Source organism: Plutella xylostella, chromosome 20 (genome assembly GCF_932276165.1).
Source record: "Plutella xylostella chromosome 20, ilPluXylo3.1, whole genome shotgun sequence".
In the NCBI taxonomy this organism is placed as follows: domain Eukaryota; kingdom Metazoa; phylum Arthropoda; class Insecta; order Lepidoptera; family Plutellidae; genus Plutella; species Plutella xylostella.
This window is the reverse complement of record NC_064000.1, coordinates 6653279-6797457: the sequence shown is the minus strand read 5'-3', so window position 1 is coordinate 6797457 and position 144179 is coordinate 6653279. Positions and strand designations below refer to the sequence as shown.

The following is a 144179-nucleotide window of genomic DNA, read 5'->3' as shown; positions in this document are numbered from 1 at the left end:
AAAATAGTAAAAAACAAAACCTAATAAAACCGTTTTACGCCATTATGGCTCCGGCGCCGTACATTGCACGCGGTAGAGGATCTAATGTGGAGCATGGACGAAGGTCTGACCAGGGTCGGCACACTGTTCCTGGTCTGCTTTCAGGAGTTTCAGGACTGATATTAACAATTTCATCAATATACAGAGGGAAATTTTATCAGTGCGATTCTCGTTGACCACGGCAAGTCAATACACTCCCACGTCATTCCACCTTGTGTAAGAATGCAACTTAAAGCCGTCATTAGCAAATTTATAAATGTCTTATAATTACCTACTTACTTAATATTTATCAAATAAGGTAAGTAAATTTATGTTAGCTGCGCAGTTATGCGACAAAAAATATGCTTAGACAAATAATATTACTATGCAAATAGATACAAAAATACTTCTGTATAAAAAGAATACATCTAATGATAAATGACCTGCCTCACCTAGAAGGTAAATTAATTGTCATTTAACACTATAGAACCAAGTTTCTAGAAACTTTTTTGTGTGAATATTATAAATAAAACACGCTAAACTTTAAGATTTAACCTTGGTCCAAACTACAATACTTATACCTACCTACATTCGGTAGAATAAATACTTAAACAGAGTGTCACCAAAAATGTATGTGTGTTTATTATTAAAAACACCCCAAATTAAAGTAATAGGGTATAATGTAGGTTGACACCTATTCAATTTTAGCTTGAACACTTGCATAATATATTTTTATTTAGTTAATAAATATTGATAAGTATAGATAGAGTAGATACTATTTCCTTACCAAGCTAAGCTCCTTAGGTGTTGCTGAGTAAACTAGAACCTACACGTATAATAGAAGATTAGCATTATTTCTGTAGGTTATCCCTCTTATGTATGTATACTAAGTTACTTACTTGTAAAAGTGTACTCTGTAGTATCTAACCTAAGGCTAAATATCTTACTAAATATATATTTATTATTTAGTATAGATAGATCTTGTGTACAATTTTACAGGATTCTTGTATGAGTGACAAATACAAAGTAGTAATTTGCTATTGCTACCGTCTGGTGAAAAGATTGGCCAGTCAATTCACGTGATCGTCAGTAGCCATAGAACAATGCGGACATGTCAGCCACTTACTGCCCACTTAAAACATTTCACTGGCAAAAAGTTTAGTTTTAATTTACAAAATTCGACCGAATGCCGAGTTGTACGACGGGTATTTTATAAGGAATTTTGATAAAAAATAAATTCGATCTTATATTTAGGGCTTCTCTATATAGAAAGTAGAAACCCTTAATGTAAGGTCTTGATTTAAAAGCATAAAAACCGAAAGATTCAGACACAGTTTAGGTCGACCAGTTTAAAATTCCTTCGTGAAAGTGCAACTCAGCGTGACTCTCTATACACATAATCCAAATAACTGAATGCTAAATATTTTTTTTACCTGCAGAATCGGCTGTATTATTTACCACTATTAGTTAATTAACAAATATAGTGAACTGCGTATGTATTTACATAAGTGACAGTACATAGAGCGCGTTGTGTCCAGCGGACCGTCCGAGGTTATCCTGAACCTGATCATGCGAGGCGGCGGAGTGTATATAATATACTTACCTATTTACTTAGTATATAAAACAATATAATTACTTAGTTAGTTATTAGTGCCTATTTAATTTTATCTAGTTTTAAGTTTTGTGTTAAATTGTATTAGTTATATATTTATAATCTTATTAAATAAACAGTACCCTTTAATATAATATAGATAAATGGTAGGTATGTGTATAAGGAAATTAAAAAAATAAAACAAAAAATCTAGATTGAAAAGAAAAATATATATATATATAATTATTTACTACGCATGTCAACTTGTTGGTCAAAGCACTTCAATTATTTTTTTTGCTAAAATCGTGTAAAGTTTGTTTTTGCACTCCCATACAATTTGCTCCTTGTACCTCCTGCAGGTTGACTGGTAGAAAATTGCTTTTAGCATTAAGTCCACCTGATTGTACATAATTTACTAATAAACTTCTGTATATTGTGCAATTAAAGAATAAATAAATAAATAAAGTAACCCAGGTTTGGCAGAGTTGGGAACGTGAAAATACGCGTACGGTACTCGTATAGGTGGCTGTAATCTTTCTTTACGTTAACATAAAAGGTTAATTTGGCCACAGTTTCAAAGAACTGTAAACTTTATATTTTTTTATAATCTTACCTCTACAAATAGCACTACGAAATATTGAAGTCTGTACAGTGTTTATAATTATATAGACTTAACCTTACCTAACCTTAATTACCTTCAACGCACATCACACGCTATACAAAGGTGTGTCCAGCAGGCTTGTCCATCTGTCTGTCATTAATAATGCCGTTGTCATGTATCACCACATGTGACGTTGAAGGTAAAACGTCTAGTGGCTAACTTAATCTAGAAAAACTACTGTGCAATGTTATTGTAATGACATCGACATCAACAGCCTATTTAACCGTAAAATGCTAAATAGCCTGTGTCAAGAAGTGACGGAGCCTACATCCCTGCTTTAATTGGATGGAGACCCGTGCCCCAGCATAGGGACGTGATGGGTCGTGATGACGTTATGATGAAGAAGCGACAAGCCGATAAAAGTGGCAAGTCAAAACAATTTTTTTTTATCAAAGATGTCTCCTGTTTGGAGCCGCGGTGGTGTTAACGGATTTAAGGCCACGTCCTCTCATTCGAGAGGCCATGCTGGGCTCAACCCCCCTGTCATGTACCTAAGTACTTACATTAATTTGTGCAATACAATATACCAATGACTTATTTTTATTTAAGGAATTGGCTATTCCAAAAAGGTATTCAATAAAATATAAATATATCGTTGTCTTGCTCTCATACCTAGTATGTAGAGACAAAGCAAGACAACGGTAGATTTGAATTTGATTTGATATTTGGTGCAAGCCAGCTGAAGTATACAATCATACCACAAGTGCTCTTACGATGAAGGAAAACATACATACGTAACACACGTCTATCTTATAACGCGTCAGACTTTCGTTCCTGGTTAAAAATAACTTATAGGTGCATCTTGTTAACGCATTCCATACCTATGCACAATTGCACACCATAACTCATTGTGTCTAAGGGCCACTTGCACCAACATATTAAATCTAGATTTAGTGCTAAATCTCGATTTTGTGTCAAATTTTATATGGATTGACGTTTCTTAAATCGAGATTTGACACTAAATCTAGATTTAAATCTTTGTGCAAGTGGCCCTAACTGTGCATCATCTCAGTAGGAAAACAAATGATGACTTTCATTTCCATTTATTGGAATTCATAAATAGAGTTGCTTGTGTGTTTCAGTGAATCCCCTATTGTGAATTGTGTGCTATAGTGATCGTCATCACTGCATGTGGTCATCTTATTGATGTTTTTCATAAACATTATATATGTAAATCGTTTTAAAAATTCATTTAGTCTTAGACAAGCTCAAAGCACAAGATTGGCTATGTGTTGAACCACAGGCAGTGGTTATACTTAAACCTACCTACCGCACCTATATTTTAACAGACGCATCTTATTCTGTATTCTTTGCGTACTAATAGAAATTCACTGCGTCCACTCCATTGGCATTGCCGACGCCGTTTCTCCCTAGGTATATTTAGGAAAATCCGTTTGGTCCGATACGTACGATACCGAGAGGTGGACGATTACCTTTAACCCGATCGCGAGATATAAGACAGAATAGGGCTCCAACCGATAATGTCCTGACGGACAGAAGTGGGCCAGTTACGTTTCGGTACTTACCAGTTACATACCGCATGGTACCTACTGTTTAGTGCACAGACTATAGCTAGTTCTTATCTGGACATGGCCGTGTGTGGTCGTTCATTGTTGAGACGATAAACAATATTGCGTCTAGAGTTTTAATTATTAATAGGTAAATACGTTTAGTTTAAACTTAAACAAATATATTTAAATAATAAATTGAGTGATTATTAAATTTTACTTCCGCAATAAACTTAAGTGACTGTTGTTTCAAAGTGCAAAAAGTGCAGTTGAAAAGTTTGCTGAAAGTTTGTTTTGTGTATTTATTTACTTTTTAAATGGAACTCACGTAGTTTCCAAGCAAATTATGCCGAAGAAAAAATATATTTTAAAAACCAAATAAGTGTTTTAACTTGTGGACGAGCAACGTGAAGTGGGCATTATGTAGGAAACTAGGAACATAAAAAAATTAAAAAAAAAACTGTTTTTAGTGTAAAAAAGTTAGTTTTTAAATGTGACAATGACGTCTTGGACCAGGGAGTTAGACGAGGCGACAGTCCTGGCCACTAAGAGCGGCTACTGGCACACTGTGTTGTTCTACTTACTGTGCAGTCTAGCCGCCATCCCGACCTCTTTCTTAGTATTTTCACAGGTGAGACTTTTTTAACTTTTCTTGGATATAAGAAAACTCTCTCAGCACAAGCTTGCTTGTTGGGGTCCACCAACCTGCACTAGGCCAGCGTGGTGGACTAGACCTAAAACCCTTCCTTCATCGGAAGGAGACCCGTGCCCCAGCAGTGGGGACGTGATGGGCCGTGATGATGTGATGATGATGGGATGAAGTTGCGCAGGATCGAGGCATCGAGGGGTGTGGAAGGAAAAAGAGGAGGCCTTATTGCCCAGCAGTGAGAAAACAAATAGGCTTAAACGTATGAATCACCTCATTTCTGATGTGTTCCTTCAGATAAACCTCCAGCAAAGCCATTCCGTGGCCTGCTGAGGGACTTTCAAAAGCGGAATTTCAAAATTTAGAAATACTTTAAGCATACAACGCTCACTGTCGAAAATGACCTTACTTCTGCTCAATGAAAGCGAGAGTATTATACGAATCTCTATGAGACCTTAATTTAATTTTATAAACAACTAGCTGTCCCCGCGCGCTTCGCTTCGCCTTAAAAAGTTTTCCCGTGGGAATTCCGGGATAAATAGTAGCCTATGTTCTTTCCCAGGGTCTAGAACCGTATACTATATATATACCAAATTTCATTCAAATCTGTTCAGTAGTTTTGGCGTGAAAGAGTAACAGACAGACAGACACACAGACAGACACGGTTACTTTCGAATTTATAATATTAGTTAGGATCATCCATAAGCCTAGCTAAAATCCTCAATTTGTATAATTTTTTTTTTTTAATATCGCACCTTTTTTTACACTTTTACCTATATTCTCCAAATTTCGCTTGTTTTCGGTCAGTGATAAAAATCTGATAAGATTCATTTGTCAACTTATCAGACAATATTGACACGTGGTCCGATAAACACTAGATTTCATTGATAACTTCCACATTTTTTCCTACGCATATTTTTTTATATTATTAAGGAACCATTTACACCTCAGTTACATGTTTGTAGAAGCATCCAATGTCTGAACACATTTATAAAAATGACAAACTGGCTTCAATTATAAGTTCTTGTACTTAGGAATTTGTTACAAATAAAATTTAAGTTAAATAAGATTTAAGTAGTTAGCCCCATTGCTTATAGGTATGGCGATTTATTGTGGCACGCCTCGATAGGATCAAATTCTATTATGCCTTCTAGGTCCTGCGCAGTTGTAAATATATTACAACAATAAATGTGGCAGCCGTAGTCTAAAACAAGTCAGTAGATCCACTCTAGCTAAACAAAACACAAAGTTTCTATCGACCTCACACAATCGAAACCTTTAACACAACGACATAGAGTCTTGGTTGCAGCACTCCAAATTTCGTATTTCGTGAAGTAATAGACCCCTCCTTGGATACTCATATCATTGATATTGCTATAACCCCCTACATATAAACAGCTTCCTGTTTCCTTTAAGACATCCGGATACACTTAAGATCGATCTATACGTAATGAGGCCAGAAGTGACATGTCTACGATCTGTGGCGCGTCGTTGGATCTATTCAACAAAATAGAGATTTATAGTCTATGCGCGGGAGTAGGAGCCGTAGATGCGACATTGCTTTGATGTTGTTTTTATCAACTTAAGGTGTTGTTGTAAGTTCAAAGATTGTGGTACCGTGGGTTGAATGGATGTAGATAGATATATACAATATTATTATTTATTTGTATTCAGGACTTACAATTTCATTTATACATAACAACTTATTCTAACTCAACAGTACAAAAGGCAGTCTTATCATTAAAAGCTAAATTCTTCCTCAACCTTTGGGTGGACACTGGACAGGTTATTTATTGTTATCAAAATTCTTTATTTTACTCAAATTGAATAAATGTGCACAAGGCGGAATTTATGCTAATAGTATTCTCCATCAGTTCGGAATTTCTAAACAATTATTTTGTTCATTGTAAACCAAAAAATATAGTATGAACAGTTGCGTAAACCCCTGCTGTGACGAGCGTTACGGCGTACAAAACATTATTAGAACAACTGTACGTATATATTATGATAATATACCATCGTAAATTATAAATTAAGATTGAAAATATAAATTATATGTATATGATTACTAACTAGTAACTAGTATATAACAGTCCGTTACATAATATTATTATGACCATTGCATCAAAGACGTAGCCTCTTTCTGAAGCTGAAATCAGAAGAACTGCACCATAACAACCGCATGCAGTCGCGTCAGCAACTGCTCGCAGTCGCTATACTCAACTACATGTTGTTCTACGTTCGACTTCGTTCAGTCAGCCTTAGCCCTAGTTTCACCATACTCTGTTACATTATAACAAGGGATTAGTTGTTGACTTTTGACACATCTGTCAAGAATTCAATATAGAAAATTTATTTTAGATGACACGTAACAATGTAACAAGGGTGTTAATGATCTAACAAACTATGGTTAAACTAGGCATTAGCCTAATAGGCACACCTCTACCCTACATCCCATCTACCATTACACACTCTATGACAAACATCTATTCATATAATAAAACCATCCTCACGATTCGTACAATATAATGCGCTTACGTTTGTCTTTATCTTTATACTCTATGGTAGTGAAAGACGCTATGCAAATGTGTGCCCTATTGCTTTACATAACAAATGTAGGTGTGAATTGAAAGGATATTATGTTTAGATGTTGCTGTTGTACATGATTGAGTCTATAGTCCCCCTCGAGATCAAAATGACATTAAAGATTTAGGGTCACTTTTACTAAACGATAAACGTATATAAAATAGTATTTAAATCAAATTTTAAATACATTTTGTACTAACTGACAGACGTTTGACAGGCTACTAAATACGTTTAGCGTATAGTGAAATTCCACCTTAATCCGATTTGGTTATGTAACCAAATTGCATGAACACTGGTTTAAAGTTCACGTTATGTTCTTTCAAGCACATAATACAGAAAGACAGACTAAAAATGCATGAAGGTAGAAAGGTTATTCTTATGTCATAAACATAAGTTATCACCTCAGCTAAGGCTGTTAGAATAATGAAAATTGTACTAGATATAAAAGCAAAAAGTTGAAAATCTTCTCGAAGAGTTTCTTTATCCATTTCTTCTCCTCAGTGACCGAGCCTTTATGAAATGGTGGTAGATGGATTATCTTGACAAGATATTGCGGTAATATAACTAATAACTGTATCATTAATCTGAATGTGAATCACTTATCGTATCCTCCGCCCCGTTAGACCGCAGACCTTAGACAAGTAGGCGGTATGCGGTAGCGGCTGGATGAGGAAGGCTGAGGACAGAGTGTGTGGACCTCCTTGGGAGAGGCCTATATAATATACTATCCAGCAGTGGATGATTATACGGCTGGTAATAAGCTGGTAATAATTATGAAATTTTGTTGAACGAACATCATCTTACAACATCATTATCAGTTCTCTATTTCCTACTGTTGGGCATTAGACCTCCTTTGGTATACACCAACTCTTTTGGTTCTCTTGCTCTTATCCAATTGGCTGTAATTTTACTCAGTAAAATCACACTTGCTATAACTTTCCCCAGGTGTTCACCACAGCGACGCCAGAGCACTGGTGTGCGGCGCCCCCAGAACTGCAAGTCTTGGACCTACCTCCTGAAGAGCTCCGTGCGCTCCTGGTACCAGGGGGCGCGGAGAATGGAACCTTCGAGAGGTGCGCGGCGTACGAGCTCGACTCGCGCGCTCTGTACGCCGCGCTGTCAGACTACGTCGATGAGAGGTGAGCTCTTGCTGTTTATGCGTTCCTGGTACTTTGAGAATGTTTGGTGATCATATGTATTGAATAATTTTAAATGCAGCGGATAATGATTTATTAACATGCAGCGGATAATGTTATCATTTATCAGTGATCGACCCGATTATGCTTTTAACATATAGAAAAGTGGTTTGGTTGGTTGGTTTTGGTTGGTTTTGTATGAAAGTCATGGCTCTTGATGTTTATGGGTGCCTGGTACTTTTAGAATATTTGTTGTTCTTCTGTTTTATTAGGTAATAAAATATCAGCAGAAAATATTGAGTCAGATGTGCCGCAGGTACAACCGATTCTAAAGTGGCATCAAATATACCGTATATCTTAGCAGTGTGGTTAACTTACCCAGGAATAGAATTTATGTTGATGCAGTTTCAGTTTCAGAAACAATAACTCTTATTTAAAGTGATTATCGATTTGCCAAACAAACGCTTTATTCAGCTAGCAGAGTGACTAAGACTAGACTGGAATAAACTAGAATGGAAATACGTATGGGAAAATTTCGATAAGCGATGAAATAGTAATATGCCTAAAATGTCTTGCACATTATTATTCATACCTACCTACCATTTTTTTTTAATTACGTTATTTTTCTTTTGATAATTCACGTATGCAGATGACAAAAGAAAACTATAAATCCTGAAATAAGAATACTTATTTATTTCTTACACACATACAGATTACAAGACTTTAGACCCTTTCATCATATTTTGTAGACGACTACAAATTTAAAAACTTCATATTTTTTTGTTCCAGATCTGAGGTATACCGGGACAGCGGCGCATTACGATTGGTTAGAACCAGGCAGCTGGTGATAGTGTCGGACCCCGCCGGCCGGGAAGAACAGGTCTTTACCAACAAGCTGTCGGGGCACCTCATCCAACTAGCGCACTTGTAGAAATAGCACCCTATTTTACAACTTTTAGCTGTACCGTAGGGCTTTTTGCACCTAGTGTAGACTGTGTGGTGGATCAACCCTGTCTTATTCTTTTACTAGCTTCTGTAGGTACTATTACTTTAAGTTATAATCCTCATCCAGAACAACATGGCATTTTGATTTTGCTATGCAAGACACGAGAGTAAATAAGCATAAGGCACATATCACACGAATTATAATTATTATAACTCCAATGTTAAAATAATTTTGCATGGGTGGTATGTATGTCCACCGTTAAACTGTTTCCACCCTATCCTTCATGATATTTATTGGCAGATTATTTAATGGCAGACTTTATTTCCAGATTAGACGAGTGAAAGAGGTGATTCTGTCCATCCGCAGTGATCCGAAGCCGTGCGCCTACGGGTGGGTGTTCCAGACTGAACATTACAGGAGGACTTTAGTCACTGATGTAAGTTCAATGTATACTTTAGTCATGGACACATTCTTTATTAACTTACCAAATACACAGAAGTTAAGTTACAGAAAAAAATATGTATATAGTTACTGATCATTCACTAATCTAAGTTCAATGTTTACTTTAGTCACTTATGTAAGTTCAATGTATGCTTTAGTCACTGATGTAAGTTCAATGAATACTTTAGTCACTTATGTAAGTTCAATGTATACTTTAGTCACTGATGTAAGTTCAATGTTTAGTACCGGAATCGTTTACCGGAATTTGTATGTAAATTAGTAGTTACTAAAGTAGTTATCTACCGATTGATCAAGAAGTCAAATATATTGCGGTGAAACGTCTATTGATACACGTATCGATAAGTGTAAGTGTTTTTTTAATCTTGATTTGGCCACTGGGCCTATAGGATGTTGTTAAAATAGCACAGTAAGTATACCGTACTATCTAATCTAAGTGATCTTATCTCGAAAAATATCGGCGTTTTGATCACATCTTTTGGAAAACGGAACTAATTATCTCTCAAGATTATCTCATATGTTTATTTAATTACATAAATTACGACACAATAATGCGTATAATTTTATTGTGAACTACATTTAGTTATCAACTTATCGTATTTAAGTGCTAAAGATAAGAATAGATTTCTTATTTTAGAATGCCGCCATTGATAAGCTGAATGAATAGTTTCAATCATAATAAACATTTTTATCAATACTTATTATTAAATACACTGATTTAATTGAATGATAGTTGGAATGTTTGGGTCTACTTGTATTTTGATTAATCTAGATTGAAAAGTAACATTCGTAAGAGTTGATTGTAAAGTAACTGTGATTTTATCGTAAGGGTAATTGAAAAGCGGGTATGTAGGTAGTATAAGTAAGTACAAAGAATACTGAATGTGATGTGTCCGAAGCTTAAGATGCCGAAAGGTGGACGCTTGCCTATACACGACGTTGATTGTCTAAAGCCATATATACTTGTATGTAAATATGCTGCTACTTCAATTGACTATTCGTATTTGCGTGTTTGCCAAATAGGTTTTTTGTAGGCAAATACGGCAATAAGTTTGGTGAATGAACAGACCACACATGGAAGTTTTGGCAAATACGAAGAGCCAAGTGGAGAAGCAGCATAAGGCTGCCTATCCACCAGAGCGGAGCGAGGGTGCGGAGCGGTGTGCGAGGTATACAATTACCAATGAGATTGTATAAAAACTCCGCTCATTGGATTTTTTGTGCCTACCATACCGCTCCGCACTGGCTTTTGACACATCTGTCAAAAAAGATGGACATGGCGTATAGTTAATTAACAGAACTTGATGAAACTAGGCCTAAGGTACAATGATGATAAACTGATGATGATGCTTATAATGATGATGACGACGATGACGATGATGATGATGATGTTGCAGTTCTCGCTGGTGTGCGCGGAGGGCTGGTGGCCGCGGATGACCAACACGCTGTTCTGGGTCGGCTCCATCTTTGGAAACCTGTTCTTCGGGTGGATGTCGGACAGGTCAGTGTTGTCATCTACAGGGTGATGATAAAATGTTTTTGTGAACTGAAAGGTGAAGTAGGTGGCTATTCAAAGCGCTTTTAATTTGCGAACAGAGAGTCTTTCCAAAAGCATCTAAAAAAATCGCCCCTTTTAGCTTACAAAACCAATATTTAACCCAATTTCATTAGCGCTGAATATAGAACTTTTAGTTTTTCATCAATAAAGAAGAGTGCATGGGCAATTTTCTCATCTTTGTAATGAACTATCTTTAACTATGCCAATGAAGCATTGCCTTATCCAAGAAAGAAACTCTCCCTTACCCGTCCTAACTTTCTAGATACGGCCGCCGCCTCACCATCCTGCTCATGATCTACCTAGAAGTCCCGCTCGCCATCGCAGCCTCCTTCCCCTCTTCCTACTGGACCTACACGGCTCTGAGGGTGGCTGGAGGGTTGTTCTTCCCGGCTCTGTACCAGCTGCCGTTCATACTGGCCTTGGAGCTCATGCCGCCTGATAAGCGGACTTATACTGGTGAGTTGCTTCGGTTTATGGTGTGCTGGTAGTTTTGTAAGGCTTGGTTGAACTGTGGTAGGTAGTATGGCGTTTTGGATTCATGTGATACATAAGTCGATTGGGGTACGTGATGACAGTAAAATTAAAGATTGGTTGTTATGTAAAAGTAAAAAAAAAGTACAATAAGCGTGTTGTTTTGGTAGTTTAAGCCGTAGCCTACTTAGTAGAGCTCTTGAATCTCCAACTTCCCCATTATCTACAAACTTTACTTAAAGCTCGAGACTAAGGGCGTCTTGCACAACAAAGTTAAATAAAATTAAATAGTTTGTCTCTTGCTCTGACAGTATAATGACAGAGCAAGAGGTCATAGATTTAATTTTATTTAACTTTGTTGTGCAAGACGCCCTAAGTATAGTGGATATAATTTCCATGACATTTCATTTTGTTGGTTCATGGTGACCCAAAATCAATCTGCGCATATTGATTTTAGTCAAGATTACTGTAGATAATAAATGCCTTATGCTGCGCTATATGCTCCCTCGCTAAAACACCGTCTCAGGATCAAAACAAACGCGTTGCACCCCTTGACAAACAATGTACCTACTAGGTATTTACCACAAAATCTCCTTCCATCCTTCCAGGCATAGTAGTGGGCATGTTGTTCGCGAGCGGCATGTGTCTCCTCGCGGTGCTCGCCTTCCTGCTGCGGGACTGGTTCTGGCTGTCTCTGGCCACGAGCCTGCCCTTCCTGTCGCTCTATAGGTATGTTACCGTGAGATATAAGTATTCATATTATGTACCTGGCTCTCTCGCATGGAACCTTTGTGGATACCCAAGGTATAAACAATACCTAAACCTACTTAATTTTTGAACATTTTCCACTACGATGTTCTGCTACGGGTTAGTAGGTACAGATAATCCAGATGTGCTACGAGTATATCTAGATTTGCTGGTTTTCTTTCGATGTTTCCCGTAAGAGGTAGCTCTTAAATATACCTACAATGGTACTTAAATTTTAAAGAACACATTGGTCCATGTCAGCGTCAAGATCGTTTACCGGTCGTTTACCAGACAGATTTTCCACCGCCCCAACCAAATACTAATTATCCCAATTTTGTAGCTACTACTGGCTGATCCCGGAGCGATGGTATACATACATTGTACTTAAAAGTAAGTACTTTAATTCCGATTGAGCTGTGCCACCGTTCCAACCAAATACTTATTATCCCTTTGTCAGTAGCTACTACTGTTCCTGTCTTGCAGTTACTACTGGCTGTTACTTACGAGTATTATTCGTATTATCTTGTAGCTACTACTGGCTGATCCCCGAGTCCCCGCGCTGGCTGGTGGGGCGCGGCCGCATCGCGGAGGCGGAGCGCGTGCTCCTCGACCTGGCGCGGAGGAACGGCGTGCTCCTGCCGCGCGGCTTCCTGCTGGACCTCCATGTGAGTACTACTGCTGGACCTAATGTGAGTACTACTGCTGGACCTCCATGTGAGTACTACTGCTGGACCTACATGTGAGTACTACTGCTGGACCTACATGTGAGTAATACTGCTGGACCTACATGTGAGTACTACTGCTGGACCTACATGTGAGTACTACTGCCTCTTGCAAAGGAAGGATCCTCCGACCAGGTGGTTTGGCCTAGCAGGCAGCTGCCTAACGCTGCGTAGGGAATTTATAGTTACTGCAGGTAGATTAGCGCCATACCCAAGTAACATTTCATTCGAGCTTAGGTTGTAAGAAATGCCTTTAGGTTTTATAAGGGTTGTGAAAAGGTTAATGCTTTGCTATCTGGTCATATTGAGTACTTGAGAATGATTACTAAGTCCTAAAACTAATTGTTTATTAATACAACCTTGTAGCTGCTGATAAGAGTTTATATTAACGTTATTTTAACATGTATTTCAGGAGCATATAGTTCTAGGATCTTATAGTTGTCGTAGACTTCTGATTTACTTCTAGAAAAGCTAGCATTAATGCTAAAGTGAGAGCTTAAGGTTAAATTTTTAACCTTGATACAACCATAAAGTTATGGAATATTTAAATTACTTATAAGTATTTTTTAAAACCTATCTTAAACCTTTAGGTTGATAAGAGTTGTCTAGGTAAACAAATTAGGACTACTTGGTGAAAACCAAAAGCAGTAAGCACTGGCTATGAGCTAAAGGCATGATTTAAGTCCTACAAGAATATTTTAAAGCTTTAGAGGCATCCTCAAAATATGTTTAATGCTTTTTAGTAATTACCTAACGGCCGCCATATTTTTTAACTGAAATAAAAAAAAAACTTACCAAAAAGATACATTTTAATTAATAAGGGAAAATTCAGTAGCGTTTCCTATACTATTCCAAATATATGTTTTTTTATATAGACAGTACTTTTACTTCTAATATAAATTTACACCAAACATAAAATTTTATCTATTTTTTTTAATTAAAATATCTTCAAATTTATCATTTACAAAAGGCCCGTCACTTATACAGAACTATTATCCGAAAGTATCACAATAAAGTGCTAGTCGCACAAGGTTTTCATATTTCCTGACTTCAGCCTAACTACTTACTATATTTTGTATTAATACAACACTTACAAGTTAGCCATTTTGAGTCTTGGAAAGTGTCAGGTAATGGCGCCATTTATTATAATTATTATAAAATCTTACACAGAAACGTTTTAAGACCCGAGAGTCCTGGGAAGGCATTACAAATATCCATCAAATGTGTTTCAAGTTATAGTAGAGTTACATCCAGGACTAATTTAGAACTTAAAAGCTGTCTTCCAAGGTTATGTTAACGTTAAATTAAGGTTGTGAAGGTTTTATTTAGGTTCTGTGTAAGTTGTTCAAAAGGTTCTGGGTTTGAGCTATAGGTTTTGCTGTAGCTCTCAGAAAGGTTCTAAAACGTGGGCCCTTTTTGCACTCAGGAGGTTAATATAAGGTTAATATAAGGTTATCGAGCCTTCTAAGTCTCACGAGTTGATTTCCATACAAAGGTTCTAGAACCTTTTCAAAACCTTTTTAAAACCAAAAATGTTACTTGGGTAGTCCAAAAGAAAAACAGGTTTCTTAAGATTGATTGAACTATTTTCCACTATGCTGGTCCACTGCAGGTTGGTTGAGTTCACAAGTCTCGATATATTTACACTGTAAAAAAAAACATTTCAAATGGGTATACGAGTACATCATGGTTGTGAACCACAACAAGCCACAGAGAAGCGGGAGTTTACCTAACTGAGGTGTTTACAACACTGTACTAACTTTAGGTATATGTCCCAGCAATGGTAATTTAACGATACCGTCAATAGGGCACCAGGCCAGCATAGCCGTATGACCGCTGGCGACATTTCGCCGTATATTAATTTATTTATAGCATTCTCGATTATGATTGATGGCTCGTATGCAGCGCATGAGGGGGGTCGTATCGATTTTACACGTGTCGTGCACGCCATTGAGACTGATTTGGCCTACTTATGTGCCCACCGTAGGTACAAGAAGAGTTATTTGGGTGTGTAAAAAATATGCCTCTAAAAAGCCTCTGTGAACTTGTTCCTTATGCAGGTGTTGGAAAATGGTATAGTAACCCTATATGGGTGGTAGGACAATATGGCTTGGTGGGCAATCTTGGATGCACAAATCTTGTGTAAAGCGCCACTAACAACGGTGCATCTTACATCATGCCCGCGTGTCCTTGCACCAGTACGCGGAAAAAATAAGCATTTTTACAACATCCTCAATATACGCCCATCTCTATATGGCAGTCGGCGACTGTCGCTAATATGACCAATCCTATCACTTATCAGAGTCATCTAGACAAAATACTTACCCATTACGACGAAACTTATTGTGCGTGTGGGAGGTAAAATCTTCCAATAAAAATACTATAACAATTAATTTAATCTTCTCCAATTGAATAGACCAAAGTGTAAACTGTAAATTGTTTGTACTGGTTTAGGTCACTATTTTTGCAAATACTCATAAAAAAACTAGTCATAAGTCTGTTTTGTTAAAATATCAATAAAATCACCATTTCCGAGTTAGACCTAGGTATAATGAAAGAAACATCGATCGTCGGTTAAAGAATTGATACATTAATATTACTACTGCAAGTTCCATGTCAATATATTTATGAAAATATTATGTATGTTCGTAAAAACTTAAATTTTAATAATTTATTAAATAAAACAGAATGAAATGTGATCTACGACTAATAAACCTAAACTAAAATGTCACGTCACGTCACTGTAGGCTAATAATCTCTTCTGCAAGTAGTTTTATGTTGGTACTAGTGAGAAACTATCTATACAAATTAGAGATGCTCTACTAAATTTATTAGCGTAATACAAACAATAAATTTTAGTATCGAGTTTATGTTGTCAGTAAATTATAAATAAATATGTTTTTTCTTACCAACAAGTCGATAACCTAGTGTTTTATCTCCGTATTTTTTTCTATTTATATATAAAAAACCTATTGTTATTTATTATCGGCATTGTTTTTTACATCCTAATTAATATTAATTCAACTGATAAACTTTTTCATAAATAAACAATGACGAATCGTTGACGTCAATCAATCACTACCTTGTCTTATTCCAATACAACTATAACAATTCACGCGTTTTCCCAATATTTTTATTATAAAATATGTACTTATAAGACAAAATTTTAATTATACATTAGATGATGCCTCGTGCCTCAGAGTTAATAACAAAATCCTTTGCTTCTATTTCAGAAAAAAGTCAAAGAAGAAGAAGATGCAGCTTTTGTAGAGGAAACTACACTTCCAATAATAAACGGTCATGTCATTGGAATGCTTAAAATTGACAAAGAAGACACGCAGTTAGTAGACAGAAGAATGAGCACAATGCTCTCTTTCAAACCTGACAAAGATATCAACATCAACAAAACAAACAGACAGTCAGATGCGGAGGAAATAAACAAAACTCCGAACCTTGAAAGAATTATAGCTTTAGAAGTAGCAGAAATAGTCAACAGAAAAACACGCCAGAAGTCAAATAAAGAGGATCACATTAGCATAGAATCTAGTGATAAAGAAGTTTTAGAGGTAAAAGAAGAAGATGATGAAGAATCTCAATTGAACACAGAACAGCAACAGAAAGCTACACAGACTGATGCGTACGCTAAATCCCCAGTTAATAGTTTAAGAAGAAAATCTATGCAATTTGTAAGCAAAATGTTTCACAAAGAAAGCATGGAAGCCAGTCCAGAGAATAAGAAAATGGACGACCAGAATTCAGTTGGGGACTGCCAAGCGTCTCCGTTAGATGTATTTAGATATCCTAATATAAGAAAGAAATTCTTCATACTGACCTTCGATTGGGTAGTGCTTGGAGTCGTGTATAATACGTTATGCTACAATACGCCTAATTTAGGAGTCGATGATTTTGTTGCATTTTTCATAGGTAAGTTAACTTGTATACTTACTCATGTAGTTATACATATATTTTAGAATAATTGCTTTTAAAACTGTGAAGTCAAGTTGACATCTATGACTCTTATTTGGTCGACCGGATCAGTCTTTAAAGTCTTTAGTAACGCTAACTTGTGCCTAGGCTACCGGGTTCGATCCCCGGCCGCGATAGAATTTTTTTTATCGGATTTCACCATCAACAAGCTTGAAGCTGCTGTCTGAAAATATCCTGCGGTAGCCTATTACGAGCTGTGTGTTTTAAAGTGGTTCATAAACATTTAGTACAAAGTATCTACACTCACGAGGAATGAAAAAGTTCCACTCAACTACAAAACGTCAACGCCAAAAGACCGCAATTTTTTGAAACCTTTAATTTAGCTTTTGATCAAATGGTTTACGTTTTCAATTGGTAATATTCTGATCCGCTGTTAAATGTACTTCAATTTGGCAGACGGCGTCATTAAGCTAGTCTTTTAAGTAATTTGGTGCTATTGTCACTGGAAGAGTCTTCTGTCTTCCAGGAGGAGCGGTGGAGCTGCCGTCGTACTTCATCGCGTGGAAGCTGATGGACCGGTTCGGGCGGCGCTGGGTGCTCTGCATCTTCATGAGCGTCGGCGGCGTGGCTTGCCTCAGCTGCGTGCTGGTGCCGGAATGTAAGACCTTTATTGTCATATTTATAATCAGTCCATGCTACATTTCATCATGATAGTCATGAGTCACCAAGTAAGTCACAGATATATTCCTCTAACTATAAGGGTGTTGCAGAAGGTCTACCTCATAAATGTGCTAATCTCCTTTCCTTGTGGCAAACCCGTGGTTGATTGTATCCCTAGTGATGTAGGACCTGATGATGTCATGAAGAAAAGTAATACACAATCTTCACGCTTTTCAGGTCCCCCTTTTGTCTAATGACTTCATATCCATTGCTCCCTAACTTTCTGTTAGGCAGTAACTCTTTCCTAGTTTTAAGTCCCTATTCCACTTCTCTTCCAGCAAACCACTGGCTGATGGTGTCACTGGTGATGCTAGATTTCATGATCCCATCAGTCCCTCTTTTTGTCTATACCCTATCCAGTTGATGGTCTCATGAGGAATCGTAATGCACAATCTGAACGCTTTCCAGGTCTCTCTTTTTGTCTATACCCAATTCTGAAATTTTCCCATGCTATTTCCTTTCCAGCAAACCCCTGGCTGATGGTGTCCCTGGTCATGCTGGGGCGGCTGTGCGCGGCGGCGTCGTTCTCCGTGTTCTACGTGATGATCGGCGAGCTGCTGCCGACCGTGCTGCGGGCGCAGGCCATGGGCGCCGCGTCCTTCATAGCGGGGCTCGGGCTGCTCGCGTGCCCGTATATTGTTTATCTGGTGAGTGCGTGAGAAGATAGTAATGCTTGACGTGACTAAAGTTCTCTGTTGCGCTCGCTCTTGAGGCTGCGCGATATGAGTGAGCGCGATTCAAAACTTTTGTCACGTCTTAATTGCACCCCGTGCTAGGGCTTCTGGTATTGTGAAATAGTTATAGTGATCCCCTGAGTCACTTTCTACAGCTTGCAGCTTACTATATATACCCATTTTGTATCCAGGGTGATACAAAATGGGTATATATAGTAAGCTGCAAGCTATCCATTAAAGGTATGGATTCTATATCTGAAATTTAGAGGCGTGTGCCTAAAATTTGTTGCAAAATGGTCACTAGAGAATTATACATCACACATTTGGAAGGCCAAAACAGACTATTATTAATTAAATTCATTTATTTCAGATAACTTGATCCATATTCAGTACATGTCATAAAATTCAATAAACAAAAAACAATACAATTAACAACGAGCACAAGAATTAACATAAGTACAATTTATCACAAATCAAATTAATACATACATTCAGGATTAAATACAATATAAAAAAAAAATATATAAAAAATAAGAATAATAATAATATTATGGTTTCTTTTGGAGCTGTTCAGCTGTGTATAAGTATTGAATGATGATCATTTAGGGTTAATAATAGATAAAGCGTTGACATGGAAGCCACACATAGAGGAACTAAATAAAAAACTTAACAAAAATGCATATGCCCTACACAAACTGTCAGACATAGCAAATATTCAGTCATGTTTGACAGCATATCATGGTTTAGTATCCTCGATAATACGCTATGGAATAATCTTTTGGGGTAATTCAACCAACCGAAACATAGCGTTTAAAGGACAGAAAAGGTGTGTCAGGGCTCTGTTTGGACTAAAATCAAGAGAAAGCTGTAAACCATATTTTATTAAACATAAACTGTTAAGTCTTCCCTCAACCTACATATATGAAGTAGCACTATTTGTTAAATCAAATCCCTCACTATTTGAAACAGCAGAAATCAAAAATAAACGGCTACAACGAGATCCAAAGCGACTCTACCTACCCAAATCAAAAACGGCTCTCATGAAGAAAAGCATATTTCTTATGAGTATAAAAATATTTAATAAACTACCGTTAAGAATAAGGAATCTAAACCTAAATACATTTAAGATTGCACTTAAAAAAATGCTAGTGCAAAAGTGCTATTATGATTTGACAGAGTTTTTAAATGACAAATTCTAAGGTAATTAGCAAATTATAGTTGTAATTGTAAGTATAGTTGATATTAATTTATTTTTACTTTTGACATTTCTTTTAACTTTTGACATTACTTGTAAATTTATACTTAATTTTTATATTTTATTGTGAATTTGTATGTTATAAATGAATAACTAAACATGCAGAACTAAAATGATTATGTTACCAACTAAATGTAAATGTATACCTACTCATGTTTAACAAATAAAGAAATCTTATCTTATCTTATCTTATCTTATCTTATCTTTATCTTATCATCCCAAACCACCTCTTCCAAACACCTCCTACCAACTACCAATAACCAAGCCTATTGCCCCCAGGCGGTCTACTCCAAACTCCTGCCGCTGGTCATCATGGGAGTCCTCTGCATCCTCGGCGGAGGCGCCTCGCTGTTCCTGCCCGAGACCCTCAACCAGCCGTTGCCGCAGACCCTGAGTGATGGGGAGATGTTCGGACGACACTTCAAACTGCTCAGCTGTGTCGGTGGAGAGAGATAGTTCTAGATTGTGTATTACTTATTTATTAAAGGCTTTTAGTGTAGGTTGGTTGTTTTATTGGATTCTAACTAGGTGCAACGTAAATAAATAGTTGCCCAAAATGAGAGCTGCAGAGCTGGTAATGAAAATTTAACAACATGTCATTGGCTAATAAGTTTTTATTTGTATCTACATTATTTTATTTTATGAAAATATTACCCCTGGCCGTATACAAACAAGGCTCAATACTCAATCTTTTATTGCATCCATAAGTAATTTATACAGGTGTTCAATACATTAAATTAGGAACTTTATGGACCCTGTCGGGCACAGCAAATTAAAATAAACGGTTTACAAATATCCTTAGTATCTAATAAGTATCAACAATCATATTATAGGCTTCCATATCTACAACATATTTACTATGTACCATCCGAGAAATCCTTGCTTGCACAATTTCAAAACATATCCCGTGCGCATCTCAACCTTTTCACGTGTTAGTGACAGGCTGACAGGATTCAAAAGTTTCCAAGCTTTATTAGGCCGTGTCCGCACAGCGAATATTCGCGTGTTTTGAAACTATACAAGGCCAGAACGCACCCATAGTGTACTAGCACTGTATAGTTTCAAGTAAAAAATAATAATATTTTACTTGAAAATATACACGATTTGTGCGTACTAATCGCGTATACTTTCAAGTTGGGATTTACTGAATCGTTCTTTTTTTTTTTTTTTTTTCCGTGTGTTTGTCATCATCTTATATTGTACTCGTTGCAAAGTTAGGGTAGACTTAGCTTTAGACTTAATAACATTATGGTAAATAGAAACACAAAAAAACATATTTTACTTTCTACACTTTTAAAAAGACACGGAGTTAAAACGAAATGATATTGCAAGGATATAAATATTTTTTTTTCTCGAACCGGTATCAGTACGCAGGTCGTTCACTGATGAAAAATTCATTATTTACACTTGTTTTTGTACCCATAATTACTTACCGGCAGTTCCAAAACCACAAAATTTAAGTATATCTAAGCGAGAGCCTTTGTATGTGCTTACAAGTTTGAAGTCTTTGTACCAACTTACTTGATAGGTATATTAGGAGTTGCTTGTTGTTTGAATTCAGAACGTATTAGATATACTTATTATTCATAGGCAATGTGGAACAAAAGACTGGCTCATAATTAGTAATTCCAAAGAGACCTTCATTAAAATAGGCTATTTTCATAAATAAGAAAAACCTCTTCGTTCTTGAAAATATACATTGCTATTACGCACATTGCTTGATTGGCGTACTTGTCGCATATAATTTATACCTACATGCTGATTCTGATTTACTTAACTATTTCGGTAAATGTACATGACTATAATTTACTTGTTCTGCCTGTCATACCTATAGAATGTTAATAAATAAAGATGAACAAGCTCTAATTTTATTGATAAAATTATATTTATAGCAATCATACTTGCTAGTAAGAATAGTAATATCTTATATTATTTATATGAATTAAGAGTAATACCTACCTACTACACTCACGAGCAATGAAAAAGTTCCAGTGACGATAGCTCCTGAACATTTGTGGGATGTTTATAATAACATAAGTTGTTTTCTTTGAATAAAGATTTATTCTATTCTATTCTATTCTATTTAACAGCGCATCTAAATATTATAACCATCTAAAAACGTAAATTTAGATCAAATTCTAGATTAAATGTTTTAAAAATTGGGGTCATTTGGTGTTGTCTTTTTGCTACTTGGACTTATTCATTGCTCGTGAGTGTAGTAGGTATTAAAGTACTCTTAATTCATATAAATAAAAAACCTATTACAGACATGTTTTTCATCAAGTTTTGAATTCACCGTAATTGTCTTTTATGAATTGTTCTACACACTCTTCTGAGATCATTTTTACTATTAACAACAGTTCTACAGTTTAATTTAAATCAATTTAATTTTTAACTGTTCGATGTTAATAAAAAACAGGTTACGAAAACAATGCCAAGTGCGGAATAATGATGCAATGTTTAGAAAGCAATAGACTTATTACTATTTCGCATGAAAGAAAGTAAGAGCATCAATTCAAAATAACTACCTGGTAACTAATCACGTATAGTTTCAAGTGCTCGCATTGCCGCTTGGCACTTGAAAATATACACGATTAGTACGCAGTGGTAACTGCTGCAGTATATTTTCAAGCCATAATTTTGGCCCAACTTACTTGAAAATATACGCGATTAGTGCGTAATGGCCTTGTATACTTTCAAGTAAATCATGGCACCATTTTAATTTGAAAATATACGCGAGCAGTCCCAACCTCTGCGTTCTGGCCTTGTATAGTTTCAAAACACGCCGAATATTCCGCCGCGCGAAATTAATTCCGCGCTCAAAGCTCGCCTTCACACCGCGAATAAAATTTCGCGCAAATTTTGTCATTTCTATGCAGATCCCAGCTGAGAAAACCGCACTTGCGGAAATTTCTATAGTATTCAATGTGTTCCAGAATTGCGAAAAAATATTCGCGGTGCGGACACGGCCTTAGCCTCTCTGGTTTACTCTACATACAGAGTGTTGCAAAAAGGGTATACTAAGCCGATTATATTTTTCGTTAATTTTCATAACTTGTGGATCAAAAGTTGTTCAGAATGACCTCCTAAAAACCCGCACCTCGGCTTGGTACCAATACACTTTTTGCAATACCCTGTGTACTGATGAAAAACTAACGAATAAGAGCTCTCGTGCAATCGGCACGTTTAATACAACAATATTTATATTCTGGGATCGCGCAACAGCGCTTCCAAACCCTCTGGCCATTTCTCCCATAGTACGTAACCACAACACAATTTTACACCCCAAATCCATCACCCATCTCCCTTTCAAACCCCCTCTTGCTTTCCCCCCATCTCACAGTAAAGCAAACTGCAGCAGTATGACGGTGTAGGTGGCGACGAGGCCGAGCAGCCGCAGCATGCTCCGCGGCTCCACGGGGAACAGCCCGCAGCCCGACACCTTGCGGAAGCGGAACTGCGCCAGACGGACCAGGTTCTTGCTCCTGGTATAAACAAAGCCTCTACGTCTAACTATAACATATTTAGTATGTACGTTTGGAGACATCCATGATTGCCCAATTTCAAAACATATCTCATACACGTGTTAGTGGCACAGGCAGGGTTCAAGCGTTTCCAAACTTTGAACTAGGTTTCACTGGTTTACTCTATCTATACTAGACGAAAAACAAACGAACGAGAGGGCTGTCGTGCAATTTAATACAACGAGATATATTCAGGGATCTCGTCTTATAGACCCGTTGGCGATCCCGATAGTACACCATCCCCATCTAACACACTTCTTCATTTCCCCTCCCTCTTCCCCCCCCCCCCCCCCCTCATAGTAAAGCAAACTGCAGCAGTATGACGGTGTAGGTGGCGACCAGGCCGAGCAGCTGCAGCATGCTCCGCGGCTCCACGGGGAACAGCCCGCAGCCCGACACCTTGCGGAAGCGGAACTGTGTCAGTCGGAGCAGGTTCTTGCTGATGTGAAAGAAAGAAAGAAAGAAAGGAAATATAGGTACTTTATTGCCACAGACGAAATGGTGTGCAGGTGCTTCACTGGAATGGGATAGAAACACCTAAACGTGACGTCTTACAGCGTTTGTCCACCGCGGCCGTCACTGTCACGTCAACGCAACGAACGAACGAACGAGAGAGCTATCGTGCAATCGGCACGTTTAATAACTACAACGAGATGTATTTGGGGATCGCGCATCAGCGCTTCCAAATTTCGTTTTTCGTCTTACAGACCTCTTGGCGATCCCGATGATAGTACACCATCCCCATCTAAACACACTTCATTTCCCCTCTTTCCCCCACCTCACAGCAAAGCAAATTGCAGCAGTATGACAGTGTAGGTGGCGACGAGGCCGAGCAGCCGCAGCATGCTCCGCGGCTCCACGGGGAACAGCCCGCAGCCCGACACCTTGCGGAAGCGGAACTGCGCCAGACGGAGCAGGTTCTTGCTGACGTGCTGGTGCTTCACTGGTATGAGAGAGAGAAATATATGTAAAACGTGACGTCTTACTGCTAGTTTTAATAACTCTATCTATCGATAGCTGACAAGTAGGTACTATCATACGACTTTGCCACATAAAAAGTTGCATTCTGTTAAAATCGTATGAAAGTAACTATCAGCTATCGATTGACAGAGTTATTGAAACTGGCAGTAGAGCGTTTGTCCACCGCCGCCGTCATCGTCACGTCACAGAGACCGAGATTATTTCAGGCCGAGTTTAATATGACTTGTGGGCGAAGTGACAGATGTGCGGTGGACACCGGCGTTGTCATCTCGTTCTCGGTGACGGCGGCGGTGGACAAACGCTCTTAGCTTGGAAGAACAAAAGGAATAGATTTTTCTTTTCCATGTTTTCCTTCGCCGTATTAACGATGACATGCATTGTTCATAAAATCCGTCTCCTGTTTCTTTTGCACTTAACTGAGTGTACATTTCTTTTGTACTTCCAGCCACTACGACGTCTCGTTTTACGTTTAAAAGCTTTTTTTGCTTACAATAAGTTTCTATGGAGAAGGGCTAAATAGAGAAGCACTGATACTTTCTATTCAATGACGATCTATAAATTCTTACATTACTTGTATACTTATGTATAGATCTGACAAAGCGATCGGTACTCAAAAATTGTAGATCGCTTAAGTATAATGTTGAAAATGATGTCGATTCTGAAGGCATACATTCTAACTTAAGCGCAGTCATAGCCTTAAATTATTTATTTAAAATTCGTCTCAATGTCAGTGTAAATCTAGTTTTCCACTGGCACTTTTTTGGTTTGACATTGTTAAAATTTTAATTCACAATCAACTAATTAATTAATTATTGTAGAAAGACAGAACAAGCTTGCTTGCGTTGGGGTCCAGCAACCCGCACTAGGCATGCGTGGTGGACTATTCCTATACCCCTCCTTCGTTGGAAGGAGACCCGAGCCCCTGCAGTGGGGACGTGATGGGTCGTGATAATGATCATGACTGTAGAAAGAGACAGGCTGTACAAACTCACAGTTCCCCTGCCCCCGCTTCAGGTCCAAGCACAGGGTCCTCAGCTCTCTGACGGCCTCGTACAGCCGACCACAGTGGTAGCTCAGGAACCCGCACAGAGACCACTTGAGGAACACCAGCACCATCGTGAATATGGCGTGGGTCATCTGGAAGAAAAGTTGCAGCAATCAGCATACCAAGTCTGGGTCTTTTTAATATGGTGCGGATTTCATAAAGCATGCGGGATCGCACGCCATTTCCCCGCGTCCCGCGTGCGTTTTCCACGCATTTCTTTAAATACTTGTATGAAAAGAACACTTGAGGGTGTCACGCGTGCGGGGCGATCCCGCGTGCATGATGAAATCCGCACGATATTAAAAACAGCCATATAGTGAGTGTCTTTGCGCTCAATGCTAGACATGCTGTGGGCTGGATTAGACGTCCCGTAGTGCGGTATATGCTAAATAAAAGAAATTATGATGAAATAAGCTATTTACGCGGGCTTCACTTTTAAAAGTTTTATACCGGTGGGAATTCTATTCTATGATCTTCCAAGAATAACAAGTACTTGTACGGCAGTGGCACGGCAACGTAGGTATATACCTACGCTCTTAACAAGAATATTGTATGAACTGACCTTAGTATTCTTGTTGTCTATAAACAAACAGGTCTTTACTAATAACATCGTCAGGAGAAAAACTTTCATGAAGTATATTAGTATCTGAAACAAATAGTAGGTACTTAAGTATATTCATATAGGTACTTAATTATTTTTTGACTGGAATGGAAATTTAATTATGGTTCACTTATTAACTATAATACCATGGCATTGACGTCGATTCTGAAGGCATCAATTCTAATTTTAGTGCTGTCAAAATCTTAAATTCTGTGTTTAAAATTTGACTCTATCAGATATACAAAAACACATAATAATATAAGTAACATAAATAGAGATACATGAAAATTTAAAGTCAGAAACAAAATTCATTAGACTCATACGAACCACAAGTCGGTAAACTGTTTGAAATAAGTCATAAACATGTAAAATCATCTTGAAAATGTGAACAAAATCGCACTCCACCTTGTCACAACCATCTAAATTATTACACGATTTAACTTTATCAACCAAACTGTCCACTAGAGAGGTGATAATCCGTATGATGGTGGCAGCGTATATTATTTGCGCATCGAATACAACTAGAGTACCATGATAGCCATTCTGCCGCAGAAAATGGTCAAACGCGCAATACAAAAAATGGGCAATATACGTTGTAACGAACACTGAAACGAGAAACCAGTTCTCTTTAGCCATTCTGGAATACACACTTTCGTCGTATTTTAAACAACAGACCACTTTTTGGATTTCCTTCAACAAATTCACATTAATTTTACCGGTGACTATGTTTGATATTATTAGAACTATGTACGCGAATATACACCCTATTCTGTATATAACGTTGACTGCTACAAACGCGTTGTCGTATTTAAGTTGCATAAAAGTTATAACAAAAAAGAAGGACAAAAAGAATTTTGACAATACAGATACTGTGTAGTATAAAGGCCCATGAGGGGTGATAAAGTTATCTTGCGTTCTATAACTGGACATAATAAAAATCGATTGAATAAAATTCATAGGTTGCAAAGCTTTTCGTAAGCCGCTCGATATAAAATTGTCCATTAAATATTCTATGTTTGTTATCCTAGCCATTATTGTTGGCTCTTCAAATTCTAAAGAAATGAAATGTGGCAAATGAATTTGTAATTTATTAGTGAAATTAAGTCTCGTCAAAGAAGCGTCCGATGTCAAAAAAATAATGAATTAAAATATACAAACGCATAAAAAACCATTTGTAAATTGCTTCGGTAAGACTGGGTACTAATTTATTTAGTTTTTTACTGACATGGATTGATTGAAGAGTGACTTCAGATACATTAAGTAAATTACAACAAAAACACACCACAACAACCGCTCATTCAAAACGCATAGGACCTTTATTTTATCTGCACCATGCATCGTGATGCACAAAGAATTCCTAATTTTTACACGATTCCTAGAATACGTATTTATGTAAATGTACAATGTATGTATAATGGATAATAAATGGAAAACTACGTAAGTATATTAGGCCACCAATTAATACACAATTTCAATACAATGGAAAGTGCCCAAAAGTGAATTAAGTAATTTATTACATTTTATAATAGCACCTTGCTTTCAGCTCACACAGTTTTTGTGGGAGAGAAGAAAGTCCGTTTTCAAGGGGTAAACCTCACCAGAAACATGAGCAAGTAACTTTATTGATGCCTCTATTTATACTCTAAAGACCCTACTAGAGAAATATTGATATACTTACTTACTTACTTCTGCCATTAAATTTAATAATTGCACATATATTATTATTAAAATAATATGATATGTGTTTCAGCTACTCGTCCAGAGATGGCGCTATATTACCGACATCCGAAAACGAGTTTCTTATTTTTCGTGATGTGCCTACCTTTATTTACTGTACGAGATGGGAAATCCACGGTTTCCGAATGTATAAACTATAAACCCTGCACAACGAGTGCCATCAATCATCACCTATCACCGCCCGATCTTCTTCTTAGCTTGTAGGTGCAAGCACTAGAGGTGGGCCTGAGCTTTGTCACCGTGGTTAAAGGATGATTATAGCAATATCTACCCGACAGCCTTTTGCATCCTCCAGCTAGGTATGGAGATAGAGTCAGACACATACATACATAATTTAATATTTTTTTTATAAATACGCCATTTCTCGTGAATCAACTTTCTTTTGGTACAATCGGGGAATGAATATTTTTTAAAGAGGCGTGTTCATTGCATGAAGCAAAACCTAAACACAATAATACCTCGAATATAGTAATATACAAGTAGCTAATGTAACTCGTTTACCTACGAAAATTATTTTTGGCCATAAGTCCGCCTTTGCATACTATTAGTTATTTTTTTATTTTTGCTTAATATTTGTAGGTACTACTGTAATACTGTGTGTGCAACAAAGTGTTGATAAATAAATTCAATTTATATTTATTTTAATTTAAATTTATATTTTAAGCTTGCAATGTGCATGTGCCGTGATACCTAAGTATAGATAGGTACTTATTAAAATAATTCATATTATGAATTGTTGAATGTTCTATAAGTATTATTATTATGTCTGCTCTGTCTCGGGAAAAACGTAGGAAGATTATTTATTAAACATGGCGTTTAGTAGCTGACACCTTGGACCATAGAACAACGCGGACTCAGGAGTACCAATGCCTTGGATTATGAAAGAAAATAAGGTATAAATATTTTATAGTATTTTTATTACAAGTTTAGTATACTTAACTAGTTATTAAAACAGAGAAAAAAAATATTATTATAAAAGTAACCGATCAAAGAAAAATCGGTAAAAAATTTAATACATATAAATAAAATATTATTGTATTGTTCTTTACTGAATAGGTAAGTACTAATAATATAAATTTTGGTAGGACTCCTCCTTCAAATGTTGTCGCTTTTTGATTAAGTCCTACGTTTAATATACTTAATTTAGGTCCACAGTTACTTTCGTATTAATTCACGTTATAACATGGAATGGACCCTTAATTTCATATATAAATGTAATCTTTGCCTAACCAAAATTGATTACCACATAGTATAAAGGCCGATTTACACACTGTTTAGTGTGAGTGTTTAGTAGACGTACATTGCTGGGCTTGTTGTATTATAAAGTAAGTATTTGCAAAACTTTTGCATCTGCCATACTCACCAATGTACGTCTCCTCGCATACTATTCGCACTCGCACAGTGTATGAATTATCCTTAAAACAAAGTCACTTTCTCGTCCCTTTTTATGCTTAAATCTTGAAAACAACGCAACGCATTTTGATGTGTTTTTTTTAAAAAGAGAGTGATTCAAGAGGAAGGTTTATGTGTAATAACATCACCGTTTTTCTGTCTTGTATTTAGCATCAGCATTGCACCCGTGCGAAGCCGGGGAGGGTCGCTAGTTTATTAATAATATAAAGTTTGGTCCCCAACAGTACCTATGTTCTACCATAAAATTAAACTTGTTTGCGCGCCATCTAGCGCGGGGTAGCGGTACTGCATGGGAGCGGGAACATGGCTGGGACCCTTAAAAATTTAACACGTTCAATGCCGCACTGAAGCCGTCCCCTACATGTATTGATTTTATTTACCATCAACGTGAACTTCGTGCTTTTGCACCTAATCCCCTTCTGTCAAATTTAATATAGGCTATTTTATAGATGAACAAATGTATTTAACCTAACTTCAATCTAACCTTAAAACTTATGTTTACCGCAGACAACGCAATCTATGCACAGAAAGAGAAAAACTCGATAGGCCTATTCTTAAGAAAAATGCATATTTTCCCTGGAAAACGTACGCTATATGTGTAAAAATTTGTCCAAACTATAGTGAAAGATTATGAAAGTGCTCAGTGTGTGAGTGTGTTTTAAGTGATATCAGTGAAAATGCCTAAAAGGATCCCTTTTCACGTAGTGTATGCGACTAGTAAGTAAAACCTCCTTTTATTTAGACTAGGTTACGTTCGATTCTAACCTAAAAAGCTGCAGCTTTAAAGTAGAAAAAATGTCTCTATAATGTCTTTTACTTAAAGAAACTACTTATTTTGTGTAACGTTTTTATTTTCACTAATAAACATGCACAATATATAATGCTATGCGATTTTTCCTTTTTTGTAAGTAAACAAAGGGTTACTCATAAAAATAAAATCATATTAGCTCATTTTGATCATCAATTTAATATTACTTATATGTCCCCAATACAACGCCAATAGTTTCCAGATTTGCTAACATAACTGAATAAAAGAAAAATAACTAAAATTGACAAATAAAACGCACTCTCCAGTTTTAGACCTTAACTCAATGCACTAACTTATATAATTGCAAAACACAAAAACATAACCAACAAAAGCTGCTTAAGGGTTGTATAAATAATGTTTTAATCGTAAATGTATATGTAGGAAGAGGAATGAAGTAATAAAATACGACCTCCTTGATTGGCGACACGCAACGGTCTGAATTCAGCTGCATACGGCGCTGATACGATCAGAGATAACAACTTTACTGACTTACCATAATATCTAGATTTACACTCAGGTAAAAGGGATGCTTAGTGCTGTCAAAGAAATTAGGTGTACCTAATAAATAAACATTACTTGGTCAACTACACTAAGGGGCAATGAAAAAGTTCCACTCACAAAATGTCGACACCAAACGACCCCAATTTTTTTAAACATTTAAGTTAAATTTTAGCAAAATATTACCGTTTTTAGTTGGTAATATACTGATGCTCTGTTAAATGTACTTCAATGTTGCAGAAGACGGCATTAAGCTAGCCTTTTCCGTTTAGAAGTAATTTGGTGCTTTTCTCAGTGGAACCTTTTCATTGCCCGTGAGTATTACCTATCTAGACCCAAGTTAAACGGATGTTAGCGATGTCACAGAAACTACCTATGTGTGGATAAAATACACACACGGGCAATGAAAAAGAAATTCACCAAATTACTCCGAAACGGAATAAAAATAACTTAATGATGCCTTCTGCAATATTTGAGTAAGGACATTTAATGGCGCATCAGAATGTTACCAACTAAAATGCTACCACACACAAGAGTGTATATCTGATGGCTGTTAAGATTTATAATGCTCTACCAAAGGAAATTACGTCTTTAGCAGTGGGACGATTCAAACAGGCACTGTCCACATGGCTAATAAATAAATGCTATTATAATCTAGATGATTTTTTTAATGATAAATAATATTTATTTTATCTTGACATGTTTTAATTTTAAGCTTTATTTCTACTATTTTTTGATGCCAGATTCAATGTATAATAATATAATATATTTGTTTTGTTTTATTTGTGCCATTATAATTATTTAAACTATTTTTTTTTGCATGTTATTGTTTAAAAAATAATGTCATTTGAAATTAATAATGTAACCATCTTTATGTTTATTTATATTTTTTTAATATTATGATTTTTAAATTTTGATATTGTACGCTTTGTTTAAAGCAGATTGTGCCTGTTCGTCTTTTGTATACTTTATACATTCGGCTGTCCAATTTCAAAACACAGTAAGCGCCAACTTTAAAAAAAAACGGGTCTTTGATTTATACATTATTTTAGGCGATTCCGCACATTCCTGCATTGTCAGAATATCAAAAAACGGCTTAGAAACGAAAATAAAATTTCTAAAAACCTAGTAACTCCACCCTGCGAAATCAAAAATGCCACGAAAACCATTTTAAAACACAGTAAGAGCCATCAACCATTTTAAAACACAGTAAGTGAAAATGACTTACTAGGTTTTAAAATTGTCAATGGCGCTTACTAGGTTTTGAAATGGTCAGCAAAGGTCAATTTTTGCACGTTAATTTTAGTAAGTCACAAATCTCTCTCTCTCTCTCTCTCTCAGCCTTCCGTAGTCCACTGTTGGACATAGGCCTCTCCTAACGATCGCCACCCCAAACGGTCACCCGCCATCTGCATCCAGCGGCTTCCCGCTACCTTCCGCAGATCATCAGACCAACGGGTTGGGGGGCGACCGACACGCCGTTTGCCGACACGGGGTCTCCACTCCAGAACCTTTCTACTCCAGCGGTCGTCGGCTCTGCGGGCTACGTGGCCAGCCCATTGCCATTTCAGCGTGCTAATCCTTTTGGCTATGTCGGTAACTTTAGTTCTCCTGCGGATTTCTTCATTACGAATCCTATCTCGCAGGGACACGCCTAACATAGCCCTTTCCATAGCACGCTGAGCAACTCTGAGCTTGTGGATAAGCCCTTTGGTGAAGCACCACGTCTCGGCTCCGTAAGTCATCACTGGCAACACGCACTGATTGAAAACTTTTGTTTTCAGACACTGAGGTATGTTTTCAGTGAAGATGTGTCGTAATTTCCCGAACGCTGCCCATCCGAGTTGGATTCTACGAGCTACCTCTTTATCGAAGTTGGATTTACCTAATCGGATCACTTGTCCTAGGTAGGGATACTGATCAACAACTTCGATGGTGACACCTCCTACAGTTACGGGCGATGATGAAACATGTTCGTTCGACATGACCTTTGTCTTGTCCATGTTCATTTTCAGCCCAACTTGTTTAGAGGCATCATTGAGGTCTGTGAGCATTTCGCCCAACTCCTCCAGCGTTTCCGCCATAATAACTATGTCATCAGCAAATCGTAGATGAGAGATATATTCGCCATTGACGTTAATGCCCAGTCTTTTCCACTCTACAAGCTTAAAAACATCTTCCAGTGCACAGGTGAACAGTTTCGGAGAAATAACATCTCCCTGTCTCACGCCCCTTTGCAACTGGATCGGTTTTGTGCTATGTTCGTGTAATCGAACTGACATTGTGGCAGCATTGTACATACATCTCAACACCTCGATATAGCGATAGTCTATATGGCACCGCTGAAGGGATTGAAGCATCGCCCAGAGCTCAATAGAATCAAAGGCTTTCTCATAGTCCACAAACGCTAGACATAAAGGTAGATTATACTCCTCGGTCTTCTGTATAACCTGCCGAAGCGTGTGTATGTGATCTATGGTACTATAGCCTTTTCGGAACCCGGCTTGTTCGGGTGGCTGGAAGTCGTCGAGTCTTTGCTCGAGACGATTCGTAATAACTCTCGAAAACAGCTTGTACACATGGCTCAGAAGTGCAATGGGTCTATAATTCTTCAATAGGGCTTTGTTGCCTTTCTTGAAGAACAAAGTCACTACACTTCTGCTCCATGCCTCCGGGCTTGTGCCTTCGAGTATGACGGAATTAAACAGCCTCCGAAGTGCTATTAAAATCGGTCTACCGCCGGCTTTCAGAAGTTCTGTCGTTATTCCATCATCTCCCGGAGCTTTGTTGTTTTTTAGCTGTTTGAGAGTCACAAATGGCATACATTATTACTAACACTATTTTCGAAAAAATATCAGATATTTCAGAACCTGTATCTTTGAACCAATGAGACCTAGAGAGGTAAATTAAAAGTAGAACATAAGAAAATTTTGTCTTCTTTATAAAAGCCATAGAGACCTTTCTCGTCAGAACCTTTCTACTAGCCCTATTTTGCATAAACCAAAAAAAACTCAAACATTGTAAACTAATTTTAGCTCAAAATTTAGGAAATATTGTCTAATTTAAGGCAGCCATAAATAATGTTCGTGTCAGACATGCCTTCTTAATATGGCGATTTGGTTCATTTAGATAAAACTTAAAAATATGCCGGTATTTCAGCTATTAGTTAGTGCGGTCGTGTAAAAATGCTGCAAAATTTGATTTATATTATGTGAAGGATCCAAAACATATAAAAAAATAAAAAAACATATAAATTATTACGTTATTATTGCAATTTCAATATACTTTACTTGTCTTAAATTACACAATAATGGCTCTTACTAGGTTATAAAATGGTCAGTGAGGGCGGTTTTAGGGTGAGAAAACCATTTAAAACCTAGTTATTGTTTTCTTTTGTGCATTACAGCAACAATATTAGTCATATTTAAATGAAATAGTATTGTATGTAAAGCCTAGGTTCTGCCGGTTCTTTTAAGCTTACATTCGTTTAGATATGTATCATAGTTTTACCAGGGCATTGAAATGAAGGGACAAAAACGTTTTTTGGCTCTCCTGAACATTTTGTCTCTTGGCTGTTACTGTGTTTTGAAATTGGACAGCCGCATTGTATACTTGTCTAACACCTGCAACTCACCTGTGACCACAATCGCAATAAATATATGGTTTCAATGGTTTCAATGGTAAAAACGCAAATATTTTATTCAATTTTCCCTTTAAATGTTTAAGAAAATTGGGTCCATTTGTTGTTTATGCATTTTGTAAGCGGAACTGTTTTTTTCGGGAGTGTACAATCGGCTGTGCCATTTCAAAACCTAGTAAGCGCCAACTTTAAAAAAACGGGTCTTTGATTTATACATTATTTTAGGCGATTGCGCACAAAACTGCATTGTCAGAATATCAGATAACCGCTTAGAAACGAAAATAAAAATTCTAAAAACCTAGTAACTCCACCCTGCGATATCAAAAATGCCACGAAAGCCATTTTAAAACATAGTAAGAGCCACCAACCATTTTAAAACATAGTAAGTGAAAATGACTTACTGTGTTTTAAAATGGTCAATGGCTAATACTAGGTTTTGAAATGGTCAGCAAATGTCAATTTTCGCCCGTTAATTTTAGTAAGTCACAAATGGCATACTAATTACTAACACTTTTTTCGAAAAAAATATCAGATATTTCAGAACCTGTATCTTTGAACCAATGAGACCTAGAGAGTTGAATTAAAAGTAGAACATAAGGAAATTTTGTCTTCTTTATAAAAGCCATAGAGATCTTTCTCGTCAGAACATTTCTACTAGCCCTATTTTGCATAAACCAAAAAACTCAAACATAGTAAACTTATTTTAGCTCAAAGTTTAGGAAATAATTGTATAATTTAACGAAGCCATAAATAATGTTCATGTCAGACATGCCTTCTTAATATGGCGATTTAGTTAATTTAGATAAAACAAAAAAACAAACTTAAAAATATGCCGGTATTTCAGCTATTACTTATAGTGCGGTCGTGTAAAAGTGCTGCAAAATTTTATTTATATTATGTGAAGGATCCCAAATATATAAAAAAATAAAAAAAATTATTGCAATTTCAATATACTTAACTTGTCTTAAATTACACAATAATGGCTCTTACTAGGTTATGAAATGGTCAGTGAGGGCGGTTTTAGGGTGAGAAAACCATTTAAAACCTAGTTAGTGTTTTCTTTTGTGCATTACAGCAACAATATTAGTCATATTTAAATGAAATAGTATTTTACGTAAAGCCTAAGTTCTGCCGCTTCTTTTAAGCTTACATTCGTTCAGATATGTATCATAGTTTTACCAGGGCATTGAAATGAAGGGAAAAAACGTTTTTTGACTCTGCTGAAAATTTTGTCTCTTGGCGGTTACTATGTTTTGAAATGGCACAGCCGCAATGTATAGTATACCTAAATATTACTTGGCTAACACATTTGAATCTTCAAGTGAAACATAACTCGCAGATGACAGATTCTGTGCAGCGATTATAAGATTCGAAACGTTGCGTATCGTCGACTGTCACTGTCAAAATGTAAGGCAAATGACAATGGGCGTTTTGGGACCTATGTCCAATAAAGATGAGACATACATCGTTGGATAGCTCTTTTCAAGTGAGCAAAAAAGTATTATGACGACAAATCTGTATAAGTTGTCCATTTTGAAATATATTCGTCGGAAGGAAGTATTTTTCTATGGCATTGCACTCTCTCTTCTGATGACAGTTAGAGCGTAATACACGTAAACACGTATTATTGAAATTGGAGAAATTACTTTCAACTGGTTTTATTTACTGAGATAATAAACAAATATATTATTATATGAAATATGATCATTTTGTTATAAAAAATAAAAATGAATGTGAAAAACTAACAAAAACATTAAAATTACAGAAATAAAATATAAAAGCTTTCAAGGTACGATTATTCTAATTGGACAGTAATAGGGCGTGCAAAACCGGAAGGTTTTCAAAACCGGTTTTGAATTTTCGGTTTTTAGCCTCAAAACCGGGTAACCGGTTTTTCACCGGTTTTGATATTACTTAAATATTTTTTGTCATACAGTACTAATTAAACAAGGAACCCATATTCTTAGATAGAGATATCCACAAAACATACGAATAAAACATTTTTTATGATATACTTACCTATTTTTAATCAACCATATGACAAATTAATAATTTAGTGAACAGGAAAAAAAGTTAAATAAGAATTATCATAGTACTTACTGTTATCACATCTAAAAAAAGTGTGTGGCACCATAATGGTGTTTTTATATCGTTCTGTTATCATCAATAATTGTATATTTTAAACATACAGGCAGATTTTGAAAAAAAAACATTTATCGTCTGATTCTTACGACCACTCTATAGTAGCAGTAAGATGATGAATGTTTTTTTGATGTATTACAGATTTGTTCATATCAACGCAACGAAAGAAAGCCTAACTCATTGATGGACACGACTGCATTTGATTTGACGTCCTCAACACTTCATGAAAAATTCCATAACGTCGAATGCAGTCCCCGCACTTGGCCTAATTATATTTTCAACAACGGTCAATGCAGTCCTGTTTTACCTAGAGTTAGTATGAAGACCACCTTGTTGTGCTTTATTGGGCCAGATTTCAACGTTATAATTATGTGCACCCAGAGTACTTTTTTTTCACACAGCAATAAGTTTTCATACAGCAAAAAATGTGAACTCACACGCACACATCGGTCACTGACGTCGTGTTTGCTTTACTGCGCCTAGGCAGAGTGCCGGCATGTGCACCAGAAAATCGTCACTCAATTTCCATACAATATTTTAGTTCTTTTTTATGAGTTTCAGCATTAATCTAGTGTCCATCAGTGTGCCAACCGATATACAAATTCTTTTATTTTTAGAGTTTATGGGTTCAACTTCTAATGTATGTAAAAAAGTATATAAAAATACGATCAAAATCGGTGAAAACCCGGTTTTCGGTTTCCGGTTTTGAACTCTCAAAACCGGTTATGAAAAACCGTGATATATTGTCCGGTTAACCGGTTTTCCGGTTAACCGGTTAACCGGTTTTGCACGCCCTAGTCACAGTAAATCAAGACTAGCGCTTCCGTTATTCATATTCTGCAAAAAAATACCTTTTCAACGACGTATCACTCATTTCTATTGGTGCTGGTCCCAGCTTCCATATATTGGTGCCCATCATCATTTGTTAGTTCCAAAAGAGACATTTGTTTTTTCCATGTTAGGGGGAATTTCACCAAACGCTAAACATATTTAGTAGCCTGTCATACATCTGTCAGTTAGTACAAAATGTATTTAAAATTTGATTTAAATACTGTTTTATATACATTCTGTGTAAAAAGTATCGGGACTTTGTTGACAAAATGTTTGTTATTCATCCAAATTTATTTTATTACCTTCAAAGTATGCTCTTTTAGAATCGATACATATATGCCAACAAATTATCCAATCATCACAATATTTTTTATACGCTGTTTCCAGAGTTCTGTTTAGTACTCAGAATAAAGTCCTGATACTTTTTACACAGAGTAGTACGTTTAGCGTTTGGTAAAAGTGACCCTTAGTGTGGTTTTGAAAATAGTATCGAATCCTGTGACCGCACCTCTGTACCTCAAAGATAAATAGAAATAAGTCCACTTTTTATGTTTTTTTTACAATACTAGTTTTTAGATATTCTTGAAATCTTACTGAAAAAATAGTTATTGATGTTTATCTCTGAGATACAGAATTTGTCTCCTATAATACATAATTTATTTGAAACTCAGTTTTCACCCCTTCAGTAAATGATTTTTTGTGATCTCACAAAGGAGAATGGCCATTTCTGTATGGAGCCATGACCCGCCAGAGCAGTCATTTATGAAACATATTACTGATGTGTAGCCCATGACTACAGTATATCCTGGTGTAAACTTTATTATTATGAGGCATGGGAGAACGAAGATATAGGTGCTGAAAGATCAAGTCTTTGTACTTAGAGTAGATGTTTCCCCCATACTAAGTTTTTTTTAAACGTGATTTAGATATTTTTAAATATTTTCCCCTCATTAAGAACACTTTTAACATTGAATAAAAATAGGTTTGGTTAGTGGCTGCGGGTCAGATTTGAACATTCTCATTTAATTCGGAGTTCCTAGAGCAAGCGGTTTTGGCTGTGCGTTGAATCTCAGTCATTTTGGTCAAAGGATTTTATATGTATAGATAGAAGATTGACTTGTGTCTGGTGACTTGCACCAAATATTAAAACAAAATTATATCTATTGATGTCCAACAAACACGGTGAGTAACAAACACTGCCTAAGCAAGAGAGCAATAGATTTAATTTCGTTTAAATGATTTGGGCAAGCCCTTTAATTTGTTTACCGTCTGAGTATTGACATTCAAAATTAGGATGATTTAAAAAAAATAATCATCATTTGTTTATATTTGCTATACTTATACATAATATATGATTTCTGCGGTTTAAGCCCATTTACATGAAAATTCTCTGTCTATGTATGTAGTTAGTTACTTTTGACTTTAAAGATCCGTAGCAAAATTTTCAGGAAATCTTATCTGATCTATCTTTCTTTCTCTACTGAGTTGTGAGAATTACTTGCTAAATAGAGGTGATATAAAATGACATCCATTTCTACATCGGTATTTATAAGCTCGACAACTTCGTGCGCGACCCTCCTTGCGGGGTGACAGACGCGGAGGGGACGAGGTACCCAAGACGACAGCGGGTAGCGGAAGAGGTAAAGGGGAAGGACAACGCGTGCACTGCACGTCATTATTACGGCAGTCTCGGCCGAGCAGTCGAGGCGGCCACATGTGTTGTAAAATCTGTCATAATCTGAGTTCGACGCACAAGAGACCACTAATCCCGAGACCATTAGTCTTCGGATGAGTGTTGAGGCCAGAACCGCCACAATCCTTGGAATATGTACCTTTAAAATTTTAATAATCATATTATTATTATCTATGATTCGTCAATAAAATAACGTCAAAAACCACAAATCGTATATTTTCGCAAAAAGATTAAATCGCATTATAAAACTATGTCGGAGTTCAAGAAGATTTTGAGTTTACCTTGCTTTATAATTAGGTTTACTAAATTAATCGAAACGTCAAATTGTCACTTGAAATGTTGGCAGTTTGGGTGGAATCTGTGGACGGTGCATATAAAAAAATAAAAAGGTAAGGTAGGTAGTCGGTTGAGCAGGGACGGACTGTCATTCTGATTTAAATTATTGAACGGGTCGGTTGTGCACTTTCCGCAGGAATCACCACGTTTCGCTTTCAAAGTTAATCCAACTGTATCAAGGGCATCCTCGTGTATTTTGTAAGATTGATCGGTAATTCCGAATAAATCGAGTGAGTACTACCTATCTGTGCCTTTATTTCTGGGGTGTGATGATGAATGGCAATACCAACGACCTGGCTGATCGAATCATGGACCAACCACTGCTAGTTCGTGCCCACTCCCCGACAACTATATAATCTTCGGGGGTTTTCTGTAGAACCGTGAGCCGAATCTTGGTTTGGCCGAGGTTTGGTAGAATGCAAAATCTGCTTACTCCCGAGTAACTGGTAGTTTACTCGTGAGTAAAAAGTTACTCGAGCTTGGTCGAATCCACCCTAAATAATGAAACTAGTTTTAAGAACCTTTTTATTGATCAACATAATTTACTCTTACATTACGTCACAAATAGTGACACGTTATCGCGAGATTTATCCGGGCACACTTTTCTCCGTGTGTACTCGTATTCTAAAATGTCGTGCTACCTCGCCCCCGCCACTTCTTTCACCCCGCAAGGAGGGTCGCGCACGAAGTTGTCAAGCTATAGTTTTTTTTCTGCCAAAATTAAACACTTCCGTCTTTGTAACTTTAATATACCTAATAACATAATTATTATGATGAGAACCGTTAGGTGAGAATGAATTGATTCATTGTAGAATAAAATTTATTTACAAACTAGCTGTTCCCGCTAGCTCCTAGTCTTAAAAAGTTTTCGCCTTCTCGGGAATATATATGAAAATATGCCTTTCAAATAAAAATCAAATATTATTTTTAATAATCTTTGTTATTTCAGAATTATGCCTCTATCAATATTTTTGATTATATAATTCATTTTTGAGCGAGTAAATAATTGTTGAAAAGTACAAAAAAACTTCGGTAACTTTAAATCTTTGAAACGTGACGGATTTTCTTAGAGCGGATGTGACGATAAATGTCAATCTCAGAATAATCTATGCCCATAGAACTGAGCGTCGGCGCGACTGGCGAGACTCATTATTATGAGCCGTGAAACGTTAGTGATGACGTCACACTTCTTCACACAAAGTTTTGGGCGTTTATACTGGACGTGTCGGTTATAAATTTTTGTTTCTTTATAATACCTTAAATAACTTTTTTTGGCGTTGAATTTTTTTACTATAATATAGCAATGTAAAACTATTGAATAAGAATATAAAAAAATACATGCATATTCCCTAAAGTTAGTCACTATAGGACGCGACTGAAAACTTTCAGTCAGGGGGGTTACTTTCTAAATCAACGAACGAACGAACAAGACTTATTAGTGACTAGCTGTTCCCGCGAGCTTCGCTTCGCCTTAAAAAGTTTTCCCGTGACAATTCTATGATAAAAAATAGCATATGTTCTTTCTCAAGGTCTAGACCATATGTATACCAAATTTCATTCAAATCCGTTTAGTAGTTTTGGCGTGAAAGCGTAACAGAGAGACAGACAGACAGACAGAGTTACTTTCGCATTTATAATATTAAATTATGATAGGATTACGCAATGAGATAGAGCCGTGGTTAACAGTGCGCTCCGAAGCTTCTGAAAAACAAAACTGCAGCGCTAACGACGACTCTATATCGTTGTATTAAGTGTGTCAATTGCGTGACAATTCTAGTTCGTTAGTTCGTCAATTTAGAGAGTGATCTCCTGGTGGATGCCAATGCACCTGTAGCGGTGTAAGGGTGCTTACATAGAGAATCGGGTTTCCTGTATCTACCTGTACCGGTAACCTGATTATGCGAAAACGCTCATGACATTTAAAACTGCGGGAAATGCTCCGTGAGTGAGCGCTTTCGCATAACCAGGTTACTGGTACAGGTACATACAGGGAACCCGATTCTCTATGTAAGCACCCTAACTTGAGGCGCGCACCTTTTCGGTCCTGGACAACACATAACGTTAAATTTGATTAAATAAATAATTTTATCAGTAGCTAGCTGTTGCCCGCGAACTATGCTTCGCCTTTAAATGTTTTCTCGTCAACGACTCCCGAACTACCTACCCAATAACGTGCCATGCTGGTATACATATTACTTTAAAGTTGACAAATACTTGACTAAAAAAGATTTTCAAGACTTCATAGAGCAAAGACTTGTATGGCAATGGCAAAATACTCATTTCAATTTATGTGTTTCGTATGTAGACAGCCAAGTTACGTAATACCCAATAACTTTGTGTTCACTAAGGTATATGCATATCAAATTTCAAGCATCTATCTTACTTTAGTTTAGATTCTTTCATACAATTTTTTTTCCCTCTAACTCCCGTTCCTGTGGGAATTTCGGAATATCCTGTTGTAAATAAGTTTTAAGTTTAATAAGGTACCTGAATGCTAAATTTCAAGCGTGTAACTTAAAGGAAGCTATGCGATATCACATCACATTATAATATGACCCGTATAATTCTGATCAACAATTTTGTTTTAAATCGCATTACGCGGAACGCGCGGAAATATGAAGAGTAGCTTTTACCTATGAGCTTTGCTAAACCCCGTGTTATCAAGCACGCGTGTCTTAGAAAGAACCCCCATGTAAAATTTAGAAATCCTACTATTAAAACTATACTAAGTTTCATACAAACTTTGACACCCCCTTTTACACTGAGGTTGAATTTCGCAAAATCCTGTCTTATTGATCACTTAAGGGGTACACTACATAAATCCGAATTACTTTTTTACGAATATGAAAATAACGATTTTTAAAATTACGAATTTCATAGTTCCGAATAATTCACAATCCCGAATTTCAAGTCTCCGAACAACGAAAATCACGAATAGTTAATAAACGAAATTTCAAACAACATATTTATTAAAATGACGAAAGTCAATTTTCCGAATATTCTTATTTCGATGATTTAAAAGTACGACCTTTTATTATAACGAATTGTTAAAATTACGAATCCCGAAGTTTTAATATTCCGAAAATACAAATTCCCGAATGTATCTTAGTTAACAAGAAATAGTTATTAAGAATAGTGTGTTTATTAACAGCATAATCCGTATACAATTTAACAATTATGTGAATCGCTCCGCTCCGCTTCGCTGCGCTCCGCTTTGTTTTTCGATATCTATGTGCACCTAACACGCTCCTCCTCGCTTTGCTCGTCGTCACACCTATCTTTAGATTTAGGTCCTAAGGTTTTTAAGGTTAATCACCGTAAAATTCCGAGCAATTTTATTGCTTTGTTGTGTTACTTAACAACAAATACTACAAATAGTTTTCTATTTACAATATTTTTACTCTATATTTGAAACGCTCCGCTCCGCTTCGCTGCGCTCCGCTTTGTTTTTCAATATCTATGTGCACCTAACACGCTCCTCCTCGCTTTGCTCGTCGTCGCACCTATCTTTAGGTTTAGGTCCTAAGGTTTTTAAGGTTAAACACCATAAAATTCCGAGCAATTGTTTTGCTCTATATTTGAAACGCTCCGCTCCGCTTCGCTGCGCTCCGCTTCGCTGCGCTCCGCTTTGTTTTTCGATATCTATGTGCACCTAACACGCTCCTCCTCGCTTTGCTCGTCGTCGCACCTATCTTTAGGTTTTGGGTCTAAGGTTTTTAAGACGTTTACGGTTTTTTTGTCAATATCACGAATTATCACATTTTCGATCGGGATTTCAATTTTTCGTGATTATAATAAATCGGTATTTTATTTTTCGTATGCTTAAGTAATCGTATTTTTTAACGTTCGTGTATTTGACAATCGTAATAACAAATCTTCGTGATTTTAATATTCGAAATTATAATTTACGTGATTTTTAGAATTCGACGTTTAAAAAAATCGGTATTGCAATATTTCGTAAATTACATATTCGGTGTTTTCAAATTCGGAAAAAAGTTTTTCGGAATATTTGGGTGTTCCCTCACTTAAGTCCTAAAAGGAATCCCCATGCAAAATTTCAGACTCCTAGCACTTGTGCCGAAGATTTCGTAATGAGTCAGTGTATACGTGACCTTTCGCTTTTATAAATATGGATTAATTACTTACTTTAGATTATGATTATAAGTTCCTTTGTTTTATTATATATTTTTATTTTAAGTAGGTATTATATCATATCAGATATATATAGTCATCCAATAAAGATTTATCTTTATGTTTGTCAACCTTCAATCGTGCACATATTAAGTCGATTCCAAGGAGCGCCACAACACTCTGCCTTCCTACCAGCCAATAGCGGCTACCTGGCTGTTGGTTTAATCGGGGTAAAGGTGACTGACTCTAAAAAAGGGAAAAAAATGCAACTTAACCAAAAGAAAACCTTTCAAAAATCAAAATAGGTATTACAACTTTTGTAAAAACACAAAATATATTTTATCTTTTAGTTCAGTTTTCATAATTTTATTTACAATTAGGTTAGGCTTCATTAGTTAAATGTTAATTTATATTATAACCTTGAATAAAATATATTTAACACAAATAAGTGTGATAGCATCTTCAGACTTTTTAAAGATATCTTTATCCGTTTTGAATATTTAGTGACGGTGCAGATCCACAATCACAAAGACCACAATCATAAAGTCATAATTCCAGTCATAATTCCAAAATTCAAAATACCAATAAACTACATTTTCATAACCCCTCTCGTAACATTTCAAATCAAACTTCCCTCTTCACTCGCTGCAATACAAACAGGACGCAGCCCTGAACTGTGGTATTTAGTCTAGAAAATCAATAGAGCTATCCATCCGGGCCCAGGCAGGGCCCAGGTAACCTAGCGACGCGCTGACGCCCTGGGCGGAATGGAGCGCAGTTTGCTCTGAACTCGTTTTAAAACTCGCTCCGTGTTTATCATGTTACACTGGAAAGCGTTTCCTTTGTGTGTTGCCGTTTTTCACGGAATTGAATTCGTTTTGCTATTTTACTTTGTAAAAGGTTAAAGTTGAATATTTCATAAAGTTTTTATGCAGTATGTTTCTTGTTTTTATTTCATTTATAAAATATTATGTCTCTTTATAACGATTATACGTAGTGCTCGTTTTTGATTAAGTTTTGTAACTACTTATGTACTTCATTATATTTTGTAAAAGTCCAAATAAATAACTATTTAAATGTTGCCGAGTAATTTTATTTTTGACGTTGTTATATAGGAATTATAACTTTTGACTGACGTGAAGCGTCGAAACTCGTGTGTTTCTAAATCAATTTTAACCTTGTTGTAAATTTACAATACGGTCTTTGAATTTAAATAGGTGACCGCTCATGAGTAGTTTATATAAACATAATAACACACCTACCTCGCCCTATATAGACAAATAGCTTACACGACTGTGGAGAATTCTGGTGTAAAATCTATCTTCAATCATACAAAAAATTCATGAGAACATGTAAAGATAGAATCCAGTGGCGTGCTTTGGGAGAGGCCTACGTCTAGCAGTGGAATGCTTAAAGCTGATGATGATGATGAATGAGATATGAGAATAGGTACAAAGAAGAATTGAGAAATCAATTCCCATGTCCAGTAGTAGTCGTGGACACAGGCTTCACGCAAAATTCTGTCCTATAGAATAGAATAAAAAATTATTTCAGACCACGTCCATAAGACATTGTAACAATTCCTTGCCCATGGAGGACTCTCTCTTAATCGACGATATCTACTTGAGAACTCCTCTACATCACTGTTATTCTCTGGTGATGAATCATTTCAGCAAAAGTTAGCTAAAATCCAAAAGCTAAAAGCTAAGCTAAAAGCCTGAGTCACCTTCATTTAGCTTACTATAATATATCATTTTTGCAACCCCCTGTATAAATATAAATACTGGTGCTTAGTTGCATTGTAGTCATATTTGCAATCGCTTAAAGTACCTATTTACGCCGAATGGTTCATATTCAAATGTCCACTATAGAGCTATTCCGAGCTGCAACTTCCCGGGCCCAAGTGGCCATAATTATATTATATATAATAAAAAGAAGAAGAAGAACACAAACACTTTAGGTTTGTTACTGCCCAAGTACTTTCAAACTTTACTTTAAAATAAAACTAATAAGATTTATATCACGCATTGTGTGTAAGATTTGTATCGCACGGCTTTAACCGTCATAGTAAAGTTCATATAACTTTGTGGTAAAATTAATAATAATTTATAGACAATACCATGTACTTACTGGCTATACATACATTGTCTTATTAGGTATGCACGCTCCGGTGTTAGTTGTAACTGCTTACCGGGCCAGATATACTAAGTCGTATTTTTGTATACTACCCTCCTAATATATTAAGCATAATTATGTATAAGAATGTATAACTATGTACACTTAAAACATTTTTCTTTTATTTTAAAGCTAATGAACGACATACTGTTTAGCTTAACTGTCTGATAAATTATATATTTAAGTAACCCTAAATGCTCTAAATGAAAGACTATTTAGTAATTAATATTCGGCTCTTTTTGGTCTGTAATAGTTTATTAGAGATAACTAGCATAGTATATGTTTTGTAATGACTGTTTTTAGCGAAAATAAAGAAAATAAAATAAAATAAAGAAGAAACGTATTTAAAATGGTATTTTAAATTAAATAAATACGTTTTTGTACTGTTGTATGACCGACGTTTCACAGGCGCCAAAATACGTTTAGCGTTTAGTGAAATTCCTCCTTAGTTATTGATTGCGAAAAATCTTTTCCAATGCCAATCTTTGTAGGTACCTACTTGAAATAAGCCCCTATAAAAATGGTGGAGCTTATGATAACGAGCATCTTCACGCATCGGCTTATGTTACTTTATAGCAAGAAAAATTCTAAAAAAATATACAATATACTTATACAAAATTATTCTTTAATTGGGGGATTTTTGATATAGGTATATTTCTCTCTTAATAATAATGAGGGTAACGTATTTTTCAATTATTTGTCTTTACATGCTCAGGTACTTATCATAATTACGTACAAAAATTACAAGTATTCCGACAAAAAAAATTAAATCCACATCAAGAGCATAAATACTTATACAGATCTTGCCCAATTAGATAGGATCTAATACATAAGTATTACTTGAGTATCATTGATTTTTTTTACATGCGTAACAGCTTATAGGATTTTATTTTTAGTACAACAAGGAGGATGAAATGTGAAATCACGTGTTAGTCGTAATTCTCATCACATCACCATCGTCACACACAACCCATCACGTCCCCACTGATGGTGCACGGGTCTCCTTCCAATGAAGGAAGGGTTTTAGGCCGTTGTCGACCACGCTGGCCTAGTGTGGATTGGTGAACTCCAATAAGCGGGTAAGTGGTCAACCCGACTGTCAGATGTTTTCAAAGTGCCCGAAGGCCTTGGACTAGGCTTCACGACTGCTGCCAAAACAACTGGGACCTACGGCTTAACGTGCCGTCCGAAGCACGGAAGCGTCCAGAAAGAAACCACTTGAAATCGGTCACCCATCCGTCAGTGACCGTGCCGAGTGTTGCTTAACTTTAATGATCAGTTACGATCCAGTTATTTGAACTTTTAACCATATTGAATAAAATTTAGAAAAATATGATTTCAATTTATATTTTCAGTTTTGGAATACGTTTATGCTAAAATATCCGTTTACGTGCCTTGAACGGGTTGGGTGGTTTTCGCGGATCACGTATCAACTGTACCTACCTTTTTCATGTATAATTTTAATTTTATTTTATATACTAGTCAGTAAACGACTGATGATACCTAAATAATCATATTGGCTAATGCTTTGACCACGGTCACATACCGTAGCCCAGCTGTTATACATCGACACGCTTAGAACAAGAATGGTATTTGAGCCTTTGTCTTGTATAGGATATGCAATGCCTAAACGTACCCTAAAATAAAATATAAAAATGCAAAAATAACGAATTCACCTCTAAAATATTCATCAACAACCTCAAAGGTCCCAGCGAAAAATCTGGGTCGCATGCAACAGCCGCGCGCAACGCAATACAATTATTGGAAAATTCTACAACTACATTCGAACATTCTAGAATATTGAGAGAACTCAGAACTGCGCATGCACCAGCCCGGGCAAAGCTCTCGCGCCTGTCGCCACAAATGCAGCGATTCTGATTGGCTGTTCCAGCATACGTCACCCGACCGTTAAAGCTTCTGATTGGCTATGCTGCATACGTCATCCGACCGTTGCTATGGCAACGTGGGGGCTGGGCGGCGCTTGGTGTCTGTGTGAGATGCATGTTCTAGGCTGTCGATATATAGCTAGCCTGTCTAGGTATTACAAAGGGGGTAAATCCTGTTTTTCAGAGGGGGTTCAGTTCCGAGAAGTAATATGATTCTGCTGAATTTATTTGTGGGTTTGTTTTGGTGCATAATTTAAAAAATAAATATCAGTATTATTTGTTTAATTTGAAAAAAAACATGGTATTTTTACATAACTTGTTAGTACTGACTACTGACATAAAATATGAGTCAAATTACCTTTACAATATTAATTACGGTTTTTTAGAAATGGACGGGTAGGCAAAAGTGTGTGCACCACTTTCACAAGACATTCTTTTTTATACTTCAAATGTTACGAAACGATGCCTTAAATGGGTATTAAAATATAATTTATGGCCATTTTAGGCTTATGACCATGATGGTAATTATTAATATTGTAGCAACAGGTACTTACTATATAATTTTACATTTACGAAACAAACTTTACGCCTTTTTATATGCATTAAAAAATCTCGCTACATAATCAGTCACCAAAATAAATAGTCTCAACATCAAAAAGAAAAACGCGCATCATTTAATAAGTACTGTTCGCATAACCAAACTTTTTACTCAATCGCTATAATACGCTGACGTAAAGGTACTTACTCACCTACTTAACCCCTCGCACGCCGGCTCTGACCCCAGACACTGATTCAACAAGTGGTTTAGACGTAACTTGGTGTCTCCTTCGTGACTTGAATCGCGTGTTGGATTGCAGTTTCAGGGTGCCTGTAACGGGGGTTCGGTGGATGATGAGTGTTGTTGTAATATTGTGTTTTAAATGGTCGTTTAGGTGTTGTTCAACGTTGTATTTTAAATGGAAACAGTCAAAGTTTCTATGTTTGTTTTTTTTCTAAATGCATAACTAATTATGCAAAAATGCACCATTCTTCCTTCAACACTACATTGTTATTGCCATAAAATTCACGCTTAGCAGGCAATATAGAGATAGACTTATAATCTATACTTGAATAGCAAAGTATAGGTATGATGGCGAAATTACTATCGCATGCCCTGTAATTTCTTCCGATTGAAATAATTAATAGCCACAGAAAGGCACAGTTATCAGGTAGCGTTGTGAGAGTTTTTGAACCGATCAACAAGTGAAAACTAAACTACAAAATGTATGAAGCAGATTCACACCCAAGCAGTCATGTTCTTGCTCAGTGTTATACAAATGCGCGTTCAGTTTTCACTGCTTAATCGGTAATAAATCCCCCACTATCCCCTTCTATCGATTAGAACCGGATAAATGTAAATTAAATGGAAAAATAAAAAACCGGATAAATGTAAAAATAATAATCATTAAATTTAAATTTTATGATAATTTAGCTTTTCGACACAACATTTGATCAACTATTTCTAGATACTTTTTCCTCGCCGTAATCTAATTATCCTGAAATGCTAGACATTATAGCACCATAAACAATCATTACTCTAGTCATTAAATTCAGTCCTACGACAGGCTCGAGGGAGTGCACCGCTAACTACATTTAAACTAAATTTGTATAACACATTATCATTATCATTATCATTTTCGGCAGTTGATACAGGTAAATATTTTTATTTAACAAGAAGTATAGTACTTACTCAAAAAGAAGTGCTTACTTTAATTGATGATTTTTAATTATTAGTATTAGAAAATAATAATTACTGTGGCCATAAGTAACTATTTTTATCGTTGCACTTTATTATGTTTTTAAGTCTTGTTTTAATGATCTAGGGGATTCCTCCGAGTGCTAGGTAAAACAATGTGATTTGTTAAACAGTATGTTGTAAAAAATTATGTACTACATGTTATTGTCTAAAAATACTTTAGTTCTAGTGGATTATAACTGGCTCAAGCATTACTAATCACACCCGTTCATCCGATTAATTTGTTGTTTTACCAATTTTATAATTTATTTTAGTAATTATAACCGATTACGTAATTACAAAAATAGTGGAACTGGCCCAGTGATACCTAATACACTAACCAAGGTTCCGGCCGCGGGGGGGCGGAGGCTGCGCCCCCCTCCCCCCTCCCCGGCGGCTCCCACGCCTGGGTCTAGCTCGCCCGGGAGACCTAGGCTTCAACACGTACCGATGGCAAATACATTAAGGTAGTGGTCATCATGGAGTATGTTTCATGATGTGATGTTGTTTTTTTGAAAACTTTGCATAATGGTGTGCTTAAACCATATTTATAGTATAGGATACGATTGGGTGGCATTTTGTTAACGTACCTAGATTTGTAAAAATCTGAAACAAAAATGGCTACGTTTTTAATAAAAACGTAAACGTAAATTATGATGTTATGTAGCCTTCATTGTTTAGTTCAATATCTACATTTAAAATTCTTACATAAAAATATCCTAAATTGAAAATTAACTTCTTTATTTAAATTTAAAAACAAAACCATTTTTTCCCCCTTGTCATCTATGTTTAGCCTCCAGTTTGCTACGATCTACTTAAAAAGCAAAAAAAAATACGTACGCTAAACTAAGTTAAGAGCGTACTAAACGGGTTTAACCTGAGTTTATCACTTTGCGGTAAATATCTCCCCTCGGGGTTCTTACTAATTTGTACCACGTCTGTAGCAACATGCTACGAAGCGGCGTAGCAAAACTTCGTAGCCGCTACGGGCTACGCCGTAGTAAGTAGCTTGTTAATAGAAGTGGATAACTTTTTATAATATTATTGGCTTTTGTTTGTTAACAGTACCACTGATCAGCTCATCCTATTTAGACAAAGCTAAAATTAGTTAAAATATAATTTTATTTAAAGAAAAATATGTCTCTTAACACACAAAGCATTACTGATTATGCGATATCAATATTCTTAGGACCGCTGCTAGTTAAGATCCAAAGTCCCTGCCTACCCTTCCGGGAGCCAACCTAATCTAGACCTAACAAAGTCATAATAATATTAAACACAAAAAAAAACCTTAAGAACCACCCCAAAAGGACCCCGACACGGAACAAAGCAAACGTCCCACCCCCCTCCCCCCACAAAGAACATACAAGTAAACATTAATCCGAACACATGCATTTCCTTTACACAACCCTTGTGTTAGTGTGAGATAAATCAGTAATCAATACAGCCATATATTCAGGGATCTATTTTTGGTGCCACCTAGGGCCGGGCCAGGGCTCACGCACACACCCGCACACTGCGCCTGTGCTGCACAGCATAAATAGCGGCTGCATCATAAAATATTATTCAGTCGAAGATATATCATCCCCGAAACATCACTGCCCGACCGAGCAGATTGCACCGGCCCGCCCAGTCTAGCTAGACCCCCGGGACAAAGGGGGTCGCTTGGCGGGCTAGGGCGGTCTGCTTGGTCGGGCAGTGGATGAGAGTTATAGTTTTTCTGGCCGGTTTATCGCGCTTCCACGGTACAGTTCTGTCGGCTTTTCTTTGAGTTTCTTTTTTTTGTAATTTTTCGGGAATTATTTTATTGTCTTGGTTTTTTCTTTGTTCTTTGATTGATATTTTTTTATTCTTATTTCTTTATTAGTGAGTGGAAAAGTGCGTTCCGGTGGCGTTTCCGGAAGATTTGGTAAGTTTTTCTTTATTTTTATAACTGACGATACTGATTTTGGCTAATAATTGTTTTTTTTAATAAAATGAACATTATTATAGTTGAATATATGATACGAGGAAATTAGAGGACAGTATTCAGGCGCTCCTTGAGAGAGGATTAGGATTATTTTCCATGATCATTATAATTTGGTACGTAATTCCAAAATAAGCTGCATACTAATATTGATAAAATGAAAAACTGCCTATTTTTTTTGTAAAAACAAATCTAACATCCATATGAAAAATATATACTAAATTACATATAACGTGTAGCTTACGTTAAACCTTACATTCTATTTTATTTCAATAATTTGCGACCTCTTTGTCTGTACCTCCTCTATAGCATAATAATGTATTTATTACTTGCTAGCTCACAGAAGCTGTCAGAATGTTTTAGGGTAAAAAAAATGCGATTCATATTAAAACATGATATTTAAATGTATGTTTAAGTAATTTTAAAATATAATATTTTATACATTGCTATCTGGAAATATCTCTTTGTCTCTCATCATCACCAGTTTATTATTAATTAAAATTGTAAGAAATAGAAAATTCAGGCACCCATATCAATATCTCTTTGTCCTTAATTTCCCACCAAAAAAAGGGCTAGGTCCCGGAAAAAAGGAAATGGCGGCTCGCGGCCCTATTAATCAATATTGCATAAGCTCGCCCGGGCAGTTGCCAGGGGCCCTGAGGACCTAGGGCGCAGGTGCGTCCTGTATGACCTAGACTAGCCACCCACCGCCCTTCCCCCCTCCCTTCACCCCCTACCAGGAACCACCCGACGCAACGACGCACAAGCGATAGGAAAGCAATTTCTCAGTTCATGGATGCTGCTAATAGAGTGGCGAGTTATTGGTGCTTCAGCGCGCAGCGGTGCACAGCGAATTTGCGATCGTATTGCTTTGTTTTTGCTGAGCTTAGGTCGTTCAATTTAATATGTCCCCTGCATTTGGTGTTAGTTGTAAGGGCGGATGATGGATTCATGAGACTTAGTTTTAGATTATCTCTTGGATTATTTGATAAGACCTTTGTATTCTTTTAGCACGTAATTTTAATTTGTTCTTATTTTTAAAATTTATATGCCTACCAAAAACATTTTGTTGATTTTAGTGCTAACCAAAAAATATTTTTGAGATTTCTACTTCGTAAATTATAATGCAAACCAAAAAATATTTTTGAGATTTTGAAAAATAAAATGTTCTAACTGTATCTTCTCTATACGAACTCATCCAAATCAGGATCAAAGTGGTGTTAAAATCAGTTTAACATACTCGTATAAAAACAAAGCAACAGGTAGATGTTTCACGCATGCGCAGAAGGAGCCAGATACTGGAAGGAGGGTTACTCTATACTGACAAAAAACGAACGAACGAGAGCTGTCGTACAATCGGCACGTTTAATACAACGAGATAGAGTCGTGGCTGGCGCAGCAGCGCTAAGAAACTTCGTTTTTCGTCATATAGAGTGACCCCCCTGTTGCGTTACGTTGCGAACCGTTGCGAATAGAATTTGATGCGGAGCAGGATGAGAATTGGTGTGGTCTGGATACTCTGGATGCATACAAATAATATTATGGATGCGGATGGTTGGACATAGAACATTGAATAATTTACCAATTTGACATTGGACATCGGATATTGGCATTCGATTTTGTACATTACAAACGTTGGACTTTGGGCTTTGGACTTTGGGCTCTGGGCTCTGGGCTCTGGGCTCTGGGCTCTGGGCTCTGGGCTCTGGGCTCTGGGCTCTGGGCTCTGGACTCTGGACTCTGGACTCTGGACTCTGGACTCTAGACTCTGGACTTTGGAGTTTGGACTTTGGACTTTGAACTTTGGACTTTGGACTTTGGACTTTGGACTTTGGACTTTGGACTTTGGACTTTGGACTTTGGACTTTGGACTTTGGACTTTGGACTTTGGACTTTGGACTTTGGACTTTGGACTTTGGACTTTGGACTTTGGACTTTGGACTTTGGACTTTGGACATTGGACATTGGACTTTGGACATTGGTTATTAGACATTGGACATTGGACATTGGACATTGGACATTGGACATTGGACATTGGACATTGGACATTGGACATTGGACATTGGACATTGGACATTGGACATTGGACATTGGACATTGGACATTGGACATTGGACATTGGACATTAGACATTGGACATTGGACATTGGCCATTGGTCATAGCTCATTGCACATTGGACATTGGACTTTGGACATTGGACATTGGACTTTGGACATTGGTTATTAGACATTGGACATTGGACATTGGACATTGAACATTGGACATTGGACATTGGACATTGGACATTGGACATTGGACATTAGACATTGGACATTGGACATTGGACATTGGCCATTGGTCATTGGACATTGGACATCGGACATCGGACATCGGACATCGGACATCGGGCATCGGACATCGGACATCGGACATCGGACATCGGACATCGGACATCGGACCTTGGACATCGGACCTTGGACCTTGGACCTTGGACCTTGGACCTTGGACCTTGGACCTTGGACCTTGGACATTGGACTTCGACTTCGACTTCGACTTCGACTTCGACTTCGACTTCGACTTCGACTTCGACTTCGACTTCGACTTCGACTTCGACTTCGACTTCGACTTCGACTTCGACTTCGACTTCGACTTCGACATCGACTTCGACTTCGACTTCGACTTTGAATTTGACTTTGATTTTGATTTTGACTTTGACTTTGACTTTGTCTTTGACTTTGACTTTGACTTTGACTTTGACTTTGACTTTGACTTTGACTTTGACTTTGACTTTGACTTTGACTTTGACTTTGACTTTGACTTTGACTTTGACTTTGACTTTGACTTTGACTTTGACTTTGACTTTGACTTTGACTTTGACTTTGACTTTGACTTTGATTTTGACTTTGACTTTGACTTTGTCTTTGTCTTTGACTTTGACTTTGACTTTGACTTTGACTTTGACTTTGACTTTGACTTTGACTTTGACTTTGACCTTGACTTATGACTTGGTCATTGAACATTGTAGCATGGACACTTTTGTGAATGGATGTTGGACAATGGATCAAGAATACCGGACCTTGGACTCTAGCTTCACCTTGTGTACATTCCAGTGCTAAAGCTTCAGTGTCCAAAATCCAGTGCCTAAAGTGTACAAGATCCAGTATCTTAATTTGCTCACTATCCAGTGTCTAGGACACTGTACGTAGGACATTAGACCTTGGACACTGCATCTAGGATTCTGTACTCAGCTCTTCAGGCACAAGCACTGAGCACTTTTCAAACTTTTTAGCCGACGTGCACTTTGTAACATTTTACCTTGTATCTACTTCCGCAACGATTCATAATTTTCAACAATAACACTAACCAACCTAACACTAACGTCAACCGACCGCCAAGCGACTGTTAACCCAAACCTTTTTGCGTCTATTTATTGCGATTGTGGATTAAATTGATGACCAAGATTAAACTATTTATTACCATGATTTAATGCCGGCGAAGTGCGATCATCACCCCCACAAAAATACAGCTGCAACATTCCTGGGCATTCACTTTATCGTTACCTCATCCCCCCATAAAAATACAGCTGCATTCCTAACCCTGAACTTCCTTGCAGGCGAAGACGTGAGCTACCCGGCGTGCGAGCTGAACAGCCAGGGCCCGGCGGCGCGCGGCTGGCGCAGCTCCGGGGCGCCCCCTCACGAGCTCCTGTTGCGCCTGGACAGTGTCACCAGCGTCCACAAGCTACAGTTGCTGGCGCATCATCAGCTCATACGTGGGTTTTCGAAGTCAATTACATATTTTATGGTATTCAAAAGTTGGGAGGCGGAACGGGGAATGACTTTTACTTTTTATAAAAGAATGAAAAGGCAGTTTGTGACAATGACAAGGTACGCAAGTTACTTCTGAAACTCACTGTGCCTGCTCGTATGCTCGAAAACTGCCTATGAAGTTACCTAATTCAGCCCTCATTCCCTCTATCCGCTTTTCTTCCATGATGAATAAAAAGTCATGACAGGCCTAATTAGGTACTTTATGAAGGAAAAACAATTCTGACAACGGCACCAATTGTAATAACCCCCTCATCCTCTTCGCAAGAGCTAAGGTCTTCTTCATTTCAGCGGCATGGGTGGAGGTGCTGGTGTCTGGGGGGCTGATGTCCGAGGGGGCGGCGACCCCGTGTGGCGCCACGTACACTCCTGTAGGCTCCGTCGCCCTGGCCAAGCCTGACCCTCAAGCCAGAACCCGAGAACTAAGGTAACTTTAAAGTCTATAAAATGTAAAGTGATTTTTCAAGTTTTATTGCCTAGAATTGAAGCGTTTGTAGCTATTAAATGACAGGGAAAATGTAAACTGACGAATGCTGCCGAAATCATGACAAGATACTTACTAAATATTTTCTTGCTACAGGTCAGCTAACCTGCCCGAGCCGACAGTGGCGAGATTCGTCAAACTCCGCATTTCAGGTCCGCATCCACCAGCGGGCAACAATGACCAAGTAAGTCTACCCATTAATGTAATTTTAATAAAGACTATAAAAATATTGTCGCCAATTTATTTCTCCTTTAGTTATAAGATCTCTATGATTTTCTGTGGTGGCAAAGTTTTATTGAGAAACTGATTCTACGACGCAGATAGAAAGTATCATAAAGAGGCTGTGAAATGCAACCTACCTTTTAGGCCCAACCTTCCAGTCTACACTACCTATTAGAGCATCCTACGATCGATATTGATCGACATAAACTAAAACAGTATCATAAATTCTTCAGGTATATTGTCATAATTTTATAAAAAGTTAAAACTTATAACAGGCGTTGTAAATAAGCAAGAACAGCAGAAGAATAAGAAGCAACAATTCTCGACGATGATGATTATTGTCACGAGTATTCGCTTCGATGTACATGATAATAATGGATATATTAGTAACATCTTTTGTTATCATGTGCATCCAAGTGAGCACCCATATCAACGAATAAGGACTTAAAACCACACAATCTTCGCCAAACCGCCAGGCAGTTTAAATGATCTGACGAAGACAAAGACCTAGCAAGCCAGAAAACTTTCTATGTCGTGTCTGCGTGTTTGCCAAAAACTCGAAAGTAATATAATTTTATGTAGGTATACTACGATTTTTTGCAGATTACCGCCTGAGGCTGCAGCTTTATCATTTTATTATCCTGTAAAATGAAAATCCGAATAACCTATTAATATCCACTATAAAGTTAATAGCTAATTCAAACTAAGCTTGATTCAAAGTCATTAGAATTACCATTTTAATTCATAAATCTTACTAGGAAACCTTATTACCAGAAACACTTAGACACAAACACAATTCCAGCTACCGTACCATCACCGTCACATTAGCAATTAACAATCTAGCAAGGTGTAACCCCGCAGGTAGCGCTAATGGCCGTAAACGTACTGGGCGAAGAAGTGGAAGAGCCGAGTGATAAGCAATCACCAACTGGCACCACAGCTGAACAAACCTACTCGCCGTATGACGACCTGGCGTTTGTCATGTACGTGGACAACGACATCGCAGATCTGGTCAGGAGTTTTGACGAGAAGAAAAAGCTCGCTGTGGCTGGTAAGTTTAATGAGTTTGAATTGAGGAAATAAAGATTGAGATTATTGGTTTTATTTATCTCTAATGAGAAAGGTAACCCCTATGTAATTATCATCTCATCATGTATTAGACGGCTAAATGGTGTAGACAGTGGTTAGTGGCCCTGACTGCTACGCCAAAGGTCACGGGTTTGATTCTTTGACATTTTTCGACATTTGCACTTGGATCTTGGTTGTTAATATGTATGCATCTATGAAGAATATATCAGCTGTCCAATACAGGCTCTGCCTAGTTTGGAGTCGGATAGCCGTGTGTGAGATGTCCCCGCGTATGATTATTATTATATGATTAATATCTTCAAAACGTCATCACAGAGGAGCGGTTCGAATACGCTCGACGCCTCAAGTCAGCCGGGGCCGCACTCACATCAGCTGGCGTGAGGATCGGGCGCTGGAGGCTGCGGAAGAGAACAGCAGCCGCAAGAGACGACTTCGAGCTGGCCAGACAAATGAGGGACAGGATCTCTGATGCGCTGATGGGCATTAAGGAAGACCCAGAGATCTGCAGGCTTTTGGAGGAAGACGGCGTAAGTTTGTTTGTAAAAAAACATCTAATTATGTTGTTATTAATCTAGTTGAAATCAGGCTAGCTTTTTTATCAATTATGAGCATGGGCGTGACTTTTTTCTAACGTCATAATTATATTTGCAGCCAAATTCACGCAACGATTCGTCCATGCCGCAAGACTACGATTTCTCCCACCACCTCTCGCCGTCAGTGATAGCCGGAGCTCTGAGCCTAGATATTCCATCGCCGGTCCCTCCAATAGACCCTGGCCCTGGAGAAGACGAAGCCGACGAACCCATACAGCAAGTAGAGGAGGAGTATGTTGAGGTTATAACAGCTGAAGAAGAAACACCCCAACAGGTGTCTAGGGAAAAGGTATATATGACATTGAAATCATTGTCATATATACCTTTTCCCTTGTTTGATTGTGAAGGCACAAAATTTAATTTTGACGCTGCATTTAACTATAAATTTTGTCAGTAAAAATTTTACGTAACTTTACGGAGATTTACGTAACACTCAAACAGTTGATTTTTATACACAGAATATAAGGATATGACAGCACCAAAATAAGGATTTGTGCCATCATAATCGACATCAATATTCCCTTTGAGTGAAGAAATCAAACACAACTAACGAACGTCGTATTAAATTATGTAGTCTAACAGTGTGGTATATTATATTTTCAGTCACCCGTCCAAGAAATCATCCAAGCTCAAATCGTCCATATGCACATTCAAGAACAGAAAATAGAAAGAGAGCCACAGAAGAGGGTAGAAAAAGAAGAGTGCAAGAAAGAGCGTGAAACTGACAGCCCTAGGCGGAGTATCACTCCTAACGCCGCTAATGGTAAAAACATGATACAATAAATAAATAAATAAGAATAACTTATACAGGGTATTGCAAAATTGGTATATAGTAAGCCGAAAACTTGTAAGTAACTTATTTTGTAATGTCTAACGTTTTTTTGAATATTATGTAAACTTGACATAATTTTAGGTGGCGTTCTAGTCCGAAGGAGAAATAAGAGTGCTGGTCCAAGATCTACTTTCGAAGCCTATGAAGAACGCCTGCTCCCAGCATTAAGGCAGTATGTATAACTTTACTTATAATTGTGATTAGACACTTGAATACAATCCTGGACTTCACAATTCACTCCACTATTCCTCGGACAGCCCAGTAGATACGCCAAAGTCAAGAGAAGTCAACGTAAACTTCGTTCGATGTTTTGTAGCACCGTTCAATGGGATTGGTCGTGAACAAAACTTCGTCCAATGACAATGGGCGGTGCTACAAAACGTCGTAAGTGCTCGACAACAACACATATTGAACTTCGGTAACGGTATCATCTCTACCTTCTACTAATGGACAACTAATCTTGCTGGCTCAAGGTCACAGCACAGATAAACGTAACGTAAACGGATCACATTTCTTTTCTTCTGTTGCGAGCTCACGTTACGCTTATTTGTACTGTGACCCTAAACCTTTTACGTCGCTTAGAAGAAGACATACTAAAAGCGTTCTTGGAGTAATTCATCTGTAATTCACGAGCAACTCTACAGGTCGACGTGTGCACATGTCGACTGGCTTAGATATAACATGCTGCATACTTAGGTTTCGGCTTAGTATACCCTTTTTGAAACATCCTGTATACCTTTACGACCATTCCAGCTCCCACACCAACGAGTACCTCCGCGAGGCTCGAGAGGAGGAAGGCAGCGGCGCCGGCAGCGCCTCCTCGCACGCGCGACCACCGCACAAGCTGAACGAACGAGAGAGGAAACAGGCTCAGCTACCGATCATCATATTTGGATACCCTCTGGTAATCAATGGATTGGTGTAGCTGTTGAATAAATAATGTTCTGTCCAATAGAAGGATTTATAGTTTTTAATTACACAAGATGAACATCCAGTTTTCAGATTGACAGTCACTTTTCAATGACCCAAAATACCTAAAGAGTAACTTCAAAATGATCTACTTTATCCACCAATGTAACCTTCTAACCTCGAGTTCTTCAAACCCAGGTGGAAAAGTTCTACTCCAAAACGTTCCTGGATAAAGAAGAGGGGCTGACTCGCCTTCGCTCCGAGCTAACGACTCCGTCCAATGGCAGTGGGAAGACCTCGCCCAACAAGACCGCCCGAGCCGCCGCCACGCTACTGCAGCGGACCTTGAGAGACAAAGTCTTCTCCGTCTACTGCCAGGCCAATGAGCTCGTCAAAGTACTCTTCTTGGAGTTTATGCCTGAAAGGTAAGAGGGTATATCATGACGCTATTGATAACTTTGATGCCTTCTTCACCTATGTCTGTTCGAAGTATCATCCAGTCAAATCTTCTTAGAAGTATTTCTACTAAAAGCGCAATTTCTCCAGGGTTTGCGCAGCAGAAGTAGGCAGATGCTTAGAGAAGATCCTGCCAGAACTGCTGCGAGCCTGCGGTGATCCGGCTCCAAGAGTCCACTCCACCGCGCAACACACCGTCCTGACAGTCGCTGACTGCCCACACGTCCGGTAAGATACTCCAGAGATGTAAGAGCCCCCCTAAATGTTGGTTCTGAAAATCTTTCCCTAATAGAATTGCTTGATCTCATGTCATGGGTTACCTTCTATATTTGCAGAGCCATTCACATAATACCTCAGCAACTGGTGAGACCAGTGGCGGCCTCCATGCACCCGCGACTAGCTCTGTCAAGACTTCAAATGCTGGAACAGCTTATACTAAGCCATGGAATCTCTACCGATAAGAACAGGTAGGTTTTACAGATGACGTAGTGAGTGGAGTGGATGTGGATGTGGATGGTCTAAAATTAATAATAAAATTGAAATACACTGTACTGAATTTTATTTACTACCCTGAAAACTCTTGCTACAATGTTTTATCTTGATTGTGTCATTTTTACAGGCAGTTTCTGATCATGCAATAAAAACACCGGCTTACCACTATACCTCCTTTTAGTTTGTGAGATTTCCATGTCCTTTAGTATATAGTAGCAGCAGCCAGCAGCTAAAACCAGGACTGCAAGAATCAGAAGATGGAATACTATACGTCGCGGCTTAAAAGTGTTCCAGCTGATATATTATTATGTAGTTGATGAAAATTGCACCTTAGCCTTATTTTAATTTCATCGATATCAGCTATAAGCCGTGACGCAAACAGACGCACCTACCTCAAACGCCCATTTTCCCTCAGCGGTCTAACAGTGCGCCGTCTAGCCGAGTGCGGCGCGGCAGGCGCGCAACACGCGTCCGGCGCGGTCAGGGCGGCCGCAGAACGCATACTGCTGGCTGCATACGCCAGGTCACCACGCGTGGTGCGAGCCCAGCTGCCGCCAGACGACGCCGTGACGCGCAGGAACCTCATCTACCGGCATCTGTTCCAGCAGTTTGACAGGATTGACATGCAGGTGATTGGAAGCTGTTGTAGATGGGCTTTCGGCATCAAATCTTCTTATGGCACCTCAAAATGGTATTTTCTCAAATTTTTATGGAGACTATAAAAGTGTGTGACAAAATTATTGCATGGAAAATAAACAATGAGAGCGTTTTTCTTAATATAAACACAATCCTTGAAAAAATTTAATAGCTTGTCACAAATCACTGGCACCACGATTGATCACCACATCCTTCAACAGAAACTGCTAAACCAAGCGCCAACAGAAGACCAACTGAACGCAGGTGACCAGTCCGCCACTGATCCTCTAGAAACTGCCAGTGTCTCTCAGTCGACCAGGAGTGGTGCGACCACTGTCAGTGGCATGACGTCATCATTCATGACCTCTTCACTTGGAGCCACTTCTTCTTACAGGTTTGTTTGTTCTTCAAGGGTCAAAATTACTTAGTTAACATTTGTACTCATCATCCATTTTAGTTGCTAAATGACGCTAAAGATGGTCTTCATTTTGCAGCCTCAAATCAATGGCATCAAACACCAGCGCCTCTACACTCGCACCAAGCTTAAGCGGTAGTTTCACATCAGCAAAAACGAAAAGCAGCTTGAAAAAGACTCCGACAAAAAGATACACACCAACTAAGAACAAAGATTTCACAATAGGGTATGTTGATAATTTGTTTGAGTATAAATTATATTATACTGAAACATACTATTCACACACAGTTCTTAATGCAGGTACAACAAACTCAGGCTCGACAGCGCTACCAGCCCAAAACATTCCCCGAAAACACCGAGTTCTGGAGAAAAGGTAGGAAAATATCAATTTAGAGTATTGTTATCAAAGTATCAATAGAAGAAACCCTTCTAAAAATAACATATTTTTAGGTCCACTTCCAAGATAATCGCCCCGAAGAAGTCGTACTAAGACGTGCCAACCGCAACACCGAAAACCGTCACTCCATGATACACTACGACCATGATAACTCAAAGCCTCAACTGAAAGAACGACCCATCACCGTGTACGAACCATTACATCTGGACTTCTCCCGCGATTCCCCCTCTTTGGGATCACCCAAGATTTCCAAACACGACCTTCGCTCCTTAGACTCCCTGCCCATGGACTCTCCACAGCAGTCCAGAAACGATTTGCGGTCTCTAGACTCTGATTTCCGCGGATTGGACTCCCCTAAAACAAAGTCGGAGTATTTCCGCGATGGAGGTTTGGACTCGCCGCGAATGGTTCCTGGCAGGAACTTGCACCTGGATGAGAACAGCCAGATGGATGAGAGCGGCTACTATAGTCCAGGGGATACGGGACGCAAGCAACAAGTCGTCAGGAGCAAGAGTGGGGTGAATGTCGCAGAGTTCTGTGACCAACACTTCGACAGCTTCGAGGGAGTCGGGGCCGACGTCAGCAGTGGAGGAACCACTCCGGAACCGGTTTGCAAGTGAGGATCACACTTGATAATAGAATCATTGACTATTTTGGTTAAGCTGCTGATTCCAAACTCAATCTGTACCGCTTCTTCACACAACTATCTATCTTACTCCTATAACTGATTGTAAATCTACTCAACTCCAGGAAAAGGATTTATAAATACTCCTTAATATCTAACTTCATGAAGATATCTTCTACGCTTTCCCTGTGACTAGAAGTGACCAGCTCTATTCACCAGTTCAAGGCTGTCTCTTTTCAGCATCTGTGTAAGAAGGAACCTTGGAATGGAACCCTTGTACCCTCAAACTCCTTGAAGATATCCTCAGAGCTTTCTAGACGTAGTTCTTCCACCAGCTCAACCCCTCCTCCTTCCAGCACCAACTGTTCGTGGTGCGGGCGGCGCGTGCGCGCGGGCGGGCTGGAGGCGCACTACTGGCGGCGCTGCGTGCTGCTGGCCCGCTGCCCGAGCTGCCACACCGCGCTGGAGGCCAGGACTCTGCATGCGCACTTACTGGGTAAAGACTTGTGATTGGTTGACCTGGGGTCGCATCCCAGCCAATGTGATTCTGGCGCTAGCATTAAATATAGTCCTTCATAAGTTCCGGCACCTGCGCCGCTTTATTTAACTATCTACGTAATAAAAACTTTCTAACACACCATAAAAAAGTTGCTCCATATTCATCCGATAGATGGCTGCGGACGAGCCATTTTTGTAGCGTTAGAATATATTCAAAAGGAATTTAATATTTTCACTCAGCAAACTACTGACGCCATTAATAATTTCGTTTTTAATAATGACAAATAATAAAATATTTTCTTTTCTAAATTATTAACGAAACCATCATTAACATAAAAAGTCCACAGTTTACGTTGATAACTCAGGGTTGTGTTTGCAGAAGAGTGTTCGATGAGCGCGGGCGCGTGGAAGCAGTGCCAGAAGTGCGGCGCCGCGCTGCGGGTGGCCGACAGCGAGTACCACGTTAACTGCATCCGTAAGTACACACTAAAGGCCCTAGACCTAGACCTGGGTCAGAGTATAGAGTCTATTTTTTGACAAACGAGTGCCGAAATATATTGTACTGCGTTGCTTAATCAACATATTTTATAGCGTTGACAAAAGAACAAAAGTAGGCCCCGCCAATAACCAATGACTCATCTCACTCTGTCAATATCGGACATATGCGAGAGACATACGCGCAGTACCCGTTTGTTAAATCATCGCAATGAAAACTTAAGTCAGCCAATCACAGCACTGTATTTTAAACTTTTTCAGCATAACTTGACATAAAGAAAGAACATTCTGGAGTTTTATTGCGCCCGCGCATACCGAATATCTACATACATATTGCATTATTTACAAACTATGTAAATGATGTGGACGTCCACTAATAAGTCATTCACCATTTAACCATGATTTGTACACTAGGTAATAGTATTATTTCTCTTAATTAGCCGGGTCTCCTGAAATATCTTCCAATCCTTCCATTCGTTAACATAAAACCTTAAACCATATCACAAACACCCCTTCCCTCCAGCGATTGGTCTAGACGAATGGAAGTGCCCCTACTGCCTCCACAACGTGCTGGCGCGTGACCTGCCCTGGCAGCGCCACCTCATGCAGTGCTCCAGAAACCCCAGGATCGCCCCCCAGTCCTAGCCACTATAGGTACCAGGGCACCAGCAGTCGTGCAGAGGTAACAGGTTAGAGTAACAATGTATGTACGCGAAATCTGATAAGACAGGATAATAGAATGTAATAGTTACCGATTGCACCCTAAGCTAGTATGCCTACAGGGTACCGGAAGGTTAATTGTAATTTAATTGGAGTTTTTTTGGTAAATTAGGTACATGAGAGTAAGTTTTTAGTTTTTAAAATGAACTCAGTTTTGTTATGCTACGACGTGTCGTAGCCCTCAGTGCTACGCTGCTACGAGTGTGCTACGAACGTGCTACGATCTAGCTACGACCGTACTACGCCCGCAGCGTAGCACTTTGGCTGCAAATTTGACTTCTGTTTAGAAATTTGTTTTCGTTTGTTTTTTATAAAAAATCATCATTAATTATAATTATTATGCTAAACTGCAATTTAACCTTACAGGGTAGACGTAATAAAACCGTGTTGGATAAAAAAGAACCTAAACGAAGGTTGATTTTTGTAACATTCATTGTTCAGTGTTATGTTTTATTACTTATGTTATTATGTGGTGACATAAAGTAGGTTAATTGCTTTAAAAGTAATCATAACTGGATCATCATGTTTAATAGTAAAAATATATACTAATTCATTAGCTCATAACTTGTTGTCTGACTGAAAAGTCTAGTCAATTAATATTTCATCACGATTTTTCATAAAATGACTACTTAATTAATTTTAAGAAAATCTAGCGGACACTGAATTGATAATAAATAATTTAATTTATCCTTTATTGAAGATACGCACAAGCAAGCATGATATTTAATTATTAGGATAAATTGAATAACTGTCTTTGATTTTCATACAAAAGTGTGTATTGTCAATTATAACGAAGCTCCACAACGGAAAAAAATACTTTTACTCACACAATCTCATATACAGAGTGATGCCAAAATGGTAATCTAATAATCCAAAAAGTGGTGAGGTGAAAGAACACAAATTCACCAAGAATGTATCAAGGTTTAGCCCAGTAGCCCACTCTCTTTCGGCTTATGAGATTTACCCTGTACAAACATACATATTTATTTAGGTAAATTATTTAGATTATTTTCAAATAGTTTCATCATCTAAGGTGTATTATGATATCACCATTCGTTTTGGTAGTGCAATTAGTAAAATATTCAGAATTTTAATAAAATTTTGTTTTCGAATGGATTAGAGTTAAAAAACATTTTCTAAATGCAAGGCAGCTTAGATTTTTTTTCTGTATTTCATCTTTTTTATAATTTATTTGACATGAATTAGGGAATATTTTTTATAACGATTGGTAAATGCAATTAGTTTTGGATTGTTATCATAAGAGATTAATATACTATTGCAGGGTCGAGCATGATAGCAAAACATAACCGAATTGCATTTGCCATAGTATTTTGACATTACTTATTTGTAGTGTTTTGTCAGTAAGTTACATTTTAAACCCGAATTACAGCCTTGCATCTAAATTACTAGTCAGTTTTTTTTTTATATTACAGAAATCATTATCTACAGTGGACTATTTACTATTTTCTCTAGAATAACTTGTTTTGAAAATATTATTTTATACTATATATGTTCATGAATCCAAGAAACATAAGGAGTAGCTAGGTACTTGATACAATTAAATATTCTAATTAAGAACGTGGAAAATCTGATTCTGTCCAGCTCAGTCCGAACTGCAATACCGTCTCTCCATCTACAGATAGTACAAATTATTACTAACGTTTAAATATATATTTAAACATTTTTGTTATGGAAATCTTTTTTGGATAAACATATTTGGTTCAATACATATTTGAATTATTACGATACTCATAAATCATTTTGTGTCATGGCATCAGCGTAACACACTAAGTGTCTTTTTCACAATGTGGAGATAAAAGTTATCTGATAAAAGTGATGCTGACGTGAAACTGTATAAACATGATTTCTGTCATTGTGAACCAAGCACTAAGTAGTTGCGCTGACGCTTAGCTTTGGGTCCAAACAACTTCATAATTCCAGAATTTGGCTGCGATTACACTTTGGTTCTTTGTCAAACTAACCATATGTCAAATTTTGAAAAAATGAATAGGCGGTTTGTTAGTTTGACAAGGTACCTACAAAGTGCCTGCCAACTACAGAAGTATGAAGTTGTTCGATTCGAACTGTAACTAGCTTTATTTAACACATATATGTAATTTCGTTTGTAAAGTTTTTTATTATGAAAGACCAGTCAAATGGAAAAAAATATCAATTTATATAATTATTATTCGCAAAAACCGATGCCAATTGTGAAATCAAATCTAGAGAACTAGCTATAGGTAATAATTGATTAAAGGGAAGTCGAGATTAAGGTTTGTCAATTTGTACATAATATAGCATAAATTATGGAAGGATCATTGGATTCTCTACATAGATATTAAAAAAAACAGCTGTCATGTACATATAAGGGGCAGCCACGCAATAGTGCGTATTAGTATAAAGAAAACTAGGGCTGTGCTAAAGAGTCGTCAGATTTTATATAGGTAATAATATTATGTACAATACGGAAACTGTAAATAAATTACTACATAATATAAATAATAAGTCAAAAAAAGCAAAAAATGGTATAAAAAAGAAAAAAAAATTCAAAAAAAAAATAAAAAAATAAAAAAAGTTAAGCCTACAATAAATTCACAGAAATCAAATGAAATTCACGTTACTGGAACATTTGTGATTTAATCCCACACATACCTAACAGATTCAGAAATTAAGAGCAAATGTCATGACATTCCGATCATACTAAACCGACACGCCAACTCATTCGCGGCGAGTTTTCCTATTGGGAACCCAAAATATGATTATCTCGTCTAAAAAAATGTGAATGTGATATTGTCATGTAAGTACTTAATTTTACATAATGATTCATTTAAGAACCAAGTAGTTAGATGTTTTTTTAGACTGCGAAATGTTTTGCGTTTTTTCAAAGATATTTTTTTTTTATAATTTTATCTAAAGGTATTGTGTTATTAACCTTATAAAAAGTCATGTTGCCAAACACACGCATTGTCAGTGTTTTTTTCTTCAAAAAGCAACGGTTTACATGTGTGTGTGGGGGATTGTATGTGTGTGAGGATCTAATTCAAACAAATAAACATAGTAATTGAAATTAGTACTGATTTTAACAAAATCGGCTTTTGTTTTTTTAGAGTGATGAATGCTTATGGATAGTGTTCCTAATAGATATAAATAAAAAAAACGATTAAAAACGGGAATAGTATGAGTTTAATAGCATTAAGTTAACTGGAAATTTCAGTAAGAGTAAAGGTGAATTTAATTATAATTAGTATTTGAAGTGTGACAGTTGCCATCGACACGACAAGAAGAAGAAGTATTTGATTGTAGAGGGAGCCTAAAAAATTAACTACCTATAACTAGCATAAAACATACATAAATAGACATAAAAGGTACCTACATGCATTAAAACGTTCTAAATATTTACAATAAATAAGAAAAATAGTTGTATACAGTAATTTAATCAACATAACTAATAGGACTTTGAAAAAGCAATATTATGGCGAAATAAAACGTATACAACCTACCAAACCAGTTACGGTCTATCATTATAATCATCTTTTATAAAAAAATTAGGTAATTAATAGTTATATTTTAGCATTTAAGATTTTTATAAAAAAGATAAAATTAATAAAAAAAACCTAGTAATAAAAATATTAAGTAACTTATATTAAAAAAACCCTGGACGTCTTAAAAGCTAATTTTATAAATGCATCCATTACCATAAAGCAAAAGAGTTACAAAAGTACCTGTAATACCTACTAAACGAATCTCATATTAAATTAAATAATATTATTATTAGCGTTGCACGACTTATTAATTACATAATTTCATTGGGAGTCTACATTTAACGAGGCACAAAGTTGGCAGACATTGTAAATATAGTATGTCTATAATCGGTCCAGCAGTAAGTAGTATGGGTATAAAATGTGAATTTAAAAAGGTTTCCAAAATAAATTGAGTCTAGTATAGATGTAGGTCGTAGAAAAACTAGTTGAAGTAGAGTAGGAATTATTCAAAAACAGCTAGCGGAGTGCCAGCCATTCATCATTGCAGTCATACACTACACACACACTGTCACACACACACACACACACACACATACACACACACACACACAGGCAAAACACATACACAATACAATACACATACACACACATACATAGGTACAGAGTGTTGCAAAAGTGGTATACTAAGCCGAAAAAAGGGACAATCGGAGAGTCATTCTGACTAACCTTTGTTCTACGAGTTTAAGAAAATCTCGAAAATAGTTTTTGCTTCTCCATAGTAAAATGTCACGTGACCAACTAAGTTTCTAAGGAGAGGGATGGAGAAGCAAAAAAAATCGTTAATTTCCTCGCGAAACTCGTAGAGCCAAAGTTGTTTAGAATGACCCCCCGACTCACCCCCTTTCGGCGTATAATGTCACTTTCGCAACATCCTGTATACACATAATGTTCTCCTACACACACAAATCATAATTCATACATGAAATATACACTCGCGCACACAATAAATTACACTTACACACTTTTTAACGAACAAAAAATACACATCGCATTTACACACTTGATGAATGAAGGCAGCTCACATGTAAGAAACAATATTGAAGGTTCTAAATATAGAGTATTAAACTAGCTAGATAATACAAGCAACAAGTTGTTTCTAATATAAGTTATTTAGTAAATTAAATTAAGTAACATAGAAGCCACATGCGACTGTGATACATAGGAGCGCAGTATTTTGAGAAAAAAATGAAAGTTTAGAGTTCAAGAAAGTTCTTCAGAAGTTGGTGTAGATTTTAAGCGTCATAGGTAGAGAGGTTCTAGACTGTAGTGTAGAGACTATTAGGTGACTAATCTAGATTTCATGAGGCCCTGGTAGTGTTAACATGAAGGCATTAAAAACAAAGACAATAAGAATACTTTTTCATAGTAACGGGACATAAACATCACAAATATGGACATTCAAGAAATAATCCTAGAACAAATGGTATCTGTTTATAAAGAAATATGGTCCCCGGCCAGGATTCGAACCCGGAACCTGAGCACCTTCGGCACTTGAGCCACTGCTCTCTAACTAAGCTATCGGTCCGATAAATTAATTATTCAAAGCAAAATTATAAAATAACGCTAATCCTTTAAACGCTAATGTCACAATTCTTACAATACATTATTACGGATTTAGGGCCTCCTATTTAGATATCCAGTAGGTTTCGTCCACTATTTTTAAAATCATTGCTATTATGGAGTATATTCAGGTATATTCATTCAGTTTTCACCCTGAGGGGGGGGGGGGGGGCAATATATAAATCGAAAAACCGATTGTATGACAGCTCTCGTTCGTTGGTGAGATTTCTGTAGTGACCCCCTCAATATGTACGTAGTGTCACATTATCATCTAGATTTAGGTCTCATTTGTAGAGAAAATATATTAAATTCATCACTAGGTTTAACGTGTTATGGCACACTAAGGTTTAATAATGCTTTAAACATAATATTTAATGTAAATGATTAGAAATAAATTAAATAGGTACTTAATAATAATATGTAAGCATTTGATTTTACAGTTATCGATGAAACAGGTCCTACCTACCATGTAAATGTTCGTTAATTACCACCGTATATAGAAGTGAGTCATACGTGTACATTGTACATAAACAATCCAGTTTCTGAAAGCAGGTTAAAGTTAACCTTTGATTTATAAAATATTACTAGATATAATAATATGAGGTGTAGTAAGCAGTCATAACTTTTCTTTTTTGTTCATATTTTTTTAAAGTTTTAATAACTTCATTGAAATTTATATATGTATCATTACAGTCATATTTATTTCGGTCATATTCAATTAGGTCATCTTCATTTACGTCATATTATTTTAGGTCATATTCATAAAAGTTACTTATATTCATTAAAGTTACTTATATTCATTTAAGTTTCAGTTATTAAAGTAACGTATATTCTTTAAAGTCTACTGATTTAAGTCTTATTTTTATTGATATCATATACATTTTTGCCACATTATTTCTATTAATTTTAAAAATAAACTATATTTAAAAGGTGTGATTTACGTTAAGTAGTCATAACTTATCAGTTTTGTTCATATTATTTTTAAAGTTACATTTATTTCATTGCAATTCATTTAAGTATAATTAAAGTCATAATCATTAAAGTCATTCATTGAAGTCATGATCATTAAAGTCATTAATTGAAGTCATATTCACTAAAGTCATATTCATTTATGTCGTATTCATATATGTCATATTAATTTAGGCCATATTCATTAAAGTCATATTCATAAAAGTCATATTAATTTAGGTCATATACATTTAGGTCATATTCATTAAAGTTATATTCGTTGAGGTCATATTCATTGAACTCTTATTTATTGACGACATATTCATTTAAGCCATATTAATTTCTATTAATTTTATCAATAAATTCATGTTTACCTATAAATCGGTTCCCCCAAACATACATTAACTACAATACTTAGATTTAAATGGAATACATAGGTACCAACATAATTATTAAGCTTGTCTCCGTATACGCTTTAAAGTATAGGCATTTCAGTTATTTACACAAATAGATGAGCTTATAAAAACTTAAATAAGTACTTACATAGATTAAAAGTAAGTTACATATTAGCTGTTAGTACATAAATGTATAATAAAAAATGAGTCAAGGAGTCAAAAGTTCGTAGATTGTACATACATTTAATAAAAGCTTAAAAGGATCCTGCGATATTAAATATTAAGTAGATAGGACTAACAAATTCTTAGATAGCGTATAAAAAATTCTTATGTTACATTTTTGACTTTAGTTCGTAGTCATAAGAGTTCTTAGTCAGAAAAGGATGATCTTACCTACTGAAGTGATGAAACGTATAATAGCCTAAAGATATCATTTAAAATTCAATTTTGGTGCTAAAAAAAACTGACGCTAACGACATGTTTATATCAGATCCCAAATAATACAACTAATATTTTTTTTTAATACAAATCGCGAAAGAGCTGACACAAATAACCTACCAATAATTCTGTCAATAAAAAATGCAAATAAGAAGATACAGCGCCATAATAATTTATGCACCTATGTTTCTTGTACGACGTATAAAAACTTGAAGTGAATGCAAAACACTTACGCAAGCCTGCAATGCACCTTTATGTACCAATGTATATTAATATTATTAATGACTGTTGTTATATATTATCCAATACGCAATCTACAAAAAGAAACCACCTTAACACTCTCACGGCTGAACATCGCTCCAAATGGATTAATACAAATCAGGCAAATAACGACGTTTGACGTTGTTACAGTTTAGTCACTCTTGAGAGTCTTGAGAGGACTCAGGAGGGTTACTCCTGAAATCGACGAACGAACGAACGAGAAATGTCAAGCAATCGGTAGGTACGCTTAAGGGTGAGGCCACACGAGCGTAATTACTCGCTACCCTACCCCGCGCACACTTTTCTGCTGCGCACAACTCACAAAATTAAAACAGCGGACTTCAGAGCGCTGCACTAACCACAGCTCTATATTATTATATATATTTTATGCGTGACAATTCTAGTTCATTCGTTCGTCGATTTAGAGAGTAACCTCCAGATGTTTTTGCTCCAAATTGCACTTTCAGCAGATCATGAAACTCAGAAGGAACTTTAGGAAGTAAGTACAGCGGCTAAAGAGTGATATGCGAGTGCGTACATGTGCGTGTGTGTTTGTGTGTGTATGTGTGTGTGTGTGTTTGTGTGTGAATAATATCACTTCTTAGCTGATGTGCCTACTAACTACTAGGAACTCCTGATTTAATCAGAAGCTAAACGTAAAATAAAGAAAGGTCAGCTATTAAAAAATCCTTCACAACATCATCTCCTACAAAAAACAGAGGTTAATAAAATTGCGGATTACTTTAGCACCTAATATATGAATGATTTAAAACAGACTTGATGAAAACGGCGGAGCATGAGACTTTAGTAGAATTGTTAGTCGAAGATGGGGTCAAGTTAGTAGCATTGTTAGTTAAAGATGGGGTCAAGTTTCTAATACAAAGTAATGCAGAGTCGATCACTAATTTAAATAAGTACCTATTAAGAGGCATTTGAGGCGAATGTACCAGTTTATACTAAGTTAGAGATTTAACTACGCAGTCTTTCACCTTGTGACAGTTACATACAAATCAGCGATGCCGATGTTAGTTAGCAATTAGGTATACTTATTTAATCAATAATAATTATGTAAACTCGGTATTTGTTTTTCCATTTGACTGGTCTCTTATAATTAACAACTTCATTCGATGTAATAACGTTTTTTTTTTAATATTTGTTTGTAAGTAGGCAAGTATATTTTTTATATATTATAAGTACTTATTTACTTTTTGGATTTTAATAATTTACATAAAAAATATATAAACAAGTCTGCATACAGCCACAAATTAAATCATACGTACGGTCATGTGCAGAGAAACCTGACCCCCCTCTCATAGTAACAATGCTTCTGAGAGGGGTCAGATTTTTCTGACCATTAATAAATATAACAATAATGTACATATTTAGCTCTACTCTAGTTAACTAAACCCTAGAATTTGTTACCTATATCTAAGTGTTATATTTAATTTGACGGATTTGTTATTTGCTAATACAATATTTAAAAAAGTCATTTGAAAATTCGCATGTTCACTGACACGAAAGAAGAAGTAACTTTAAAATGAATAAGTTAGTTAAAGTTTTAGTTAAAGTGTGCCGCTAATATTCTTATGTTTATTTTAAGGTTTAAAATGTATGTCTGTCTGAATTGAAAAAAGTCCAACGTCCAAAAAATACTTAGGTAACCGAAAATGTATCCCGATTGCCGTGAAATTCCCAGACTACTTACCCATTACAGTTCAGGCATTAATGTCTAAGTCCTAAAAAAATTACCCAGGAAGTAAATTCATAGCGAGCTCATTTTGATGAACGAACGAACGGAGTCATTGGTGTCAATTTCATAATAAATTTTTGAGGTGGACACCGATAACCTTGTCCGCTAGTTCGTCAAAATTCCAGATTGTCTAGTCATCCAATACTATACTTGCCGCTATGACTGCTCCGCGACCAGCACTATAAAATACCATAGTACCTAATTGAAAGTTAATTTAACAGAAAATGCTATTCTTCATGGATATTTTTTATAGCAGAGTGACCGTCGTGAATAGTAGCATTTTTTGTTAATTTTACTGTCGTAATTACTACATTCGAAATTTTGCAGTCACAATTTTTAAGACCACACATGCAGTAATAATTTTTGACAGCTGATTAAAACAACAAACAGCGGCAGTCATCAATCACCGCTAACGAGCCAATCAGAGTGCAGCTGTTGCAACTTCAAGTGACAGATGTCAAGGTGACAGCGGGGCGGCAGCAGGGAGCGGGGGCTTGAGCCCTTGGGGGCAATTGCGACGGTATGGAAATAATGTAGACGACTTTTTTAAAGAAATTTTGTTAGATTTCTGAGAACATTTTTTTAAACTAGACATTGTAGGTTATTTCCATAATCAACGGAATTGATCCCCTGCCCCCTCTTCTTGCTTTCACTCCCTTGTACAGTTAACCTACACTAGAAAGTAGTATTTACAAAAAAAAACTCAAAGTATTAGCAAGATGGCTATTCAATAATTATGCGAAATTCAACGAAGCGTTTTTAATAAAAGCCTGTTCATTATTCAATCATGATTCAGAACCATATGCATAATGGGACTAACAAACATTGACCTATCAATATAGATGCTAAGTATTTTTTAGACTCGGACATTTTCCGGTAGCTTCTTTGTTTAAATCTTATGTTTGATAATAATTTTAGAGAATCTGTTAATAATACCATGTAATACGGCCATCAAATTGTCAGCTTGAGCTCCAATTTCTCCATAGTCGGTTAGATCGTAACCAGGGAAAGGTTGATCAATTATGCGTCATCTCCATATTAAATTCTTGACCAATGTGTCAAAGGTCAAGCAATAATCCCTGGTTATGCTCTAACCCACTATGGCGAAATGTGCGCTAAATCTGGTCTGGTACACTTATTTTTTGTATATTAGGTATGATTACTAACACACACTAACACGTAAGATCAAGAATAGTTAACAACAACATTATGATGTGACTACATTTAGTACATACATTTACAGACACTGGAAAGTGTGAAAACAAATACTTACATAAATGAAAATCGCAATATAAAAATAAAGAAACATTTGACACACTGACAACAACAACAACAACAAAACATACAGACACTAATACAATAAAAAACCTAATTACATAACAGGTTGCTGTCCAGAGCGTCAAAAAGGCACCAGCTCAGCATGTGCGAAATAAAATAATTCCACAGCGCTGGTTTTCAGCTTGCCCAAATTAAATAGTTAGTCAGCCATTTAACTGAGTATCCATCAATATAGTATATGAGGGGCAGAACTCAAATGATTCAAAGCCTTCAGGCATACTAGACAGTGTTACCAAATGAAGAAAAAAATAATAAAATTAGGTGTTTAACATTTTGCTAAAACAAAGTATATCCGCAACATCATCAGCGAATTACGACACCTAAATGTTGACTAGGAACACTAAAAAACTGAGTGACTTCGCGACAAATTCTAGAATTACACTTTTAACATCTGAGGGCTACAGAAGCGCCCTCTGTCCAGGGTTTTAGTATTACTGGTCAACCTTTACTAGGAATCAAAATAAACACAAGTATAATGAATATTTTATTTCAGCAATATGTTAGCATTAGCAATCAAGACATATGGCATCTAGTGAACTAATTAGAATTATCACAAAAACACACTACACGAAATAATATGTACCATTTTTGGCAGCAATACTAACATTGACTTAAAATGGGTGCAGCAACGCACCTCTGCCTACCATGATAGTGAATACAAAGCAGCAGCGCATGCATTATTATGCGATCAACAACAACTTTTTAACTTGAATGTTGAGTAGGGAAACTAAAAATCTGAGTAACTTTGAGACTAAAATTGATATAAGATCTTTTGTCTAGAGTTTAAGCTTTTCTAGTCAACCTTTACTAAGGATATATTTTTGGCTGTAATGTACTTTGCAAGAGCCTAGTTACATCAGAACAAGACGTTACTGTTACTATTAAATTACGCGAGCTATAGCAAATTACTAACTTGAATGTTGACTAGTGACGCGAAAAATCTGAGTGACATTGAGACTAAACTGTAAATAAATATAATCTTTAAGATCCGGGGGCGAATGAAGCGCCCTCTGTCTAGAGTTTTCGTATTATTAGTCAACCTTTACTGAGGACATGTAAATGTGATATTAATTAATAGGAACATAACGATAACGTGGACGGTAAGGTTTGTGATCGGGAGAAGTGCGTTGCTGATACCAATAGGAAATTATCATAAGTAATATACTTACCAAGCCGTGAGTGTTCATTCTACATCACTATAAGTACAATCTAGGGCATATAAACCTGACCAACTCTGATAAACACTCAACCGCCAACGCCATCTATTTCAAGAAAAAACTAGCATCTGAGTCACTTAAAAAGTCAAATAAAATACTACGAAAGAACGAAAACCAATTTATCCAAAAAGTACAGATACATGACAACACCTACTTCACAAAACATCATCACCAGAACACAACCATCATGAATTATATGTCGGTCCGGATTCAAACCTGACACATTAGATACAATGGATATTGCTAACCTCTGGGGCAATAATACGCAGTCTGAGAGTTAGATTTTACATACCAGACTTAGTGCCAATTTCTCCATAGTGGGTTAGAGCATAACCAGGGATTATTGCTTGAGTTTTGACACACATGTCAAGAATTTAATATGGAGATGACGTATAATTGATCAACCTTTCCCTGGTTACGATCTAACCGACAATGGTGAAATTGGAGCTTATTTTATATACCCGACAAATCCTATATATTATAAATGTTGATCACCAAAGCTGTAGAGATATTTATGCAGTCGACTGTACCAGAGTATATACCTACATTGATGGTAGTATTACATGTATTTACCCGACTGCCGAAGGAGGAGGGTAATGTTTTTAATAAATGTTAACTATAAGTTTGTTATGTACTTATTCAAACCATAATTAAATTTATTTAAGGCCGAAACGTGCAATAAGTATTTTAGTTAGACGGTGTTTAATTCACTTACCTGTAATATCTGCATAATATTAATTATAACTCACATACCTACTAATCACCATACCATACCATTGACTATGATCATAATGATCATTATAAGTAAATCGACGCTAGAAAGGCAAAAATTACTAGGCCTAATTTTTGCAACAATTGACTAAGACTTGTCTCCATGGCTATCAGCAAATTTTTATCCGTTTGGCAATATACCTTACATTAAAAAAAGCTTAGTCATTTTTGCCATTTGGCGTCGAAATTAGTCTTCTATTGAGTCTAGTCTAGTCATCATACCTAAGCTTAGATTGTTAATAATTTAATTTTAGTTAGTAGAATTTGTTTAAAAGAAGTTAAAATAATGTTACGGCATTATGAGTCCAACAAGAAAAGTAAAGATAATATGCATCGTATAATTATTATTGTATGAATACACATCAACCAAAATGCATTGAAATAAACACATCTTGTCATGTAAACCTGGATACGACATAAAATACTAAAATATTTAGTAACATCACAACAAACACTGTATGTACTTACCTACTATAGCTATTGTAACTGCTACCTACCAAAAGGCATAAATTGTCATTGCCAATACCTAAGCGTACATACATCATGTAAAACGGATGAAATAAATTTGTCTGAATCAATGGCTGTTGTTTCTTTTTTTCTTATAGACCCTTTAACTTCTTGGGTTAAGCTTAAGGCCGTGTCCACGACGCGAGCGAGCGCGGTGCGGTTTAAGGCCTGGGTCTCCTATTTACGCCGTATGTCGCGTCCAGCGTCACGCCGTAGGCCGCGTCACGATGCTCACTATAGAAATGTACTGATGCGGTCTCCCTCACACGCCGACGTTGGCGCGTAGACGCCGTAGGTAGGCCGTAGGACGTTGATCGAAACGTTTACGCCAAAGTCGGACGCCGCATATAGCATAAAATAGGAGACCCAGGCCTAAGTACGAATTCTCCGCCGCCGCCGGCGGCACTGCTGCCTAACATACAGGGTGTTGCAAAAGTGGTATGCGGACGAACTTTTGCCGACACTAGGCCCTGTAGCACGGGGCGCTATTAATACGGGACAAGAGTTCTCCGCCGCGCTCGCTCTTGACCCTGCGCGATGTGAGTCCGAGCGATGCAAAACTCTTGTCACGTCTTAAATGCGCCCTGTACTAGCCCTTCTGATTGGCTATCTTAGCCACAAAAGGGCACACCAACGAAGCCTGAGTAACAATTATTAGCAGTCACCGTAGCCGCATCGGTATGGAAGACCTTATCAAGTAGAGTAACTTTAGATGTATATTTTTTGGAGTTTCTGCTCCGTACTACAGTTTTATTAATACTAACTGAAATAAGGTGCACGAAGGAACCTTCTAGGTGGACATATCCACTTTATATGCAACAGAGCACTCTGGACATTCAGGTACTGTTAATTATTGGCCACGACATTGATCAGATCTTTGTTGCAAGCGTCACTTTATTTATTGGGAACAGGTTTATGCGCTGTTGGAGGTGAGAGATACGGCGCATCTCTTTCTATGGCTGTAGAGTCCGATTGCAGCTCGACACCTTCTGCTAGTGTTATGACTTGCTGATCCTTTCACCCCGGTGACTAAAATCCTATACCAGCTCTGTATCTATCACCGTCACCTTAGGTAGAATAACTATGATATTCTTTGGTTACCATCTCCTATCAGAGGTCATAAAAATATTGCTATTATGAAAGGGAAAGAAAATGATAGACGAAAAATTACAAATGCATAAATAATTAATATCATTTATTGATAACATTTATACGTAAATACTTTACAAGTACCTAATGCATTAATCTGCTTATGTACTGGATAAGTACGGATGTAAAATTTACACAATACTATGTACTTACAACTTTAATGAAAAATCAATAACAAAACTGGTCGCCATATAAACAGAGATACTTCGGACTTCCTCTTAATTAAAAAATGCATTACTTTACACAACGTTTCGTCCAATATAAAAATATACATAACTCACGACTCAATTTTGACGTCTTGGCCGCAATTTTGAGCTGTGTCAGTGCCATCTTGTTCAGCATTCCCGCCATTTTCTTCCGTGGAACATTCTGGGGCGTCAGTCTCCATCGGCGCATCTTTTCTGTAAAGTCTGATTACAGCTTGACACCTTCTGCCCCAGTGTTATGACTTGCTGATCATTTCACCACGGTGACTAAAATCCTATACTTACCAGCTCTGTTTCTATCACCGTCACACTAGGAAGGAGAACTATAATATTGCTTAATCTTTTTTGGGCACCATTGCCTATTAGAGGTCGTAAATGATGATAAAAGAGGCGAAAAATGACAAATGCATAAATAATTATTTATCATTTATTGATAAAATTTATACTTAAATACTTTACAAGTACTGTATTAATCCGCTTGTGTACTAGATAAGTGTTAAATTTATACAATCGTATGTACAAGTTTAATGAAAAATGTCTGAAAAACTATGCATAAATTTACTTATACAAAATTTCGCCCAATCTAAATACAAAACTCACGACTCAGTTTTGGCGTCTTGACCGCCATTTAGAGCTGTGTCAGCGCCATCTTGTTCAGTATTTCCGCCATTTTCCTCCGTTGAACATTCTGGGGCGTCAGTCTCCATTGCGTCCGGTTCCGCCACCTCGCCTTCTGCGATTTCTGACGCTTTCTTGAACTTGTTCACATCTGAAAAGAACATTGTATAAATACAATTTATTTACCAATACCTACAGTGAAACATAGATAAGTAGGGCGTTGAGAGACCGACCAAATTGACTTAGTTACAGAGGTCCACCTATTCAGTGATTCAGATATTATTATCCAGGTAAAAAAACGTCATACTAACGCGAATTAAGTTATAATGCGCGCAGAAAGTACTATTCATTCCAACCACACAAGCTATGTGTGTTGAATGACGTTATCACTAGATGTCACTGTAGTGCACGGATGGATAGGGCGGATACCGCTAGACATCACTAGTAAACTCACCATATTTACTATAATCAGCTCCCAACAGCCTCAAATAGTGCACGGTGTCAGGCTTAGCAGTGTAGGCCCGTAGTGAATGCACCCCGCGCCAGCCGACTAGTGTTTTTTTTTTGAACATTCGTCTACGCTACCACTAGATGTCACAACTAAACTCACCATATTTGCTATAATCGGCTCCCAACAGCCTCAAATAGTGCACGGTGTCAGGCGTAGCAGTGTAGGCCCGTAGTGAATGTACCCCGCGCCACCCGACTAGTGTCAGTGACAGTTCTGAGGCTTCATCCGTGTATTCGAGGATGCAACTGCCGGTGGCTGCGGACAAAGGAAATGGTAAGTTAGGAAAACAAATGCCAAAGGTGAGATGTGTTATAAATAGGTACTGTAAGGGTGCTTGTCCACCAGAGCGGAACGGGCTATCGGAGCGATGTGGGCGGCAATAATCGTCCAATGAAATAGCATGAGCGGAGTTGTTATGTATTTTCATTGGTATATAAAAATCTACCCTGGCCTTAGAATGTTTTATGGTTACTTATTTATGTTTTTCAATTGTAGAGAAACCGCAATATTTTATGTTTGCGTTGAATTAAATATAAAATTATCTTTTTTGATTCACCTCTACCGAGTTGCGCCCCCAATCGCTCAATCAACGCTCAAACGACGTAATCTATAACTATTTATAAGTATTTACCAAAGTCCTTAACCAGCGCCTGCGTGTGTTCGCTGAACCGGGCCACATCTGGCGGGTTGCTCGGGTCGTCGTTCTGCAGAACCAGCACCAAGTCGCTCCTGAGGATGCGCAGGCGCCGCGCCCCACCCACGAAGTGTGCCATACTAACCCACATACCTTATATACTTACTGTATTATACTGCTATCTATATCTATACATGTATTACTCAATTTAATAGCGTTGGCGTAGGTTTTTGGTTCCACAATACTTTTTCTATATTTTGGATTACATTGCCACCTGTTCCCGCTGCATGGGTCGTGATTTAATATTATCTGTATAAGAACTAACCAATAAAATTAAGATAGTTTTAAGAACACTGTCACACATTAACACCAGGCAAAACAACAGCGATGACAAAAGGAGTGTGTGGCCTCTGACAGGCGTCTGTTAAGTTCTCTGAAGACAGCTGACACTGGCCCTACCCTTCAAATGTTTGTTGCCATTATAATTGTAAGTGTGACTGTGTGAAACAAAGAAAAAAAAAAAAAAAAAAAAAAAACAAGAAATGCACAACTGGGGGTTTTTAGTCGGTTAAAGGCCGACACTACCTGGGTCCCCTTCCCAGGTGTCTGTGTAGATTTTCCTCCAGGAGTGCAAAAAAAAAAAAAAAATTATTAATAATATATAGGTATATATATATAAAAGATAAAATATATATATTATAAGCTTCCACATTGAGTAGTGAGTAGTTAAAAGATGAAGACAAAAAACAACCAAACTCTCACAATATATTGATCTCTCAAAAAGGCACGGACATAAAGTCTGTGGAGTGATAACAAAAACTTTAAAAAAAAAAAAAAAAATGGATCCGTGTCGGCCTGTATAGGTAAAGTTACACAGTCATCTTACCGAAGTCCTTAACCAGCGCCTGCGTGTGTTCGCTGAACCGGGCCACATCTGGCGGGTTGCTCGGGTCGTCGTTCTGCAGAACCAGCACCAAGTCGCTCCTGAGGATGCGCAGGCGCCGCGCCCCACCCACGAAGTGCGTGATACTTGATAGACCCTCTTGGGATAACCTGGGGGGAATCGGAGGGAAGGGTTAAAAAAACCATCATATAGCTTAGTTTCTTCTTATTGTGAGGATGATAAACACAAAATCCAGACTACACCGGAGTGAAAGGATTAGCCAGTCAGATTAGTGTCAGTCATCATGCCAGGGTCAGATCCAGCGGATAATGATGCTAATGATAATTGTATTTCATATTCCAGAATCGTACATTCAAAGATATGGGGAATAAATGAACATTATAGGTACACTTACATACTGGTCAAACAGATTACTCATTTTTGCTTGACCTACGTCGGATTAAGAGGTCTTATCAATTTGTAAATCAGTTCCTAAAATATCGGCGAAAAGTTGGTATAGCGATGCATTTCATATCCCGTATACATCAAAACGAAATAAAGTAACAAATGAACTCACCTAAACGGGCACGTCATATTCTTGTTATCACACCTCACAAACGTCTTCACACCAGTATTAATTATCTTTATATTCGCCTCATTTCTCTGCACTATGTCCTTCACCGCCGGCGACACCAAGTAGATATTCTTCTTCTTACCAACGAAACATCTAGTCAGAAGACAGGTGGGGTCAAAGTCATCTTTCAAGTCATAATACTCTTTAATATTCGGGAAAACATCTTCTTTATCCCCTGAGAAGAATACAAATGGGTCTTCTCTGTAACCGCCCATTCGTCTGCGTTTTTTAGGTGGTTCTTTTTTTTCTTCCTTAGGCTGGTCTACTGGTGTGGGATTTGCGTCCTTCTCCCACGGTAATAGGGCTGTCTTTTCGAAGACGGCTACGAAGAACGCGCCTGTGTCTTGAGCGTGCGGCAGGATGCGTATGCTGTGGGGTTGAGGAATGGTTATTAGGATCAATTTTGTAAGTAAATTAGATATACCAATATGAAATAAGATTAATTTAGGTTTTAATACACTACCTATAAATATAATAGATACAACCCGCGCAAAGTTTCTAGACACCTGGCCCAAAAATCTACCCCTCTCCCCTTTCCCCGCGCGAGGCCCCGCTCTCGTCCTTTTGTAGCGTTAGCATAAGAATTATCAGACGATTACCTAACAATAAATATTTTTTGTTACTACGAGTACTTTAACAAGTAGGTATCAACTTGAATACTTATACAGGGTGTTGCAAAAAGCGTATACTAAGCCGAAACCAGCATGTGCAGCATGTTATATCTAAAAGCCCAAAACTGAAATCAGAACTTTAAAATTCGTAATTTTTTTTCCATAGAAACTAGTTGGTCAAGTGACTTTTTAGTATGGAGAATGTTTTTTTTTTCGCGAATTTTGAAATTCCAATTTCAGATTCGGGCTTAGACATAACATGCTGCACATGCTGGTTTCGGCTTAGTATAATACCCTTTTTGCAACACCCTCTGTATAAACAAATATTTATACATTTTATTACAATATAACAAAAGTCAGGTAAGTAAGTATGTTTTTAGATTACCAGAATAATTTCAAATATCGGGGCGCTACATGTATATACATATAATTATGTTTACGTTCTCGCAACAATTTTCTTTATAAAATTAGTTCATTAAAACTGCGAGTATGTCGAGGTTCATTATTTTTGCCGAGCTTAGTTATAAAAATATTGATAGGAAAGAGGATATTTTTTGTAATATCGATATTACTTTTTTTGCACTGAGTACTAAAGACAAATGTCATTTAACCCAGGTGTCTAGTTATCTCGCCCGCCTTGTATGTAGGTATCAATGTGGTCATCAAATCCTAACTACGTAGTTATACGCTAATTTAAAATTGCTTTATCTATTATTTTCTAGCGGCCTTGATCTGCCAGATCTAAACTCACCATCTATCCAAATTAAACGTGTTTATCTCGTCCGGTGTGGGCGGGAACATCTGCGGGCGCACCACGGTCTGCCATCTCTCCGGGACTTGATCGAACGAGTCGTAGAACACCATGTCTTTGGACGCCGGACGCCAGTGGGTCATGCCTGTGGAAGATGGATTGTTTTATTGTAAGAGTAACATGGGCTAGAGAGTATGAAATGAAAAGAAACGAAATGAATCGAAATGAAAATAAAATCATTTAACTAGGCTAAGATCAGAATAAATATCGGCACGCACGCGGGTTGGCACGCCATTTTCAGGCGTTTCGCGAGCGTATTCCACATGTTACAATGAATACTTGTATGAATACGTGCAGGGCAATTCCGTGAGCTAGTATTTAAGTATATAGAGCGTGGGACACCTCTTTCTCATATGCTTCGCATAAGTATATACCTACAGCGTAAGAGTATATAAGTATATATTCTTGTGTGTACTTATATACTCATAAGAGTATATAAGTATATGTTCGCTACAGTATAGTGCGTATATATTATTGTGGGCTCTCTCTCTCTCTTTCATATGTACGGTGGCCTGCGCCTAAAAGTATACAGGCGGAGTTTTTAAAATAGCGATCCCTGATGATGAAGGGACCAGCTACATCTGTTATAAATCCGGGGATGTGTTGTGTGTGATGTGTGTAGCAGTGGTGTTTATGTGGATGTGCTTGAGCAGCATGTGAGCTTGAGATCGCTATTTTAAAATCGCCGCCTGTATACTTTTAGGCGCAGGCCACCGTACATATACAGGATGTTGCAAAAAGGGTAAGTATACTAAGCCGAAACCTACATGTGCAGCATGGTATATATGTCGCAGGCATCTGGTTTAATCTTCTGTTTGATTGAACCACTAGCCCGTTCATTGGATGGCGCTATTCAGTTGTATGACTAAAGGACAACTCGTCAAGTCGTTGATTGTAACGTTCGACGTCTTGACTGAACGTCATTCAGCGGAGTCGTTGAATGGGATATAGTATAGCAACTTTGTAATGTCTGGTTAGGGTGAACATGACCAGACAAGAGTCAACAAAAAGACTATGTTACAAAGCTCTTATCTCACAAATTAACTAAACAATAACAATAAACGTACCTTCATATTGTTGTTTATAATTATCCAGTTACGCCACAATTTTTTCTTTGAAACTATCCGCCCGCGGCGTAATAATAGGTAAATCCATGTTGTCACACTATTTTAACACAAATAACGCACTTTAAAGCTAATTTATTTGCAAAAAACTAACAATATAGGTGCTTTTTGTGTCAGCTGTTAGCTGTTAGACGCCATATTTGTTTTGTTCACCACCTGACTGATGTTAAGTCAGCTAACTAGTTGGACGTTTTGTGACGCTTGTGCAATCAACGTTCGGCCTAGTCATACAACTAAGCAGCGTCATCCAATGAACGGGCTAGCGGTTCAATCAAACAGGAGATTAAACCAGATGCCTGCGACATATATAAGCCCGTAACTAAAATCTGAATTTCAAAATTCAAGAAAAAAATTATTCATTTTCCATAGAAACGTTGTTGGTCACGTGACTTTTTACTATGGATAATGTTTTTAGTATCCCCTTTTTGCAACATCCTGTATACACACCTGGCTGGCTGCACAGTGCGGGCAGTCTGTCCTGCGCGCTCGCGAGGCGTGCCGCGCCCTCTGCCTCGCGCAGCACCCGCGCCACTACTGCCTCGTTCTCTATGGGGTTCAGCGAGCAGGTGGAGTACACGAGGCGGCCGCCGATGGTGAGGAGTTCTAGGCCGCGCTTGAGGATGCGGTATTGGATGCTGTGAGAGGGAATAGTAGGTATTAATAGTACAAGATTTGATTGTAGTGTATGAGTATAATAGCATACTTAAGCCATAAATAACAAACACTAGATCACACACGTGACGTTTTCGACACGTGAGAAAATCAAGTTCAACAGCCATATCATAGAAAAAAAACACAAGCCTGAAACGAGTTAAACACCTTTGTTGAACGTTAAGGAAATAAGTTCATGTTTAACTTTACTCTGACTGAGAAATGGGATTTTTGTGTGAAAAGGACGTACAAAACTACTTGCAATAACAACTTCCTTATTTTTTCGGAGTCGGTTAAAAAGAGAAACGGTTTAAGCTTAGTAACGAAACTTACAAACAACAAACTATAATAGTGGAAACACACACCCATGCAAATTGTTCCCGTTCCCATTGGACCACTTGGTCCAGATGTCCGGGTTCTTCCTCATAGTCCCGTCCCCTGAGCACGGCACGTCGCACAGCACGCGGTCGAACTTCAGCTGTTTGGTGGCGCCGGGGTGCTGTGGACACAGATACACGGGAGTATTTATTTATTGTATTCGTTATTTGTAGTAGTACTACACCATCTGCGTTTTATGGCACTTATCTTAATAATCTTACATAAGGGCAGAAGATCGATAGCATGTCAGATCAAATCTACATTAGACAAAAAGTATAGGTCCTACTTAAAGCAAAAGCCATGATGCCGTGAATGTATCCCATATGATATAAGACGTATTTGTGGGTTCTCTGGAAGATTATGGCCTACATTACTTGTAGCATGCTTGAAATAAAATATCTCTAATAAATATTGAATCATTTTATGTGACGGCACACAGGCTTTAGGAATATATATGTCGCAGGCTAATCTACTGTTTGATTGAACCGCTAGCCCGTTCATTGGATGACGCTGCTTAGTTGTATGACTAGGCCGAACGTTGACACAAGCGTCACAAAACGTCCAACTAGTTAGCTGACTTAAAATCAGTCAGGTGGTGAACAAAACTAATATGGCGTCTAACAGCTAACAGCTGACACAAAAAGCACCTATATTGTTAGTTTTTTTGCAAATAAATTAGCTTTAAAATACGTTATTTGTGTTAAAATAGTGTGACGACATGGATTTACCTATTATTACGCCGCGGGCGGATAGTTTCAAAGAAAAAATTGTGGCGTAACTGGATAATTATAAACAACAATATGAAGGTAAGTTTATTGTTATTGTTTAGTTAATTTGTGAGATAAGAGCTTTGTAACATAGGCTTTTTGTTGACTCTTGTCTGGTCATGTTCACCCTAACCAGACATTACAAAGTTGCTATACTATATCCCATTCAACGACTTCGCTGAATGACGTTCAGTCAAGACGTCGAACGTTACAATCAACGACTTGACGAGTTGTCCTTTAGTCATACAACTGAATAGCGCCATCCAATGAACGGGCTAGTGGTTCAATCAAACAGGAGATTAAACCAGATGCCTGCGACATATACATTTTGTATCAATATTTCAATATTTTTTATAATTACCTCGGGGTCAGTGACAGTCATGTTGGGCATGACGGCCGAGTCGTGGTTGGTGATCAGTATACAGGGTGAGTTGAGTCTCTTCGCCTGGTGCACCAGCATGTAGCAGCGGCTGTTGTCCACGTCGTTCGCTATCACGAAACCTGGAATAGGAATATTGAGAGGTAGTTATAGAATATAGATAAAATTATTCCAACATACGAATCTGCCTACAGAGATAGGATTTTATTAGGAGTTTGTTGGGGTGACCAGTAGGTCGCCCCAACAAACTGGCTACCGACCTCACCAGTTGTATTCCAATAAGAAGGTTGAAACGAAAGCACATTTGGGACGGTCTAGGACCAGTTGAATAAGAAGGCAACCCAACGATGGGAGGGAGTGCCTAAAACGACAAAAAACACACGCCAAACAACTGCTTATGGTCACTCAAGACCGTTTGCCAGTTATAGGTAAAAAAACATACAAATCTAAAATGACGCATCATCATTAGCCCGTAATCGTAAACTGCTGCACATAGGCCTCTCCTAAGGGGCGCCACATCAGTCTGTCTTCGGCCTTCCTCATCCAGCCAGTACTGGCAACTTTTCTAAGGTGGTCGGTCCAGCGGGGTAATAGCGAAATTTTACGAGTTTGGGCTGTTCCCTAATTAATCGAAGCTGATAAGGGTGAATGATCTATTTATAGTGTGATAATTATTTTAGATTCCTTACTTTTTTTACATAATTTCTGCTGTGGTAAGGGTTCTGGTTTTGGTGCGTACCTGTAGGCATTTTAGTTTCATCTGCGTGCAGGAACTCGATCAACTGTGCAGTTTTAGAGCCCGGCGCCGCACACATGTCCAGCACCTGAAATGTATGGACACATAATGTTACTTACTGAAAATTTAAATAATATTGCGTTTGTAAAGTCCCCTTCTAACCATAAGTATAATGAATGGATAATATGATACTTATGGATAGACAAAATAACTTTAAAGCTTCATACCTAATCCATCTTCTGCAAATGCAGGGTATTTTCATCTTACTTACTAATCATCATCAGCCTTGATGTTACTGTGTTTAGTGAGCACCCCATAACACCACCTTAAATGTATGCCAAACCAAACCAACCTTATGATGCGGCTGCACATCCAGCACAACGGGCGGGATCATGCTCACAGCCTCCTGTCTTGACACTCCCCCGGCGGCTGTCTCTGCCACCAGGAAGTTGTGCAGCTTGTACAGAGCCTCATTCCTGCGTATGTCTGTACGCGAGAAGCTGAGCTGCCATGCTAGACCGCCGGGGTACCTGGGGGGAGAGGGTGGTTGTTAGACACATATGTTTCAGAAATACACGCATAATTTATTTGCACAAAGAATACACATCACAAATATAACAGGTACTTATCAATAAAATTATCAACAACAAAAAAAAACTGTATTATGCCAGCAAAATGCCTCTGACTCAGCATGTGCCGTATAGAAATTTTATACAGTTAAAGCATCTCAATCATGCATGGCACATGATTGTTTTTTAAATCGAATTTGGCTTGATTAGGGTAAGTCAGAATATTTCTTCTCGCCAGATTAATTTTCTGCTGGAAAACTTTATAAAGATAGCTGATACAATCTGGACTAGATTAGACGACCGAATGGCGTAGTGGTTAGTGACCCTGACTACTGCGCCGATGGTTATGATTGGAAGCAGAAAGCTATAGATCACATTCATTGTGTGCTACCAGAGGGATATCAACATGGCATTCCACTGAGCCGTGGAAGTGTGATAGTTGCCATCGACACAACAAGAAGAAAAAGAAGTGATGTGCTTTGGAAGAGTCCAGCAGTGGACTGCTATAGGCTGATGATGATAGACAAACAACCAATATAATTTGTAGGTAATCTCACCATGGCAGACTGACTGGCTTCACCTCCTGTTCTTCCTCCCCATCTTCCACTTTGATCTTCATGTTCAGGATGTCATTGAAGTACTCGCTCTTGACAATCTTCATGAGAGCAGCAGCCTCGCCCTTCGACCCGGTGACCCGGAACGCCGTGGGAAGGTTCGAGCGCAGGGCTTTCATAAATGTCTCCCAATCTTCTTCTGGGACTATTTTTTGGGCCTAGAATTTATAGACTTTATATATTGTATTGTATTTTATTTATTATTCATAATATTCATTACATGTCAGGGAAAAAATAATAATAATAATATAAAAATAAAGTCATACCTAAATTAAAATGAAATACTAATATAACATAAAAATGTACTTAGTAGTACAAAATTGTGCTATAAACATTTCAGTTGTGATTGTGAAAATAGTGTTAAAGTGATTGTGATGTGATAATTCACCAGTGCAAACGTTATCTCTGCGCAAAACCAGCTGCAAATACACAATTATTATCACAAAACCAATAACAATCTTCACTATACCCACAATACATGCCATCAAAATAAAAATAAACTAACAAATCTACCCTCGTTTTTCCAACATATTACTGTGTTTCAAAATCAATTTTGTCACAGATTAACCACTATGTTGTCAATCCTTAGAACAAGTACTCCAATTACTTGATAGAGTTGCCATCCTAAATTAAAAACTACCATCATGGAAGAGTCAATAAGCATGTCCCCAGACCTCCATCAAGAAAATCTAAATACCACTGCAAATGAACAGAATACTGAGAAATCCAGTACTAACAACAAAGATCCACAAAAACTAATCCAGCAAGTCTTTCACAAAGCCATGTTTGTACCTAGACCGAGAGCCAACAGCCTAGGGGCACATTTGCCTACAGGGGAGCCCCGTGCTTCAACATCATCATCATCATCGTCATCGACAAGACAAGCAGATACTATGCCTTGGCAAAATGACCAGGTTCCTAATGCTAAGCGCAAAAGAATGGAGTCTAGCCCAGATTATAACACCAACGACACTAAGGTAACCAAAAGCAATATTCCAACAGCAAATAGCTTCGAAATATTGGAAGTCAACGAATCCCCGGACCCGACCTCAGCCCAAGAAAGTTTATTTATCCCGAAACCGGAGCCAATATTTGTCACCGGAGTCACAGATGTGATAAAACTTAAAGAAAGCCTACATCAAATGTTACAAGATGTTAGTAAATATAAATTGACCACACTAAGATCCGGCCACATTATCAAAATAATACCTGCAGATGTAGAAACATATAAGATCATTAGGAATAATTTCATCTCAATGAATGTTAGCCACTACACATACCAGCTGAAACATGAAAAACCCTACCGTGTTATCATAAGAGGCATACACGCATCAGAAGATGTGGACAACATCAAGATGGAACTCGAATCACTGGGCCACACAGTCAGAAGTGTCACCAATGCACTTCATAGGCAGACCAAGGAGCCACTTCCACTATACTATGTCAACCTTGAGCCGAAGCCAAATAACAAAGATGTTTATAACATCAAACACCTAATTAATATGATAGTAAAGGTAGAGGCACCATATAAAAAGAAAGACGTTGTACAATGTAAGCGATGCCAAAGGTTCGGGCACACAAAAAACATGTGTAATAGAACATTTAGATGCGTAAAATGCGGAAATGACCACCCAACTACTACATGCACCAAGTCACGTGATACTCCTGCATTCTGTATTAACTGTGAAGGTAGCCACCCAGCCAGCTATAAAGGATGCACAAAGTACAATGAGTACAAAAACCAAATATATAAGAAAAGCAACCCTAAACCAAACACCCAGAATAATATTAAAGAACAATCAGCAGAGCCAACCTCAATTGTAGACAAGAATCTGATACAAATGAGATATAGCCATCCAACATCCACACAAACTTATGCAAATGTAGCTGCAAGGTCGAATGCTGGCAGTAGTGCTACTTTCCCTCAAACACAACAATCTCCAACTGAAACAAGTGACACTGCAAAGATCATGGAAGCAATGTTTAGTAGATTTGAACGAACCCTCGAAAAAATGTTAGACAAAATAATGGATCGTATGATCCATCTAGTCACCACCGTCATCAACTCCAAATGATCCAGCTCCTTCGAATTGCAGAATGGAATGCCAACGGATTGTCAGATAGAAGACAAGAACTAGAAACATTCATATACTCAAATAAATTAGACATAGTATTAATAGCTGAAACAAGATATACAGTAAAGAATTACTTAAAGATACCTGCCTACTCTACATACCTAACTAACCATCCATCTGGAAATACACATGGGGGAACAGCAGTCATTATAAACTCAAAAATCAAGCATTATGAGATAGAAAAATATGAAAAAGATTTCCTACAAGCAACATCTGTTATAGTGGAGACTAACCAAGGTCCAATAACCGTCTCAGCAACGTACTGCCCACCAAAACATAAGATATGTAAAGCTGAATTCAACAAATACCTAAAAAGTCTAGGGCCTAAATTCATAGCAGGTGGAGACTGGAATGCGAAACATGTGTATTGGGGATCCAGACTCACACTACATAGAGGAAGACAACTATACGAGGCTATAACTGAAAACCATTGTAATAGCATGTCTACTGGGAAACCAACTTATTGGCCTACAGACCCAAATAAAATTCCAGATCTACTAGATTTTTTCATCACCAGAAACATCACGAAAGAACACAGTTTAGTACAACCAGCTGATGACTTATCTTCTGACCATTCTCCCATTATAATAAATGTAAGCTCTGAAATAATACTGAAAGAGACTATATTACATCTTACCAACAACCATACGGACTGGACCACCTTTCAAAGCCATATAGAAGATAATCTAAAACTCAATATTCCACTAAAAAGCCAGGAAGACATAGAGAGAGCTGTAGAGCACCTGAACAACACAGTAGTGTCAGCTGCGTACCTTGCTACACCCGAAGTAAAGAACACGTTCAATCAAGCTGACTACCCCTGGGATATTCGAAAAAAGATTTCTGAAAGAAGGAACCTCAGACGAACTTGGCATCAAACTAGAAATCCAGAAGATAAAAGAGCTCTAAACAGGGCCTCAAGACATCTGTCAGTACTAATAGAGAAATCAAAAAATGAAACAATCCAAAAATACCTGTCAAAAGTTGAACCCAACACCAGCCCAGATAATTCCATATGGAAAGCCACGAAAAAGTTGAAGCAGCCGACTCTAGCAATTCCACCCATCAGGAACATGGATAGGAGCTGGGCTAGAAGCAGCAAAGAAAAGGCAGACACATTTGGCGCCCACCTTGCTAATGTATTTAGACCTAATGAACCAGCAACTGATGAAGCAAGAGAACACACCGAAGAAATTAAAGAACTAATAACAGCTCCGTTCCAAATGTCCAGGCCTATAAAACCAGCCAGGCCAGCGGAAGTGCATAGAGTCTTGTCAAACCTAAAGATCAAGAAAGCTCCTGGATATGATCTTATAACACCATTAATGCTAAAACGCTTACCACGAAAAGCTGTAGTACTGCTCACCACTATTATCAATGCTATCTTAAGGACAGGGCATTATCCAGCACAGTGGAAAATTGCACAAATATTAATGATAGCTAAGCCAGGAAAACAACCAAATGAAGCCACCTCTTATAGACCACTAAGCTTGCTACCAATAATATCGAAAGTGTTCGAGAAAGTGCTACTAGCAAGAATAAAACCTTACCTGGTAGACATCATCCCTCAGCACCAATTCGGTTTTCGTGAGAAACATGCCACTATAGAGCAGGTGCATAGGCTTGTAAATGAAATTACATCATCACTGGAAAACAAGGAATACTGTTCAGCAGCCTTTCTGGATATATCCCAAGCTTTTGATAAAGTTTGGCACTTGGGACTGAAACACAAGCTAAAGAACCAACTACCACACCCCATTTACTCAGTACTCAACTCCTACCTATCCAACCGATGCTTCCAAGTAAGACATGATGATGAATTATCCAGCTTATATCCAATAGAATCAGGAATACCACAAGGTAGTGTGCTTGGTCCCGTGCTATATATACTGTTCACGTCAGACCTCCCTACGACAGAAGAAACAGTGGCAGGTACATTTGCTGATGACACAGCTTATCTTGCTAGTCACAAAGATCCAGAAATTGCATCACAGAACCTGCAAACTGCCCTCTATAAAATGGAAAAATGGTGCAACAAATGGAGAATCAAGGCTAACGAATCCAAGTCTGTACATGTAACATTCACTCTCAGACGAGAAACTTGCCCCACTGTCTATCTGAATGCGCAACCCATACCAAAAGCAGAAGATGCAAAATATCAAGGAATGCATCTAGACAGACGACTCACCTGGAGAAAACACATCTGGACAAAACGAAAGCAACTTGACTGCAGATTGAGATCCATGGACTGGCTAATAGGACGCAGGTCACAATTATCAGCAGAATGTAAAATTCTGGTCTATAAGGCCATTATTAAACCCATATGGACCTATGGTATCCAATTATGGGGAACAGCATGTAAGTCCATCATTGCCATCCTTGAGCGGTTTCAGACAAAAACATTGAGACGGATACTTGGGATACCATGGCATATATCAAACAATCTCATGTATATGGACTTAAAGATACCTACAGTGGCAGAAGAAATAAAGAAAGCCAGCCTGACCTATCAGTCACGACTTTTCCATCACCCTAATGAGCTCGCATCAGCACTGCTAACAGATAATGCGCCGAAATTTACACGACTTAAGAAAAAGAACATACTTGAACTGAAATTATAGTGGAACCTTCTCATGAATGGTAACAAAAAAGGAGGATGGAGGTCAATGGGCCTCACTCTGCTACTACAACAACCCAAGGAGATACAAAGTAGAGAAAGAGATTGCTTATTATAGCCCACTGCTATAGGGTGAATATTTGGAACGCTAAATTTGTCAGTTTTCATCGGGAGAATCTACTTATTTTTTCGAATTTTGAGGCTATATTTGTATGGTACATGTAAAATGAAATTCTCTATCAAGGCCTATTTACAGTTTTAGAACGATTCATATAAAATTAAAAAAATGTATGACCAGATAACACTCAAATCCCATTTATATGGCGCGTCCAAACTCCAATTTCATATACATTTTAGTTCATAAGTCTTACAATGTTCGCTTTGAAAACATTAAAATATAAATCCTTTATATTTCAATATATACTCGTGAAGTCCTTAATATTCATTGTCCTCTAAATATAATACAATAAAAGTTATTAAGCTTTTCAAAACGTCCGCACCATAAAAACTAATTTGTCTGGCCGTGTCTTTTCACGAACGCCACCATTGAAGGGTTGAATATTTTTGAACTTGCGTTCGAGTTCAATCAGGTCAGTCCACCACCCGTCTGCCGGCAGAGTGCACCGTCCGCGTGCGATTTGTGACGACGATAAATTGTGATAGCAAGCAGATAATCTGGACTTTGTACGGTAAGTGTCCTAATTTATATGTCCTGCCCTACATGCTTGCTGATGATACTTCTGTTTCGTTACTTAACCACATACGTGATCACACTGTATTCTACCTTTTTCCATAACAAGGTAGATGATTAAGTTCACAATTTAATTAATAATTTATTGTTTTTATGTAAAAACTCATTTATCTGCCACTCATTTGTCTGTTTTTATCTGGTACATAATGCCAGATGAATTTGTTGATGCCAGACCAATTATAATTAAAGACTTATGTCTACGCTAGGCTGGTTTGGACACGTACTCAGGCGTACTGAAAACGTCCCAAAGGAAGCACTGACATGGCATCTCGAAGGCGGTAAACGAAGACTCGGCAGACCGCGAGTCGAAACATGGCAGCACTCTGTCAAAAAGGAAATATGCCAGGTGGGGATGTCTGGGCGGATGTAAGTAGTTGGCCTAAGATCGTAAAGAATGGTGGCGCTTCACTTCGGCCCTTTGCTCCCCAGCGGAGATTGGGAGTAAGTATAAGTAAGTAAGTAGGTTGGTTTGAGCCTAGCGAAACTAGACCAGTCAATGCCATAAATTGACGTTTGGTAAATAAAGAAGAATAAACAAACAAATTTGACAGGTCATGTTCAGATTAGTGTTGCAGGATAATCGATTAATCGATTGACCCCCCCCCAATAATCTAAAAATCGATTCTACTATCGATAATATCGATTAGATCGATAGTATCGATATTGATTATAGATTATAATTGTATAATCTCGACAATACTATCGATTAAATCGATACCGGAATCAAGCCAATACTATCGATATAATCGATATAATTGGCTTGATTATTATTATGTAATAATCGATTATTTTGCAATTATTTTTAGATACCTATTATTGTCTCTCATATTAAGTCCTCTTAGGTATGTACTGTTGGACGTAGGATAAGATACAAGTTAAGTGTAGTAAAATAAATTAACATATTTAATTATAACAGTGAGTGAACATTTATAGAGGAGAAAACCCAGTGCAAACATGGTACGTAAATAAAATAGTTATTAACTTTTTACCCGACTGGACCCGGAGGAGGATGTCGTATGTTTACTTGTCCGTTTCTTTGTGGCCTCCTGTAGCCTAAACGGCTTGATATATTTTGATGTATGAGGTATCGTTAGAAGCGTATCAATTGCGCGATGATTATAGGCGCCCTCTAGAAGATATAAAGTTATAGTCGTAAAATTCGGTAGATATGACCGGCCCACTGCACATCAGCCTGCAGATTTTAAGAGCTATGTTGGTGACCTATTTTTTCTGACAAATTATACCTAATTTCTGATGCGATTTTTTTCAGTTTTTTTTTATCCGCCTATCATGTCCTAATGCTGGGCAAAGGTCTCTCATTGAATTTTCCAATTATCCCTGTCTTGGACCTGCTCACGCTAGTCCTTGCTTAAGGTGTCCAGGTCGTCCGGCCATCTCCTTATTGGTTTGCCTCTGCGCCGGCGGCCGTTGCTGAGTATTAGGTACTATTAAATTTCCTACTGGTCCATCCAAAAAATATGTTTTTTTTTGTCTCAGGATAGCGATGACCGGCCACTATCACCTTCTATTTTAGCACCAAGAAAAAGAAAAGCCAAAGAAACAAAAAGAGATGAAGCTAGTGGCAGTGGTGGTAGGTTGATAAATATCTACATAATAATATCCTACAACATCCTTAATGTTATGTGTTATGAGATTTTATGTTATCATCCATAGCTCAACATTCTCAATCAAATCTACCTATTAGTAGTAGTAGGTATCTAGATTACCCGCCTAAGTAGATACCTACCAAGTAATTTCTTTCGGTAATTTTTTGGCACTATCTTGTTTCAGGGTTGCGAAAAACAAATGCTTCGAATATGGATAATGAAAATACTTCCCTCTCTAACTGTTCGTGTATTCGAAATGAAAAAGCACTTACATTTAGATTTTTGATAAACAGCGTACCCGACCAACATCTGGAAGACTTTTGGGACGAAGTCTTGCGTACAATAAACAGGTTTTCATCCAAAGAGTAAATGCTGTCAGTGACAAATAAAGTTTTATCTTTCTTTCTTTCTTCTTTCTTTCTTTACTTAATTAACTTATTGAGGATCTTCAATACTATGCTGAGCTGTCAAATAATTTGAGTATTCTCGTTGAACACGAGAAATAGCTTTCTCAATATCGTTGTCAGTTTTAAATCCAAGTTATTAGATTATTTGGGCCCCATTTACATAATCAATTAATAATCGATGTGACATCGATTATACGGCAACACTAGTGCAGATCATGGATGAAGATTGAACGAGACCTTCCACTGATTTTTGTTTCCTTCTTTTAATAAATGTCGTGTGAGCATAAGCGCGGGGTTATGTTTCGCTGTATTACCTATATTTCCTAAGTTATATTTCCGAGGTATTTGAATTAGACTTTATTTATTACGAGGTAATGAATAATTTATAATTGATCTGGCCGAGCCTAATTTATATGTCTGCATGTTCTCATTGTTCTGGCTTATTCCTCATTCGTTTGGCAGGCTCATTAATTCACTTACCGTATCTCACAAACTACTCGTCAAAACATGAGGCAAATCACATTATATAGGTAATCTTCGATTCCCCTAAGCACGAGTTTACAGCAAAAGGGCTAGAGTTCAATTTTGAAAAATGCCAGGTAAATGAGGCAAAAACACTCGTTTTCAAATATTCACCCTATAGATTGCAATGATGCAAACAAATGAAAAGTGAAAAAAAAAAAAGTAGTACAAAATTCATACAATGGTAAATTATACAAATGATAATCATAAAAATAATAAAATGTCAAGAATTAAAAAAATTGCAGTTAGTTTAGCACTGTTAGGCTACTTTCCAATTGCAGATAGTCTAAGAATGGTTGTATAATATTTACTGGTGTTTATTTCAACTCTGGTGGTGGTGGTGTTGAAAGTAAAATTTTAGGTTATGTTGTTTTTAATAATACATATAAAACTTACCTTGTAGTACTCTTCGAACGCCGCATTTTCCCTCACTATATCTGCATAATGTTTACGGTTATCCGCAGGTTTCTCCTGGGGGTTCTTTTCCTGGAAATAATACAAAACATGTTGAAATACATGCGTATTTTAAACATGGTTAGCTCAGCATAATATAATATTTTATTTAGGTCGATAAATACCTGCTCCTTACGGTCTCGCTTGCGTTGTGCAAACTTATTAACGTTACGATTTCTTTTCCCCATTCTTTTTAAGTAATTACCGAGAGAAACAAACCGTTTTGGAACAAAACAAGAAAACATAAACAAGAAGCAAGACGTCAAAACTCTAAAGAAAAGTTAGGTTATTTAAACGTCAATTCAACGTGACATTTAGTTACTGCTCTGTGATGATGTGGTTTACTCTCTATTTGAAATCCCCAATGAAAAAGTCCAGAATCAGGCACTTCGTGTTATTGGGGGCTTTATTAGAAGCACTCCTATCCATACTATGGAAAGTGAGCTCTGTGTACCGCCTTTACATATAAGAAGAGAATATTTGGGATATAAATACTGCTCTAAGGCAAAGTCATGGTCCAATAGTGATAGAAACACTTTATTAGAAAAACTTAGATTACATTGTGGAAATAGGTACTGGCAAACAAAGAAAAAACCTTTGTTATCTACGATTTACGAAGAAACAAAAAGTGATACTATTCATTCATCAGAAATACTTGAGTCCTTTTGTCTAGATACCTGGGTATCAAATATTAATGTTGCGGATGTGGTTAGAACTCAATTGAAAAGTTTGAATAAGCCAAAATCGTCCTACAAGAATAGTTTTTCGATTTTGAAATTTAACATTATACAAGAGATTTATGGAGAATATAATGCCTGGAGATACCTGTATACTGATGCGTCAAAAGATGTTCGAGGCATAGGGGCAGCGTTTTATGATCCTATGGCAAAAAAATCCGGTATATTTAAAACTTCGGCAAATATTTCTATTATGGCGGCTGAGTTGATTGCAATTTCCGAAGCACTATCATACGCTATCTCTGAAGACCTCTACAAATTTGTTATCTTCACTGACAGCAAAAGCGCATTACAGCACCTCTCTCGTTGCACTTCTGGTGGCAGAGGTGTATCGATGGGATACGTTGTGCTGAACAAAATGAAGGAATTAATAAACAATAATAGAGATTTTCGTTTGCAATTGATACCTTCGCACATCGGATTAGTAGGCAATGAAGAAGCTGACCGTCTCGCTAAAATGGCTGTATCGGATGGTGTTACATACAATATAAAAAGTAATTATTCAGATTTCTTGTTAAAATATAAAAATCGGAATCATGAACACTGGAAGGAATATTTTGATTCAAAATCTGTAGAAAAGGGCGTTTGGTACAAAACGCTACAAGCTGAACCTCCCAGAATCCCATGGTTTGCTGAGTGTAAATTAAGTAGATATGAGATTGTTTTGTCCCATAGATTAAGATCAGGTCATTTGCCATTAAATAAGTTTAAATATATGATGAAAGTTGTAGGCTCACCGGATTGTTCAGCATGTTCAGTAGTAGAGGACTTATATCATTTTTTGGTAGAATGTAAACAATATAATTCGGACAGAGCAATGTTATTTCGAAAACTTCGAGTCAATCTAATTGACGTTGGTGCATTTCAGACTATCCTTTCAAATCCATGTTCTATTGAGGCCAAAATATTGTATAGTTATGTAAAATATTGTTTAGACTTAAGACAACCCTAGTTTAGCATTTATTTAAATAGTGTATGTCTCGATGAGACTGACATGGTCACAGTTTATTGTAAGTGACCTAAGTCTCTTTAATAAATAAAGATTATAAAAAATAAAAAAAAGAAATCCCCAAAATAATAAAAACTTGCATGAGAGATTAAAATCTTCTTGGGCACATACCCATCGACAACTTCGCCGAAAAGGCGATTTCAAAATATCCTCTCGCAACCAAGACTCGTTCTAGGGTCTCTGCCACTTGTTGCCATCCTGGCCCATCCGCTATCCGCGCTGGTCGCACTTGCATTGCACCTTAGGCCTTTACAGCTTCCGAAGAAAACATCCAAAATGTACATGAGCCCGCCCCGCCACGCCAGCGCAGTAGTTGAAAAAGAAGAATGGCCATACGGGGCTTAGAGTGCTAGATTATGTTCCGTACTAATCGTACGTAGTACTTAATACTTCCATGGTTCCGTTAGCAGCAGGTATTTATTATGATCCTTACTCCCATCCAAGGATCAAATTTTATTCTCGTTATACAAGTACGTCTTTGCAATGAACGAACCCTCTTTATTTTTTAAATATCAGCTGATTGTCAATGTCAAATTTACCAAAATTGTCATTGTCATAAATTCTTAATGCACTTGTTGTTTTGATTGTGATTGATTGTTCATTTTAAATTTTATTATTTTTGAAAACTTTAAACTCCTAGAACTATGTGTAATTAGTTATTATACTAGTTCTTGTTCTCCAGTGTACTTCATTTGATTGAAACAGGATATCAATTTAAAAATACCGTCTTGTTATCTTTAATAAGAGTTTACCGGGGATAAACGGTAAGTTGTTCTATTTTTTTAGGTTCTAAAGGTTTTATAAACCTCACAAATATTGAAACATAACAAATTTCAAGGCGTGAAAATGTTACCTTATAATATCAGTTCACGTCTTTACCATTTTCGAGATATTTGCGGACAAAAAGAGAAAAAAACGTAATAAACAGTGTTTGGGGCACATCATTCTCAGGTCTTAGGTGAGTAATAAGATCTAATAATAATTGCTGTACTGACAACCTTAGACAGGCTGGCAGTTGTTCCATGTGGAAGGCCAAGGATGAGGACATATTATTATAGTTAGTGCTGTGCTCCATAAATAAACCCTGATTACACCTACCAGGTACAGTGGCAAGACAGCATCCTTGGCTGAGCACTAGTACTAGCAATTGAATGAGTGCTTGGCTGAGGATACTGTCTCACCACTCTACTTGGTACAGATAATGATGATTGAATTATGTTTTTGTAATTTCATGTTCCTCATTTCAAACACTAAATGCATTTAGTGTTTGTGTGTAGTGTTTCAAATACTTACCTAAATGCATTTGGTAGACTAGGTTTTATAAATTTACAAATAGATAAAGTAGCTACCTACTGAATGATTTTATTTTTTTATTTTTTTTGGACCACATAAAAGATAGTTACATTAACACATTTGATAACATTTGAGTGAAATACAGGACATATGCACTTCTAAATAAAAATGTAGCCACAGCATGTGTAACATTAAAGAGCGTTACCTAACTAAAAATAATAACTTAAATATAAAATAAGTATACAGATCACAAAATATTTTGAATACATGAAAAGTAATGTGTGTGAGCAATTGTCACATGGGCATGAGAACTATATGAGATATGAGTTAGTTTTTTTGATGATATAACATAGCCATTAGCCATTATACATTTTATGTGTACCTAACCTACCTACCTACCTAACAATTGTAGGTACTTACTATCATTTATCATAGTATGACTATACAAATAATCAAGTCTCTACATTACATAGATAGAGGTGATTTATCTCTCACTTGTTATGATAAAAGTATTTTTGATGTTCAAATCATATTGATACAGCAAAATGCTAAATGGATAGTGTAATATTAATGTACCTACCTAATCATTGTCTTTACCACTAGGCATCTATAAATACTGTGGTTATTGTAGTGGTCACAATGTTTATTGCAAGTCAGGTTACTACCTAAACTAATCTACCTAATGATATCCAACAATATTTTATGAGTTTTGAGAGCTAATACCCTGAGTAGGTGTCCTAGGTAGGTGTGAGAATGTACTAAATAAGAGTGCTATAAAACAAATTAGCAAACTAATTACAAAGTCTCAATATTGCTCACTGGGGCCCACTTATAAAGTTCTACCCTAATAGATAGATCTCTGAAACAAACAGTTCTAGAGAACAAAATATCTTTTGTTTAGTAAGAACAAACATTTGTCTTCTCAACAGTAGTAAATTTATTTCTTATCTTTTTACTCAGATAAAGAACATGTTTTACGGTCTTGTCTGCAATAGTTGTTAGTTTATTAAATATTCAGTCTACAAATTTCCATTAAGTGTGAAAGGTATTAGGAGTCTTGATTCCATTTAAGGTGAATTTAACATTATTCCATAACTTTTTACCCTGTGATCTTCACTTATTACTGATAACTGTCCCATATTACAGTGGTTCACACAATGCTCTACAACTCAAAATACAACCTAATCTCAACACATCAACCCTGATTTCCACAGCTCACCCTCCACAAATGGCCCCACCCCACGGCTTCCAGTTCGCCATAGACCGAGGCGGTACCTTCACGGATGTCTACGCGAGGTGTCCCAACGGGAAAGTGAGGGTCATGAAGCTACTGTCAGTAGATCCGAAGAACTACAGCGATGCTCCCACTGAGGCCATCAGGAGGATATTGCAGGAGGTAATGTCAATCTTATGTGCCTGCACTTACATATAGTACTGTAATAGTGGTGTAGTATTTTGTAATAAATAAATAAAAAATAGCAAGCAAATTACTCACACTCTGCACTGTAGAATACCTGCAAGTGGGACGAAAAAGGTTTTAAGTTGTTTTAAAATATGGTGGTCATATTTCTAGCTATTTCATGGATTTAATTCATTATGTTCCTGACGATGTTTAGGTACCTTTGGTAATATCTGCTGAAGAACCGATAACTGTTGGGGCACCTAGACGAGTTCTCATGAGACCACAAACAGGCGAACGCAACGTGGGACGCCCTCCTGCCCGCTGGACCGACGACCTTAGGCGGTCGCCGGTAGTGGCTGGATGAGGAAGGCCGAGGACCGAGTGTTGTGACGCTCTTTGGGAGAGGTCTATGTCCAGCAGTGGATGATTATTGGCTCATGATGATGATGTTTAACTTCACTGTGAGAGTGCTGATGATTTACCGAAATTCCAAACCCATTTATCTGGCACAGATGCGATACTTGTAATTAATAAGTACTTATATGTGTATGATCTACAGAGTTATCAAATAGAAACTGAGGTTATTAACCTTTTATTTATTTAAAGATAAAGTTTTCATATTTTAGGTATGCTTATCTCATTCAATATAACTGTGCATTAGGGTGTCAAGCGACTTTCAACACCATTTCTTGTTGTTTCCACCTTGTTTCCTTGTTGATGATAACAATGAATTAAATGTTTCTATCTCATTCTTCCCCAGGAAACCGGCAACGCGTTAGACAAGGACGGCAAAGTGAATGCCTCCCTCATAGAATGGATTCGGATGGGTACGACCGTCGCTACCAACGCCCTGTTGGAGAGAAAGGGAGAGAAGATGGCTCTGGTCATCAACAAGGGGTTCCAGGATCTGTTGTATATTGGGAATCAGGCGCGACCGCATATCTTTGAGCTGGTAAGTTTTTAGTATTGATGATAATAATGTTGAGTAGATGTCTTGTATAGCCGTTGAAACCTAAATGTATAAGAACGAGAGGTACAGATTTAAATGCACAATGTTAAATCCATATACTTACAGGGATTAGGTACACTTACTTTTACAAAAGTCTTAGAACTTAATTTGTTCAGAAGGACCACCTGAACGATCTCTTACCCGTTTACTATACCACATTGGAAACACCCTGTATGCTACCTACACACATTCGAAAGATCTCATTTGTATATGCCACAAGACTCGAACCGCATCTATTTTGTGTGAAGGCCTCCTTCTGTATTACCCGAATAAACTCATATTCACATGATAAATGACCACAATCATTCACATTCCTCATTATTATTACAGGACATAAAACGCCCCAGCGTCCTCTACTCATCTGTAGTCGAAATCGACTGTCGCGTCATACCAGCTCTAGAAGACAAATGCCAACTACAAAAGGACCAATGGCGAGCCTCCATCGGTACCACTGGAGAGAAGATGCTGGTAATGAAAGAGATAGACGAAGAGGAAGTGAGAGGCAAGCTGACGAAGCTGAGAGAGAGCGGGATAGATAGTATAGCGGTGGTGCTGGCTCACAGTTACACGTTTCATGAACATGAGTTGGTAATTGGCAGGATTGCTAAGGAACTGGGTGAGTTATTTTAATTTTTTTAAAGTCATTATACAAAGACAAGAAAATAATGAGGTGAGTTATCCCTGTTATCCCCTTCTATTCTATTCTATTCTATTCTATTCTATTCTCTGTGGGGGTGTAAGTACCTGCACCTGGCTCTCTCGAGTGGAACCTTTGTGCATATCCCCAAGGTCTAAACTGCCTTCCTAAGCTTGGACCATTTCCCACCACGCTGGTCCACTGCGGGTTGGTGGGTTCACATATCTAGATGTGCTAGATCTAGATATGCAGGTTTCCTCACGATGTTTTCCTTCACCGTAAGAGCGATGGTATACATTGTACTTAAGTTAAAAGAACTCATTGGTACATGTCAGCGTCGGGATTCGAACCCGCATCTCTTGATTGAGAAGCGGGCGCTCACCCGACTGAGCTACCACCGCTCTAATCCGATGTTATCCCCTTTCATCTTGCAATAAATAAATAAAAATACATTAAATGCGTCAAATTTAAAATTAATTCATCCCCCAAATTGCCTCGAAGATGTGGCTTTTAGCTGTAAGGATGTCGTATTATACCGTACCGCTTCATCTTCAGTAGCTAGCTATACTTACCTATACCTAACTTACAAACCGCCTATCCATTGTAACATAAACTAAACTACTAGAGAATCTGACCGTACTATTATCATTAAAGCAAACACTCTATTCCAGGCTTCAAACAGATCTCCCTATCCCACGAAGTCACCTCAATGGTGCGTCTAGTAGCCCGCGGGTTCACTTGTTCAGCGGACGCGTACCTTACGCCTCACATCAAGGAGTATGTCAGGTCTTTCTGTGCCGGCTTCAGCGAGGATATAGCTAGGACCAACGTGCTGCTGATGCAGTCTGATGGGGGGCTTACGCCTATGGATAAGTGAGTACAATGTAAGACAATGTACTTTATTAGCATGCATGAAAATTAAAATCTTAAAAAATCAACAGTATTTTTATGGTACGGTGGCCTTATAAGATGGACGGTGAGTACCTGCATAATTCTAAATTACAAGCTTTTTCTCGCGGATTCGGGCGTCTTACTTGCCTCTGAAATCACTCTATCCATTAAAAAATCCGCATGTGAATCGGTTGTGTAGTTTTAAAGGTGTAAGCATACATAGATACAGGCAGACGTAGGAAGCAACTTTGCTCCTCACATCAAGGAGTATGTCAGGTCCTTCTGTGCCGGCTTCAGTGAGGATATAGGACAAGGTGCTGCTGATGCAGTCTGATGGGGGACTTACGCCGATGGATAAGTGAGTATTGTAATTAGAATATAAAATGATGCCTTGCATTAAACTGATTCGCGCGGGCCAAATTACGTTGCATCGTTTTAAAAGACAATGTCTTCATCGGTCTCGGATGTCAAACCTTTGACCACCGGCATTAGACAGTCTATATACATTAGGAAGCACGTATCTTTTCTGCACAGAAGACAAATTTTGGGTCTTTTAGGTGATGCAGGGTGAGGCGCGGGCGCAATTTATGATAACCGTTCGACGCCATTGGTGCGTACTGCGTGGCATGCCGCTTTGGGCGCTATTGGTCCGAATCCTCTCTTTAATTTCGTTAAGATTCTATTCGCTTTTCTTTGTCTTGCTTTAATTTTACCATGTGTACTAATCGCTGCACCGGCCGCACGTCATCTAAAATAGTTTTAATTCATTTGTGTAATGTTCTAGATTCATCGGTTCCCGCGCGATACTGTCGGGCCCGGCCGGCGGGGTCGTCGGGTACGCCGTCACTTCCTACCAGAAAGATACAGACCTGCCCGTTATAGGTACGTTATAGTACATTGACGTTTTAGGTAAGCAATAAAACATTGAAAGACAAAGACGAGAGGGTCCAAAATGAAAGATATAACATAATGAGATTGTATTGTAAAGGCTAACCACCCGACATATAAATACGATGTTTTTCGTCAGTTAACAAACCACCGATAGGCATGGGCACATGCTTCTACCAAGCAACGACACTATCTTCTGCATGCCTGATCTATACTTCAGACTACTCATTACAAACGTACAAATTGCAGTCACAACAATAAAAGCGCGAATAAGAGTTACAAAGCGAGAGGTCTCATAAAATGTTGTAGTTGTGGCCATCCTTCGGAGGTAGTTGGGAGAGGCTTATTTTCATATAGGCATTGTCAAAAATTAAACATTACTAGCTCGCGTCAGAGCGCTCACTTGACGCCGTGCTACGACGCTAAGATGACTATGTTTTACTAATAATGGTAAAATACCGTCAAACAGAGCGCCATCACTAGCAGTACGCAACGCAACGCTAGCGCTGGCGCTCTGACGCGCGCTAGTAACGCGTCCTGTTGAATAAAGCCTTTATTTACACTGTGTACATTTCTGCACAGGGTTCGACATGGGCGGCACGTCGACGGACGTGTCTCGCTACGCGGGTTCCTTGGAGCACGTGCACGAGGCCACCACCGCCGGCGTCACCATACAGGCGCCGCAACTCGGTACGTACTGTAGTAACCTTTGATGAACAATGCTATGAAATAGATGGAGTGTAAGTGCAGAAATTGCGTCTCGATAAATAAAACATCACTATCCAAGGGAGTTAATGAAAAAGGCCGCCTGCTAATAGATGCTAATATCAATAAGGCCTAGAGTTAAGATTTTTTTTTTTGGGTATATGTGTAGAATATGTTTTTTATCAGGCATGCATTTCAGAATCAGATTTCCCGCCTGCGTTACTGTGTAATTTTTTACACATTACAACAACTTAGAACTGGTGGTGATGATGATAATTACGCCCTTTTTGCCATTTACTTGATACAATTTCATTTATTTCCAGACATAAACACAGTGGCAGCCGGTGGAGGCTCGATGCTATTCTTCCGCTCGGGGCTGTTCGTGGTGGGCCCGGAGTCGGCGGGCGCGCACCCCGGCCCCGCCTGCTACAGGAAGCAGGGGCCTCTTACTGTCACAGGTACTTAATAGAAAACAGAATGATATTGCGATATAAGCCAACCAGAATCATTGTTAAAAAATACTAGAAATAAAAGTGGTCCTAAGATTTGCCTTGAGGAACACCCGTTGTCCATACTGTATACATGGTGATTCAGCGGCTAGGCTCGTCAGGAATCCTTGTAATGTTAACAAATACTAGGAATAAAAGTGGTCCTAATATTTACCTTATGGAACACCGGTAGTCCATACTGGTATATAGGGTGATTCAGTAAGATGATGCCATTTTATAACATCATTTTATTCCTTCACAGACTCAAACTTAGTCCTCGGGAGGCTGCTACCGGAATACTTTCCTAAAATCTTCGGCCCAAACGAAAACGAAGCTCTAGACAAGGAGGCGTCTTTGAAGAAGTTCAGGGAATTGACGGACGAAATCAACCAGTTTATGAAGGAAACTGGCGGGAAACCGGTAAGAAAATTTTTGAAACCTGAAAAATATTTAGCTTAAGACTTACTAACGACCATCAAACTAGATTCCAAAAAGTTACACACATAATATTATCTTGTAAGATATTTCTTTGATATCTATGTAAGTCTTTTTTCCAAAGCGTTTGTATTTTTTTGTAATCCGCCCTCTTTTGGCTTACGATGTAAACCCTTTAGGTATATTATATCCACTAATGTGCATTTGTGGTTCTTGCAGATGACCGTTGAAGAAGTAGCGATGGGATTCACTAACGTCGCCAACGAAGCCATGTGTCGACCAATCAGGTGAGTTATGTTATGACACCATAATGTATTCATTATTGCGCTGTGTTTGGAGACAAAAAAGGACATTATAATATACCTACTCCTTTCTATTAACCTCTAGAATGCCGTGTGCCAGATCTGTCCCAACCCCCCTTGTCTGCCTAGTGACAGATCTGTCCCAAGAGCACTTCATCGCGATTTTTGTGATTTTAGTTATTAATTACCATGAAATAGAGTATGATATCACCTGTAATTTATTCTATATGAATGAAACAACCATCGACAACATTCATTGAGTCAAAAACTTCACTTGTTTAGTAGTAGCGCGAAATTCAAATTTTGGTATCTTGAACAGTCCTTGTACTCGTGACTGTTGGTAATAAAATAGTAATTTCGTATGGAAAAAACGTCAAAAGGTAAGTAAATACTATGTTTTCTTGTTATTTATTCAATTTTGAAGGTATAGTGATAAATCAATAGTATAAAAAAATACAAAAAATCGAGTTTTTATCGATCTAAAATTGTACCGGATTATTGCCTGAAGGTTGCGTAACTTTGTAAACTGTTTTCTAGACTGTTATGTAAAAACATCAATAAATAATTTATTTCATTTATAAAGATAATTTTATTGATAATACATATTTATATCGGTTTATTCAATAAATAGCCAAAATATTAGAGAAAATCAGTATTTATCGAGGTGCATCCAAAATTCACACACACACATACGCAAACAAAATGGCCGCCGCTCGTGTATGTACACGAAGTGCGTTGGGTTGTTATACAGCGTGTTTTATTTTTTAGAATCAGCGCTCTAGTGAACGTGAAGTTTAGGCTCTTTAGAATGATATCGATGTGTAGATGAGTCTGAGAGGGTGATCACCTGTCCTATTTATATAAATAAATATATGTATATATTTATAGTATCATATTTGTTGAAAGTAGGTTAACAAATAAGTAAATATGATTCAGTAAGTAACTTACGTTTATGTTTTTATAATTTAGTATGCTAAAATACGAAACATTATAAAAATATGATCATTCTTTTTTTATTTCATCAAAAGTGAACACCCTTGATTTGGGACAGATCTGTCACACGGCGCACTGGAGCAAGCTCTTGTCACGCACACATGCACATGTACAGAAAATGGAGTCTTTTGAAATAAAGCAAATTATAGTCAGTTTTCAAAATATCAATTATGAATCTATTTCCTCTAGAGTTTATACTTTATTGATATCAGTTGATAGCTATATAATCTCTTCAAGTAATAAGTATAAAAAAACCTGGTTTGAAACTAAAATTATATTGAAATAAAGGTATTTTTCTGTGATGGGTGCAGTTTCAAGTAAAAAGCTGTAATCAATGACCTATAGAAATAAAATAAAACTATTATAACCAATAAAATTCATTGTAACACGTTCATTAGTTATCTGACAATAAACTACAATTGATACATTATTGAGTACCAAACAATAATACCCAAATATTCATATAAATGTGATTCCCGCGCGGGCGCTCTCTACTGTCAAAAAGCGCCGGCAGACGGCAGTTACATGTGTGCGCGGCCGTTCGGCATAGGAAAGGTTAATTAGCTCCAAGGTGTCTTTATGTCTGCTTAAATTCTGTTTCATATTTATGTTGTTGCTGTACAGTTTTGTCTGATACAGAGACTAGTCTACACTGAAATCTCTTCATATTTGCAATCATATGAATATGTTTTCTAAACATCGCAAAAACTTGCCAGTAATCATCAGAAAATAATTATCATATCCTTATCCAACCGCTAAGAAGGCTTTTTAAAACCTAAAGAAGGCTCTTTAACCTACATCTTCTACCACTCCAGAGCACTAACAACAGCGCGCGGCCACGACGCCTCGCGCCACGCACTAGCAACATTCGGCGGCGCCGGCGGGCAGCACGCGTGCGCCGTCGCTGCCGCGCTCGCCATCCACTCCGTGCGTCTTCATAAATATGCAGGTACTAATAATATTCATTATACTTATTATTCATTATATTCATCACATTCATTAGATTCATTATTCATTATATTAATTATTCATTGTATTCCTTATTCATTATATTCATTATTCATTATATTAATTAATCATTACATTCGTTATTTATTATATTCATTATACATTATATTCATTATTCATTATATTCATTATTCATTCGATACACACGGCCATCCGACCCCAAGCTAGGCCGAGCCTGTAATGTGGGTATCGGACAGCTGATATATCTACACAAATGTCACAAATACACACACACACACGCCACGTGCTGGCCACGTTCGGCGGCGCCGGCGGGCAGCACGCGTGCGCCGTCGCCGCCGCGCTCGTCGTGCGCACCGTGCGTTTGCACAAGTACGCAGGTTATAATAATACTATACCGTTGGGGTAGACGGGTTCTCGAGTGGAGACCACGAACAGGCAAACGCAGCGTGGGGCGCCCCGCCCTGCCCGCTGTACTGACGACCTTAGGCGGGTCGCCGGTAATGGTTGGATGAGGAAGGCCGAGGACCGAGTGTTGTGGCGCTCCTCCTCTCCCAGGCCTATGTCCAGCAGTGGATGATTATTGGCTGATGATGACAGCTGATATATCAAAGGTCATATACAGATACACACACACACACACGTCACCGCCGCGCTAGCCGTGCTCTCCGTGCGCCGGCACAAATACGCAGGTCATGTACACACACACACATTTACTATCTTCATAACTGCGTTCTTTAATATTTACTAGTATTTTTGGTGTAATTTTTAAAGGGAAATTACTCTCGAGAACGGCTCAGCCGATTTGGATGAATTTTACATAGTAAGAAAGCGCATATTCTTAGCTACAATAATATCCAAGAATCATCTCGATAAGGCGTAGTAAAAGGCCAAAAGGAGTAGGTAGTGTCTGTGTATCAATACACGTTCTGGTCATAGCGGTACATACGTTCCATACCTAAGTAAGGTAACTATTCTATGCTCTATATTTCATATCCTACACTTACCCCCACAGGTATCCTATCAGCCTACGGCATGGCATTAGCAGACGTGGTTCACGAAGCTCAAACACCATCAGCCGCTAAATACACCCCCGAGTATTATGCTGAGCTGGAGACTCAACTGGACAAGCTCTCTGAACAGTGCCGGGAGAAACTACGCTCTCAGGTGAGTAGATATTTAATCCTAGTTGGGAGAAAGAGAGAGGAAAACGCAGCGTGTGACTGACGACCTTAGGCGTAGCCGGTGGTGATTTGATGAGGAAGGCCGAGAACCGAGTGCTGTGACGCTCGTTGGCAGAGGCCTATGTACAGCAGTGGATGATTATTGACTGATGATGAAAGAGGAAGTCAGAATAAATAAGGATGGTAGAAAGAGAGAGTTGTGTTAGTCCATCGTCATCCAGCCACTACCGGCTAAGAGTCTAAGGTCATCGGTCTAGCGAGCTGGAGGATTTTCCACGCTACTCTTGCTTGGCATACCAGCCGATAATGATAATTGGTCCAATCTAATCGTTCTGTCGTTGCCATAGAGACATGGCAAATCCACTGCCGGTCCTGTAAATACGGTACGATTCGCCCCGCAGCACGGGGCCGTTATCTACGTAGACAAACACCACTTCATCGCCACCTATCCAGTGTATTTATCATCATTCGCAGGGCTTCTCCGACTCTCAAATCGTGTTGGAGCCGTACCTCCACCTGCGCTACTCGGGCACGGACTGCGCGCTCATGGTAGCCCCACTGCAGGCTGGACAGAAGGAAACTAGCTGCCGATATGGAGACTTCTATACTGCTTTTATACAGAGGTTGGTTTAGTTTATGAAGCTAGCTGTTTAAATATCAATCAAGACTGTCAATCTCATGGTAGCGCCACTGCAGGCTGGACAGAAGGAAACTAGCTGCCGATACGGAGACTTCTATACTGCTTTTATACAGAGGTTGGTTTAGTTTTTGTGGTGACTGCGACACTCAGGGTAGCGCCACAGCCGACGGGAGCCAAGGAAACGACCTGCAGATACGGAGACTTCTATACCGCTTTTATACAGAGGTGGGTTGAGTTTATGGAGTTAGTTGTTTAAATATCGAGCAAGACTGAAAATGTCATGGTAGCGCCACTGCAGGCAGGACAGAAAGAAACTATCTGTCGTTATGGAGACTTTTATAGCGCTTTTATACAGAGGTTAGTTGTTTTAGCTGTTCAAATTTCTGCCTTGCGATTCTCATGGTAGCGTCATACCCTTTCAAACCGTAGCCAATATGGAACATTCTATATCGCTTATTTAGACTTAGGGCGGATTCGACCAACGACGAGTAACTTTTTACTCACGAGTAAACTACCAGTTACTCGCGAGTAAGCAGATTTTGCATTCTACCAAACCTGAAACCAAGATACGTAGCTTATCCCAAGAATAAAATGTTATACCGCCAAAATTGACCGTGTAACGAGCTTATCCGAGAGTAATTTTGTAATGGCAGCAGCACATCAGCTGATTAGAAAACCGTAATAATGACATATAAACACATCTGTCAAAACTTAAACAAAAGTACGTTAAAAGGCAAATTCTCAGAATAACAACAGAGAATAAAATATTTAAACATAAACAATTTTATACTATTATAATCCATTCAAACTAAGTTGGCATGTCATTTCTATTGCATGCTTTGAGACGCAGCTATTTTTATTTTAGTTGCATTACAGTTTCGTTCCTCGTTCATTCAATTAATCATGGTATAACTTGGTAGAATGCAAATATACTTATCCCAGATATTTACTCGCGTATAAATTTTATTCCGGTATAGTTATTCTCATCATTATAAGAAGCGTCCGTAGTCGAGCGGGCCTCAGTGATCGTAACTGATCGCTGAGGTTAAGCAACAACTGACACGGTCAGCCATTAGATGGGTGACCAATTCCAAGTGGTGCTTTTCTGGACGCTTCCGTGCTTCGGACGGCACGTTAAGCCGTGGGTCCCGGTTGCAGCTTCGCTTCGGCAGCAGTCGTTAAAGCCTAGTCAGAGGCCTTCGGGCGGCTTGAAAACATCTGACAGTCGGGTTGCCCACTTACCCGACAACTCTCTCAGCACAAGCTTGCTTGTGTTGGGGTCCACCAACCCGCACTTGGCCAGCGTGGGGGACTAGGCCTAAACCCTTCCTTCATTGGAAGGAGACCCGTGCCCCAGCAGTGGGGACGTAATGGGTCGTGATGATAGTTATTCTCGTGTAACGTGAAGTTTGGACGAATCCACCCTTAGAGGTTTAGAGGTTGAGTTTGTGTTGTTAAAGGATGCTTGAATTTCTATCGAGACTCATGGTAGCGCGCCACTGCAGGGAGCGAAGGAAACTATTCAAACTTGGAAACCACCAAGAAAGCGAATCCTGGATATCTGAATGTTACAAAATCACAGAAGCGGTTTTCCCCCAGTTTTCAAAGCCTATATTTTACGCCTTGCCATACATCTGCAACCAACTGTCTGTGTTATTAAAAAATAACCTTACAGGTACAAGAACGAGTTCGGCTTCACGCTGACTAACCGAGACGTGTTGGTCGACGACATCCGAGTGAGAGGCATCGGCAAGAGCGAGATAGCCGAGGAAACAGCGCCGCCTAGCGGCAAGGGGACGACACCTGTCGCTGAGAAGGTAAATCATTGGTTAATAAAAATAAACCTAAGCCCCAGTTGGATGACATAGGACAATGTGGACTCTATTGTATTATTTTTTGAGGTTAGCTGATGATGATGCTGCTGCTGTTCAAGAGGAACAACGCGCAGGCCCTAAGTAAGTACGCAAAGTTATGTAAGCTTCACCACAGATTACAAATAAGTTTTGTGGCTGCGCTGTAGTACAAACTCTTCTTCTTCTTCCTAGCCTTGTCCTTATTTAGGGTCGGTTTTGTACGTCATGACACTTTGCCATGCCATTTTACCCTATCCTCTGTCATATCCTCATTCACAGCACACTCTCTCATATCTTCTTTCATACAATCAAGCCACGTCTTTCTTGGTCTTCCTCTCTTACGCCTTCCTTCAGGTCACAAACTATGAATCGCAAATAGATGTCGCTAGCTTGCCACAGATTAACTTATATAAAACATTTTCCTTCACAGACAGTCCAAGTGTACTTCGAGGGCGGCTACCAGGACACTCAAGTCTACTTGCTGGAAAAACTCAGCCCTGACCAGGAGATACTAGGGCCAGCTATTATCATGGACAATCTTTCTACTATACTGGTCGAGCCGAGTACGTTTAGCAAACGTTGTACACTAGCTTTCACTGTACATTTTGTAGGTTGTAAACAATACCATTGTGCTAAAATTCGCAAAAAAAATCTTATTTAACTAACTTGGTATTTTTTTTGGTCTAATATATCTAATAGAGCTTTTATTAATCATATTAGACCTACTTTCAAATGATTCAAGTAGCTTATTACGCAGAATACATGCTTTATTAAATTTCTTTCCCTCTTTTTATCATTCAGACTGTCGAGCGGCTATAACAAAACAAGGGGACATCAACATCACAATCGGCTCGGGACAAGCGAAGAAAATCACCACAGACCTGGAGCCGATACAGCTCAGCATATTCTCGCACAGATTCATGTCGATAGCCGAACAGATGGGCAGGTAAATACTAAATACCTAGGTATAGATTGGCAAGTTGCTTGGCGACCCTCCTTGCGGGGTGAAAGACGCGGAGGGGACGAGGTACCCAAGACGACAGCGGGTAGCGGGAGGGGTAGCGGTGAAGGGCAATGCGTGCACTGCATGTCATTGTTACGGCAGTCTCGGCCGCGCAGCCGAGGCGGCCACATGTCTTATATCATCATCATCACGACCCATTACGTCCCCACTGCTGGGGCACGGGTCTCCTTCCAATGAAGGAAGGGTTTAGGCCTAGTCCACCACGCTGGCCAAGTGCGGGTTGGTGGACCCCAACACAAGCAAGCTTGTGCTGAGAGAGTTGTCGGGTAAGTGGGCAACCCGACTGACAGATGTTTTCAAGCCGCCCGAAGGCCTCTGACTAGGCTTAACGACTGCAGCCGAAGCAGCAACCGGGACCCACGGCTTAACGTGCCGTCCGAAGCACGGAAGCGTCCAGAAAAGCGCCACTTGAAATTGGTCACCCATCCAATGGCTGACCGTGTCAGTTGTTGCTTAACCTCAGCGATCAGTTACGATCACTGAGGCCCGCTCGACTACGGACGCTTCTTAAGTCTTATATAGTCTGTCATAATTTGAGTGCGACCCACATGAGATCATTGATCCTGAGACCATTAGTCTTAGGATGAGTGTTGAGGCCTTTTTAATATTATCATTATATTATTATTGGTATCTATATCTATAATTCGTCAACAAAATAACGTTAAAAACAACAAATCGTATAATGTCTCAATATAGGGGCTTCTTGTAGAACAGCGTACCGGATCAGTCATGCTACGCGGCTAAAGGTTGGTACTGCGCAGTCAGATACGAAAAAGTAAACAACAAAGACGAAGAGTCCATATGACAGTGCGTCAGTTGTCAGTTCTTGTAACTAGGAAAGCAACCAAAATTTATGTGATTTAATGAAAGTAATTAATGAGCAAAACACAGAGAAAAATTACAAAATTGATGAAATTTTGAAAGGAAATGGTCATATCGTGCTTCGTCTACCCCCATACCACCTGGAATTAAATCCTATTGAAATTGTGTGGCGGTACGTGAAAGGCGAGATCGCAAAAACGTCGATTGACTCTAACTTAGATAAAGAGATAAAAGAGTTGCTTTTCTCTAATTATTCGCCTGAAAAGTGGAGAAATTGTGACGACCATGTCATAAAAAATTAAGACGAATATTATGAATCTGATAGAGTATTTGACGATGTATTGGACAGGTATGTTATTGTTTATTTATAATTTAATGTAAATTAAACATAAAATATTATAGGTGTACAGTTTTACACTGAACTAATATATGACTGGCGTACTCTAGTACATTATACTTCAAAGTAGGTATAATGTTTTTTGGTTTTGATCTTAGATTTATAATTGAAGTTAATGAAAACGATGATGAAGATGAGGATGACGACGACGATGAACAAGTTCAAACAGAGAGTGAACATGAAAGTGAAATGGAAATTGATTAATAAAATAAAACACTTTTACATAAATAAATTCAAATTGGTAGATATTCTGAAGGTAAACATCCAAATTTTAATGCTGTCAAACTATAAATTTTAAGCGAAATATGACATTTACGGGATCACTCTTAGAATAAAATTTTACTTACGTCAGAAATATTTACAAGCTATCGCGAGATTAATCCGGGCACACTTTTCTACGTGTGTAGCATGTCGTGCTACCTCGCCCCCGCCACTTCTTTCACCCCGCAAGGAGGGTCGCCAAGTAACTTGCCACATTATAGTTACCTACTATACTTAGTTTTGGATCCATAACGTAAGTCGGGAATCTATCACCGGACCTATCTCAATGAGTTTATAAATCTTGAGCGGAAAATGCTGTGACTTAAAATAGATACACAGTCAGCCACATAGCCAGATATTATGTGTGAGTGTGACTATGTCTGCCAAGGTTGCCCAGAATATTTTTTTTTTTTTTTTTTTTTTCCTTGTTGCATCTGCCATCAGTCGCCAGACTTTTATCAGATTTGTGGAAAGATCATTGACGTTCAGAGAGATCTGACCATTGTCAGAGTACCCCTTTATTAATGCAGCACATTTGCTCTCTTGAGCCTGTGAGTCAGGTTAGATGGGTCTAGCAAATTAGAAGCTAGTGAGTTGGGATGATTTGCCAGTCGGAGCTTGTATTTCATTTTATATGAAGCAATTTCTTCCTGTACTGTCGGTACCCCCAGGTAATCGTGAACTTCACTTGTTTTTATAAACCAAGGTGGGTTACATATGGCTTTTAGGACATTGTTTTGAGCCCTTTGTAAGCACATTATGTTAGATTTGGCAGCTGACCCCCATAGAGGAATCCCATAAGTCCATATTGGTTTCAGGATGCTGTTGTATATGAGAAGTTTGTTGTCAACTGAAAGAACAGACCGTCGACCCAGCAGCCAGTATAAGTTCTTGAATTTTAAGTTCAGTTCATCCCTCTTTTTTTTATGTGATTGCTCCAGGTTAATCGTCTGTCCAAGTGGAATCCAAGGTATTTCACAGAGTTGGAGTGGGGCAAAGTAGCATCGCCCAATCTGACACCAGGGCAGTCCCTTCTGTTGGGTGTGAACGTGATGTGGTTTGATTTTTGAGCACTTGCCTTTATGCGCCATTTCTTAAGCCAAATGTTTGTTTGGTCCAGCTGGAGTTGCAGATTTAGTGATGCAATTTCGGGTTCACGATCACAGGATAGGAATGCCGCGTCATCAGCATATGTGGCTATAGTTACTCTCGGAGTCTGGGGCATGTCCGAGGTGAAGATGTTGTAGAGAACTGGGCCCAAGACTGATCCCTGTGGGACACCTGCCTTACATTCATAGAGGCTTGATCTTGCTTCTTTTTGTTTGACTTGAAATAGTCTGTTACTGAGGTATGATGATAAGATAGGATAGAATGAGTGAGGTAAGAGTGTCTTGATTTTGTACAAGAGACCTTTGTGCCAAACTCTGTCAAATGCTTGTTGAATGTCAATGAATGCAGCAGAGCAGTATTCCTTCTTCTCGAAGCATTGCCGAACCACGTTGTATACTCTGTGGACTTGTTCAATTGTGGCGTGCATTTTTCGGAATCCAAATTGGTGTTCTGGGATAATGTTTTCCTTAGCCAAGGCAGATGAAAGGCGATGAAGGAGAATTGTTTCCCACAACTTTGATAGTATCGGCGTCAGGCTGATAGGGCGATAAGAGTCGACTCTGTCGGTGGGCTTCCCATTTTTGTGAACTAGTATGATTTGAGATACCTTCCAAATACTCGGTACATGGTGAGTTCTAAAGATAGCATTGAATAGACATGCGAGGAATACAACACAACTTCTAGGCAGTTCTTTGAGGATTCTAGGTGTGATTAGGTCGAACCCGGGTGCTTTATGGGTTTCCAGCTCTTTGATTCTACGATGGATTTCTCTCGGGGATGTAGGTTTCAATGGTAGGTCCAGTTGAAAGTCTTGATTTAGCACTTCATCTATCAGTGTATCTTCTTCCCCTTCGTTTGGCTGGAAGACTGACGCGAGATGTTTAGCAAATACTTCTGCTTTTTCACTATCGCTCCGGGCCCATGAGGTTGTTCCTGATCTTATTGGTGGAATTGCTATTTGGGGTTGATTCAGCCCTTTAGTGGCTTTCCACAGTGAATGTTCACCTTTACCATTGGCCGATAGACAGGTAACATAGTGTTTGACGGTGGCATTTTTAGCTTCCTGTAGAATCTTCTTTAACTCACGAGATGCTTTATTTAGAGCTGCTTTATCGCTTGGGTGCCTTGAGGCGTGCCAAACTCTACGCAATCTGCGTTTATCTTGTATTTTGTTTTTAATATGAAGAGGGATATTCTGCTTAGGTATATTAGGCTTCTCCTCAGGTGAGCTTTTCCATGCTGCCACTTGGATAAGGTTAGTGATGTATGAGCATGCGGTTTCAACGTCTTCACTGGTTTTAAGGGGCATGTGTATGTCAATATTATCATTTATGTAATCTTGGAAGCTGTCCCAATCTGTATCCTTGTTACATAAAGTCTCGTTGTAGCCGACATTTATAACAGTTGAGCTCAGTGTTAGGATGGCAGGAGTGTGATCAGAGGATCCATCAAAACATGACTCGACAAGAGTATGAAGTTGACATATATTTCGACATATAAAGAAATCTAATAGATCAGGCTTTTTATTTGGATCAGTTGGCCAGTACGTTGGTTCACCAGTAGATAAGGGTGTAAGATGATTTGAGTCCACACACTTCTTCAGCTCGCGTCCCCGAGTCGTGGTAGTACGGGATCCCCAGTTAGGTGTTTTTTGAGTTGAAATCACCTCCAGCAATAAATCTGCTTCCCAGAGAATTAAAAAAGTCAGTGAATAGCTCCTCTTTAATTTTATGCTTGGGTGGACAATAAACTGCAGATAGGTTTAAGTAGTCCGAAGTATCTTCAATTCTAATGGATGTGGCTTGGATACTGTGTTTTTGATAGGGTTGGAGAGCATGGTGTTTGATGCTGGTCTTTATCAATATTGCGGTGCCAGCATGTGATGTACCATCAGGGTGGGGGGTGAAGTACGTTGAAAAGTTTTTAACATTGAATATTGTCTTATCTGTGACATGAGATTCAGATATAAGTATAACATCTAGTTTATTACTTTTGATGAGTAATTCTAATTCATTTCGGCTAGATACCAGCCCATTTATGTTCCACGTTGCTATTCGTAAAGATCCTATTTTGATAGTTGAGAGACGAGAGTGGTTATTAAACTCATGAGAGTGCTAATGTGCTGGAGTAGGATATCAATTTTTTCTGCTTGTTGAGTTATAATTTTTTCTATTGATGCAAGCTGGGTTGAATCGGTTGGTTGAAATAGGTGATCTTGTTTTGAATTGTTGGTTGGAAGTGATTTTAGTTTTTCTGCATACGAGATTGATGGTTGAATAGTGGCTGCAGTTGCGGCAGGCATAGGGTCGGGCTCGGCGGAGAGAGTTGGTTTCTTTGGCACTGATCTACCATATTTCCGTGCGTGGATTTCTTTGTAAACACTGCAGCCTTTGTAGCTGGCAGGATGCTCACCAGAGCACAGGGCACACTTGGCTGGAGTGGACCTATCTTTTTTAGGACACAGGGTGGTTTTGTTACTGTCTCCACATTTCACACATCGGAACGGACGCATACAATTGTTTTTGCTGTGACCATACTGCTGGCAGCGGTGGCATTGCACAACCGTTTTGGCTTTCTTTGGATCCTCTATTTCAACAGCTTGGTGGAATATGTATTTAATTTCTTTTACTCTCTGATTGTTTATATGAGGTTCAAGGTTAACAAAGAATGTCGATGTTGGCTTTTTCTCTGGTCCATGCCTAGCATTTATTATTTCACCACGTACCTGGTTTCCAGTGGCTTGTATTTCTTTGCAGATGGCTTCATGAGGTGTAGTAAAGTGAAGTTTTTTTATAACTATGCGAAAGCACTTTTCTTCTCTGGGAGTAAATGTGTGACCAATAAGATTCTTGGACCTTAATATATTAAGGGCGTTTTTGTAATCTTCAATGCTGCTGAAGCTAATTCGCAGCTGATTTTTATTTACTATCTTGAAGCTGAAATTACTTTGGTTGATTGAAGATTCTAGTAGCATAGATAGTTAATTGACATCATCAATACCATATAATATAATAGGTGGTGGTTTATTATGGGTGTTGGTGGATGGTTGGGAATCCGTGACCATATCGACAGGCAAAGAATCATACTTGTTTTGAGTAGTCACAGCCGAGGTGGGAGACGGAGGTGACATTGAGGGACATGGTCTTTTGTTGGGTGCTGAGGGATAGCGTTGCCAAGTGGGCTGCCTGGGGGTCATTGTATTAGCTTTCAGTGGGGTACTCTCATGGTTGTTTGTATCTACTGCTGGCTTGAGTTGACTTTGATCAGAGGCAGATGTATTTGATTTGTTGCATTGAATGTTGGTGACATAATTGGCCCAGAATATAGTTGACATAATTATCAGTCTATAGCAGTCCCCTGCTGGACGTAGGCCTCTCCCGAAGCACGCCACTGGATGCGATCTATAGTTGACATACCTTAGAGAAAACGCCACGTGAAGTCTTCTTTTACTGATCAAAAATCATCTTCAAATCACGCACTCGAAAGAGCCAAAACCTACAAGAGATTTGCCACATCCCAGAATATAATCCAAGCTTACAGAAAACCATAAACCATTGTATTAGTCTATGCATAAACGAACCCCACTTGCTTCCCAGAATCCTCCAACGCACCTCCATATCCGTGAACATCAAGGAGCGGCTCGACTTCTCCTGTGCACTGTTCGGCGCGGACGGCGGGCTGGTGTCCAACGCGCCGCACATCCCCGTGCACCTGGGCTCCATGCAGGATACTGTGCAGCACCAGGTCAGCCACCAGGAGTTTTACGGAGCTGTTTATTATAAAACGAAGACTAAACATAGTTCTGGACCTGCGACTTTATTCTTACGATTTTTATGAAATATCTGGGCTATAACTGTTTCCGAACCAGAACTATCTTTAGTCTACATTTATGTAAAAGTGTAAAGTGCCGAGCGAAGCGAGGCCATACATCTCAACCCTGCATACTCTGAAGCTTTGAGAACCGAGCAAAGCGAAGCAATACAAACTTAACTGCTATTTCCTAAACCGTAGAGAGCCGAGAGAAGCGAGGCAATACATCTCATCCCAGCATTCCCTAAAGCCTAACCTTATCGGCATTTTCCAGCAAACTCTAAATGGCCGAGCGAAGCGAAGCCAAATAACCCAATCTCGCATTCCTAAACCCTTGAGAGCCTAGCGAGGCAATACACACTCAACCGGCATTTCCTAAACCTTAAAGAGCCGAGCGAAGCGAGGCCATAATTATATCTCAACCCAGCTTTCTCTAAAGCCTAACCTTATCGACATTGTCTAAACCCTTAAGAGCCGAGTGAAGCGAGGCCATTTACACCAACACCGTATTTCTTAAAACCTAGTGTGCCGAACGAAGCGAGGCAGCGCAAACCTATAACCGGGATTCCCTAAAGTGTAAAGAGCCGAGCGAAGCGAGGCCATACATGTCAATACTGCATATCCTGAAGTTTACATAACCGAGCGAAGCGAGGCAATACAACCTTAACTGGCACTTTCCAAATCACAAAGAGCCGAGCGAAGCGAGGCATTACAAACTTACCCACATTTCTTAAATTTAAATGACGGTCGAATGGCGTAGTGGTTAGTGGCCCTGACTGCTATGCCGAAGGTCCCGGGTTCGATTCCCGGCTGGGGCAGATATTTGTTTAAAGACAGATATTTGTACTCAGGTCTTGGGTGTTGATATTTATATTTAGTATCTATCTATCTATGTATTTGTGTAGATATATCAGCTGTCCGACACCCATAACACAGGTTCTGCCTAGCTTGGGGTCGGATGGCCGTGTGTGAGATGTCCCCACATATTATTATTATTAAATGACTGAGCAAAGAGTGCGGTACGGGCCACTGCTAATTTTAATTATTAGTATATAATCATTTATAATGTTGATTGCAGATGCGCGTCCGCGGCGGCACCATGAAGCCCGGCGAGGTGTACCTGGCCAACCACCCAAAGGCGGGAGGCTCGCATCTGCCAGACTTGACTGTCATCACACCCGTGTTTCACAAGTAAGATATGCCACATAAACACAACTGTGTTTGTCTTCTACAGAAGATTCATTCACCGTCTGATACTTACTATGTTTCTGACTTGTGGTTTTCTGGCTTTAGGTCGTTTAATGGCTTTCTGGCGTGAGCTTGGGTGGCTTAATAGCTAGTCACCCCATAGGTATTTCACACATAATGGAGCCCACCTTGGAGGCTAAATGCGGAAAATCAGCTCGCCATGACAGATAGATAGATAGATAGATGAGTTCCTTAGTTAATCCTTCCACGCCGATTATTAGGGGACGAGGACACAGGTGGAGACACCCACGTGGGTGTCCCCTCCAAAGTCTCCGCAGGTCGATGATCATCTTGTGCGCAGGGACATCAAGGCCTTAACAGCCGGGGCCGCGCGAGCCACAGTGTCAGCGGCGGATGGAAGAGACCGGGGTCCGCCATCTCGAAAAAACCAAGTCAGAGAAAGCAGGTTACAAAACCCACCGGATTATAAAACATATTTTTTTGTTGTCGTTATTAATTAGTTTGTAAAACTAGATTACTTATTACTTAAGTGTATATTTTTTTTACTTTTGTTCGAATTCGATTAAACCATTAAATGCTAAGTTCTATATAAGTACTTTCTTTTTCGATGTACAAGTTAAGTAATGTACCTACTTGCATATAAGCTTGTTAATATGTTAGTACCTTAAGTTATTCAAGTTGATAGTAGGTATTGATAACGACATTAAACACATAATACTGTAGTTGTTTAAGTTAAATTACAGTTGGCCATCATTCATGCTTAATAATTATGTTAAATAAAATAAGTTATAACAATAATTACCGCACCAATTATGTAAGAATTGTAGATACCTAAGTCATAAAAAAAAATTACTTAAGTATACCTAATTACTTTTTTTTCGGTTGTGGATATTGTATACGTTTTTAAAGAATCCTAACTAATATTATAAATGCGAAAGTAACTGTGTCTGTCTGTCTGTCTGTCTTTTACTCTTTACTAGTCTAGTCTAGACCGTGGGAAAGAACATAGGCTACTTTTTATCCCGGAATTCCCACGGGTAATTTTTTTAAGGCGAAGCGAAGCGCGCGGGAACAGCTAGTTACTAAATAATAAATAAAAAGAGTGTTAAAGTACAGTTAATAAGTAAGGGTGGAAAAATGATTAAGGGGAAGATATATTGTAGTATATTTACATGTACAGTAAGCGGCAGAGAAACCTGACCCCTCTCAGAAGCATTGTTACTAAAAGAGGAGGGCCAGGTTTCTCTGCACATGACCGTATGTGGGTAGATTGTATAGGCGGTGTAATCAGTTGGGAATAAACGGTCATCAAGCACACACACGTCTTCTCATTATTCACCGATACTACACGATACCCGTTTTCTAACCTACGTGATATATTTATAGTGACCTGAAATTCCCGACGACTTGGTCATAAACAGGCACTATACCTTCAGTCAGACGGCAGTCTGACATCAGGGATCCATGGAGTAGTGGATCTAAAACATCTAAATGTCTCTCTCTACAGATCAGAACAGCTACCAATATTCTTCGTGGCGTCCCGCGGCCACCACGCCGACATCGGTGGCCTGACCCCGGGCTCCATGCCGCCCCACTCGACTAGCTTGTCGGAGGAGGGAGCTGCGTTCAAGAGCTTCCTGCTGCTAGATGAACAGGGGTTCAGGGAGAAAGAACTTGTTGAAGGTTAGTAGTGTGTTATCCTACGCTTTAAAAGGGTTTCCTTTAGGAGTCTTGGGGTAAAAGTATCTGAATGTGCCAAAACGGTACGACGCCATTAGTCAATTGACGCTCTCAAAATGGCCGCCATTTTGCTCAAGCTGGTATGTGTCAAACGAAGCGACGCCATTGGTCGCTATGAGTCGCTTTTTGTCTATTGTAACAATGGCGCGCTTAAGAGCGCAGTTAGAGCGCGCTCTTATTTAGATAGCTGCCATTTATGATCAAGGAACATGATATCTACTGTTCTACTATAAGCGCATAGACTCCCACACCCCCCGGTAGTGAGTGTGACATCGGCGGGATGACCCCGGGCTCCATGCCGCCCCACTCGACTAGTTTGTCGGAGGAGGGAGCTGCGTTCAAAAGCTTTTTGTTATTGGATGAGCAGGGGTTCAGGGAGAAGGAAATAGCTGATGGAAGCTGGTGGAAGGTATGTGGTTCTCGTCTAGGGGTTCTCTTAGGAATCTTGAGATAAAAGTAGCCGAATGTGCCAAAATCGCAACTTCAGAACCAATGCTGTAAATACGCTTTTTAGATCCTATTAAGAGGTGCGGAGTGAGGCGCAGGTGAAAGTAAAAAACCCATGACTTCAATGGTGCGCGCTATGCTGCTCGGTCGATATTGTACTGTTACAGCAAGAACGCGCTCTAAATTGTGTCGTTACTGGTACTTATCTATGTTCCTTGATCCAAATCTTCTTTAATCATTCATTCGTCAATGCAAAATGTACAGAAAGCGGCCGTATCTGTCAAGAAATGTTTCTTATCTCCATCATCTTCCATGACTAAACGCCTGGTCAGTGTGATTGTGGACTGTATCTTCGTAAGGATAGGTTGCTGATATTAAAGAATTTAGACTTTAAACAGAGGTTTATTGTAAGGTCACAATATCGAGCTAGCCACCATGATATAAGTAAATTGAATGAATGAATAAATGAATGAACGGGTTCTACCTTTTTTGGCATAAGATTTATTTGCCTAATCTCGTATTGCATAGTAACGTTTGGTCAAAGTCTCGTTACGCCGAAAATCGTATGGCATAAATCTCGTTTAGTAAAAAGTTATTTCGCATAACATTGTTTAGCCTAATAATGGTATGGCCAAATCTTGAATAACCTAATAATGCTATGGCATAGGTTTATACAAAGTAATAATATTCGTTTGGCTTTAACTTTGACGGAGCGTCTCCCTATATAGCGCAAACTGGTGCCTTGTATTGTTTCCGCTGTTTGGTAAACGCTCCGCTCCGCTTCGCTGCGCTCCGCTTTGGTTTTGATGAACATGTGCACCTAACACGCTCCTCCTCGCTTTGCTCGTCGTCGCACCTATTTTTAGGTTTCGATCTCATGGGGTTTGTAATAATTATATTGGTCGTTAACTTTCGATTTTTTTATCATACAATATCGTGATTTTCGGGATGTAGGAGAAAAATACCACAATTTGTACATTTACTACATACTTAATATATTATTTATCAAGATAACATTAGGAGAAACAAGATTATACATAGGTATAGACGAACATAAATTTGAGCAAACGAAACTTAGGTGTTTAAAGATTGTGCCTAAAGAGTTTTAGACGAAACGAGCCTTATGCCACATAAGTCTTGGCAAAGTGATGGTTCGGCCAAAAAAGTTTAGACCATACGAGTTATGCGAAATGAGTTTTGGTCAATAAAGATTATGCGAGATGAGCGGAACCCGAATGAACGATTGAATGATCGATCGAAACAACGCCCAAAATCCAGGTCTAACTTTTTCCATAATAGAAAGGCTTTACTTTTAAATGCGTATGTCATTATAGGTAATGTTTGTTTCAGAACTGATGAAGCCAGCTCAAGAACCAGGGTGCTCTGGCACCAGGAACTTAGCTGACAACCTGTCGGATTTGAAGGCGCAAGTCGCAGCCAATCAAAAGGTAATATTTATAAACATAATTTAATATTTGTTTCGTTCAACCAACCAGTAGCGAGGCCACCTAATGGCCATATGCCAGATAGGGATCGATTTGGTTGAAAGCACTGACTGCTTCCTCATACGAGGTATACTACATCGTGGTCTATGTAATTGATAATACGCATAATTTATATTTTTCAAATCAGAAAAGGAGTACGTTATATTGACTCTGACTCTGACAAAAGCAGATTCGTGCATACATGGCAAGCTAAAAGCCCTTTTCGACCGTACTGATCAGTGATAACAATGATTGCAGATGATAACGACGATGTTAATGTATATTCCAGGGCATCCAACTAGTGGGCGAGCTGATAGAACAGTACGGTTTAGACGTGGTGCAAGCGTACATGTCTCATATACAGAAGAACGCAGAGGTGGCCATCAGGGATATGCTTAAGGTACTTACATTTAGTTTATAGTAAAAACTTGTTTATTCGCTACCTATTGATGATAAAACTCACTACCATTAGTAGGAATGCTCTATCTTGTGGCATTAAAAAAAACTATACCTAGGGGGTTTTTCAAAAATATAGTAAGCCGAAAAGGGGTGACCCCAGGTTAACAGGAGTTAATTCTGAATAACTTTTATATAGATTTATACTTGAAAAAACGTGAAAGAAAACAGGTCCTTTGGGGTTCATTGGTGTAATAGACGACTGCATCATGTAGCTACTCCTTTACCATGATTATTCTGTGACATTAATAACACCATCCTATCTCTACATTTCCCAGCAAATAGCTAAGAAGGCGATAGAGACGACCGGTTCACCAGTACTGAAGGCCACAGAGTATATGGACAACGGCACTCCCATTACACTCACCGTCACACTGGATCAAGAGAAGGGAGGCGCTATTTGTGACTTTACGTGAGTATTTATTTATTTACATATAATATGTACTAGCTTTTATGATTTTCTATAGGGAAATTCCGGGATTAAAAGTAGCCTATCTAAAACAACATGAAAAATTGTTAAGCCGTTTGCCAATGAATGGGTAATCACACATCTATCCATGCTTACAAACTTTTCCGTGTATAATATTAGTCTAGTAGGAATTATGAAACCCGTGAATAAATAAATAACTTGAAAATGGCGAACGGACTCATGCTGTATCACTCTAATGGTAGCTAGGTAGGTAGGTATGTCATAGATGATCTTACCCCCGCATATTTACACCATACCTATCTTCAATCGCTGATCTTACATGTATTTATAATATTGTCCACAGCGGCACCGGTGCAGAAGTGTGGGGCAACCTGAACGCCCCTCGTGCTATCACTCTGTCCGCTCTCATCTACTGCCTGCGCTGCATGGTGGGCCATGACGTGCCGTTGAACCAGGTATGTTAGACAAGACTATATTTATATTTCGACGACCGAATGGTGTACTGGTTAGTGATTCTGACTGCTATGCCTAAGGTCGCGGGATCGAACCCCCGGCCGGGGCAGATATTTGTTTAAAAACAGATATTTGTACTCGCTTGAATTTGTTAGAGTCCTGCGGGCTTTCAGCAGTTTGCGTCACTTGGCTATCCTGGACAGAAGTTGCGAGATCCTCCCACTTATAATTTTTTTCATCATCATCATCACAACCCATCACTTCTCTCCTTCTAATGAAGGACGAGTTTTTCGGCCTAGTCCACCACGCTCGCCTTGTGTGGATTGGTGAACCCGAACACTTAATTATATTACTTACCTTTTACCTCGTCCGCAACACAGTCATAGTGCGCTACTGCTATGCTTGCAGCTTGTACCACTTTTAATCGGCCAAGTAAAATTTAAAAAATTAAAAAACCGACTTAAAAAAACCACTAAAATGTAAGAAATAATTTAAGGTTTACACAAATTCTACTCGTATGAGACAGTACAAATATACCTAAGCAGGAACTGTTCTTTTTTGAAGTTGGTGCCATATTTCTTCAGATTACTTTGTCACCGCACCAACATCAAAAAAGAACAGTTCCTGCTTAGGTATATTTGTACTGTCTCATACGAGTAGAATTTGTGTAAACCTTAAATTATTTCTTACATTTTAGTGGTTTTTTTAAGTCGGTTTTTTAATTTTTTAAATTTTTATTTTATTTAATAGTTTTGAGTTTATTTGTAATAATTTTCAATCAAAAGTAAGGTGCAAATGATACCAAAAAGTCCTACTAATCAATACGAATCATTCAAGCCTAAACACGAAGTAGTTGCTATATACCGTTGAGAAGTTCCCCTGACTGCCTTCCGTTTCCATCATCAGATCAGCTCAAGGTCACCATCATATTTTTTTGTTATAAGAACTATATTTACGTTCTTAATTTCATTAGAATCGGTTAATATGTGCCCAAAATGGAAATTCATACCCTGTTTTTACCCCTTTACCCACCCTTGGGGGTGAGATAAAATTCTGAAAAAAAAATGGGACCACCTGGGAGCTCAACCCAATACAACAAAAAAAGAATTTTCAAAATCGGTTCATAAACGGCGGAGTAATCGGTGAACATACATAAAAAAAAATATAAAAAAAAAAAAAAAAAGATCCCGACGAATTGAGAACCTCCTCCTTTTTTTGAAGTCGGTTAAAAATCAGCACAATCGATGAGAACATAAAGAGTGATACGATGTATTTAATCATTTATATATACGGTGTATACTTAATAATTTAAATGCTTTGAGGCGTTATGAACTATCACGCTATGATACGGCAATGGCAGGTGGAACTTTTCATTGGTCGTGAGTGTATCACAATATTCTTCCTCCACCACCAGGGCTGCCTCACCCCAGTCCAGGTGATTGTGCCTCCAGGCTCCATACTAGACCCGTCGCAGAGTCCTTATAAACATGGCTTATAAATCTTATAATATTAGGTACAATCTTCTTAACTTACACCATGCCCTATCCTACGTCTTCTCTCCGTTCATCCTAAGGTTATCTGAAAGAGATCATTCTTAGCGATAGGACCGCCATTTGTACACATATTTTTGATGTACAAATAGACTATAGGTAATTATTCTCCCTATGTCGCCAGGGTTGCCTCACCCCTGTCCAGGTGATAGTGCCACCAGGTTCCATCCTGGACCTGTTCGAGGGTTCTTTATCCACATAATGACGCTCGAGAAGTTTCTTGAAGATAAAATCTTGAATCTTGTCTTCATCATCATCTGCTTATAGCAGTCTACTGCTGGACGTAGGCCTCTCTCAAAGCACGCCACTGGATGCGATCTATAACTTTCCGCATCAAATCATTACCAACCTTTCGCAAGTATTCACCCCATGTAGCCGTAAGGCGTAATCTTATTATTATGGCTTATATTATCATTATAACGGAATCCCCCCTCTTTCGCCAGGGCTGCCTCACCCCAGTGCAAGTGATAGTGCCTCCCGGCTCCATACTAGACCCGTCAGAGGGCTCTTTATCCACATGGATTATATTATAACAATCTTCTTAATTTACACCATGCCCTATCCAAAGTCTTCTCTCCGTCCATCTAAAGGTTGTCTGGAAGAGATCGCTCTTAGCGATAGGACCGCTATTTGTATAGAGTGTGATGCATAAAGGGTATACTAAGTCGAAACCTACGTGTGCAGCATGTTATATCTAGCCCGAAAAATGAAATCAGAATGTCAAAATTCGCGTATATTTTCTTGGTGTATAAATAAAGATTATGTTATAACAATATTCTCTCTCTCCACCACCATTATATTATCCCCTTTCCTTTCCTCCATCACCAGGGTTGCCTCACCCCAGTGCAAGTGATAGTGCCACCCGGCTCCATCCTGGACCCGTCAGAGACCGCGGCCGTGGTCGGCGGCAACGTGCTCACGTCGCAGCGGGTCGTCGATGTCGTGTTGAAGGCTTTCCAGGTATTACGTTCATGTTGTCTGCTAATAATCGTGCATTTTTGGATGTAGGTTTGTTGTGATGAGTGATATAGCACTTTGTTATCGGCCTTTCTAATACAACTTAGTAGTAGGCAGTAGTCTATGGGTTCATTCAACCTTTACTAATTGGGCTGTATTGCTATTATTCGGACATAACCAAAACTAAGAGTATTAGGCGCCAGCTGAGATTGTATTCTATCCAGTGGCCAAACTTTATCATCATCATAATGATTCTAAAAGCGTAAAAATTTAGCAATGTCAAAACCGATTTTAATTGTTTACAGTGCTAAAATAAATAAAAACCGTATTACTCGATTCCATAATGTTTTAAAGGTAAAATTCTTGTCAATCTTGCTAAATTGCTACACTGTGGGTGAAACAACTCTTATAATGATGATAATCTATTTCCAGGTGTGCGCCGCTTCCACGGGTTGCATGAACAACCTCACCCTCGGAGAAGAGGACTGGGGCTACTATGAAACGGTGGCTGGAGGCAGCGGGGCGGTAAGTGCCATCTATTATCAAATACCACCATTACCCTGAAGTTTAAATTTAGTTTCCTACAACATGACGAAGAAGCTCCGTAGAAATGAAAGTGATTGATAACAATACATTGAATACATTATATTCGCATAATTATACTCATGTCGAGTATATTTATTTATTTATTTATTTATTTGATACTTTATTGCACAAATATGAAATATAAGTGTACAAAAGGTGGACTTAATGCTATATTCGACTTCTTGCTTGACTAGAAGCGTCCGTAGTCGAGCTGGCTTCAGTGATCGTAACTGATCACGGAGGTTAAGCAACACGTGGCACGGTCAACTATTGGATGGGTGACCGATTTCAAGTAGTTGTTTTCTGGACGCTTTTGGCGCACGGGTCTCCTTCTAGTGCGGGTTGGTTCCCCAACACAAGCAAGCTTGTTCTGAGAGAGTTGTCGGGTAAATGCGCCACCCGACTGTCAGATGTTTTCAAGCCGCCCGAAGGCCTCTGACTAGGCTTAACGACTGCTGCCGAAGTAGCAACCGGGACTCATCGCTTCACGTGCCGTCCGAAGCACGGAAGCGTCCAGAAAGGAACCTCTTGAAATCGGTCACCCATCCAATGGCTGACCGTGCCATGTGTTGCTTAATCCCAGTGATCAGTTACGATCACTGAAGCCAGCTCGACTAAGGACGCTTCGTACATACATACTTATCTGGCGCAAACTCTAGGTTTACTGGGAACCAGTGTGATATAATTATTCTGTACCTTTATCTACAGGGACCAGGCTGGCATGGAGCGAGCGGAGTGCACACTCACATGACCAACACTCGCATCACGGATGTGGAAATAGCAGAGCGGAGGTACCCGGTCGTCGTGAGCGCCTTCACGCTGCGCCACGGCTCCGGGGGACGAGGTAACTAGAGCGAGACGGGTGTAGCTTCTGTCTCTGCTACACGGGTCTGTTATCGGCGTCGATAAACTCTTTGAATATGCGATCGACCAAACAGAGCGCTGTAATTTATGGCGAATCGCGATACGGGGACGTTTATTTATCTACGTCGATAAAGGACCTGTGAAGCGGGATCTAGATGTCATTCTTTCACCTATGGTAGCGCTGTATTTATGGCGAATCGCGATACATTGACGTTTATTTATCTACGCCGATAACAGACCCGTGCAGCCCCAACAAACATTTTACCCTCAGTTACAGCTATTTTTATAACTTTAACCTGTATAACTGTGCTATAATTATCTCAGTTCTAACATAAAGCGATAAAGATGAGTTAAAAAATGAAATTAGTGTTAACAGCAGGTTTAAGTGTTAAAATGGTATTAGTCAAAGCAATTATAATTAAGATGTTATAGGTTTAAACTGTTTCTAGAACCTAAAGCTATACAAGAGTGCTCACTGACACCTGTTAACACTTATGGTTGTTAAGTGGTTTCCTTTAATACTCATATAAATCTTTAGGTGTCATATTGAATTTAGGCTGCAGGAATTGGTTATAAAAGAGATTTTGTCAAGAGTGCAGTAAGACAAGATCCTTACAGTGTTGGAAAACTCAACAATGCAGTTTTAATCTTTAATGTTAACTTAACTTACGCTTATTGCGTTAGGCAAGTAGACTGTAAAAGTGACGGTGGTAAGCAAGACTGTGCGGATCGACTAAGACTGCATAATACCCTTGGCTAAGGGTGTTCTATTTCAAAAAGTGTAATAGATGACTTAGGTGAGTCTATATGTCTTAAATGTAAGTTCACCATTTGCATTGGCGATCTAACCTATAAATTGCTGGGGTAAACAATATTTTGCTTTAAAATACTTACCTATTTATGTGAATTTTTTCATTCCAGTCATGCCAATCTATTTATGAAACTAATGGACATACAACAAGGATACAAAAAAATACAAAATTGAGTCGTCTATTTTATATTTACTTATGTTTCATTTGAAATCCTTAATAAATTCGGAGCGCATTAAAATTGAGGTGGGAAATATGGTATACATTACAGTAAAATTACGATGGCATATTATTTTCAATTCACAAAACATGATATTTATCTACATCGATAAAAAACCCGTGTAGCAAAGACAGACGAAACAGCATTTCGTGCGGTGAACACCGCAGGGTACCAGGCGGGCATGGCTCTAGCGGAGTGCACACGCACATGAGCAACACCCGCGTCGCGGACGTGGAGGCGGCGGAGCGCCGGCGCCCGCTTGTTGTGAGCGCCTTCTCGCTGCGCCGCGGCGAGGGGGGACGAGGTCAGAGGGGGACGGGTGTCGTTAGTTCTACACGGGTCAGTTATCGACGTAGATAACGGATACAGTGACGTTTTGTTTATCTACGTCGATATGAGACCCATGCAGCGTGAACTGCATGCTATTGTCACAAACTGTATTTATGGCGAATCGTGGTACAGTATCGTTTATTTATCTACGTTGATAACGGACTCGTGCAGCGGGATCTGGGTTCTACTGTCACTGCTCGTTTCGCCTATGAAAGGGCTGTATTTATGGCGAATTGCGATAAAATAACTTTTCTTTATCTACGTCTATAAACGACGCGTACAGCGGAGATTGGATGTCATTATTACAGCTCTGTATTTATGGCGAATCACGATAGAGTGACGTTTATCTACATCGATAAAATAATATAAAATGGGGAAAGGTGGAATAGCATTTCGCGGGGTATACACCTCAGGGTACCAGGCGGGCATGGCTCTAGTGGAGTACACACGTCGCACATGACCAACACTCGCATCACGGACGTGGAAATAGCAGAGCGGAGGTACCCGCTTATTGTGCGCGCCTTCTCGCTGCGCCGCGGCTCCGGGGGACGAGGTCAGAGAGAAATCCCCGCTGCACGGTTCCGTTATCGACGTAGATAAAAGTTACTAATAACGCGTTCCGCCATAAATACCTACGGCGCCGTTATTGACATATTTAACGAGTTTATCGATGACGATAACGGACCCGTGCATTGGGGACTGGTTGACATTTCATAGCGCTGTATTTATGCCAAATCGCGATACCAATAACTTTAATTTATCTACGTCGATAACAGTCCCGTGCTGCGGGATCTGAATGTCATTGTCACAGCGCTATATTTGTGCAGAATTGCGATACAGCGACATGTATTTTTTGGCTCGTCCCCGCGCACATATTTCTGCCGGAATACGCGACTCACAACTCACAAAATTACGCTCGTCCGGCCTCACCCTAAGGTTGTTCTGTAGAGCTTCATAGGATCCTAGTATTGTAATGTAACTAACTGAGGTATGAACGGCGATGGTAATATTTCTTCTAGCTCAACTCTTTCACTTTTTAATTAGTAACAAATATTGATTTTCAGGTTTAACGGAGAAAACGATAAAAAAAGTACTAACGTCCCGTTATTCAAAATTCTTTATTATCTTTAAAAAATATATCATGCGTTTTGTAACTCTTCTTGTAAGTTTGACAAAACCTGTAGTAGAAGAGTCCCCTCTTTAATCTGGTGTAATCACTAACTGTAAAGTATAAATAATAATAAAAATTGGCTTACTCGATCGCATAGACTACTAAGCTAAAGCGTCTCAACTCGTATTTTCAACAAAAAATATAAAGAATTTAATACACAATGTATTCTGTAAAGTAGGTACCTAGGTAAAAATATATAGGTAAAAATGTACTTATATTCTGTCGCAGGTCGTTGGAACGGCGGCGACGGTGTGACCCGAGAGCTGATATTCCGCCGCTCCATGCAAGTTTCAGTGCTGACTGAACGCAGGGCCTTCCAGCCTTATGGCATGAACGGTGAGTAGAAGTGAACTCCTTTAGGTTCTGTTGCCCTGGTAGCGGCATGTTAACGCTTTGCCATGTTTGCACCAAGTTGTATGTAGAGGAAACCTTACAATAAGACGAACAACTAACAATTGTCCTGAACACAGGCTTTTTCAGCCCTACCCTAGGGCATGAACGGTGATAGTGAACTCCAGCAGTTTCTGTCGCCTTGGTAGCGGAGGTTTCTGTCGCCTTGGTAGCGGAGTTGGACAGTTTTTAATAACAGTAATAGCGCGACGGAATACTTTTGTCAAGTCTTGTCATGCGCGTCTCGCACTCGTTGATAGGTATTTATGATGGGAAAGACGGTGTCAACGTTAACCCAAACCACTCCTATCCACCCCTAGCATGCCTCTCAGGCTAAACCACTTATAAGGTCAACTGTGTGTTGTATTCAGGTGGTGAAGCGGGCGCGCGGGGTTTGAACCTGCTACAGCGGGCGGACGGCCGAATTATCAACCTCGGAGGGAAGACCAGTGTCAAGGCGTTTGCTGGGGTTAGTATATTTTTACTCATACGATAACTATGTAACTAGGTTAGGAGAGTTCGAATATTAAGGAGCCTCGCCGATGGACATACAACTGTGCCTTACCTAGTAAGACGCACCACAGCAGTCAGCGACTGACAAAAGCTAATCTGACTACAAACTAGAGCCCTCCAAAACCTACCACAGCCTTCCAGCCACACCTTTAGCCCCCAAAGTACCAGGCACCCATAACCCAACAAGACGTAATATTCCAGGACAAGTACATAATCTTACTGGAAATATACCCCCAAAACCTTCACAACTCCATCTTCAGCCTTCCCTATCCTCACATCAGCTCCAAAGTACCAGGCAACCATAACTCACCAAGACGTCTATTCCAGGACAAATACATAATGAACTCGCCAGCGGGGGGCGGCTACGGACTGCCAACAGACGAAGATATCAACAAGGAGGATAAAGTTTACAGCGAGTTTCTGCAAAGAGGTTCTGTTTATGAGTATAAGAGTGCGCAGGAGTCTGTTTGAATGAATTGCGTTGTTGTTTAGGTGATAATGTTGGATGTTGCACAAAATTTTGAGGTGGATTTTGAGAGTGAATAAACCGATGCTGTTAGGAAGAATTAAGAGACCTTTGGTTTGTTCGTTCCTAAAATTCATCTTTTTTAACATCTTAATAAACTACATTTTTCAAATAATAGCAAGATATTGCAATGGAAAGTGCAATAAGCAGTATTTTATAATATTCAAGTGCTATGTACCTACTATATCTATGTACCTATGTAATTTTTATTCGCTGTCTATACGGTTTTTATCGCATAAATCGTGGTGCCATAAAAGAAAATATGTATGAATACATATTTTCATATACATACATACATAAACATAATAATTTGATTTAAGCATAATTGGCTGTACTTTGCTTTAAATTTTAAAACATTCCATAAAATATATTTATAACTGTTGAAATTCAAGGACAATAAATAATGTTATAAATCAATTTTATTTACAAATTAATAGATATATATACAAACTTGTTATTAAATACGATAGTGTTTTAGTACAATTTTACTGTTGATTATTTATCGTTACGCGAAATAACAATAAGTGCACTTTGTATATTTTATCGTTTACAAAATATGAATATTTTACAAAATACTGTTTTTTTCTTACCATCATCTTAGACAGTAAAATAACTATAATTCATAGTTCCTAAGACCTCTGTTTGGACCTCCACACAATTCCTTAACCCCTAGTACTTTCACTCTCCGTTTCGCCCACAAACCTACCAGGAGCGCAAAGAGACAAAGAGCTACTCAGAACTCTTTTCAAGCCTTGGAATATCGACAGTAAAGACCTTAGCAAAGTCGACATCCGTGTGTCAGGGGCTGCTAGTATTCGGATGGTCACCAGCCGCCGCCAAAGCCTCTCTATTCTCATAGGCCCAGAAGCCATGTAGCTCTAGTAGAATAGAGACGGCTGTATGCCCATGACCACTTTTAATAAGGTCTTGAAGGGTGATCCTTGAAGGATGTTCTGGTCGGACCATGTCGAATATTTCGTCTTTGACGTCGTCGAAGTTGACTGGCTCTGCCCCGTGGGCCACCATTTGCTCTTGGATTGCCTGCGGGAGGTTAAATAAGGTTAGTCTGTATGTATTTAATGACGAGATGACTAATGAATGAAGAAATGGTTGTGCTTTAACTTAACACTTTATATATGCACACGTCTATAAGTTATAGTAGCCAAGTCATCTGGTGAAAATACGTTGCATTTTATCTTCGGAAAATATAAAGAAACAATATGAAAATGGCAGCATGATTGCACATAAGTAGATATAGCATGTATATTAGAGACATCGGAGCGGAGAAGTATATGAGCCTGTAGTCTGGCCGCTAACTTAGTCGGCGACAAACGGTTTTTTGACTGGGAATGCAGCCAATAAAGTCAACAAAAACATCCACAAACCTTAAAAAAGTAATTCAGCGTAAACGCATCAAGGTATCCCTGAGAGTTAATATCTAGGACCCGGAACAGGTAGGCTAGCGACGCAGGCTCCTTCCTGTTCTCAAGAGCTAGCACTAGGTCTAGATAGGTCTTGTAGTCCATTTCTCCGTCGTAGGTCAGGCATTGTTGGAACACTCGGCGTAGAAACGCACGGGTCAGTGTGCCAGATCCGTAGCTGGGGAATAGAATAGATTATACTAGATAAGTACTGCGAGCTTGTAGTTTCAAAAGTTAGTAAAGCAAAAGTTACTCTTCCATGAAAGGGCGTAGAGGATTCAAATACCAGATTTTATGGTTATCCTACTGATAGTATTGCCCTAAATTTCTTCTTGTTTTGGTTATATATTTTTTTAATTAAAAGAGTTTTTTTATGTAATTTTACACCCGATTTCATAACTGAGGCATCATGCAGAGCGCTGCAGATTTGCTGTAGTTATCTTGGCTCTATCTTGTTGTATTAAGCGTGCCAGTTTTCGTTCGTTCATTCGTCAATTTAGATGGCGATCCCTCATATACATACATTAGCTAATAAAGTCCATGCTCACCCAGCCAGCTCATCAATGCTCAGCATCCCGTTGTGGTCTCTATCCAAGTTCAAGTACTGTCCGTACACGCGCAGCGCCGACGCCGCGCTGAACCAGTTCTGCTCCTGCAGCTCCATGGGCAGCTCCTCTTCACGAAGCTGCGGGTATACAGGATGTTCAAATAGAAGGAAGAAACAGAAAATGTTATGTACCAATGGGGAAGAAAACCTAGTGAAACTTTGGCAGCAACTTTGCCTTTCAGGTTTTGGCCAATTACATTGGCGAATGAATCTACCAATTAGAACTAGGGAATCAGGCACACTCGCCAAAGGCGCCATCTGTAATTCGCTTTTAGTTTTTCTCCCCATGAATGATTATTCCGGCCAACAATATTAACACATCACTCTTCACACCAGCACCGGAGACAAGAGTGTAACAGCCTTCTTAAAATTTAACATACATGATTGTTCACAGTCACAACAACCAATACACCCATCCCGCTCTCACCTCAAGCAGATCATCCAGGAACGAACAAGACAGCACGTCGCGTATCCTCACTCTGCCCACTCTCAGAGGATCCAGGAAGAACATGAACTTCCTGCCGGCGGTGCACACGTAGAACGAGCTGAAGGACGAGTCCAGCCCGTCGAGAGCCGCTAGGGAGGGGACGAGCTCGCCGATGTAGCTCTCTAGGTCCTGCGGAGAAATGGGATAATTGATAATAGTTATAAGATAGGGCGTTTATTTTCACGTTTTCCGATAGCGGTATAGGGCATCTTCAAATAAGCCGCGATTTATCACGCGGAGGCAGCGCTGCTGTAGCTTGGTTCGAGAATCATTGTTATCATCATGGTCGTCCAACGAGAATCATAGTGTAGGATAATTAGTTTCACGATGGACTCAAACGAAGAAACACTGCTATAGAATACGTGCACGCACCATCACTAGTCGATAGATGAATTGATGCGCGGCCGCAGCGCGACAATTTACAGCTAATTTGAAAACGCACTTAATACTGCTATCTTAAAACTTGAAAATGAATAAGTGTACCGCAATGCTGGGTCTATGAGATACCTAGTAGGTATATCAGATGTATTAGTGTCTAATACCTACTTTGTTTAATTTATACAAAACTATATTTAAAGAGAAAAAAATAATTTCAACGCATGGGAATTGCTGCACTGTCTGGCATAGACTTCATAGCAAAGCCTGCCTTCCTCATTCAGCCACTACCAGCTACCTTTATAAGATCATACCGAAAAAAAATCTTCCAAAAAAGCATAAAGAATTCCAACTCACATGCTCCCGCAAATACCCCTTGCCCGGTGACGTCGTACAGCGACAGGCCGATCCTGGTCTGCTGCAGCCACACTCGCCTCATCACGTAGTTGAACAGCGACACCGCGCGCACGCGCCCCGCGCCCCCTCCGCCCCCCTCCGCCGCCCTCCGCCGCACTAAGCCGCCCTACGCCGCCCAAAAACCTCCTACGTAGGTAGTTAAAGAGGGAGACCGCCCGCACTGCCTGGCATATAGGTACTTACCTTATAGCATAGCTACTATAGTGCGAGTTTTTTCACCGTTCAAGAAGCAGTGAGTAAACGTGAATGTGTATGGCGCGAGAGACACGCCATCTAGCAGTAAGTTACTTTACTAGCTCCGCGCCATGCAAATGGAAAAAATACTGAGATCAGATCAGCTTTCCTCATCCATCTACTACCTGTCCAAGGGCATACCAATAACCTTTCTTCCGCAACAGTTATCAAAAACATAAAGGATTACTAATTCCAACTCACATGCTCCCTCAAGTACCCCTGCCCGGTGACGTCATACAGCGACAGGCCGATCCTGGTCTGCTGCAGCCACACCCGCCTCATCACGTAGTTGAACAGCGACACCGCGCGCACGCGCCCCGCGCCCCCCTCCGCTGCTTGGAGCCGCCCGAACACCTCCGCTGTGAAGTAGGGCCTGTGGGTGGAGGTTGTGATGAGATAAATAAATTTTAATAAATTTATTTATTCGAAGTAAGGTGATTACAATAAAGTTGTTATGGCTAGGATTTGGATGAGAAATACTTTGAGTAGGATTTGGATGAGAGAGACTCTCGTTTGATGGTCTTAGGTGACTCATGTTGTAATGATATAATTAGGGGTTTCACGACCGATTGGTGTAGTGATTAGTGACCCTGACTGCTATGCCAAATCTTCGGGGTTCTCTATGAGGTTTCCATAAATCTCATTTTTGGCTAGCACCAGAATTTCTGCCTTCAGAATCGACATCATTTTTCTACTTAGGGCTGATTTTTCAATAGTCAGATAAATGTTATCCGATAGAAACATTCGGAAGCAACAGCATCAGAATTATTGCACAGATAACTTTTATCAGGCTATTGAAAAATCAGCCCTTATACTTAAGTATTTACTGAGTGGCATGAAGGAGCTTTCATGAAGGAGAACCATGACTTTTTGAGGTATCCTCCTGGAATTTCACCATTGAAGATTAAGGCTTATCCAAGAATAAGTTGATGATGACATTCCTTGTGGTCAAATCAGGCCTAATTGGGCCTAATAAATGTATGTTTGTTACTTTCTGTCCATATACTGTCAAAGCCAAGCAGCAATAGATTTACGGTTGACCTTTGTTCATTTATTTAAAGGAGGTGCCCATTTGGGAGTTAGAAAAAATTATAACATCTTACTTATACTTAGGTCCAGCTTCCTGCCTAATCTTTTTGTACTGGAAGTAGTCAATAGTCAACTCATCGTTGTTGGACGTGCTGTAACTTCCGTTGGACTTTTCCAATTGACTCCAAAGCAGCTTTAATTCCGCATTATCAAGTAACTCTTTACTCTTCTTCTGTAAGAACTGTGCTCGGGTTTCTTCCCGTAGTTTCTGGTTTAACACCTCATCAGGTCGTGGCAGTTTGAAGTAGAATTTGGGGATGGATCTGTAAGACTGCACGTCCACTACAAGTTTTGGTTTGTAGAGTTGGCAGAATGTTTCCGCTTCCGTTTTGAAGCTCTCTTCTTTAGTTACTGATGTTTTTGAGTCTGAAAATGTTAAACATAGCTTGGTTACAGGTATATTAGAACACTGTGACCGCCTTGGTCCAGCTATTATAGCTCATGAGTTTTTTTTTGTACTAGACAGAAAATCTATTTGCCATAGGCTGAGCAATGTATTAACGTACTTACCATCCAACTTTTTTATAAACTTTCGCAGTCGATTTTTCAAATCGCGCATTTGAGCTTTATTAGTTTCACTCTCCTGAGGTTTGCATTCTGGTTCAGCAGTGCTAGTATTATTTGCATTAACACTTTCGGGTGATTCAGACATGGTTTTAATTCAACAAAATTAGTTTTAATGCAATATTTTTTGTTTTGTTTACGTTCATTACAAGTAATTCAATTCAATCTTGTTTGTGGCTATATGTCGTGTGTGACTAACACAACAAATCCGGCCAATTACGATAGTGTTGAGATACACACAATGTTTTTAACTGTCTTTACGGTGGTGATTTAGAGATATTTACAAGATTAATACCTGAAACAGACGTACACAATTTATACAAGGACATCACAAATATAGGGTTAGTAAAATTTTAGTATATATAGTGAACACAAACAAATTTATAGTTTAATATTGTTAGTTTTGAGGAATTTGTACAGGATGTTAGCGATTGGAGTATGTACAAGTGTTAGTAGGTAATTGATATTTACAGGTCTTGGGATAGAAGGGGGGAGGAAATCATAGAGGGAACTTTGTAGGTTGGGACATTCAAAGAAGAGGTGGTCAACAGATCCTTCGCTGGTGCCGCAGTCACACACAGAACTATCACGCACCCGAATCCTAGCCAGGTGCACAGGCGTGCACGCATGACCAAGGCGGAGTCTGCAGATTGTCGAGGTTGACGGTTTATCTAGAAGTCTTGCTCTAAAAAACCATGGCCTTTTGGGAATGTGTGGTTGGATTAAGGAGTAATACTTACCTTTAATATTCCTGGATGCGTCCCAGGACTCTTTCCAGGAATTATCAAGCCTCGGTCCTGCGAGCGAGGCAAGGTCGTGGGCAAAATTTTGGTAATGAGTATCCAGGCCCAAGCTAATGGCATCCTTAGCGAAGGAATCTGCACACTCATTACCAATGATGCCACTGTGGCCAGGTATCCAGGCAATAGCCACCTCAATACCCTGAGTCTTGCAACGGAAGAGAGTTTGTCTAATTTGAAGAATGATAGGAAATTTAGATTTAGATTTAAATGGGAATGAAATAATAGAATGTAAGCAACTTGAAGAGTCTGATAGGATAATAGTTTTATTTAGTTTGTGAGACTCAGTGTAGAGAAGTGCCTCAAGAATAGCAGTAGCCTCGCCCGTGAAGACCGAGGATTCAGGGGGGAGTTTGAAATTGAGGGTAATTTTGTATTTAGGAAGCCAGACAGCTAGACCAACATTGCTCTTATCTGAAAATTTTGAGGCATCTGTGAAGACTGGAAGCCAACCAGGCCACTCTGACTGAAGTTTATGAGTCAATGTTTTCTCTGCCCCCGGAGAGTTTTTCACAATGCCCAAGTCCATAACAACATTGGGCTGAAAAACCAAGGCATCATAGGGAACACTAAACAAAGGGTTCGTGTTAAATTTAATTGTAGGATGTGGAAGGTTAGTAGCAAAAATATAAGATTTCAGAAGGAAGGAAAGGCCATGGTTTTCTTGAGCATTACATAGCCGCTTAAGGGTATCAAGCTTGGACAGTAAAGGATGGGACTCTGACTGCCAGACTCCGAGGAAAAACCGATCACACAAGTACTGTCTCCGCAGCGGGAGAGGGGGGTCGACACACTCAACCTGAAGGGCATTGGTGGGGGTAGATTTCATTGCACCCGACACTATTCGAAGACACTTGTACTGAACCTTATCGATTTTTTCTAGTGCAGCCTTATTGCAGGGGTCCAGGATAAATGAGGCATAATCAAAGTGACTTCGAACAATGGCGTTGTACAGTAGCTTCTGAGAGTATGGATGTGCGCCCCACCAAACACCTGACAGTGACCTGAGGACGTTGACACCCCTCTCGCACTTCTGAGCCACGTAGTTCATGTGATGGCTACCCGACAACCTGGAATCCAGAATCACACCCAAAAATTTTACTTTGTTTGATACATTGATTGAATGCTCTCCAATAACAACATCCAGATCTGGGATGTTTCTTTTTCTAGTAAAGATCACTGCTGTGCATTTAGTGGGAGAAAGAGATAACCCATGTCTATCCAGCCAATCCGTGAGGTACCTAAGAGCCAGGTTCAGCTGGACATTTATCTCCCCTAACGAGGGAGAAGCATAGTAGAGGGCCAAGTCGTCAGCGTACTGTAGAATGTCGCAAAAGCAGTCAACGGATTTATCTAGATCGTAAGTATATAGGCTGTAAAGGAGAGGGCTTAAGACCGATCCCTGGGGGAGGCCTTTCCAAACAAATTTTGGGGAGTCAAGGGAAGTGGTAGGGGTTTTTATGTAGATGGATCTCTCCATGAATAGGCTGCAAACCAGACGGGTAAGCTTCACTGGAATGCTCAGCTGGCGCATTTTCTGCCTGAGCACAGGAAGAAGTACATTATCATAGGCAGACGCTATGTCAAGGAAGACACCCACAAGGTATTCTTTCCTCTTAAATGCGATGTGAATATCTGTTGTAAGTATTGCAAGGCTGTCTAGAGTACTCATCCCTTTCCTAAACCCAAACTGGGTTTTGGCTAGGATTCCTCTATTCTCAATTAGCCATTCGAGCCTGCATTTGATTAAGTGCTCTAAGATTTTCGCCAAAGCAGAGGAGAGGGCGATAGGACGTCGGGAGTTAGGATCACGGGGGTCTTTTCCGGCCTTCAGTATGGGAACGACTATTTGCTTACTCCATGAGCACGGAGTAACTCCGTACTCAAGGAAGTAGTTTATCAGCTCCAAGTAGGCATGCTTGACCTTGAGGCTTGATTTTGAAAGGAAAGAGTATGGGATGCCATCAATACCTGGAGATGAATCAGTTAAACCGGATAAAGCAGATTGAAGTTCATCCATAGAAAATGGAGAATCCAATCTGTCTGAAGATGGTAAGAGAGCTGGTGGGGGGCGGAGAGCACTGGAGTGTGGGACATATGGTGGAGCCAGTTTATCGCTGAACCCTTCTAGCCATAGAGAGGGATCGTTGCTCAAGATATCTTCGACGTTAAGGGAACCGCGATATCGGCGAATGTATCTCCACACCAGAGAAGGGGGAGACCTAGGTGAAAGGTTTTCACAAAATCTGATCCAGCCCTGTTTCTTTTTTTTCTTAAGGAGCCGTTTGGTACGTGCAGCTATCCTTTTGTAGTTGATGAAGTTGTCCATGCTCATATTAGCAATGTAGACATCCTCTGCATTTTTGCGTTCGACAATAGCCAAGGAGCAGTCGGAGTCCCACCAAGGAGGCGAGACTCTTTGGCCTTTACGCGATTTTCTATTTTTGGCAGAGGATGTTAGAGCTTTTTCAAACTGGTCATATATGCAAAGAAAGTTGTCACTAGTACAGGGTTGGATCAGACTGAGTTTATCTTCCACAGAGGTGATGAAGTTGGACCACTCATTCCTGCCTATCATGTACCTTGGGAAGGCACATGTATCAGCAAGAATGCTGGTTCTGGTAGGAAGAGTAATAGAGATGGGAAAATGATCACTCCCAAAAGTATTTGGGAGGACCCTCCAGAATATTGATGATGAAAGAAGAGGAGAAGAGAAAGTGAGATCAACAGCACTTTTTGGGTTCTGACGAGGGAGGACTCGACGGGTAGGAGACCCGTCATTTAAAATACAAACATCTAAGGTATCAAGCATGTCTAAGAGGGCGATTGCAAAAGCGTCAGTATGGTATGAACCCCATGAGGTATGGTGGGCATTAAAGTCCCCCATGATCAGAAGAGGTTGCGGGAGAGAAGAAATTATATTATAAAAAGATGGGAGGTGAGAGGGGTGGGGATCAGGGAAATACACGGACACGAAAGTAATGTCTAAAGCCCTAAGGGCCACAACATTAAATTCCTGACCGTGAGGAGGGGTAGGGATAGAGGAAAAGGTAAGGGTACGCTTTACAAGTAAAGCGCACCCAGCAAACCCGTCATCCCTGTCATCCCGCAGACACGAGTAGCCCGGAACTCGAAAACGAGAACCCGGTGCCAGCCATGACTCCGAGATGGCAACAATGACGGGCCTGATGTCATCTATTAAGTTGAGTACTTCGTGTTTTTTGCTTTTAAGGCTCTGAGCATTCCACTGAAGGACCCGGGTCGGGTTCAGAGCCATTTTGGCTGAAGGATGTGAGTTCTCTAATTTTAAGTGCTACGTGGGGCGGTATTGTGTCGCTGAATTTAGACAGCAGACTGACAACTAATGAAAGTAGGTTATCCAAAAGGTTGTCATTCGGAGTAATCACATTCAGGGCACTTCCATTAGGAAGTGAGGAAGATGGTGATGAGATAATGGCCTGATGGGCAAGTCTGTCATAGCCAGGAGAAAGTGGAGACCTAGGCCTGCGTTGAGTGGTCACTGTCTTTTTGTATGATTTTTTTAGAGCTGGGCCATTAGGTTGAGAAGATGCTACTTCAGCAAATGATTTTTTGCTCTTAGGAAGTCGAGCATCGGCTTCAGCGAATGAGATGCTGTCCTGAGACATAATGACTTTTATAGATTTTTGTCTAGCTTGTTCTGGACAGTTTTTGTCAGTGGAAGCATGACTTCCTGAGCAGTAAATGCAAGTGGGAGGGTCTGCATCGCAAGTCTCACCCAAGTGAGGTTGGGCACACTTGAAGCAGCGTGGCTTTGATCGGCAATTAGCCTTCATATGGCCAAACCTGCAACAAGCATGGCACTGGATGGTTGGGTAGGTGTACCTCTCGACATCTACAGCGGCACGGAAAGAATAGATTTTTTCTGGGAGGAGTTGTCCCCTGAAGGTGATTACTACGCTTTGTGTAGGGACATATGTAACATTTCCGTTGTCAATCACTTTGCGGCTAAATCTCCGGGCTTTCAAAACAATACCACATCCATGAGGAAGGTCCAAAGAACTAACGAACTCATCCATGGAGAGATCCACTGGGACTCTCCTAGCAACACCCATCCGGGTGATGTGGTATGTTGGAATAGTTGCCTTAAACTTGTTAGTAGACAGAGCTGGGTGGTCGATAAAATTGTTGGCTGCCCCTGCAGACTTAAATTCTACAGTAACGCGGTTACGTCCTGTCATTTTCACACCATCTCTGGTGATGTCAGAAATATTGTGTTTATATAGAAACTGTCCAAACTTAATAGCCCTAAGCGGGATTCCAGAAGATGGACTTCCTGAAGGGCTATCTTGTGTAACATGTACAATAAATGGTCCGGGATCGCTGTCATCGTACACCTTAGTGGCGTCGAGACTTGGATGCGTGTAGACTGTCTGAATGCTGGCAGACGCGAGGTCTGGGTTAACGATAATTTTCTTACCTTGTTGCGAAGATTGTTTGTCATCCCTAGGGCGCTTTCGCGTCTCTTGGGGAGTGTCTGTCAACATTATATCCGGCGAAAGATCTGGCGGGTCGGGGTCGGGAGGTCGGTCTGAATGGAACTCCATTTCAGGAAGGGAAAAAGGATTTACGAACAATCACAACACTCACCAGTTACCACCACCACAATAAGAACAAAAAACAGGTATCGACTATGTAAATAAGGACTGAAAAAGGTCCGAAATCGCGATGAATGTTAGGAACACGTGGGTACCCCAGTCACGCACGAAACCGAATCCCATTACAAGTACAACACAACGAAATGAATGACAGTTGGCAGGTTGGCAGTTTGTCAATTGACACTTCATAAAAACCGTTTCATTCTTCCCAAAAACTTAAAGCGATATAAGCTAAACTCCATACCATAACATAATAAAAAATCTAACTTTCTCATGCAGCTGTTTTTGATCGAAAAAAAAAATTAAACACCAAAGAAAGAGGTAGTAATGAATAATAACACTAAAATAAAGTTGAACCAAATCATTACTAGTAATGGAACGTAAAATAATTGTATTTGTTGCTACTCGACAACAGATGGCGCTGCTATAGATAACAATTAGACAACCTACTCACCACTAGATGGTGCTAGATAAATCCACTCGTATGTTTTTTTTATAATAAACTGCATTGCGGGATGATCACGACCAACGGCCAACCTCACACTGAAACTAGATGTTGGAAGAGCGGTTTATGAGTTTGACAAGGCA

General features: G+C 38.8%; 6 protein-coding genes and 1 long non-coding RNA gene across 8 annotated transcripts; 4 read left to right on the top strand and 3 right to left on the bottom strand.

Annotated features, from left to right (window-relative positions):
- The first annotated feature begins 4056 nt into the window (after positions 1-4056).
- On the top strand, positions 4057-20124 carry LOC105380785 (organic cation transporter 1). Of its 2 annotated transcripts, none has more exons than XM_011550387.3 (12): positions 4057-4409; positions 7956-8149; positions 8936-8942; positions 9421-9528; positions 10949-11052; positions 11372-11565; positions 12189-12309; positions 12857-12992; positions 16283-16973; positions 17503-17634; positions 18162-18343; positions 19905-20124. In XM_011550387.3, exons 1-12 carry the CDS (start codon positions 4278-4280, stop codon positions 20079-20081), a joined length of 2178 nt encoding a protein of 725 aa, XP_011548689.3. In that variant the 5' UTR covers positions 4057-4277; the 3' UTR covers positions 20082-20124. The 2 variants fall into 2 exon arrangements, with proteins under 2 accessions (XP_011548689.3, XP_011548687.3); XM_011550385.3 differs by having other exon boundaries at positions 8936-9026.
- Positions 20125-29230: 9106 nt separating this feature from the next.
- Positions 29231-66811, top strand: LOC105380817 (centrosomal protein of 104 kDa). Its single transcript, XM_048628275.1, has 21 exons — positions 29231-29643; positions 54400-54558; positions 54905-55040; positions 55194-55281; positions 56181-56370; positions 56724-56935; positions 57060-57290; positions 57605-57764; positions 57915-58005; positions 58587-58737; positions 58941-59167; positions 59289-59426; positions 59534-59665; positions 60106-60319; positions 60548-60720; positions 60821-60967; positions 61042-61114; positions 61192-61754; positions 62120-62259; positions 62641-62736; positions 63280-66811. The coding sequence occupies exons 1-21, from the start codon at positions 29604-29606 to the stop codon at positions 63399-63401; spliced, it is 3483 nt and encodes a 1160-aa protein (XP_048484232.1). The 5' UTR covers positions 29231-29603; the 3' UTR covers positions 63402-66811.
- Positions 66812-78748: 11937 nt separating this feature from the next.
- On the bottom strand, positions 78749-96258 carry LOC105380786 (tRNA (cytosine(34)-C(5))-methyltransferase). The gene is made up of 12 exons (XM_048628144.1): positions 96096-96258; positions 95914-96003; positions 87422-87636; positions 86648-86825; positions 86299-86383; positions 85542-85681; positions 84401-84534; positions 83832-84019; positions 82201-82345; positions 80782-81207; positions 80208-80374; positions 78749-78942 (listed from the first exon to the last, which is right to left on the bottom strand). Exons 1-12 carry the CDS (start codon positions 96213-96215, stop codon positions 78764-78766), a joined length of 2067 nt encoding a protein of 688 aa, XP_048484101.1. The 5' UTR covers positions 96216-96258; the 3' UTR covers positions 78749-78763.
- Positions 92582-94885, top strand: LOC105398843. The gene is made up of 3 exons (XR_007267420.1): positions 92582-93327; positions 94479-94572; positions 94773-94885. It is a non-coding gene; the product is annotated as an uncharacterized LOC105398843 (long non-coding RNA).
- Positions 96259-98291: 2033 nt separating the features above from the next.
- Positions 98292-132991, top strand: LOC105380787 (5-oxoprolinase). Its single transcript, XM_048628145.1, has 29 exons — positions 98292-98480; positions 100224-100405; positions 101172-101363; positions 101751-102036; positions 102729-102930; positions 103733-103830; positions 104419-104526; positions 104865-104999; positions 105292-105449; positions 105684-105751; positions 107575-107708; positions 108741-108892; positions 109384-109532; positions 111225-111366; positions 111833-111965; positions 112204-112348; positions 118613-118760; positions 119905-120017; positions 121543-121718; positions 123573-123670; positions 123996-124106; positions 124441-124574; positions 124936-125047; positions 127424-127555; positions 127985-128077; positions 128846-128981; positions 131760-131867; positions 132293-132390; positions 132762-132991. Exons 2-29 carry the CDS (start codon positions 100238-100240, stop codon positions 132903-132905), a joined length of 3873 nt encoding a protein of 1290 aa, XP_048484102.1. The 5' UTR covers positions 98292-98480; positions 100224-100237; the 3' UTR covers positions 132906-132991.
- A 394-nt stretch (positions 132992-133385) lies between these two features.
- LOC105380818 (serine/threonine-protein phosphatase 2A regulatory subunit B'' subunit gamma) lies at positions 133386-138309 on the bottom strand. The gene is made up of 7 exons (XM_038109695.2): positions 138101-138309; positions 137605-137956; positions 136703-136874; positions 135416-135604; positions 134930-135066; positions 134346-134559; positions 133386-134001 (listed from the first exon to the last, which is right to left on the bottom strand). Exons 1-7 carry the CDS (start codon positions 138240-138242, stop codon positions 133759-133761), a joined length of 1449 nt encoding a protein of 482 aa, XP_037965623.2. The 5' UTR covers positions 138243-138309; the 3' UTR covers positions 133386-133758.
- Position 138310: 1 nt separating this feature from the next.
- On the bottom strand, positions 138311-140050 carry LOC119691213. The gene is made up of 2 exons (XM_048628236.1): positions 138895-140050; positions 138311-138449 (listed from the first exon to the last, which is right to left on the bottom strand). Exons 1-2 carry the CDS (start codon positions 140003-140005, stop codon positions 138412-138414), a joined length of 1149 nt encoding a protein of 382 aa, XP_048484193.1. The 5' UTR covers positions 140006-140050; the 3' UTR covers positions 138311-138411.
- Positions 140051-144179: the final 4129 nt, after the last annotated feature.

Coding starts and splice junctions, on each gene's coding strand:
- LOC105380818 (XM_038109695.2), bottom strand. CDS start 138,242: ATGTCTGAATCACCCGAAAGTGTTAATGCAAATAATACTAGCACTGCT. Junction 137,957..138,100: donor GTTTATAAAAAAGTTGGATG/GTAAGTACGTTA, acceptor TAACATTTTCAG/ACTCAAAAACATCAGTAACT. Junction 134,002..134,345: donor CGCTGAATTACTTTTTTAAG/GTTTGTGGATGT, acceptor AACCTCCCGCAG/GCAATCCAAGAGCAAATGGT.
- LOC119691213 (XM_048628236.1), bottom strand. CDS start 140,005: ATGAACTACGTGGCTCAGAAGTGCGAGAGGGGTGTCAACGTCCTCAGG. Junction 138,450..138,894: donor CGCATCCAGGAATATTAAAG/GTAAGTATTACT, acceptor CGTCTGTTTCAG/GTATTAATCTTGTAAATATC.
- LOC105380787 (XM_048628145.1), top strand. CDS start 100,238: ATGGCCCCACCCCACGGCTTCCAGTTCGCCATAGACCGAGGCGGTACC. Junction 105,000..105,291: donor GGGGCCTCTTACTGTCACAG/GTACTTAATAGA, acceptor ATTCCTTCACAG/ACTCAAACTTAGTCCTCGGG. Junction 124,575..124,935: donor GGCGCTATTTGTGACTTTAC/GTGAGTATTTAT, acceptor TATTGTCCACAG/CGGCACCGGTGCAGAAGTGT.
- LOC105380785 (XM_011550385.3), top strand. CDS start 4,278: ATGACGTCTTGGACCAGGGAGTTAGACGAGGCGACAGTCCTGGCCACT. Junction 4,410..7,955: donor CTTTCTTAGTATTTTCACAG/GTGAGACTTTTT, acceptor AACTTTCCCCAG/GTGTTCACCACAGCGACGCC. Junction 17,635..18,161: donor CTGCGTGCTGGTGCCGGAAT/GTAAGACCTTTA, acceptor TTTCCTTTCCAG/CAAACCCCTGGCTGATGGTG.
- LOC105380786 (XM_048628144.1), bottom strand. CDS start 96,215: ATGTTTTCTTGTTTTGTTCCAAAACGGTTTGTTTCTCTCGGTAATTAC. Junction 81,208..82,200: donor ACGTTTAATTTGGATAGATG/GTGAGTTTAGAT, acceptor TCAACCCCACAG/CATACGCATCCTGCCGCACG. Junction 78,943..80,207: donor GGCGCTGGTTAAGGACTTCG/GTAAGATGACTG, acceptor CTTTGTCCGCAG/CCACCGGCAGTTGCATCCTC.
- LOC105380817 (XM_048628275.1), top strand. CDS start 29,604: ATGCCTAAAAGGATCCCTTTTCACGTAGTGTATGCGACTA. Junction 59,666..60,105: donor ATCTCTACCGATAAGAACAG/GTAGGTTTTACA, acceptor ATTTTCCCTCAG/CGGTCTAACAGTGCGCCGTC. Junction 61,755..62,119: donor ACTCCGGAACCGGTTTGCAA/GTGAGGATCACA, acceptor TCCTCCTTCCAG/CACCAACTGTTCGTGGTGCG.